The sequence below is a fragment of the Leopardus geoffroyi genome, chromosome A1 (assembly GCF_018350155.1).
Source record: "Leopardus geoffroyi isolate Oge1 chromosome A1, O.geoffroyi_Oge1_pat1.0, whole genome shotgun sequence".
NCBI lineage: Eukaryota > Metazoa > Chordata > Mammalia > Carnivora > Felidae > Leopardus > Leopardus geoffroyi.
The window spans coordinates 76,845,591-76,954,276 of NC_059326.1; the positions used below are offsets into that span (position 1 = coordinate 76,845,591).

The 108,686-nt window shown below is 46.3% G+C and overlaps 1 protein-coding gene and 1 long non-coding RNA gene across 3 annotated transcripts; one reads left to right on the forward strand and one right to left on the reverse strand.

Moving 5' to 3' along the window:
* Positions 1-59,178: 59,178 nt before the first annotated feature.
* On the reverse strand, positions 59,179-105,409 carry EFNB2 (ephrin B2). Of its 2 annotated transcripts, XM_045481721.1 has the most exons (5): positions 104,630-105,409; positions 82,162-82,445; positions 65,069-65,161; positions 64,201-64,314; positions 59,179-62,859 (listed from the first exon to the last, which is right to left on the reverse strand). In XM_045481721.1, exons 1-5 carry the CDS (start codon positions 104,749-104,751, stop codon positions 62,471-62,473), a joined length of 1,002 nt encoding a protein of 333 aa, XP_045337677.1. In that variant the 5' UTR covers positions 104,752-105,409; the 3' UTR covers positions 59,179-62,470. The 2 variants fall into 2 exon arrangements, with proteins under 2 accessions (XP_045337677.1, XP_045337685.1); XM_045481729.1 differs by lacking the exon at positions 65,069-65,161 and having other exon boundaries at positions 104,630-105,404.
* On the forward strand, positions 79,998-91,729 carry LOC123599641. The gene is made up of 3 exons (XR_006713239.1): positions 79,998-80,426; positions 90,889-90,968; positions 91,631-91,729. It is a non-coding gene; the product is annotated as an uncharacterized LOC123599641 (long non-coding RNA).
* Positions 105,410-108,686: the final 3,277 nt, after the last annotated feature.

The window sequence follows — 108,686 nt, forward strand, 5'->3', positions numbered from 1 at the left end:
CTTTTGGTGTTAACTCTTTACTGGGTCTGGATGCTTAGCAGCAGAATATGAAACTGATTTTTTTTTTTTTTTCCTGATCACATATTCCATCCAGGTATAATGGAATGTAAATGGCTTGTCTAAGAAAATGGTAAAAATTTTATTGAAGCGCAATTTTATTTAAAAATTCATTGTAAGCTGGGGGGGCCTGGGTGGCTCAGTCGGTTAAGCGTCCGACTTCAGCTCAGGCCATGATCTTGCGGTTCGTGGGTTCGAGCCCCACGTCCGGCTCTGTGCTGACAGCTCAGAGGCTGGAGCCTGCTTCAGATTCTGTCTCCCTCTCTCTTTGCCCCTTCCCCGCTCGTGCTCTGTCTCTCTCTGTCTCTTAAAAAGGAATAAATGTTAAAAAAAAAATTTTGTTTTTAATTTCATTTTAAGTTGAATATGTCATTCGTGCACGTAGCGGTTTGGAGCACAGACAGGTCCTGGAGTCAGACCTCACGCTCCTAACTAACAATGCCATATATTCACCAGCTTGGGGAAATTATTCTCCCTCTCCCTGCCTCAGTCTCCCCATTTGGAAATGGGGGATAATAATGGCACCCATGTCAAAGGACTGCTGCGAAGGCCAACTGAGCAGAAACATCAGAAAGACTGAGAACTGTTTGTGGCACGCAGGAAGCACTCAAAACCTTTTAGGTATTGCTTTTCCACATCCTGCCAACGGCAATAATACTAACAGGTTCACAACTTGGAAATCTCTCTCTTGAATGGTTTTCAACGAAATGACCCTAAGGTAGCAATGGAAGCGGTAGGTACAAACACCTTGATGAAGATTCCAGCGCACGGGGGTATAATCGCGTTCATTCAATATAACGATTAAAGAGCTTTGTAGCAATACGGCGAGCCCATCTAGACAGATTCTGATTAACCAACAAGAGGTGTGAGGAAGAGATTACAGAGCAGAAATTGGTAAGAAACGGTCAAATAGGTTGTGGAAAGCTGTAAATATTACTTTGTCGCCCTAACAAAATCTACGTAATCATCAAACACACATTAGTGGAACACAATATAGAACCTGACATGTAAATGAGGAATTGGAAGAGAAAAGAGAATCACAAGTCGAGAAGAAAAGTCAGCATTTTGTTTCGTCTTCGATTTGACCGTCAGGCATTTTTCATTATTATTTAAGGTAAAATTCTTTATAATCACCTGCTACATTTAATTGCAATATTCACATACAGATACATAACTCCAGAACATCTCAAACTTTCACAAAGCCTCTAAATAGGAAAAAAAAATATTTTGAACCAACACCCACCTGCCCTTTTATAGCAAGCAAAGAGTTTCAATCCACGCACGCACATCTGAGAACACTAGCCTTACACGATGGGTCTTGAGCTCTGTCCTGCAAAATAACAAAGTGACAAGTTCCAGAGGGCGTAGCACCCCGCAGTCCAGGGAAAACGCACACAACCCTGAACGGCTTTGAAGAGTGGCCAGATTCCCCCAGACATTGATTGCTACCACCTAGATTAGGCACTTGGTAGAATTTTTCCAGGAGAAAAAAAAAAGAGTATGCTTTTCGTAACTACTTTAACACAGCCTAACTGAGAAATAAATATCTTCTCTCCAGATCTCAATTTCTTCAGGGAGGGGGTTAGGATCTGATTATCTCTGAATTACCACCTCAATTCCTACATTCCCGGACTCTTTGGAAGCCCGTCATATATCTTCCTCTATAAGAAGCTCTCAATAAATGAGTTTTACGGGTGAATGAATATATGCTATGCTCGTCATTCTCCGTGTAATGTACAAAAGTCTTTCTGAAGTCCAGCACTTAAGCAGGAATCCAACCTTAACTCCTCTTGACAAATCGGATGGATTTCGCCTCAGAATAAACTTCTCATAAAACAAACTATAAATGTATGTATATATCTATACACACACACATTCATTTCTTTGCTTTGATCCCTTGAATAAATTGAAGCTTATTTGGTCTAAGCATGGCACAGTCCCTTCAAGCTAACTGTCCATGGGTCAGTCATACTTGGTACATGTCACCGAAACCGTATTTTATTTTCCTGGGTTCGCTTATTTTTTTTTTAAAGGTGTTTAAAACATTTCAAGGTATCTTAAGTTTGCCTCGCATACAGATGGGCAACTTGCAAAGTTCAGAAATTCACTCTTCTCTGCCTTTGAAGGCAAGAACAAGTTGGCAGGGAACACTTGGCAGCAAAGAAGGAGACGCTGGCCTGCACAGGATGAGAAGTAGATTGAGAGAAGGAGCTATATTGGGCGGTAGGTTTCCATTAAATGGATGTCTTGGGCTTGCCATCTTTCACTGTAATTTCTGGTCCGGGAAGTTGACGGTCTCTGGAGATGAATCTATTTTAAGTTTAATGGATCAGTGGAAGCTATTGAGAGACTGCTACGACTCTTTCTCCTTGACTTTTCCAGTCCAAATGAAGGCATTGCTATCTATAAAGCTGTGCATGGATGTGCCAACACGCCCCCTCATTGCACCCAAAAAGAAACCACCTTCCATGGACTTTACCTATTGAAAATCTTTAATGCTGAAAGCACTAGGTCATTTATATTTATTAGCAGTTATATATGTGTTTTCCTGTATGATATACATTTATGATAGATAGATAGATAGATAGATAGATAGATAGATAGATATAGATAGATGATAGATAGATAGATAGATAGATAGATAGATAGATACAGAGAGAGAGAGAAACCCTTCTGATCACTGCGAAATTTTTCCTATTAACAAAATGAATTTATATAATGCCCAGGAAAAGCAAAGAAAATTCACATGCATTCAGCCTATATATGTTTTGGCCTCATTGCAGGTAAGTGTGCAAGCTTCACGAACCTTTATTTGGAAGAGCCTTGGCATTCAAAGATGTAACCTTTGTGGATTAATAAAAAGCCCCCTTCAATGTTCATGGCACAGAATCATTTCTGTTATTTTCTGAAGGGCAGATATAAATCATGCACTGGTGTGTGCTACAAAGTGACTTAGCTCTTGAGGAACCCAAACGGTTCGCCAGCTTCCACATACTAAAGTCCTGAATGGGTGAGGAGGGGTGTGATGGGTTGAACTGTGTCTCTTTGAAATCCATAGACTGGGGTCCTACTCCCTGGTACCCGTGACATGACCTTACTTGGAAGCAGGGTGTTTGCAGATGTATTCAACTTAAAATGAGGTCATAAGGATGATCTCTAATCCAACATGACTGGTGTCTCTATAAACAGAAGGAATTTGGGGGATGGACACACATACAGGGAGAACATGTAGATGTCCATCTAGAAGCCAGCGAGAGGGGCCTGGAGCAGAGTCTCCCTCCATAGCCTCAGAAGGAACCAACGCTGTCCACACCTTGACCTCAGAATGCCAGCGTCCAGAACTATGAGATAACACGTTTCTATTGTACAAGTCACCTGGTCTGTGGTACTTGGTCACAGCAGCCCTACACAGATATAGGGGTATCGAGAAATATAACCAGAGAGGAATGATGTAGACCAAGTTGAGGATTTTAGGGCTTTCATTCCAGGTGCACTGGGTCCATCATGGTCCGATCCACATTTGTTGTAGGTCCACCCGGCTACTGTGTAGAGAATGGATTAGAAGCTAGAATGGACGGCTGGAGAGAAGAAGGCAATTCCAGGAATCCAGGTAAGAGGTGACAGAGCTGGCACCGGGGTGGTGGCAGAGAGATGGATGGAAATGGCCTGAATCAGGATGTATTTGGAAGGTAGAACCAACAGGACTCAGTAAAGGACTGGATGTGAACCGATGGGAGGTGGAGATGTTAGCTTTGACAATGGCTCATGGGCCTCTGGCTGGCACAGCTGTGTGGATGGTGTGAGTTCTTCTGAAAGGAAGCAGAAAGGAAGAGGAACACATTTAAGATGATGGGCCAAATATATTTTGGAAAGGAGTTTGGGATACCTGTGAGGGATGTAAATGTGACTTTCAGGTAGACGGGTAAACATCTAGATTTGGAACTCAGAAAAAATCTAGTCTGAAAATATAAGACGGGGATCTGTTGGCAGAGAAATGGCATTGACAACTGTGGAGACAGTTGAGATCATCTAAGGCCAGAGGTAGAATGAGAAGACAAGAAGGCCCAAAACCAACCCCTGCAGAACGCTGTTAGAATTTCACCCTAGGGTGACATTTCTCAACCTTCGGTCTGCAGACATTTGGGGCCACGTAATTCTTGGGGGGGGGGGGCACTGCCCTGTGCATTATAGGATGTTTACCAGCATCCCTGACCTCAACCCACTAGATATTACCATCACCCCCTCAGTTACGACAACCCAAGATGTCTCCAGGCATTACCAAATGTCCCCTGTGAGCCAACCTAACCCCTGGTTGAGAACCAATGGTGCTAGACCAAGTGTACATGGTGTAGACCAAACAAGCAAAGTAAAAGTATACGGAGTGACTAGAGATTGAGGAGGAAGAAAAGAAGCAGGGCACAATGCGTCGAAAGCCAAGAGGAGAAACTATCTCAGGAATTAACGTGCAAATCAATGCAAAATAGTCAAGGAATATATGTACTGGGAAGTGCCCAGCAGTTTTAACAACATGGAAATCATCGGGGCCTTTAGCAAGAGGGATTTTGTTAAGCAACAAGAGCACATGGCAAATTGGAGTAGACTGCTATTGTATTTTATTTGTACCGTTGACCACATATATCCATGTAACCGGTTTGTAATAATATTTGTGTAGGGGGTGGGGGATGTTTAATGCCATTAGTCGCCCTGCTCAACAATCCCTCTTTGTTAACAGAACTTTCATTTTTTCATATACTCTATAGTCTATTCATGGGAAACTACTTTACAATGCCAGTGGTGGTGACCTCATTCTCCTTGCCAGGTATTGGTTTAGGACCAGTCATGCAATAGAAATGTAGTCAATGACGACATCACAAGAACTCTGAAGGCTTTGGGTCAATGTTTCCTTGCTGATGCAGACAACCCAGAAGGGACATCGGTCTTCCTCTTCGGGGTATAGCCTCTCAAAATTCCTGGAGGATTTGGGCACTTTTACCACAATTTTCCTCTGCGCCGCATAAGTAGAATTAACCTGAGGGCAAGCTAACCAGTAAGTGTAGCAAGAGGAAAAATGGGAGGGACATGGGTCCTTGAACGAAGTGGTTAGAACTTTGAATCAACCAACCTGGAAGCCATCAGTCGCAGATGTCTTAATGGATTCAACCTAGCTTCCTTCCGCCTCCCATCTGTTTTCAGCAGTTTTAATTTGTTTGTTTATCGTCACCTCAGCATCTTTCCCTTGGGAATCTTCATTCTGTTGCCAACAACCTCTGGAACAATACGATCCTTTGCTTCTGATACTCTGTTCTCTTACTAACCTGAATGGAATTCTGAGTTCCCCATTTCATGGTTTTCCAAAATAAGGCAAATCAACCATTGTCACCTCTTGGCCCCTGAGCTATTGCCTTCCACAACTGGTTTCTTGAAGCCAACTCAGGTAGCTCTTCCCTCCCCGTGTGGCTGTCACCCACTGGTTTTCCCTGCTTCGGCCACATGCCTTGAGGGTTTGCACACTTGGTCCGTCACCACCTTCCCTACCCCACCGGGGCCGTTTATTTTGATGATCCTTGCAAACCCGTAGCTCCACACTTCAGTGACCTCCAGTGACCTTCAGCTACCCCCACCTTTAGCACCCACATTCACGGCCACACCTTGGACCTCATCATTACCTTGAAACTGTTCCACCTCCAAGATCTTAAACTCAGAAATTCTTTCCTCTATTACAACCTCCTACTGCCTCACTCCTGGGAAGCTTCCTGTGCCCTTTGATCCTCAGCCCCTCCCTAATCTCTTACGGGTCCCTTTCTGGATATAAAACCTAATTGGAGGCCCCTTAGGAACTGAAAAGGGCAATCAATTATAACGTATTAGGAGGTTCACTTCATCAGTACACTTTTCAAACAACTCAGCCTGGAACTACATGTGTTTAACTACTTCGATTAAATTTTCACCTGCACTCAAAATTCCTGCATTCTCTAAACCCATCTTATCCGAAGCCAAGTCAAGGATAACCTGCCACGAGTTTTCCCCACTCTTGACTCTCAGTTGTAGAAACTACAAAAGGTAATTAAATGACCACATGTAAGCCAGTATTTCTGCCCCAAATGTCTAAGAAAACACGCATGGGAAGGCCATTTTAAGAATGACAACAACAGAAGTCTTCCAGCTAGCCGAAGAGGGAAACATCCATAAAGAAGATGCTACAGAATGTGTCTTTTGTTTTCCGTAGGGTCACCTTTCTGTCCATTCAGAGTGAGCTTTAGTTGGGTTCCCAGGTGCTTCTTTTCCCCCTGATTGCCCTTCTTCCCTCTTCCTTCACCCTGGCTGTCCTTTGAGATGCATGGTTAAGGCCATGGAACAGCCACCATTTGGGAAGATGACGACAGGTACTGTGATCAGCGGGCTGTAATAATGCTGAATAGGAGTCGACTTAGGTCCTTCCGATTCTTCAGAATAGAACAGCTTCCCACTCTCCCCAAAAAGCTTTCTTGAGAATGCTGGGCTCCTAACAACGAAACTTTGATGCATTCCGCTGGAGATGCATTATTAAAGCATTTAATTGACACATATTTACTATAACAGCTCGAGGAAATAATAATACAATTTCATACAAAATGATACAACTTTATGCCCACCATTCCACTCACCGAGCCTGGCTGGGCGACGACCATGATGTCATCACTTGCTCAACCCTGGAAACACTGCTCCCCTTCCATCTCAGAGACTCTTGCGCTGATCGAGAGAAAGTACGGAAGCCACCAATATGGCGTCATCACAAAGGATTTTCAGGAATAAGTTTGACCATCAGCTCTTTTTGCCCCACCAGCTGATTTGACTCTAACCTTGACTTAATTTCTGTCTTCCCTCTACCAGTTTTTTGCTGCCCTAGAAGACTCCTTTTCCACTGGGAGTAAGGATGAGAAGCTTCGGAAACCATATCATCCTGGAGACAAGCTTTTTGACATCAACTGGACCATCCAGATAACTCAGCAGCCACTCGCTCACAGGGAGCTGGCTTGCTCTCTGACTTGCCTCGGTTCCCCCTTCCCATCTTCCCTGGCCCAGAGTCTACTGCCGTCCCTCCATGGTCACCCAGAAATCTCATCTCTTTTAACAGAGAAAACAGTGGTCATTAAGCTCCTCAAATTCCTTTCAGTGCAGCCCAAGGAACATTTAAAATTCTGTTCGTTTTTCATGGGCGCCTGGGTGGCGCAGTCGGTTAAGCGTCCGACTTCAGCCAGGTCACGATCTCACGGTCTGTGAGTTCGAGCCCCGCGTCGGGCTCTGGGCTGATGGCTCGGAGCCTGGAGCCTGTTTCCGATTCTGTGTCTCCCTCTCTCTCTGCCCCTCCCCCGTTCATGCTCTGTCTCTCTCTGTCCCAAAAAATAAATAAACGTTGAAAAAAAATAAAATAAAATAAAATAAAATTCTGTTCGTTTTTCACGTCAGGTCTGTTTCAGAGGGTATCTACCTTTCCAACACCAACCATCCCTCTCTATGCTTGTGAAAAAGTTGTCTTCATGTACTAAAATATACAACATAAGATTTGCCGTTTTCACCATTTTTAACTGTACGGTCAGTGGCATTAAATACACTCACGGTGTTGAATGTACATTCACGGTGTTGTGCAGCCGTCACCACCACCTGTCTCCAGAACGTATCACCCCAGACAGAAGCTGCGTCCCCATTAGACAATAACACCCCACTCGCTGTGCTTTCGAGTGCAGGAAATACTGTGATGCCTTGAATCCCCCCACGAATGTATTTTCCTCAATTTATAAACATTTTGACTCCTCATCATAGAGACACTTTGCTTGGATTTGCTCTCAAAAACCTACCCCCATTTTTCCTGACAATTCTTTAAGCAGAATTCCTCCATAGCCACTTCTGTCCATCATCTGCCCATCAGGCCACCTGCTCTGCTTACTCCGCGTCTTCATTAAACTGAAAATGCCTTGAGGGCCAAGACGATGCCTTTCACACCTGCATCCTCAGTGTCAGGCGGGGTGTATGACGCAAAGCAGACAATAAATATTTTTTGGACACGTGGCTGGAGGAAAACAATCGCTTCGGTTGTACGAGTACTTGCTGAGTGTGCTGCTGGGCTGTTTGGGTGGATTTTTTTCGTTGTTGCCAAGTTCGACTCCTGAGACTGTGACTCTAGAGACTGCACTCCACCCTTTTTCTGGTCTGCATCTGTCTAGTCGATGATATAAATGAACCTACCCCTGATGATAATCGCTACCTTCCAAAATCTTTGCAGGAAAGATACTTCGATTACTAACCAATCTTAGCACTTCACTAACATGGTCTATCAAGTGTTAAAGGTAAGCACCCTTTGGTGTATCTATGCAGATCGAGTTCAATTTCCTAAATTAGGAGCCAAAGTAGAGAAATAATGGTAGGTGAACTAATGCTGAAGGGAAAACATAGAGGAAAGCTATTATTTCTGTGCATATTTTAAAAATGCGTTTATACATTATGGTAGATTACGTTTATCAGTTTTTTGCTGCCCTTCTTAGGAGAATACATTCCTCCCTCACTGAGATCATGGCCTTGCCAGAGCCAATGAGCAGTATGTCCCAGAGGGTGGCCACTTCCTCAGTCTGGGCTCAACACGAAGGCATACAGAATCTGAGTCAACCTGCAACAAGAGTAAGAAGTAAGTCTTTGTTCCAAGATTTGGGGGCTGTTTGTTACCAAGCAGAACCTAACAATGGCTGACAAATAGACACCTAAATTCATCCCCAATTATATAAAGTCAATGAGAACATAGATAGAATTTAAATGTACCCGTTTAGTTGAGTTACTGATAGTCTAGCTGAATGTAAAATTCCTAGGACATCTAACTTGTGTTTAGTACATATGACTTTCAACTTGTTTGAGAAAGACGTGATAAAGGGAAGATTCAAAACCTCAGGCAGAAGCTATGATCTCCAGAAGCTATTGATTTTTAATCAAATGTATTGGTTAAAATAATGTCGATATTCTATGGCTTTTCTTTTTTGCAGGTAAATGGTAAATGTAGTATCTCAAATTCCATCTTTTCTTCTAACATTCACTCCAAATATTTAGGATTTATGCATTTTTTGTGTAATAAAATATAGCTTTCATATTGATATCTTTTCCCCTGAGGGTGAAAATTCATTCTCAGTAGGTCATGTGTTATATGTGAAAAACATACAGTCCTCATAAAATGCTTTAAAGCCCAGGTGAATGCCACTGTGAATTGGTCTAGCTTCTTCAGCCTCACTTTTAAAAGGTCTATAAATCTATCTGTGTTGTACCTTTGGCCCTCTCAAAGCTGGTGCTGTGCATGGGCTGACTCATAAATGAGAGACTACGTATGATTTGAAGGGCACCACGGATTTCTCACAAGTTGCTCTGCACCCAATGCAAGCGTGATCCTCAAGGACTGAAGTGCATCATCTTAAAGCGTTGCATATTTGAGCTAGTAAAGTCAGGAAGGCTGAAAGATCGATTCTTTTTTATTAGACAAAGCAGATTTCAGTGTATCAGATTAGCTGAGCTCTGCAGAGGAGATCGGTAAGTTGTTTCCCAGGTGGAAAGGTGGAAAAGGTATTAAAATTCTTCAGTGTCTCCCCAGAGCCTTGAGAAAAAAAAAAAATTCTTCGCAAGACAGACTGAAGTCCCCTGAGACCTGGCCTCTGATTTCCTCTCCAGACTCATCTGTCTGACTCTAGCTACACTGAATTATTTAAAGAGGACGTTTTTGAGTCCCTTTCTCCTGGATAACCCTAGATTTCCTGATTTACAATTTGGCCTATATTTTATTTAGGAAAACTAATGTGAGCTATGACAATGGAAATACCCCAAAGACTTTGATGGTTTACACAAAAGGCCCAATGGGGGCCTGCTCACCAGCCTCCATGTAAAGGAATAAAGGAAGGGAGAGGCATCCTGATCCCACAGCCCATAGCCCGCAGTCCCTAGGCTAGCACTGGTCACAGGACCCCAACCTCACTTCAAGGAAAGCTGGAGGGACAGACATGGGCCTCATACCCAACCACAGCCCGTGCTCTGTCTAGGCCGTAGGGCACACCACGCTGAGCCACCAACATCTGCTTGCCCATCTCCCCTCCTCATTCAATAAGAAGCACTTGAGAGTCGTGTCTGCACCTTATTTCTTTGCAATCAGAGCTCCCCGTACCTTCTCTGTCACACAGCAAGTGCTTAATAAATGTTTATTAAAATAAAGAATAAATGGGTGGGTGGATGGATGGATGAATGGACGGATGGATAGTTGGATGGATGGATGGATGGATCCTTAAGAATGAGGAATCACTGTTTGAATAGTTGTTAGGCCCGTACCTTTAGAAACTCTTGCTATGAATGGGAAAGTTTCAAAAGTGAGAATCCCGCCTCCCCAAAGTACAGCCCAGAAGACTGGATTTTCTCCAATCTCCTGCACCATGAGATTGAGAGGTCACAGGCATGTTGCCTCGGTTTCTCTGGCCAAATAGACCCACACAGACTCCAAAGCAGATGCAAGCCACACGGGGGAACATCGTTGCGGGGCTGTAGGTAACAGAACTGATCTCATGGCCTCAGCAGAAGCCATAGTGACTTCACCATCGTTGAATGGAGTTCCTGGTGCAGAGGATCAACGGGCGGCGACGGTGTGGGTAGCAGACCAGCAGAGGTGGTTTCTCATTAGCTGCCTCTGTGCTTGTGGTTTTGGGCATTTTTCCATGGGGTTTGGCCTTGGGTCTGGTTTGGTAGCCCTCCCAAGACGTCTGTGATCTACTCAACATTCCCTTAATTAAATATCTTTTTATGTAACTAGAAAGAGTCAGCTTCCATTACTTGCAATTAAGAGCCAGTTAAGATCCAAGAGAAGAGCTTGAGGCCACAGGACATTGGAACTGAGAGAGAGAGAGAGAGAGAGAGAGAGTGTGTGTGTGTGCGCGTGTGCGTGTGTGTGCTCCCATACGTGTGTGCATGTGTATGTATGTGTTTGGAATCAAAGGCGAAGGAAGCAGGTGCACAGTGAGGCAGCAATAGAAGCATAAAGGGGAAGCCAGAGCGGCAAACAGGCATCACAGGTAAATTTTGCTGACTTCATTCTACATTTCTTTCTTTTGTTCAGGCTGGTACCTTACACTGCAAGAATTCAGGTCGGTGGTCCCGTGACAGCCCTAATATTTGTCTGTTAAATTCATGTCTTGTTCCTTCAATCCGCCATTAAACCTAATATCAATTACGCTCATAAAATTGTGCTCTAAGTAAAAGCTGTTACGGACAGCTTCAAGTGGTAGGTAACTCCGTGGTCTTGCTAAAAAGTGTACCTTTGAAGGCAAGTTCAGATTAACAGGATTTCTGAGCTAGAAGAAAATGAGGCCCAGAAAGCTCGATTGCCTTTGCTCCAAGTAGCAGAGTTTTGCATAGTCAAAGGGTCTAAAAGGGTTTGGAACAGCAAGAGAGTCTTAATGATAGAACTGCAAGAACATTCTGAAGCAAAGAGCGCGTCTACCCCATAACACTGTGACATTATGCGTGTACTAATAAATATCGACTCAAAAGGAGGGACCTGTCATAATCTTGGAAGGAACGCTTGAACAAGAGAGAATGTGGAGTTTTGCCCAAGAAATTTTAACTGAATGCGTTTGTTTTCATAAAATATTTATTTCCACTAAAAGTTCATCAAAAGACTATCAAAAGACAGCTTCCTAGGGGACTGCTTTTTCTAGTGGCGATACCTACAACACATTCACGTGTCAGTTGTTTAATTTTGAAAACCGGTATTTCAAGCAACCCACCACGGCTTGCCCATCTGCATCCAAAGGGCCCTCTCTGAAACAAACCAAAAAAGCATTAATGTTCAAAATGCCTTGATTTAGAGTTTTCCAAGTTGGCTCCTTCGTGGATATGAAGGCAATTGACTTTCTCTTGCAATTATGCTCCCAGTTGAGAGAGGTGTAATTGAGGCTAAAACATAAGTGCTTCTGGATGTTTTCAAGGTACTGAAAAGACTGGCTGGAAATGAAGGGTTGACCCTTTCTGAAGCCTGAATAACCGAAGGTTTACAGTCATCCGGGACAGCAAAGCCAGCTCTTGTTTTCAAACAAGACCATTTTTCAAGCTGTTGCTGAGATTGCTATAGATCCTGGGGGCAGGACTGAAAACAAGATCATAATTGAGCAGTAGGAGATCTGCTTATCTCCCTCTGCAAAGAGCTGGCCGAGGACAGGGGACGCAGACTGTGTAAACGCAGGGAACAACGCACCTGCTTGGAGCCCTGCGTGATTTTAAAACTTGTTGGAAAAAGGTGAGAAGAAATGGGTCCAAATGCTCTTATGTTTGCTGACTTAAGATTTGGTGTGGGGGTGGAGGCCTGGCGGTGCTACAGGGTAGGCAGAAAAGACATAATTAAAACTATTCATTTCGTTTAAAAAAAAAAAAAAATCTGCTCTATCTTCCCAGCGGGCCTTGATCTCTTTGTCACACTGTATTTGGAAAGTTCTATTGAAATGTCATTCAGGAAGTGCCACTCGGTGGCCTAGTAGAAAAAAAAAAGAGAAAGGATAGTTAGGGACTAAGAGGCACTGAAAGATAAAAGCATGCATGTTTTAAAAGAGTAATATTTCATTAGAAGCCTCTTACTAAGTGCTTGCTCGAACCTAAGCACACACTCAAATCATTTCTTATAAACAAAGTGAGATCTTAAAGAATTACTAATTTTATGCAACTACACGTTTGATTTGTTTTCTTCTGAGCTAATTGATGTGAACCTTCAATTTGATTTTCTTATTCCTTTTTCTGCCTCTAAATAACCTCTTTCTGCTGCTAAGATCTCCCGTGGACATCAAAGGGAGGGCCTTGTATACAAGAGGAGACACCAGGGGACAACAGAGGAGAAGGAGGGTTAGGGTTGCGGGGACCACATTTGTTGGAGCTAATTTTGAAAGAATGCGCACACAGTATGAATATATGTTTCGTGTAAATATGTGATTATGCAGGACAAACACGACAACCTCTCCCCCTGCCCTCCGATCCCTAAAAGCTGTATCTATCAAAGCTAGGTATTCCAAGAGTGGGGGCAGTAATATCAACACAGGCATTTAAAATTGTCAGTTGTTTTCCTTCTCCGGAACCATGTGGATGCAAAGCCAAAGCAGTTCTGCCAATTCAGAATAATGAGTCAGCTCTTTAGGTTATTAACTAGAATACGGCACATCTTCATTACAACGCGGCAGAGGGGACAGGGGATAGCCGGGGGCGGGGTGCGTGGGGAGGGGATGATCGTCTTTTTGTCATGAATTTGAGCTTTATTTTCCAAAGTTTATCTGTGTTCTGCACTCGTGCTGAGACACGGATGCGAGCTCCCAGCCAGATAAATGGCAGCATAACTCACTTGCAACGCTTTCAATTATGATTATAATTAGACACGCGAGTAAATCAAATATCTTGCCTGGAGTCTCTCTGTATTCCACAGAAAGAATAGCATTTCTTTTTCTCAAAGAAACTAATTTTCTGTCATCTAATCAATGCATTTAAGCAGGGAGGAAATTAGAATCATTTCCTTTTCTAACATCGATAATGTTTGTCTGGCTCTAAAGAATGTGACATCGCCTAAAATCGTATTGATTACTAGACGCAAAAAAAAAGGCAGGGAAATCACTTTTACCCTTTTACCAGGTAAACATAGGAAGAATTTGAGCACAACTTCTTAGAGCTTTTGCAAAACGTGTTTCTCATTAGCAACAACTGGATGCTTCCTTCAAATAATCAGAAGTGTTATCATGAATTCACTTTTAAAGTGACCGTCGAAGTTCCAAATTTGTTCGGAGAAATAATCCTACTGGCATTTCCATATACAAATGAGACATACATGTGTATTTCACCTTTGGTTTTGCTTATAAAAAATAAGTATTTAACAATATTTGACCACTCTCTGAGATAGCCTGTTCAGAAAACCCGAAATCTTGGGAAACGTCAAATCCTTGTGTTAAAAGAGAATAGCGTTTTACATGTTTCTCGCATGGGCGCCAAAACACTGCCGGCACTAAAAAAACGTAAGCAACTATTTAAGAATGTTCTATACCACAGTGCATGCAGCTCTAGAGCAATTGGAAACAACTTAGTGAGGGAAACAGAGTAAGAAGATGAATAATGATGTCTTGTGTACCTCAAAGATGGCCTCCATTTATAACCTGAAAGGTTTTGTTACAGCAATCAAGTTGCGTAATCCCACTTCGAAATTAAAACCGCTCTCTTATAAGCCCATGCCATCAGAGACTATGATGTGGGGGGAGACGATTCTTTAGAAAGGAAATACCATCTAGTTGCCTAAGAAGACATTTTGCGGAAAGGCATCAAGACAGGGTTTCATTGTAAGTTGTGAATCCTTTCAAAGGGACGGTGCCCTGAATGTTAACATCATCTCATACATTCCCAGGATGTGTGCAATTACCTCAGAGAGAAGAGCTGGGTAGTGAGGTCTCAAGGGTTTAGATAATGACATAAAGTATGTCGCAACGATTATCCGTGTACTTTTCCGGGAGATGCATTATTTAAAACCTACCCGGGACTTCAAGAATGAAAGACAGAGGAACGTCCACTTTATGAAATTGCCATTAAAGTCTTATCTGGAGTTGAAGACAAGGCTAATTATTGGTTTTTAACCGAAGTATCATTCCAGTTTAATATCAGCGCCCGGGTCTTAAATATTGAAGCAAGTCACATTTTTCAGGGACAATTGCCTTTGAATGAAGAATGACAGGGCTCTGGTCTTTGCTGACCCTTACGACTCCTGCCGCGCAATCCATGGCAACTCAGTTACTACAGCAACCCAGGACCACGCACAAGAACAGGATAAGACCGTGAAATCTGATGTCATACTTTCACAGGATAGAAATTGCAAAAGATATTCTGAAGTAGATTTGGTAAGTATGTGATCTACATTATCAATTAGTTGGAAGTGAATATGGAGCTTTCACTGGGGCCGAGAAGGAAGGATCTTGTGTTCAAATGTGGGGCAACATCTCCCGACCGTCTACTATGTGTGACCTACAAAAAGGAACAAGAATGGAGTGTCGAAAAGCTCTTTTCCAGCCTTGTCCTCACCGGTCTCAGCTAGAAGCTCAAACTTAGTTCACTGCTTTTCTGAGAGGCTTTGGGGCCAAAAATTTAGTGATTTACTTTGAAATGCTTCCATTGGTCGGGTCAACATAAAATCCATAATCAGGTCTCATTAGAAATTATCCAGATATTTGCCACATTTCCAAGTCCCCTTCTGTAATAGAAGTCAGCTCTCCTTTTCCCTTCCCCACCTTGGAAAACTAACTTCAGCACTTAAGACTGGGTCTTGCGGGGCACCTGGGTGGGTCATTCAGTTAAGCGCCTGACTCTTGACTTCAGCTCAGGTCATGATCTCACGGTTCGTGAGTTCGAGCCACACGTCAGGCTCTGGGCTGACAGCGTGGGGCCTGTCTGGGATTCTCTGTGTCCCTCTCTCCCTGCCCCTCCCTGCTTGTGCTCTCTCTCTCTCTCTCTCTCTTAAAATAAATAAACTTGAAAAAAATTAAAAAAAAAAAAAAAAGAATTGGTCTCAGGCCCCATTCTAGAAAATAAATCTAATTAATTCTGTCAGAGTTTGGGTTCATGAAGTAGTCGTAGTGACTTTCATCCACGTATTCCTGGCACTTCATCATTAACACATATCTGGACAAAATCAGTGAGAACGAGAACAATTTTGGCCTCAGGTTATTGGCGTTCTACAATTAGAGTATAAAAAGTCCATTTTCCATGTTCTGCTTAGACACACCATGGAACCTAGAATTGGCTTTTGTGTTAGGACTCTGTTAAGGCTTTTTAAATAAACCCGAGATTTATGTGGCAATAATCGCAATGATGTGTGACCCTAACCCTGCCATTGGCTCTGATTCAACTTGTCTCAACTTCAAGACTCATAGCCAGCCTCAACTTTGTAACCCTGGAGACAAATGTCATAGCCAGTCCTTCAATTTGTAATCTCTACAAAAGGAAACACCAAGACTTTGGGGAAACAGGAGACAGCAAAATTAGCACCCATGAACGACTACACGTGATCATTTCTCCATGCTTGTTCACAGATTCAGTGTAGGTAGTTTTAACTGTTGCATTTTCCCCGCAACCCCTGAGCCCATTGTTGGCCTCACTAGCATGCACTCCCATCCAAGTACCATCAGACAGAATGCTACAGGCCGAATTGCTCTGCACCAGCCTGTTTCCAAGTCAGGTGACCCGAAACAGCTCCTTCCTCCCCTTTCAGATCTGTCCCATTGCAAGGGGAGCCCTCGGGTCACATATTAAAAGAATAGAAAGGAAAGCATATCTGCACTTCGTAAGAGGTCGGAGGCAGAAAATAATACTGCCATCCAAGATCTGGAGTCATTCCTTCGTTTATTGTAAAAATATTTCTGAAGTACCACGTGGCCAAGCGCTGTGTGCCTCGGAGAGACACGGCTCTCCAACAGACTCAGTTTGCGGAGAGAATCAAATCCCGGCCGTGCTGAGCAACAGTGACCAGAACTGTAATGAAGATGTGCACGGTCTGTCAAGAGAGTGAGAGGCCTCTGACTTCACGTCTCAGGGGAAGAACGGATAAGGCCTCTGACAGCGGGGGCCCGAGTGCTCCTTCGAGGAGGTGGGGGAGTGACCACACGGTGCGGAAGGTATGCAGCGTTGCAAGCGGATAGAAGACGTGCAGTGTGACCGGGGGTTCTGTGCACCTGCAGGAGGGGGAGGCGTGGGCCATACTCTGAAGGCTACACTGAGGAATTTGGTCTTCTTCCCCTCAAAGAACCAGGGAGCCTTTTATAATACTCGTCATCTGCCACCTCTGTGGCCAACGGTCCAGGCCCGCAACATGGCCCCGGCGCAGCCCCAGCTCTGGTATCGTGTTAGTTAGCCATTGCTGCGTAACAAATTACCCCCAAAACTTAGCATCTTGAAGCAACAATCATTTTTTTTTTAACTTTTTGTTTAACGTTTATTTATTTTTGAGACAGAGAGAGACAGAGCATGAACGGGGGAGGGTCAGAGAGAGGGAGACACAGAATCTGAAACAGGCTCCAGGCTCTGAGCTGTCAGCACAGAGCCCGACGTGGGGCTCGAACTCACGGACTGCAAGATCATGACCTGAGCTGAAATTGAGATTCGGACACTCAACTGACTGAGCCCCACAGGCGCCCTCAACAACCATGTATTACATCCCACTTCATGTGGCTCAGGAACACAGCGGTGGCTCATCTGGTCACCTGTGGCTCCAGGCTGCAGTCTGGTTGGGACCGAAGGGACAGTGCTAGGAAATGACGTAAGGATGTGCCCGCCAGCTCAGTCCACAAGTGGAGTCGCTTCCCCCGCGTGACTAACCCAAGGGAGAGCGAGACACACACCCAAGATGGAAGATGCCCAGGCCAGAGCTTCCTACACTTGCAGCCTATTCGCCAAAGTGATATCCCATCACTTTTGCCACCTTCCGTTTGCTGGAAGTGAGTCACAGCTCCAGCCCACGGTCTAGGGGACAGTAGTCCAAGGGTGTGAATACCCACAAGGCACGGGTCCCTGGAAGCTACCTAATGGGCTGCCTAGCACGGGGATGGTCCCAAGTTTGCCTATGTGGCTGGTGACACAGGGCCACACTGCTGGAACAGAGAGGACAGCAGCACGACGCTTGAAACACGTGCTGGATTCCAGTGACATCCGTCACGCATTGGCTAGAACCCAAGAGGTATGAAGCTCACTGCTTACTCCAATTCTCAGAATGACCATGCGAGACAGGAGGTATCGTGTCCATTTCACAGCTGAGGAACGTGTAATTAATTTACCAAAGGAAAGACCCCCCGCAAATGTTAAGAATGTTGCTGGAACTGGGGTTCAGACCTGACTTAAGTCTGTCTGTCTCCCAACCCACCTGTTTATTTATCTGCTGTGCCCACGGCGTCCGGTACCCTATCTCCTTCTGTGAGCTTGTGTTCAGCTGTGGTCCCCCCACAAGCACTGCAGAACACGCCGTATCATTCATGACGCTCTACAGAGGGAACCACCACATCACAAAGAAACATGTCAAACAGGACCTTATGACAGATGTTCCAGTGCCCTCAAGACCAGACATGCAGCTCCGATGGTTTTATCATCGCTGAAGAGTGCAGGAAGTTACACATCCACAAACTGAACCTCAGACCTAGAGTACTAACCCTGCAATTCGTGATCTCTTCCGGATTGAAAGCACCATCGTGTTGACTTTCTGTGTTCCAAGTAGCACTGTGAATCCTGCAGAACGTGCGGTGTAGAGAAACGAGTTGTGGACGGATGCCAATTTTCGGGAAAGAAGACCGACAATTAACACACAGACATTTCATTCAAGATTCTATACGAAAATAGAAGTGGCAACCACATTGAAGACACATGGAAATATGTCGCGTTTCCCCCAGAAGATCCTAGTTAATGAGCTTAAAGTAACTTAAAAAAATACAGGTTGAGTAGTTATGAAAGCACTTAGTAAAGAAGCAGAGACATTGGCTCCGTCTGATTGCACGGTTCAAAGATGAAACATGTTTAAATATGTTCTGTAATAATAGCTTTTATTTATATTTATTCCAAAGAACTCAAAGTACTTTGCGAAATGATTTCATGCCCAAGAGGTAGTAGGAGATAGGTATTATTATCCTTATTTTGCATGAGGAAGCTAACACTTCTGAGTGTCCTGGGCTGAGTATTCAGTCCCCGGGCAGACTGGCGAGGCACACCCACTCTGTCCCAGGTGCCTGTCTGGACAGCCGGGGCGAGTTAGCCGCTGTCTTTGAGCTTTGAGCGGCTCGCCACGTGAGAGGGGAGACGGGGCTGAATCGCAAAGTTCTGTGGGAACACAGACGTGAGGATGACTAATTCTTCCTGGGCTGTCAGTAAAGGTTGACAAAAGGAGACAAAAATCTAAACTAGACCCCGAAAGATGAGTAGGTGGGAAGGGAAGTCAGGGAAAGGGAACAGGAGGGGCCAAAGCACAGAGGAGGGGAGCAGGTGGGGAGCGCTGATGAAGGACAAGGTCAACAGCGGCTTCTTTCCACTCACCACCGCTTCTTTCTACTCCTCTTAGTGCAACGTACACGTTGCTGCACTTTGCCTTTTGTTTATTTACTACTGTTGTCTTTCCATTTCGTTTTTAGGTGTAAAAACCTCTTGCCTATTAGAACTGCACACTGAAGTCCCCCAGAATAGCAATCATATGCGGGCTCTTGGTCAGACAGCTCTCATTTCCCCCAGAAAAGATGTTTTCCAGAATGTTCTCTATTCGGCTTCCTGATACAAGAAGTCCTTCCTGGCCTTCCCACCACCACCTTCTGTAATCCTATCAGGAACGATTCCTCCCATGCTGGGTGAGTCCGGAGGGCTCCCTACCTGGATTGCCCACTCACACCCACCGCCCCCCCCCCAACCCCAGGCACCTCCATTACTCCTCATGCAGGACACAAGATGAGAGGTCTTCAAAGAATACCCCAGAGGAGCAACCTCTTTTTTTTTTTTTTTAAAGGAGGTTATCTAGGGAAAAAAAAAAAAAATCCATCAAATACAAAAACTGTTTCTCAGCAAAATGTCTCTTTTCCCTGAAAAAGAAACAGAAACTGGTCTATCGCGAGCCATCCTTCAATCTGGGGTCATTTTGCAATATAGAGCTTTAAATGATTTTCTCTTTCTTAAAACAGGTCTTATCATTAACTTAATGCAAAAAAGAAAAAAGTCTGAAGGACAAAATTAGATCTACTGGTGTGCATCAATGGTACCCCCCCCACCCAGTTATGGATTTGCTACATTACCAAAAAATCAAATGAAAGTCAAAGAATTTAGACAATATCAAAAACGTTTCCAAAAGAACTCAACCTGACTTATGTACTAACATGGAAAGTTGTCTACGTTATTTGCTCAAAAAGGCAAAAAACAAAACAAAACAAAACCCAGTTAGAGGATTCCATTGCGGTTTAAAAATATATCGCGTGTGTATGTAAATTTACTTGTTTTAAAATCTGAGAAAAATAGATCTAATTGTTAACAGTGGCCATCTCTGGGGAGGAGGTTATGAGAAAAATCACGCTTCTTTATATTACAAATTTCTCTATTGTTTTAAGTTTTTATCATAAGCATGTCGTTTTTAACAATCAGAAACCAAGAAAAAAGAAAACCAAGGTGGGGAAAAAATCTGTTTTAAGGTTTTGTCTCATAAATAGTTCTTAAAACTTTGGAACCTACTTGCCTTTCTTCGATGTTTCATAAAAATCTGCTTTGTTTGTTAAGCTTCATCTGTGAATATTTTATGTAGTTTTACAAAACACAGCGGGGGGCCTCCTGGGCAGCTCAGTTGGTGAAGAATCTGACTCTTGATTTCAGTTCAGGTCATGAGCTCGGTTCGTGAGTTCAAGCCCTGTGTTGGGCTCTGTGCTGACAGCGTGGAGCCTGCTTGGGATTCTCTCTCTTCCTCTCATTCTTCCCTCCCTGGCTCGAGAGAGCTCTCTCTTTCTCTCTGTCTCTCAATATAAACTTAAAAAAAAAAAAAAAAAAAAACCCAATCTGGTTCTTCAGCACCTGACTGTACTTGAGAATGTCCAACCCAATATCCCTAGCAAGGTGCCGGGGTCCCTCCCTCTCTGCCCTCGGTGCTCAACTTGGGGCAAGCTGAGGGCAAGATACAGGCTAACAGCATCCTCCCACCGCCACTCCCCCCCCCCCAGGTGAAATATATGTGATATTCCTCAGAGGCTCCCACCTACCCACGAACAAAGGAAAAGGGTTAAAGTGTTTGCCATGGTGATTTGGGAAACTAAAGCAAATGAAAAATTCAATTCCCTTACTGCCTGCAGCCCATGGCAAGTCCTTGAAACCCGCAGAGTGAACTCCCTCCAGGACCTCAGCTGCCTTCATGATGACACTTTGCTGGGGGCAAAAGAGAATCTTGGCTTCACATTATCCCAACCTCGAGGATCCTGTAAGTCTACTTCCTTTATCTCAACTGCCCCAAGATGTACGCAGGCAGTCCTACTCCAAGTTTATGGCCCCTGATATGCATCTGAAGGGTCTCATGACTGAGGCTTTATTAAATGGTAATAAGTGGCATTTCCCTGGCAACAGCTAGCCCAAGGTCCTGGAAACCTTGTTTCCAAAATACCTTAGAGACTTAACTCTATCCCTGACCCCCTCCCAACCTGAGGGTAGATAATGAGTTAACCCATCAGGACCCAGTGCAGCTCATCCTGCCCACCAGTCCTGTCCCCGAGCTTTAATAGAATCACCTTTTTGCACCAAAGATGTCCTCAAGAATTCTTTCTGGGCCATCGGCTCTGGACCACCCCACCGTCACCCTAAAACGCCATCGCTCTGGTCCCGAGGAACCCAGGAGTCCTGCTTCTGTGCATGTGGTTCCCTCTGCCTGGACTCCCCCTCCCCCCTTCCCTCCTCACTTCAGACCCAGGTCAACGTTGGCTTTCTTTGAGACACTTTCTCTGTTCTCCCTCCCCCAAATACTAGGCCCTCTTCCTAGTATGTGGCACGTGCCTCTCTTTTGGAGACTTTTCACACTGGAAACATCTGTACTTACTTTTTCTCTCTCCCTGATTAGATGGTGGCTCCCTCACAAACAGGCACAGCGTCCATTCACCTTTGTCCCCTAGCCCCGCAGCCACAAAAGGGACCATGTGCCTGTACAGTACTGATCACTAAAGTAATTTCATAACAGGGGAAATGTTGAACCCAACCCTGTCTCTAACCCTAGCTAATCCAAACCCCACCATACTAGTATCTCATTGGGAACTCAGGAAGAAGAGAGGAAGGGAGGGAGGAAGGAAAAAGGGGGGGGGATGTTTCCAAAGCATCTTTCTATGCCTTTTAAAACCTACCCATGTGAAATGACCACTAGAGTTTACTTAGAAGCTTGTGTGATAATGTCCCCTCCCCCCGACCTCCCCGCCGGGGTATTAAGGTCTATTTTGCAAACATTTATGGAACACCCATCCTGTGCCAATTACTATGCCGAGTACATGGTAAGCCCTGGTCTCATGGACCCACAGACATTGATCAATGGTCACACACGCTTATAAGCTATAATAATTGCCACAAATAAAAAAATATTTGAGCCTGGGTGGCTCAGTAGGTTGAACGTCCGACTTCTGCTCAGGTCATGATCTCACGTCTTGTGGGTTCAAACCCCGCATCCGGGTCTGTGCTGACAGCTCAGAGCCTGGAGCCTGCTTTGGATTCTGTGTCTCCCTCCCTCTCGGCCCCTCCCCTGCTTGTGCTCTCTCTCTCTCTCTCTCTGTCTCTCAAAAATAAATACACATTAAAAAAATTGTTTTAAATATGTATAAGAGGAGGCTGTGGCCTGGACTGGGAGCATGTTGATGGGCCTAACATGAAAGATGAAAGGAGTTTGCCATGCGGCAAGGCTGGGGTGGCGGCATTCAGAGCAGGGAGGACATTGTGTCACAAAGCTTCAGAGTCACCCCTGGGCCTGAATGTGGACCCGGAGGTCAGTGTGCCTGGAGGACAAAGATGAAGGGGCCTGAGAAGAAAGCAGGGGCAGATGACCGTGGGCCTGCCTGGCCACCTCAGGGGCAAAGGGAAACCACAGAGGGCTTTGCACGTGAGGGTGACGCCATGAGATGAGTATTTTGAACATGTCCAGCCGCTGGGTAAAGACGCAAAGAAGGCAAATGGGTGCAGCGAAACCATTTCAGGCATCCAGGCAACAGAGGGGGACTGCTTGTGGGGAGGAGAGAAGAAAATAGGTAATTCCTAGAAGCCAAAACCAATAGGACTTGGGGAAGAGTCGGAGGCAGGGAAGTTAGCGGGCAGACAGGCTGAGACTTCTGGTCCGAAAGATGGACAAGTCCTTAGTTCGTTTACTGAGACAAGGGATCCTTGGAGACCCTCCCCAAGTCGTTTGGGACGTGTTGAGTCTCAGGGGGTTTCTAGACACCCACGTGGGGTTTGGGTGTCTCTCATAATTACTTGCAGGAACGCAGAGGAACCAAATCCGCCGTTCAGGCCTCGGCAGGTTGAGTCTCAAACCAGGAAAGGTTTGGGAGGAGATTGGAGGAGGAGAAAGGTGTCTTTCTTCCGGCCTCGCACTTGAGCGAAAGCCCGCTTAGCCTTCTTTGTCTTCTTTGTAAATCATGTCTCTGTGGGAAGTACTACAAACAAGTAACTGCCAAGGCCAGTCGCTGTGAAGATGCAAAGGGTAGAAGCTTCGGAGGTGGGAAAAGCCAAAAATTCACTCGATCCGCCAGCCAGCCACCTATCACGCACCCCACCATCACACCTACGTGTGCGATGGCACCCTCGGATCTTGATACTCTATCACACGGTATTATTCAATTTCACTTCTTCCGGTTCTTAGGTATGTCCACTTTTCCTTACCTGAATATACGTTTTTGAGGGTCAAATCCTTCTTTTTAATCCTTACTCCTCACAAGACCTAGGAAAATGCTCTACTTAAGAGTCTCTCAATAAAGAGCTGTGGAGAGAGTTGAAATAGGGACAGCGACATCAGCTACACATCCGGCGAGAAGGGGCGTTGCGGCGGTCTTCCGTGAGTTGTCAGGGTACGGCCATCAGCGGGTCTGCGCGTGGCCTTTATGGCTCTGCAGGGGGAAGCGTTCACGCACTGAGACGCTCATCCCTCTGTCCGACAGGCACTGTACCACGGCCATAGACAGGACACAGAAGGGGAAAGATGCTTTCTCCCAGGAGTGACCCATGACAGGACCTGCCGGGGTGCCGGCTTGGCCAGAGTCTCTCCAAACGACACAGAAGCCACAGCTTCTGCTGACCCAAAAGCAAGAAGAAGGCATCGTTCATCTTTCAAACACCCTCGCTGTTGCTCTGCTTTGCGAAGACCCGGCTCCCTGCCTTGCTGAATGTCAGTATGAGAGATACTTAAACTATGCAGAATGATGGTTTGGGAGGAGAGGCAGCATAAAAGGTGAAATGGACAGGAAGGTTCTTGTCCAAAATTGTTGTGAAACCAAGAATAAGCATGTGCCCCTCCCTGACTCCTGAGAGCCCTGAGATCCTCTACACAGCCGTTTCGTCATCCTTCTGTGACTAACTCTCTGTCTGGCAACACAACGCCCTCACCGCCCTCACAGACCTGGTGCAAAGATTCAGACCCCCCCCACTTTGGGGCAGATGTGGGTTCAAGGGGGCTGGGGAGGGTTCCCACAGCAGCCGCAGGGGGAACATCTCTCCTGGATACTTGGGGGACTCCTCCGTGTAGACCACACATCGATCTGCAGTGTGCCCTCCCACCCAGACGGCAGAGCCGGTCCTCGCTTAGGACCCCCTGGCCGTAGACCTTGAGCACGGGAGTGATTTCCTCCCTGCTCGGTCTCCTCGGCTGTTCCACAGAGCTGGAAGTTTCGCCCAACGCCAGAGGGCTGCGAGGAGAAATAATACAAGGCTATAAAATCCTTCCGAGTATAAGAGCATTTTGTAGTGTATAATAATTTTCATGGTCATTAGCATTATTTCAAAGTTGCGTAGGAAGCAGTGGTCTACCAAAATTTCTGAACTGGGGATAATTAAAGAATAATGAGAGTCTTGCCCCGGGCACCTGGGCATCTGCGTTGGATGCACACTGAGCTAGGTGCCCCTGAAGGTGCTGGTTTACTTTGGAGAAAGACAGACTTGTTTTTCAAGTTGTGATGGTTTGTGGCGATAGACGGCGGAAGTGAGTTCCGCAGTGACGGGGCAACCATTCATCCTTCATCAGCTTGACACTTTGTCTTTCAGGCTGGATGGTTGTTAAAATGAGAGTCCATGCTGGTCCAGGAATGTGGAATTCTTCTCGTGTGTGTATTGTTATTTTTATACTTTTGATTATTTTCTTAATCTACTTTCCAGGCTTCCTTATTTTATCAGCTGAAAAGCTGGAAAATATCCTTGTGACTAAATACTTTGCTGTTTATTATTTTACTTATTTTTTTTAGCCAAACCCTACGATAACATTTTAATTTGATAATGTTCCATTAAACACATTACTAGGAGATGGAAAAATATAACAATTAAGGAATGTTTTAGCAATGTTTGGTAAAATGCATCCTCGCGCATAAAAAAAATCATATTTAAGTGCATATAAAAATGCATTCCCTAGCATAAAGACATCATCCCTTTTGAGCTTTAGGATCTGTGACAAATGATTTATAGTAACAAGTTATAGGCACAAGTACACACACATTTTGTAAAGCACAAACTAGAAGCAATAACATGTGGACAATGTTCTGGGATGTAGTGTGAAGATTAAAAGCTTAAATGTTTGGTTCTAACACTGTTATAATCAGCAAATCATTGACCTTCCTTCATTGACTCCATCAAATGCGTAGTGGAAATTATGTTACTATGTTACAGTGATGTCATCACGAGGAACTAAGAAGCACAAAGGTATCCCATAAATGCTGCAGAAAAATAAGCATTCAGGTAGATCTTGAGTTTAAACACATTTTGTCCAGGAGTCAAGCTAACGTACAGGCCATTTCAGATATAACTTTTAGGGTATAGCTAATAAGCAGACTGAATCTCGTTAAGTATTAAGATATAATAAATGTTCTCCCAAGAAAGGGAATAATCGTGTTAGAATTTAGGCTCATATCTTCTCGACGGCAAAGATTTCAATAAAGAAAAGAGGGAAATTCAAAAAGGTTATTTGCAAGTGATGTTCACCCATGTAAGGAAATCTTATTAGGAAGATAATCATGTGAAGCCATCTCGACCAAGAATCTGTATTTTTGGACTTTACTAAAGTCAGTGGTATTTCTGTTGTAAATCTGTATTTCCTTCTACACGTTTTTCTACTACTCAAGTTTTACATTCAATTTTTAGAAAGTAGTTATGGAAGCAATCAACATCTGTGGTGGTATCTGAAAATAAATATCGAGCAGAAAGCCAAAAAACAATAAGATTAAGTAATATTTACATAATGGGCCTAGATTAACCACATACACAAATGTCTTAAATTAAGGAGCAAAAACTTGAAACTAGATGTTGGGATGCTTTAGAAAAGCTTAACATTCCTTTACCCCAGACATTTTTTTTTTTCCTAAACAAGTTTGTTTAAAATAATTAGAAAAGGAAACAAATCCTTATGAGCCATATATATGAGTACAGACATGCACACACACACACACACACACACACACACACACATTTTAAAAATTTAGCCTCAATTTATTTCTCATGGGGTAGTGTGCAATCATTATCCTGCATTATAAAAATTTATTGTGAGCAGAGCTTAAATACATTTTGTTTAATATAATACCAACTGTTATAAAAAGTTTCACTTTGCGTTGGGTATGGCCTTGCTTCCTTGCCTTGTTCAGACTAGTAACATACACAATACCGGAAAAGGCACAACTGTGGAGACAGTAAACAGATCGGGTGATTTCGGGGGTTAGGGGAGAAGAAGGGATGAACAGACAGAGCATAGAAGATGTGTAGGAAAATGAAAGTGTTCTGTATGATTCCACAGTATCAGGTACCTGCCTTTGCACATCTGTCCAAACCCCTAGAATGCACATCACCAAGAGTGACCCTCAGGTAAAGTATGGACTCTGGATGATGAGGACACCTCGATGTGTTTTCTTCGGTTGTAACAAATGCACCCTTTGGTGGGCATGTTTGGAATGAGGGGCCTAGGCTAGGTGTGTGGGAGTGCAGGACGTTTATGGGGAATCTCTACCTTGGCTCAATTTTGCTGGGAACCCGAAACCACAAACTGAAGTCTGGTCAAATGTTGAGCTATTACAAGTGTATGTAAGTTAAAATCTCTACATATCCGACCTCTAAATCTATATTTCTTTTTTATTAAGGACACAAGTACAAATAACCGTCTAACCGAGAACAGCTGATAATGTTTTTCCTCACGTCTTTTTCCCTACTGACCATTTCAAAAAACTTTTCTTTCTGACGTCAAATATCTTGAAATACTGAATTTTCTGAGCCCTGTGTTCCTGTTGACCGAACTCCCCTTCTTGGTGGGCTTATGTTTGCCGTGGAAGGATTCACCCCCTTTGTACTTGATACGCAAGCTTCTTGGGAAGCTGCTTTCTTGTCTCACTTCCTCCCGGCTGATCCTACCCAGGGTCAGCTTGCATTTCCAAAGGGGAGTCAAGCAAAGAGAAAGAAGGACGCACCATGCACCTGTCACGGGCTGGGCACTCACTGAGAGCATATGTGTCGAATGAACGAACAAATACATGAACGAATGAACTGGTTTCTTATCTGTTCACATCCAGTCCTGCACTTCTCGGTTAATCTCTCATGCTGAACTAATCTTGGGCAAGAGTATGAAACAAGCAGCATGAGTAGCATGTTCCACAAACCTCTTCCTTCCCAATGTTCAAGGCCACAGGCGCTGCCTTTCTGCTGCTACTCCAGGTCACAACCATGCTGTGTCAGTGTCCTAGGGCTGCAGTGCCACAAACGGGGTGGCTTAAAACAATAGAGATATAGGGGCGCCTGGGTGGCTCAGTTGGTTGAGCGTCCGACTTCAGCCCAGGTCGTGATATCACAGTCCGTGGGTTCGAGCCCCGCATCGGGCTCTGTCCTGACAGCCCAGAGCCTGTTTCAGATTCTGTGTCTCCCTCTCTCTCTGACCCTCCCCTGTTCATGCTCTGTCTCTCTCTGTCTCAAAAATAAATAAACATTAGGGGCGCCTGGGTGGCGCAGTCGGTTAAGCGTCCGACTTCAGCCAGGTCACGATCTCGCGGCCCGTGAGTTCGAGCCCCGCGTCAGGCTCTGGGCTGATGGCTCAGAGCCTGGATCCTGTTTCCAATTCTGTGTCTCCCTCTCTCTCTGCCCCTCCCCCGTTCATGCTCTGTCTCTCTCTGTCCCAAAAATAAATAAACGTTGAAAAAAAAAATTTTTTTTTTAAAATAAATAAACATTAAAAAAAATTAAAAACAAAAACAAAAAACAAAAACAAAACAAAACAAAACCAGAGATTTAGTGCCTTGCTGTTCTGAAGGCCAAAGCCAAAACTCAAGGTGTCTGCACGGCCACGGTCCCTCTGGACTCTGGGTGGAACCCTTCCTTGCCCCTTCCAGCTTCCGAGGCTGCTGGCCATCCTCAGTGCTCCTTGGCTGCCAGCTGCACGACCTCGTCTCTGCCTCTATTGTCACGTGCCACCCTCCCTGTGTGTCCTCGTCTTCACCTGACATTTTGTCTTTTTATTAGGACAACAGTCATACTGGATGAAGGTCCACTCCGATGACCTCTTCTTGACACGTTTATACCTGCAAAGATCCTATTTCCAAATAAGGCCACCCATCCACACGTACCGGGGGTTAGGGCTTGGGCGTACCTTACTGGAAGTGCCCATGCCTCAAAATGCTTCCTAAAAAATCACGATGACCACTACGACAGTGGCAGCTGTGCGGACCAACAGAATGAGAACAAACAGCCACGCCCTGGTGATGATTTAGAACAGCTTAACGTCTCCTTATTCCAGAAGTGCTCATTCCGAACAAGTGTGTCGCAAACAATGGGAAAACCATACACATCTCTACCTCTTGATTTTACCAAAGGTAACAACCACGTCTTACGTAAGCCTCCAATTCCCTAGCGTTAGCCGCCGGCTGCAGAGGAAGTGATCTCATATTCAATCAGGCTGAAATTTGGGGAAATTGGTGTTTTTGTCCAGTGATGTGAAACCTAGTGGTAAAATGCTCCGTCTTGCACTAGGAGGCTGGAAAAGGGTCTAGGCTACGCGCTCGGCGATCTGCACGGTATGTGTCGGAGGCCATCGTCAGATCTGCCCGTAAGCGAGATCCGTTTTTGCAGATCTCACTGGCTGCTCGCCTCCGAGCAGAGCAAAACTCCAGTTTCTCTCTCACTGGGCTCACCAGCTCCAAGTTCCTCAGCAAGTTTAGGGGAGGAGGTAAGATGGTTTTGGGTAGGTTCATTCCAGAGGCTTGGGGTAAATGCCTTACGTAGCTCCCACGAAGACAGACGTTCATCGTTTACAGTGTTCGATGGCATAGTTTCTATAAACTGACAACACAGAGAGAAGTAAGACGATGTGTCCGAACCCACCCACGTCTCTGCTGCATCCGACAGTCACAGAGTCGTGGGTGGGTTGTGGATCCCCGTCCCGAGTGACCTCATCTTAGCTTTTCTGGAATGCACTGTACACGAAAACTTTCCACATTAGCTGGCTTTTCATCCCCGATGAACAGGGAAATCTAGGAAGAAAACATTTTCTGTTACTTTAGGAAAATCCTAAACAAACTTAGCATGGCTTTAAAAAGGTATGAGCGTCTACAAGATTGAGAGCCGCATAATGACCTGTAATGAAGTGCCCTTCACCCCCATCTCACCCCAGCCCCGTGAGAGTCAGGAAAAGGGGTCCGCTGGCAGTTGCCGAGTGAGGAATCCCCACCAGGTTTGCTCGAAGGTTCTGGAGTAGCGAGCTCTTGCTTAGGTGAAATCGGGGGCGGGGGGGAGGGGTGGGGAGTGGGGGAATCAGGGGAGTAGATCACACATGACTATTTCTAAGTTGAAATCACTTACCGTTTTTGAAGGCGCTGACCATAAACACCAGTGGGTTTTTAAATTTTCGTTTTATTTTGTTTCATTTTTACCTGTTTCCTCTGCGCAAGGGGAGAACAGGCCGATTAGGGTACGAGACAGTAATGTCCCTGCACCAATTTAATTCATTCACTCATGCATTCCCTTGATGCACATTTAAGGACTGACACACAACGGGCTCCAAAGCTCCAGGCAGGGAGGAGGTGACAGGAACGTGTGCTTCTCAGGGGACACCTCCAGACACTCCAGACATTCCCCCACATCTCACGACCACAGCCATGTCATGTGGCCATCCCCAGATGCAGGGATGGGCAGGAGAGACAGCTGTTGGCTGCAGCTCCTACGGTCGAGGCGGGAAGCAGATGTCGGGGGTCAGGGAACAGAGCCTGGGACAGAGCCCTTCGAAGGGGCAGGTGCCTGAAATAGACCCGGAAGACACGAAGGAAGCAACTGACTGAAGACGGAGAGGAAGAGAGTTCTAGGCAGAAGTCAAAGCAAGGATGCAGCCCTGGCCTGGGACTGAGCTTGGCCAGATCAAGGAACGTGGTGCAGCTGGAGCTCGGTGACTGAGGGGAGAGCCGAAGGCGCCGAGGTTCGGCAGGTGGTCAGAGGCAGATCAGGGAAGGGCTTGCGGGGAATTTTGGATTTTGTTTTTCTCAGTATAATGGGAGACAGGTGGCAGACTTTAAGGACGGGGTAAACTTATCCTCTCTGCATCTGCAGAGGTCATTCTGGGAAGCTGCTGAGTGGGTCGGATTGTCAGGGAGCAAGACAGAGGAGGAACAAGCGATTAGGGGTCTCTCTCAGGAGGCTGGCAGGAGATGGTAATTCCACGGGCTAGAATAGTAGGGGGAAGGTGCGGAGAGGTAGACGGATCGGGGACTTAATTTAGGGGCAAATCACAGAACTTAGTGGTGGGGTGGAGTGTGTAATTTACCATCCAAACAACGATAATTTTGAGAGGGAAAGATTAGCACACCTAAGTGAGTGTCCCAGGCAAACCGGGACATAGGGCAGAGGTGGGGAATAGAGGACCAGCCCCGGATGGGGGCGGGACAATGGCACAGGTGACACGGAGCGGGCAGTGGGCCAGGCTGTGAGCATCTGAGCTAGGCTGAGTTTGAGGCAGCCATTTGTCAGTCAGGATTCTCCAGAGAACCGAGCAGAAGGAGGGAAATGGATACCTGAACGGATGGATAGATACATAGAGAGGTACATTTATTTTAAGGAATTAAATCCATAGGGCAGGTTAGTGGACTGACAATCCAGGCAGGATTTCTGTGGTACTGTCTGGAACAGAATCCTTTCCTCTGCGGGAATCTTCAGTTTTTGCTCTCAAGCCCTTCAACTGATTGGATGAGGCCCACCCACAGTATTGAAGGGAATTGGTTTCATTTACAGTCACCTGATTTGTAGGTGTTCACCACAACCCCAAAATCATTTACAGACACATCTATGTAAGTGTTTGGTTAAATAACCAGGTACCTTGGGGCACCTGGATGGCTCAGTTGGTTAAGCGACCGACTTCAGCTCAGGTCATGATCCTGAGTTTGTGAGTTCGAGCCCCGTGTCGGGCTCTGTGCTGACCACTCAGAGCCTAGAGCCTGCTTCAGAGTCTGTGTCTCCCCCTCTCTCTACTCCCCCCCTGCTCATGCTCTGTGTCTCTCTGTCTCCCAATAATAAATAAACGTTAGAAAAAAATTTTAAATAACCAGGTCCTTTGACGTATAAGGCTGCCCCTCAAGTAGTGAGGTCAGTGGGAGAGGTGGATGTGCCAATGAGGAGCTAGGTCACAGACAGAGCCTCGGTGAAGATACCCAACCTCTTCTAAAGCCAGGGAAGAGCATGAGACCCTCGAGAGGCAGGGAGTATGAAAAGAGAAAAGCTTATATGATTACATCCCCCACATTCGATGTTCAAGGCAAGAATCATGAACCAGCAGATTAGACGAAACTAAGACTAAAGCAGAAGGAAAACCAGGAGAGTAGGATTTCATGAAACCAAGGGTAGAAATGGTTTAGAGAAGCAGGTGGTGGACCACCTTGTTAAATGGCACTGAGAGGTTAGTCCAAGTTGGGAAATGGCACCAACCATTGACTTAGCAACCCGGAGGACAGAGAGGGAGGAGTTTGTCTGGAGGGAAACAAAGAAGGACTCAGTTATGGGAAGGGAAAAAAACTGGCATCCGTGCCCAGACTCTGCATGAAGTGGGATCTAGAAACAATAGAAACCCAGAGGGATTTTCATGACACGTAACTGATCACCCACCTCAGCCCCTGGACAGTGGGGACCCCGGAAGGTACGCTCGCTGTGGACAGATTGGAGTTTTGATTGAATTGCTGTGGTGACCGGGTTAGTACGGACTATGGGGGCGGCAGGCTGGGTGAGGGCCAGTTGAGTTGGGCCTCGATGGCCCGAAGGCGCAGCGGGATACAAACCTGTTTTACAGAGCTAAAATGATTACGTGCCTGCTTGAGTTCAGGCGTAAGGGAAAGAAGAGTGATGGCAATGAGTGATGCCCCTCCAGGAGCTGGGAAGCACAAAACAGAGCCAGCTTTGTTCCTTCGCTTCGCCTCTCTGCCGGGTTGGGGCGGAAGGCTGAAGTGAGTCTGGGCCCTCTTGAATTTGCAGCACCGGTGGGGCGGTTAGATGAAGACGTTTCCAGCAGTTTGTATGGAAATCTGAAGGTCTGGACCAAGACGTCTCAGCTCAAGTCACGTGCCTGAACAGGACACGTGGTGCCCGCGTGGCCAATGGCTAGTCCAGAATGGTGAGGACACGGCCCTGGCTATTTCTAGGCGGTTCGAAGTCTCACGGGGAGGTTCAGTTTTGCTGCTTAATGGGAAAGGTACCCGTAGGGGAAAGTGATTTCGAATAAGCCAACAGCTCACATTTCTCACTCTTTTCGTCCCCCAAAGCTAGCCAATGTGTGAAGGAAGCATCTTTATTATGGTCCTTTTTTATTTCTGGCCGTGAGTCTTGAGTTAGTAGTGACCGGCAGCCGTTTTCTGGAGCAACGTCAAAGCCAAAAGTGTTAGCGGCTGACTGTAATGGGTAGAGTGTTGCTAAGACTCATCTATTAGGCAAAGGACAGTGGATCATCGAGTGACGCACTCATTTTGTATTGCCAAACTAAGAGCAGCTGGAGAGTTGAAAGACAAACTCAGAGATTTATCAGACAGGGTGTTGTTCACTAGCCTCCACACAGGGAGGAAAAATGATTTTTATTAAACTGGCCAGTAGCACTTAAGCCTTGGTTCTCACCAACGTGCATCCCCTCTGCTGCCTCTACAAGCCTGCCGAGGAAGCTACATGTGTCCAAGCACGGGGACGCTTTCTTGGCGTGGATCCCAGAACCTTCCTGCACCATGTGCCTGGTGGGAAGGTTGGGGAGTGGCTTCGTTTACACGTTGGGAGGAGTGATGTGTATGAAAGGGATGAAATCATTTCTTCACTTGAGCCGTGGGTGAATGCATTGGACAGCTCTTGATGTCTGTCACTTCTGTCTCTGGAAGGTAGCTGTGGATTTGGGGGTAAACACAACGCAGTTGGGTGATGAAGGGCGGGTGACCCTGAGGGTACCCCACTTGCCGGCCCCGACTGTGGGGTGAGGTCCTAAAGTGTCAGGCAATGGAAAAAAGGCAGGTGATACATTACAGATAGCGCGTAGGAGTGAGTCCCCTGATGACGCCAAGGTGAAAAGTCGAAATCCGGGGAGAAAACCATAGCCGCCTGCTTGGAAAACAACTTCAGGTGGAAATGGCCACACAGAGGAAAGACACTATTACAAAAACATGTGGAGTTTCTGCAACTATAATAAGCTGTCTTGTACGTTAAAAAAATAAAAACTTCAGGAAGTTACCAAAAAGAACGAAACACATACGGGTAGAGCCACTACTCAGAATCCACAAGAGCCAACACTCGCTGCGTTTGATATTGTTTAAGGAACTAATCGAACGTTTCGATAACGTGACCTCTCCCTTCCCTTTTGCATCCCCAGTCGGATTCACAGCCTCCGCAGAGATGATCGGTTCGGGAATTTGATGTGTGCACTTCCCGCCCGTGTTACACACGCGCACGCACACGTATGTGTACGACTTGGATGGTGTTGCTTTCCTCAGCGTACATATATAATATTGTACTGGGCTATGTGATCCCACACCTTGCTGATTTGGGTTCAATAGTATGGGTTTGATAACTCGTCGCAGTGACACACAACCGTCTTATTTCAATTGTTCTGCACCCGTTTCAACCGCGTTACACGAAAGTACCAACTCCAGTTCCGTCGTTTGAACTGTTGTCCATTCCTTTTCCTTCCCTTATGTGAATACATTAAAGGTTTTTTCATCCATCCCCAGGGCTGTGGTGAGTACCTTTGTTCGCGTCTCCTTCCGAACGTAAGCCCGAATGGGTATACTCCGCAGAGTAGAATGTTGTCTCTGAAACTTTAACAGCAATTACCGGTTTGCTCTCTAAAATGATTGGATCCATCCGTCTTCCCAACAAAATGCATCAGTATTTTGGGGGGCTCTGTACTCTCTGGAAATTCAAAGGGGTATCCGCTAAACAATAGGCATCGATTAAGCTCCTACTCCAGTAGTTTACTCAAAGAAAAGTAAACCACGGTGCCCCTCTTCCTGGACCTCAAAATATACATGGGTGGAGTGGATATAAACACACAGAAGAGCATCCTGATAAAAAGCAGAGGACAGGTACAGATGGGGAGGATTCCCTGGGTGGCCGTTGTCCTCGGGCAAGGCCGGACAGCAGGTGGCAGGGACCAGCGCCGGAGCTGAGTTCTCACAGGCTCTGAAACACAGCTCTGGAATTTCAAGACGCAAACAGGTGGCCTGGGGGCCATGGGCACCCCATAGACACGTTTTCATTGTTTTTGTTTGCTTTTTTGTCTTTGGCCCGCACAGTTTCATACATATGAGGCAACGTGGAATAATAACTGAGAGCACTCCTATGAAAATTCCTGTTTCTGGGAACTCCGAGCATCGCATTGCCGGCGGCGGGGTTGGGGGGGGGGCTAGCAGGCTGGGGGGAGCCAGTGACCACAGCAAATGGCGTGTGCGCGGTCCCGTCCACCAGCATCGGGACTCACAGACGGGACATTGCACAGGCGGTCACAGCCCTCCCCATTGATCCTTTAGTCAGTCCTGGGGGCCCTTTCTGACCCGCCAGCAGAAGGATACAGTACAGATGTTATCTGGTCCCAGGCTACATAAAAGAAATACCCCACTGGATGCCTTCCACTGGCAGATTTAGTTCCCAAACTGTCAAATGTCACTCAGCCCGCACCTGGCTCCTCGTTCCATCTCTGCGACCCCCTCTGCTACCGCTCTCTTGGCCTAAGCTCTGTTTATGCCTTCCCTTGTCATTCCAATTTGATGCATGATTCCCCTTCTCTCGTCTGTGACCTCAGCTCTCCTCCAGCCTCTGGCTTTCATTTCTTTCCTCCGACTCTTTGATAAAACAAACAACCTTCCCGTCAACACCCGTCCCGGGCCCCCCCCCCGCCCGCCGGGACCCAGGCTCCCATCAACGAGGCCTCAGGCAGGAGGCCGAACCCCCTTTGCCGCCCAAGTTTAATGTGTATGACTTTATTCCTCCTTAATTAACTTACTTATTTAGTATTCTTGTCTATTTGCAGTCATGTTCTGAAATAAATATTCAGAAGAAACGCGCAAATACGGTAAAACAATCAAAACCAGAAAAAATAGTGTGAAAGTGAACTAATGAAGAGGGTAGGGAATGATGGTGCCATGACACTAAGGCTGACCCGCGTGTATCCCGATGGCACTTTTAACAGTTGTGAGCTTCGTGGAAACAGTGGCAAAGACAAACAAACAACAACAAAATATAGCCACGAATTAATGCGGGTGATGTGCCTTAACTAGCAAACAAAAGAAGTGTATTTGTCCATTTGGAGAAATGAGTTTTCCTGCACAAGAAAACTGAAAGACTTCAGGAAGAAATAGTTTTTTACAACCATGAACCTCTTCTCTGAATATTAACGATAAATAAAGCAGACCCTTCGCTCTAAGGGCCATTTCAGCCCTGCAAGAACGGAGCGTTTGGAGGAAATAAAAAGATGCCTTCCCCTTTACAGCCTGAAACTGTCGTCCGGCGTGGTGACTATCAGCGAGGCTGGAATGTTCCATCCATGGGAATGAACGCTAATCCTGACCCCTTCTGTGGGCTTTGGCATGATCTAATTTCACTGAATGCTACTATAACTTGCTAACTTTAATTACCACTTAGCACCTGAAAATTGATACTTTGAAGGCCAGGAGAGCTTCCAAGCTTTCCTCTGAAGCCACACTCTTTTTCTTGACAGGTCCATTGTGTGAAATAGACTCATCATTTCATGACTCCTGGACATCAGATTGCTGGGAGCCCAAGCTCATCCCCTCTCAGCATGTTCCGGCCTGACAGTTCCCTCACAATGGTTTTGAAATTCCATTATCGCCGGTGACCCCTCTGACCCGCCCTTTGCTGGGCTGACATCTCCCCTCTGCGGGTGTGGGGGCTACCTTAAACCTTTCCCTTTTGGGGCCTTTCAATCTGTTCTTTTAGAAGCCAAACAAGCGTTGGGAGCCAACGAGTGAGGTACGGAGAACATCTTCTTTTAACTTTCTCTAAATTATCCGAGAAGACAGGCCAGCCACCTGGGTCAACGATTCAGCAGGAAGATACAGGTTACAGTCAAAGTGTTTTCCTCCACCCAGGAACCTGTCAGATCACGAGAGAAAATGCCAGAGTCTCAGTGGCCTCGGGCACAGGCCAACTTGCCAGCATGAACATGGGGCTTCGTTTGCCGGGCCCCAATTTTTCCATCTAGGCCCGCAGCCTTGGCTGGTAACATCGGCAGAAGCATCGGCTGTGTGGGGAGGCCCCTGGGAGTCCCGGGTGATGATGCAGCTTTTCATTGGTGCTCTGCTCTAGCCAGCCTGTCAGGGGGCATGGGGGGGTGCCACCCGTCAGCCACCTCAGAAAGGGTGACACAGCCAGATCTGTGAAAAGGGACAGCAGCTAAGTTAACATAAACGAATCAGATCAGGGACACGGCAGCAGGCAGAGTGGGGGCTCTGACAAGGGCCGCGGTCCCTCAAACTCCCGCCTCCGGGGACAGGCGGAATGTGCAAGAATATAGGATGGCAAGTTCACATCCAACTTGGCTCTAAAAGTTGCAAAGTCACCATTCTGTGCCCCGACCTTGATCTTAAAGGTGGCTCCCTACACTTGCCCTGTATGTCTGTTTCTGAAATAATCACGTTGCCTCCTTAATAGTTTGGGATCCAGGACAAAATATATTTGAGACTTAAAAACCATTGATGAATTATTTTTTAAAAATTACCCCAACAGCTGCTGACATGATTCTCCTCAGTCTTCTTTTTTACATGTTGCCTTGGAGACACAACAATATGCAGTTCAAGCTCCCCTTTCTCTGGGAAACCCGGAAAGGACTTTTGTCACTTCTTATCAAGCCACGATGGCGGATACAAGTAATCCTCTCATCCCATAGAGAAAACACCTATTCCCTGCAGGTGTGTGGGCAGAATTCACAGGTGCTTCTGGAAATCCAGTCTGGGCACAGGGCTTTATCTCTGCAGAGCACGGAGCCCTTCACTGAAATCCACCTGCCGGCCACGGTCCAGCCCTTGGCAGCTGCCACGGTTAGGGCATAGCCACAACACGAGATTTTACTGAGGAGGGATCACTTTGATAATAATTACTGATCCCATGTCAGGGCGGAAGCTGGTCCTAGAATAATATACGGAGAAACTCATGTTTCTGACTTGGGGCAAACGGGGCTTTTGAAGCCCAGCATTCAGCTCTCAAGGTGATACCTTCTACAGGCTGCCTGCAGAGACTGAGCCCTGGGGAAGGTAGAGGGATCTGTCCCGTGAAGCGTGAGCGTGAAGAAGACGCTGGGCACGGGGTGGGCCTTGCACGGATCAAAGCCATGCATGAGTATTCAGGTTTCATTTTGCCAACAGACTGAAGAATTTAAGGGGCACCTGGGTGGCTCAGTCGACTGAGTGTCCCACTTCAGCTCAGGTCATGATCTTGCAGTTTGTGAGTTCGAGCCCCGCATCAGGTTCCGTGCTTCAGTAAATAAACATTAAAGAAAATTTTAAAAGAACTGAAGAATTCAAAGGTGGAAAGCAGGAAGTTCAAGAGTCGTAGCGCTTAAGTTTAAGACCGGCGAGCGCTCCGCGTATTTGAGTGAAGGCCAGATTTTCCCTCCAGGTTCTACATACCAACACGGATTTCATGTTTTCCTTCAGAAACCCCCAACATGCAGAAAATAAGTCTCTGTTTGATTGATTGGCTTTGAGGTTTGTTTTTATTCTTTGGAAGAGGACAGTGGCACGAGCCTCGCTGGGGTTTACTGGGGGGTCAGGTGGGGGTGTGGGATAGGTGGGGGTGGGGGCAGAGGAGTCCAGACAGGCCGGGGAGACAGAACCGGGGCACCCAGCTGAACGGGGAAAGGCAGGAACAGCTTGCCAAGTTTTTAGGACGTCAGACTTGCTAGAACATAGGAAATATCTGAACAAAGGGAAAAATCAAGGAAGAATGTTCTCACTTATTATATGACATTTCGTACATATGCAAAGGTAGAATAGTGCAAGGAGCCCCCAGAGTCAACACAGAGTTTACTAATTATCAAGATTTTGTCATATTTGCTTTGTCTGTACTTTTTTTTTTTTTTTTCTGCGCTCATGTATTTTATACGAAATCCAGAAGAGCACATTGTCGTACTTTTGAGTCTGACAGGCACGCCGATGCCTTATGGGACAACAATGCCATTACGATACCCCACAAAATAAACAACAGCCTCTTGCGTCATTGACTGCCTCCCTTGTCCATAAACCAGTTTCCCCAACTGTCCCCAAAATGTCCTTTTACAGTGGGGTGGTTCAAATCAAGACCCAAACAAGGTCACTGCATTACATTTGGCTGTTAGGACTCGTCATCATGGGGTTTTTCATTTGTTTGCTTGCTTTCTTCAAATTCTTGACTCGTGTGGAAATCCCATCACTTTGCCTATAGAAGGTCCCACATTTCGGACGCATGTTTGCTTCCTGGTGCTGGTTTTTTTATTACAGTTTTGAGCCTGGATGATTATAAGAATTTTAAAACCACAGGCAGAAATAAGGAAATTTCAAGGAGAATGTTGCAGGACAAAACAGAAGTTCTATTTTGTTCTGTGCTTTAGAAACTTTATTATTTTTTTTTTTTAAGTAGTTTTGGGGCACCTGAGTGCCTCAGTCTGTTAAGCGTGTGACTCTTGATTTCGGCTCAGGTCATGATCTCGTGGTTCGTAGGTTCGAGCCCCGCGTCCGGCTCTGTGGCGACAGCGAGGAACCTGCTTGGGAAACTCTTCCTCTCTCTCCGCCCCTCCCCTGCTGACGGTGTCTCTGTCTCCCTCTCTGTCTCTCTCTCTCTCAAAATAAATAAATAAATAAATATTTTTTTAAAAAGTAGTTTTAGTTTCAGAGCAAATTTGAGGGTAAGGTGGAGGGACTTCTACAGCGCGGATAACAGTCCATTAGGAGATGTGTCTTTTGCAAAGGTTTGCTCCCAGTCTGTGCCCTGCCTGTTCACGCTCCTGACACTGTCCTTCACATAGCAGAACTTTTCAATCTTAGTGTCATTCCCCTTGTCAGTTCTTTCTGTTATGAATTGTACCCTTGGTTCTGTATCTAAAACATCCCGGACAAACCCAAGGTCGTCCAGGTTTCCTCCTGTTACCTCTTAGCAGTTCATACTTTTGCATTTTACATTGATGTCTGTGACCCATTCCGAGTCATTTTTTTTTTTAAAAAGGCGTAAGGTCTGTGTCTAGATTCGTTGTCGTGCATGTGAGTGTCCAGCTGTTCCCGTGTTCTTTGGGGAAAGCCTGTCATTTCTCCACCATATTGTCTTTGCTCTGTCAGCGTGCAGTCGGCTGTACTGTATGGGCTGTGTATTCTGTCCCACTGGCCGTTTTGTCTACTCTTTCCCTGACATCCGAGCCTCGATTACGGTGGCTCATAGGGAGCCCTAAAGCCGGGTAGGCTCAGCCCCCCAACTTTGTTCTTGATTACAGCAACAATGAACACAGACAAATAAACAGATAAGGACCCTGCCGCATCTCACCCTATCTTAACGCTGTTGCTGTTCTCAGATGGCTCAGCCCCATGAATATCAGAAAGCAAGAGCTGAGTGGGGCAGGCGCCCCCCCCCCCACCCCGCCCCTTCCAGTTTATTCCCCGCTGTTTGTGCCCAACTTCTTAACATTTTATGAATTGTTTTGAGGAAAGTCTAACGAAAACACTCTTGCTTTGAATATATTAATGTGAATTTGACAAGAAATGGTTAATGCATTATCTTCACAAGCCTCCTTTTTGCCCCCGTCCCCAGAGCAAACCTTTTCTTTGAAAAATAAAATTTCTCCGATTTCCAGGGATGCCCATAGCCACGCGGTTTCCGCTGTGCCCTGCGTTGTCGCGCTCCGCGCCCATGTGTTTCTGTGCCCTCCCAGGATCTGGGGCCACGCCGGCCCCCTCGGGTCTCTGACATTTACTGGGCGTCCTTCCTCAAACTCTCTGTGTCCTAAAGGCCCCTGACGCGCGCCGATGTCCTCGTTACGAATACTCTGACACGGATGTTCAGTGCATTTCCGTAGGGTGACCACGGAGGAGTTCAGAAGCGCGTGACAAGCCCCTTCCTTCCGGTCTTGCTCATGTCAGCTCAGTTACCTGCATACAGACAGAGCAGTAAGACCGGCTGGGCCTGTAGCATGTGCTCAGTCCTGTGCCCGGTGCCGCGAGGCGTGGCCTCGAGCTCTCCGCGGAAGTCTCACAGGGGTCTGCTACGACAGGAGCAGAAACTGAGGCTGGTGGGCGGGGAGGGGCTCACCTCTGGTCACAGGGAGCGGTGGTCGAGCCAGGATCCCCGCCGCCAGTCTGACCGCAAAGCCCCTACGCGTCACCAAACGACGCATCCAGGCCACGCTGTCATATTGCCACCCGGTGACTTTCCTCCTCGTAGTTTCTGACTCGGGGACTGGACTGTTGGCCTCTGCTACGTGCATTAGCGGCATCAGTGAAACCTCCCCCCAGAAGCATCATACTACCTTGGGAAAAGCAGGCAAACCCATCGTCTCTCTAGAAGAATGTGTGTCCAGTATTCAGATGACCGTATTTCACGATACTTGGTTTCCCTTGATAACTCAGTTTCAGTATAATTGGTTGTTGTTTTTTTTTTTTTTGGTGTCCTGCGTATTTTATTTTATTTTTAATCGTAAGATATTAACTTATTCTATAATTTTACATCATCCTGTTACTTTCAGGTGTACGTCGCGGTGATTCGATATTTTTGTCCTCTGTGTATTTTATGTCATGGGTTTTAAAATACTGTTGTGGGTCAGGCTCCTCAGGCTTCACCGATTGCTGACGGAGTTCTCGGCTCAAAAATTGCTTAGGAATCCCTCCTTCACTGCCTGTCCTGGACCCAGAACTCATGCCTCCTGGGCTATGAAGCAATCTTCTTGAACACGGGGAACCTAGCTTCCCCTCATGAAGGCGAGTGCCTGTCACAGAGATGAGGCATGGCTTTGCGGCTGGCAATCAGTCGGGTGTCACCTGGGAAGGCGCCCCGCCCGGCCTGAGTCACTGCACCCAAGGCCGTGGGAACTGACCAGGTAGGGGCACCCACATCCTTTTACAAAGCCCAGACTCCTGGTGCATTTCTCATTCTGACTTCCGGTTCCCAGACTCCACTGGACTCCCTGGCCCTTGTCCCCATTTCTTATTCTCAACTTTCCTTCCTGCTTTGACTCCTCTCCTGGAGCCTGACTCCTGGCCACCAGAACTCCTGTTACCTGCTCCTTGATGAAGCCATCTCTCTAGAATGCGCCTGTCTGACCAAGCCCACCCAATCTGACAGAGAGGGGTGCTAGAATAAAGGCATCCGGCAACCGAAATTTGCATGTGATAATGAGAATGCTTCTATTCACAATGGAAGGAAATGCTAAGTTTCTTTTTTTTTTTTTTTTTTACTTGACCCCTTTTACCCATTTCTCCCACCCCCACCCACGGCCTCTGGCAACCCACCAATCTACCCTTTGTATCTATGAACTTGTTTTGTTCTTGCTTTATTTCCCATGTAAGAAAGATCAGACGGTATTTGCCTTTCTCTGACTTATTTCAGGAAATGTAAGTTTCATTTAGACGTTAGTGAAAATAAAGATATAGTTTTTGTTTGGTTTTGTTTTCTTTTTAGGCTCAAGGATCCCCAGATAATATCCATAAAACCACCCATGGGCCCAGGTGTCGAACTCCAGCCGTGGATGATTAGAAAGGTAACTCATGTTTCTGGGATCGCTTTGCTCACGACTCCGTATTTCTCTAGCATGGCTACCTCCCTCTCAAGCTTCTTTAAATCCCCTGTAGAAGTTCTCCAGGATGGTGTGATGTGCATTTAACAAATTCCTCTGGACGACCAGGAGATAGTCACCATTCCCTTTCTTCGCTTCAGCCAATTGTAAAACAGTTTCCCGCTGCTGCTGAGTGACCCAGCATCCAGCGAGGTCCCTGCCTTGTGACTGTCTTCCCCAGGGTGGGGCCGCTGTGACTGCTGTCTGGGGTGGGCCCGCTGGTGCTATTGGCCCCCAGCACGTAAGGTTCTACCGCTGGTCCCGGTGGCCATCACAGAAGGTGCCAAAGCTGGGAGAGCCTCACGTGGGACCTGAATTGGAGTGAGGCCTTGTGCTCTCACCAGGCAACAGAGGTTTCAGTAAAATCGCTCTTCTAATTTGTACATTGCTTTGATTTTTGTTCCTTGTCCAGGCAGGACTCTGATGGGAGCATGTGAACGCTAGGCCAGCGGACTCCCTGGGGGCAGAGCGCTCTGGCCTGAATCACCCCTCCCTGGCACCTTGGCACATAGCCTGAATCAAATTGGGGAGCCCTGTGTCTTTCTGGTTTTCCGGAGATCCTTTCCCAGGGACTCCTCAGCTCCTCACAGACGCAAGCCTCGGGCAGGCCAGCGCCCAGGTCCAGCCCCGTTCTGCTCCCGACCTTTCTGTGCTGCCAAGTTCCATCAGCAGCCGTGACCGTGCTTGTGTGTTTAGTTCTGTGTCTAAACGGACTGTCGCTGAGGCCCCCGCGTCCCACCTGGTGCCCCCTCTCCTTCTCCCCTGTCCTGGCCACCCATGGAAGCACCGTCTGGAATGCATCCTGGGGGGGTGGAGTCTGGGCACAGGCCTGCATCCTACCCCAAAAAGAGCCACCCTGAAACTGAGCCCTAGCTGTCTTCGAGAGAACAGCATTGACTGAGTCTGTGGGGGAGGTCTTCGTAACAGAGGGGGATCTTGCGGTTTCTACAAAATAAACAAAGCCTTGTCGGTGTTCTCTTCATTGGCTTGTTGTGCTAATAATAGAGTAGTCGGAAATGGGGTCAGTTGTAAGTAACCGGTGAAGATTATGAAGACAAACCCTGTGGGGGCTGCTAATTTTCTCTTATGCGTTATAATTGCAATTTTTAATGGCTGCCCTAAAATGGCTGAGACTTTTAGTCTCGGGTACGGTTTTTAAGAAAGTAAATTCTCGTTGAAAAAACTGTTTGGTGTGGGGGCGCCTGGGTGGCTCAGTCGGTTAAGGAAGCGTCCGACTTGGGCTCAGGTCATGATCTTACGGTTCGTGGGTTCGAGCCCCGGGTCGGGCTCTGGGCTGACAGGTGGGGGCCTGGAGCCTGCTTCGGATTCTGTGTCTCCCTCTCTCTCTGCCCCTCCCCTACTCGTTCTCTCTCTCTCTCTCTCTCTCTGAAAAATAAATAAACTTGAAAAAAACTGTTTTGCAACATGTGCAAATGTGGAATCATGACGTTAGATACCCGAAACTGGTTAAATGTTACGTGTCAGTCATACCCCAATTAAAATAAATAAAAACTGTATCTTTAAGTACATACAAGCTAACAGTCTTGCCACAGACAGTATTGTTTTATGTGCTTTATTAGCCCTTCGAACCATCACAACGACTCTATGAGATTTTCACTATTAGTTTCCTCGCTTTTACAGATAGGGAAACTGAGGCCAAGACCGTTAGAAAGCTGTACTCATCGCGAGGCGAGATTTAAAGAAGTATCACCACATGGATCCAAGAACATTCTCGTACTGCTAACTGCTTCAAGACCTTAACTTGATGCCCATATGACCTTGAACTCCTTTGGGGAATCATAAAACTCCTCTTTTAGTGACTTTCAGATTGTGGGCTTTGACCCCTAGGAAGTTGGGGGGAAACTGTGAAATAAATGTAATGAGTTAGTTTGTTTCTTTTTTTTTTTTTTGAAGTATCCAAAATACCAGAAGACATTGCATACCATGGTGGTAAATGTTGTTTCAGGAAACTCTTGTATCAGTCGCATGGTGGGGGGGCGGCGGGGGAGGGTGCGGTAGGTCACAGTGTGGCACAAAACCGGGTTACATTCAAGAGAACTTGACCAACGGCGTCTCCAGGGTTTGAGCTCTTGCTGCCTTACCTGGACCCTGAAAACTCTCAACAACGTCCCCATCCAGGTCTGAGCTAAGGTGTCCTGTCCCCTTGCCTTTGAAGCACGGTGACAGCTACCTTTCGTGGTGAGAACAAAGGACATATTATCTTCATGGCATGAGTCAAACACAGACCCCAAGATGTGGAGCCGCACACACCGCGTGATCCACTTAGGAGGATAATCACAGGGCAGCCTTGGCAACATGGCCGCCTGGCCCTCCTCCCTCGATGGTTCTTCCCGAGCAGATCTGCACGGGCGTTCCGCCCAGAGTAACCTTGACTCTCCTGGCCGTGAGACAGTGGCTGTGTGCAAGCCTCGGTAGGAGTCCCTCACCGAGCAACAGCCCTAACAGGGTCCCCACTCTACACCCTGCCTTGGGCACCCAAGCAAGCCCACCAAGAAGTTTGAAAGGCTCTTGGTGATTGGCCAAACCACCTTCATCCTGTATCCCTCCTGCTCCTGGCTTAGTCGTCGGCACAGTTGCAGATCATTGCCTGCTTGCTGAATTTGCTTTTGGTGTGTGCAGACCTTTTTTGGAAACACAATTTGAACAGAATCGTTTAAAAAATAAAATTAAGAATTGCTTCCAAGAGATGCATGCAAAGTGTGTAGGTCTTACACAGCGTGCTTTGGGACTTGATGCGGAGATCCAAGCTGAGAAATACAGACCGACCCTCAAGAAGACAAAACTTCTGGCCTCATGAGCTCTATTGTTTCAGCCTGATGTGGCAATCTGACCCTCAGGCTCATTCTGGACTCAGCAGTTTCCCGGCTGTGCTGGGTGTGCAGAAGATGGCCTGTCCCCATACCCAACACTTGGCGACAATGGCTTCATGACGGGGCGTTTTTGTTTCCAAGTTAGCATAAAATTCGCAAGTATGAATCATTGGCAGAAAATCTGCAAGGAAATTCCCGGCTCTTATCACGTTGGGAGACGTGAGAGTGTTGGACCTCTGGCCATGGCATCACTCTTCTGCTCGACAGCCCTCTCTAGACACGAGATGCTGCTACCCAGACACATTCCGGGGGAGGGCAAAGCCTTTCCTCGCTTTGTCACATATGCCCACAAACTCTGTGTGTCTTCATTCTTGTCTCTGTAATAATGACTGCCTGCATTTACTTAGCTAACGTGTGGGTTAATCATGCTCTTAGAAAGCTGCAAATCTCAGGGTGCCAGGGTGGCTCAGTCGGTTGAGCAACCGACTTCGGCTCAGGTCATGATCTCATGCTCGTGAGTTCAAGCCCCGCGTCGGGCTCTGCGCTGACAGCTCAGAGCCTGGAGCCTGCTTCAGCTTCTGTGTCTCCCTCTCTCTCTCTCTCTCTTTCTCTCTGCCCCTCTCCCACTCACCCTGTCTCTCTCTCTCAAAAAACAAAACAAAACAAAACAAAACATGAAAAAAAAAGAAAGTAAGATGCAACTCTTTCGTTGGCATTTCGTTTGATTCCTCTCACACCTCCTGTGGGTACTACCATCATGCCCATTTTCTGGTGGGGAAACTCAGGACTGCAGAGCTCATGGGAGACACCTAAGGTTGACCAACAATGAAGGTTTCATATGTCGTGAGGGTCGAGGTCTGTTGAGTTCCAGCCGCTTGTGCTAAGCTCTGCGTCACTTTGGCTGCCCCGTTCCCGCCCGGCACCCATCAACCCAAGACAAAGGAAGGGCCAGCTCCAACGGCCGGCTGCATCAGAACTGTATTACTCCCTGCCTTATATGCTTGGGCTTCTCCGTGTTTCTGTAGGACAACATCATCAGTGTCTTAATCTGCCTGGATAATGTAATCCCCTCCCCCAAGCTTAAAGCACCATTTTCTGAAAATAGGTTGAATCATGACTCTGATGATATGAAATCGGATGAAAATGGACACGCATCAAAGATTGTACTCAAGGGACACCGGGGTGGCTCAGTCGGTTAAGCATCCAACTCTTGATTTCGGCTCAGGTCATGATCTCACGGTTCGTGAATTTGAGCCCCGAGTCGGGCTCTGCGCTGACAACACGGAGCCTGCTTGGGATTCTCAGTCTCTCTCAGTAAATAAATAAATACACTTAAAAAAAAAAAAAAAGAGTGTACTTAACTCACTAATAAGGGAACTGGTAGGATGCACAAGATCATACAAAGGACAGACACAGTTTTACATCAGGAACATAACGCACGTGCCGACTCAGGCAAAGCCAGCCTCTTCCGCAGCCTAGGAGGAAATTGCACTGAGCCCCTACCTCTACCAGACAGAATTTATTTCCACGTCCTCAGACGAGCTTGCAATGGCGTCAGTCGTCTACGCCTTACAGAGTTGCACACCAGTCAGAGGCATGGAGAGGCTGGAACGGGCTAAGCTGAATGATGTGCTCTCCTCCAGGAGTCTGCAGACCCCAGTCATGCTGCTTCTGTAAAGTTTACTGGGAGGGAGCCTCTCCCGTTCATTTACTTGCAGCCCACAGCCACCTTCATGGTACATCGTGAAGAGAGCAGAGAGCTCATGGCCAACAAAGCCGTCATGTTACCTGTCCGGCCCTTCACGGAACATGGCTGCCAGCCCCTGGCCAACACCGTGCCTGGTTTCCTGCTGAATCGTCTTTCTCCCTCATACTGGCTGAAGTTCACCGCTTGGGATGTTATAGGAAGCAGGTGACAAGCAGTCTAGGAATGTCTTTCAGACCAATAACTAACGGCAGGAGATATTTGGTGCGTTAGTTGGCGAGCGCTGACGTAACAAAATACCAGAGACGGGGCAGCTAAACAACAGATATGTATTTTCTCACCGTTCCGGAGGCTAGAAGACTGAGGTGAAGGTGTTGGTGAGAGTTGGCTCCTTTCTGAGGGCTGAGAGGGAAGGGTTTGTTCCCGGCCTCTGTCCCTGACCTGCAGACGACTCTCTTTTCTCCGCGTCGTCACGTTGTCTTCCCTGCGTGCACGTCTGTGTCCAGATTCCCTCTTCTTATAGGGACCAGTCGTGTTGGATGTGGGCCCATGCTAATGGCTCCACTTGAAACCGGTCACCTCTGTGAGGACCCTGACTCCAAGTATGGTCACATTCTGTGGTCCTGGGGGTTAGGACTCAACATCTGAATTTGGGCGGGAACACAATTCAGCTGATAGCGTTTAGTTAGAGGGGAATTTGTGCCCTCAGGAAGCATACCGTGGAGATGGTCAGGTCGTCTACCAATGTGTGAGAATCACACTCCTGGGGTTGTGTCCGGAAGCTGTCACCAGCCCACTCATTCTGGGACTCAGTGGCTGTTTGTGAACACCTCCCCTCACCCCTCACTCTGTTCTCTGGCCGCAGCTCCAAATGTAGAATACTAGTGTATGAGCGGGAACCTCAGCAATGATACATTCGATGCACACCTTTATATTATTATATTTTGACTTAGCGTACAAACCAAGAAAAACAAGATCTTCCTTTTGGGTCCGATTCAGTAGCACCTTAATATGAAGCAGATGATGGCTTAAATAACAGGCATAACCATGAGGGGCAAAGAAAGTTTGTTCTTTCTTTACTCTGGAAAAACTTTCTAATGGGTTTCCCCTGTGTTTAAGAGACATCTAACGATACTGTATGTATAACATAACGTTAATATTAACGCTTCACGTGTCCAGTAGGGGGTAAAGATTTAAAAAAAATCAGCAACCCAGAAGGGCGCCTGGGTGGCTCAGTCGGTTAAGCGTCTGACTTCGGCTCAGGTCATGATCTCACAGTTTGTGGGTTCGAGCCCTGCGTCGGGCTCTGTGCTGACAGCTCGGAGCCTGGAGCCTACTTTGGGTTCTGTGTCTCTCTCTCTCTCTGCACCCCTCTCTCTCTCTCAAAAATAAATAAACATTAAAATTTTTTTTTTTTAAAAATCAGCACCCGAGGATCAAGCGTGGCCATAGTGAAATGTATCACAAAGCCAAGACTTCAGATCAGCTACTTAAAGTACAGAAGCACCGTTCAAAGATCATTATTGAGCGCCTATTATCTTCCAGGACTATTTACGCAGGCTATTTCCACGAAGCTTCACAACAGCTCTTCAAGGTGGGTGTTAATAGACCTCTTTTCATTGATGAAGAAGCAGAGGTTCCAGGAGGTTAAGTGGCTTTCTCAAGAACCTGTAGTGAGTAAGCATCGGGAGTGGATTCCCACCACCACCCGTCGCCAACGCAAATGCACAGTGTCCGCTATCTCTCGTGAAAGCTGTGACGGGATAGCACTGCGTTTTTGAAGGACCCCCTTTACGCATCAAACCCTGCGCGCTTTGGATGGAACACGAGGGCCACCGCTTGTAGATTTTGCACAGGGAGCAGGACAGATGTGCTGAGCAACATGGCAGGGAGGTGTGTCCCATTAGATTCCCAACTCAGGGTGGGGATAGCTCGGGCCGGCCAAGCCTGCTCTTCCTTGCAATGGGATCTTTCCTAACGTGTTTTGATAATGCTCGGGGCAAACCTTTTGTGGCTCAGATCCACGGAACACAAGCCCCGTGAGCTATTTCCCTGCATGTGGCAATTGGCCAACAAGAAAGGGAAAGAGCCTCACAGGAAACAAGTGGACTCCATCTTCTCTCTTCATGGTCGTCGACCGTTAGCTGTCGATTGTGTCTTTTTGCGGAAATAATTAAAAGCCTCGTCCAGTTTCTCAGTGCCCGTGAGGCGAAAAAAATGAAAGTATTCGTGGCGTGGAAAAGAAGAAGGAAGAAAAGAGAAGCCAATCATGTTTGTCCTTACTGCTCCAGAAAACGACAGCCAAAGCCTGTTCTACATCTGGACAGGGAAGGCATAGGTTGCATGTTACAGAGAAGTTTTTATTGCCAAAAAAATAGTTGTGCATTGACTTGCTAGAAGCTGACATTTTATTGGGGAAAACAAGAAAAATGGGCAGTGTCTTCAGGAGGCACGAGTTAAATAAACCAGATGTTTCCTGAGCAAAGCCCTCTAACCTCTAGAACCTGTTCGTCAGATGAGACCGTGGAAATTTGGGGTCTACTAACCAGGAAGCCTGCAGCGGGTGCCGTTCATGCCAGTGGGATGGGATGTAGGGGACCAGCCAGGAGAATGTAAGCTCGGGGGGACCCGGGACACGTGGCCTGGAGGGCTGGGACGGAGGAAGAAGCAGAGGTGCCCAAAACCCACTCAAAAAACAGCTGCACCCTTTTCTTAAGGGCTCAGGCATTCGCCAGCCCCTCTGGGCAACGCCCCTGATCTCTTGGCTGAATCTCTGTTTCTTAACCCTCCATAATATGTGCGGACAAGTGAGGGTCAGATGGGCATCGTGGAGGCTGAGAGAGCGGGTGTCCATCCATAAATGGAGACTTTCTGAGCCCCATCCAAGACCAGGTGGGAAACCATACGTGCTGCCTGACGTAGGGAGTCCCAGCCCCAAGTTCTAGTCCCGGCTCTAAGCGTTCTAAATACTTGTCCCAGAAAAACAATGTACTAGAGGCATGTCTCCTCATACCCGTTGCTGCCTCTTATCTGATACATGGAATTATGTTTGAGCGTTTACCTCCTTTAAGAGACTGAGCCCGTAAGAGAGAAGACGTCAAGCTGTTATCAGCCATGTACTTGTCAGCAATCTTGCGTGCATGTTGGGAAAAAGGGATTCTTGGGTCACTGTCCAGTCCTCATGAGATCTGAACCTCTGGCTTTGGGTACAGGAAGTGTTATTTTAAAATGGAGAATCAGGTGCTTGGGTGGCTCAGTTGGTTAAGCATCCGACTCTTGAGTTCAGTCACATGGTGATCTCACAGTTCACGAGTTTGAGCCCCGTATCGAGCTCTGTGCTGACAGTGTGTAGTCTGCTTGGGATTCTCTCTCTCTCTCTCTCTCTCTCTCTCAATAAATAAATAAACATTAAAATGGAGAATCAACATTTATGGAACGGCTTTGGTAGGCAGTCATCATTCTTAGAACACTTCTTTACCTTCCCCCCAATTTTGTTTTTCTTAAGAAAACAACATTTATTTTCCTAAAAAGAATATGTTCCTTTGGAAAACTAAGATTAAAGTCCCAGGCTGTGATTGCTACACCAATAGAAGCTTTTTATCTTTGCTGCTTTTCTGTTTCTCCTTCCAAGCTTCCAGCACATTTTAGGCAAAATGAGGAGTCATTCGAGAGAGTCGGTCCCTCAGTACCCAAAGCCCATCCCTGGCAATTTTTCCATAGAACAATTAACGCCACCTCTGGCTGTTTCCACGTGCACATAGTAAAAACAAAGACAGGTCACAGAGCACACCAAATTCACTAGGGAATTACTGCCCAAATCTTACTAGTTGAAAGTTATATTAGATCCTGGATACTCAGTACAGTTTGCAAGATAACTGCTAGCAAGTAGCTTACACCACGGTCTCTTCTCTATTGGAAGCAAAATGTAAGTCTGCATCGTGATCTCAGCTCAAGACCATGAGTCTGAATGCACGCACACCCTGGGCCCCGAATTAGTTTCGAATACACTAATGAGCACAGATGTATATATATACACCAGCTCTCCTCCCCTCCCCCTCTCTCTATCTCTATCTCTCTTTCTGACATTTTTTAATTCCCAAAGCCTGGCACCAAAGCAATACAGTGGCTTAACAATTACTACTTAAAGAGATGGTATTTTCTTAAAAAAAATTTTTTTTAATATTTATTTATTCTTGAGAGAGAGCAGGGGAGGGGCAGAGAGGGAGGAAGACTAAGAATCTGAAGCAGTCTCCAGACTCTACACCATCAGCACAGAGCCCGACGCGGGGCTCGAACTCATGAACCTCGAGATCATGACCTGAGCCGAGGTCGGACGCTCAACTGGAAGAGACGGTACTAACCTTTTTCATCGCATTTGCCTCTTGTAGGTTTTAAAGGACATCACAGAGTAAAAAATGCAAATAAACTGGAGAAGAGAGGCCGTGGAGTGGAGCGGTTATATATTTAAACCAGAAAAAAATTAAAAAGGGGGGAGAGAGAAAATTGGAAGTTAGTCCAGGTGTACCTATCAAAACTCCAGATGTGCAATCTCTTTTATACAGCAACTCCACCACTAAAAATGTTCCTTTCTGGGGAAAATACCGTAAGATGTTAAGCACATATAAAGTAGGGTTGTAGGCACGTGCTGGGGCAACAGACGAGCCTGCAAATCTCCTGTCATAACGTGTGAATTTCAGTTCTCTCGCTAGAGCCCAGAAAGTAGCACAGATCAGTGGGGGCCTCTGTTCCCCTCAGTCATTCTGGACCCAGGCTGACCGAGCTCCCACCGTGTTTGAGCTCTGTCCTCTGGAATTTAACCACAAGTGAGGCTGGGGAAAACAGGAGAGTGCGTAAATTATCTGATGAGCTCCACTGTAAATACTCAAGATGTATTGCGTGTAGGAGCCTAAAAACCAAACTTGGCTAGCGGGTGATGATTTAAATGAACTGTGGTATATTATATATATTTTTTTAAAGTAAATTCGAATGTGCCAATGAGGAAAGATCTCCAAGATGTATTATTCATTTTTATTAAAAAATTTTTTTAATGCTTTTTATTTTTGAGAGAAAGAGAGAGAGAAAGAGAGTGAGCAGGGAGGGAAAGAGAGAGAAGGAGTCACAGAATCCAAAGCAGGCTCCAGGCTCTGAGCCGTCAGCACAGAGCCCGACTCGAACCCACGGACTGCAGGATCATGACCTGAGATGAAGTCGGACGCTTAACCGACTGCGCCACCCAGGCGCCCCAAAGATGTATTATTTATTTTAAAAGCATGATGGTGGGGCGCCTGGGTGGCGCAGTCGGTTAAGCGCCCGACTTCAGCCAGGTCACGATCCCGCGGTCCGTGAGTTCGAGCCCCACGTCGGGCTCTGGGCTGATGGCTCAGAGCCTGGAGCCTGTTTCTGATTCTGTGTCTCCCTCTCTCTCTGCCCCTCCCCCGTTCATGCTGTGTCTCTCTCTCTGTCCCAAAAATAAATAAACGTTGAAAAAAAAAATTTTTAAAGCATGATGGAGACTAATGTGTATAGTGTAATCTCTATAGAGATAATTTTTTAAAAACATGCATTTATATGCAAGTACGTGCAAACAATGGTTTTCTGAACAGATAGACAAGATTCTCTTTATGACGGTCACTTTGAGGAGTGGAGAAGGGGCTGGGAAAGGAAATAACCTTTTTCAATTTTTACTTTATTATTTTTTTCTAGGACACATACTTTTTACCAGATGCAAGTACAGTACCGTTTTCATCCAAAATAAAAAAAAAAAGCTAAAAAAGACACAGGTAACAGACTAGCTGATTATATGATGAAATTCTTGTTAATTGCCCCAAGATTGATAACGGCATTATGGTTCCTTGAGGCGGATTCCTTTATCTCAGATGCTAAGATGCGGGAAGGAGGTGTCATGGGGTCTGTGACTCCCTTCAAATGCCTCAGCTAAAGAACCGCGTGTGTCAGGGAGTGTGTGCGTGTGTCTATGTGTCCACAGAGCATGCCCGCATGTGCAAAACGTTGACCGTCGAATCTCCATGGTAGATAAATGGGAGTTGGCTGTTCCGGTCTGTCGACTTTTCCGTGTAGCTTTTCCCAAGTAAAAAGCGAAGGAAAATAAAATGAAGGAAAGCGATAAAAAACATCCCGCCTAAGAACAGAGAGCTTCACAGATCTCCCGTCTTCCTACCTTGGGGCTGATGTAGATGAAATCCAGAGGTACTCACATTAAAATGTCAGAAATCAGACATCAAAAATCTGAAGTCAAGACACATGACAGAGAACAGCGGTGACAATGGTCTGTCAGAGAACAAGTTCTTGAAAAGGATTTCTGTTCGGGCCTATAAAAAGCCGGGCGACCTTATTAAGCATAACCAGACTCTTTAAACTGCTTAATGACTGTCGTAATCACGGTACCTGCCTGGCTGGCTTAAAAAATTCCGCTGCCACATTTGAAACACTTTTCCAAACTCTGTTCTCCAAGTTAGCGTAAGTGAGGCTCTTAAAAACAATGCACAGGGGGACGCAAAGCCATCTGACTTTAATCCATTCTCTTGCGAGCCTGTGAGGTGGTGGTGACTCAGGGAGAAAGTATGTCCCTACAGGTCATTCTTCAGGAGGTGAGGTACGCTGCCATTTCGGTGGACGGCCGCCTCTCCCTGTGTCGTTAATGGTCACCGCACACAGAGGTTTATGAGTCCTGCTCCCTGCATTATACACAGCCTCCGATCCGTTTCCCACGCTCTGGCAACCATCTGCAACCAGCCCCCAGCCCCACGGTGGTGGGGGGGGGGGGTCACGGCGCTGGAGAGAAAGGGCCCATCGAGGTGTATTTTCCATTGTGGGACAAGGTAGGTCATAGCTTCTTTGGAAACGGGGAAGGGTGCCTCGGCCACGTCCAGGAGATGCCTTTAACAGACCCGTGTCTGTCTGCAACATACACGGCGAACCTCGGACACACATGCTCTCGGCGAATGGCGTGTTCTAGTCTTTTCCTGACCCTTAGGCCACAGTGTGGAGGAATGCCTTGAGTGCGGTGAAGGCGAGACTAGCACTGTCCTTATTTTTCTCGGAAATATTGAAGGGAGCCGGCGGGAGCTTATCTGTCCTCTTCCCTTCGCAAGCGGGACCCTTGAAAGGCAGAGACCCGGGTTCCTGCAGGAGCAGCCCCGCGTCTGCGTGTCTGAACCGCGTATGTTCCATGTACCTTCTAGGTCACACTGGCAAACATCCCAGACGCTCAGACTTCATTTTTTCCCCCTGCTGCTTCCGCGCTCCGTGCTAACTACCGTTAGCAGACATAAAGCTCCCTGCGATTCTTTCCTCAGAACGAGCTAGAGGAAAACTACCAATTATAGCCAAGAAGCAGTCCTTCAAACACACGTACACATTGCAGTGTGGGCTGGAAACCAATTGGAAATGTTTTGATTTGCCCTTTAAGGCCAGAGGCAGGCACTTAAGGCAAACTCCTGAGATGTTTGGAGGAACAGTTATACTAAATTTAGCATCCTAACCAGCCAGTTGGCATAGATGTAATGAAAGATTTAAAAGGAAAGAAATTTAACCCGCAGGTAATGAAAAGAAGTCTACTAACAGACTAATACATTTTTTTTTTTTTTTACGGAGATGCTGCAGGAATACAACCTCCAGGGGTTGTAACTGTCACTCCTTCCCTTCGGATGGCCTGTGAGATTCCTAATTGTTATTCACGGAAGATTTGGGTTGGCGACTGGGCTCTGAGCTCCCCATTGGGAGGGATTTTCTCTTTCATGTTGCCCCTCCTTACGTGAAGTGCTACATAGATGCGTGTGGGATAAGCAAACAAATTGTGTGTGCGTGTCTGTTCACTGGACAGAAGCTTCTAGAGTAGATGAGCATGAGTCTGCTTGCCCACGTGGGCTCCCGGGTAGTGTCTCGGGCCAGTCTGATGAAAGGTTGGTCCCACTGAGGCTGGTGGCCCCCGGTGCTCTTTCTGTCCCTCCGTCGTCATTCTGTCCCAACCTGTGGGTGTTCGTTGCTGATGCACTCCAGGGATACTGTTTCTTGACCTGTTGTGTTTTATAAGCTGCACTCCCAAACCAGGCACGTATAATTGAGCTGAAGCATGGGCAGTCCCCCAACGGCGTCCAGAGGAACCCACATCCCAAGGGTCGGCCTCAGTGGAGGGGAGAGGCTGTGCCTGGGTTCCCGCAGGGAGCCAGGAGTTCCAGACAGAGGCGTCCCAGCGGACACGGCTTCGGGGTCCCATGGCACTTCAGCCAAAGGATATAACGCAATCCAAACTGCATTAAAACTACACACGGAAGACACAGAAATCGGGAGTTACGTTTACGGAAACCTGTCGCATCTTCCTTAGCGGCTTGAGTAACACACAGACTCACCAGATGGGAAAGAACCGGGAGACCAGATACTTACCCAAGCGGAGGGCGTGGGAAGCCACGACCAGCTCCTTCTGTAGCGTTTTGTTGGCTTTTGTTTCATTTTAGTGTTCTCCCCTTGGTGGATCTTGGAGCCAGACGTTAATTTCCACCACTCTCTCGGGTCTCCCTTTCAGGTTGCATTATTGACGCCCTTGTATACAAATAAATGATATACCTGAAGGGCAGTCTTGTTGGGTTTTGCTTAAGATTTCAGTTGATTTTAAGCGATTGTCTTTGATGACATTTATCCCCCCTACTGTCCTTGGACTTTTTAAGATAGAGTCCCCATGGCTCTGAAAACAAAACACACTCATAGAAAACTCTTGTCATGTATTAAATACCAATGGTGCTTGGGAAAGAATGGCTCTATTATCAACTAAAAGATGTTTCTTCAGTCATACAATTCTTTGCCCTAGATAACAGAAGCAGAGGTATAAACAATAAAGGAGGTATACCTAACAGGGATGTGCTCCAGATGCCAGCATGGAAAGAATCAAATAGTAAGCGAGTGAGTCTGAAGTCTACGAGGAAATGGAGCAAAGCTGGTGGAAGAGACTGCCACCAACACTGCTGCTTGGCCCGAGGTGGGTCCCCACGAAGTATGCACGTATGTACTTGAAAGTTTATTTATTTTGAGAGAGTGTGCGCACATGCGTGTGAGCGGGTCAGGGGCAGAGAGAGAGAGGATCCAAAGCAGGCTCCACACTCAGCGCAGAGCCCGATGTGGGTCTCCATCCCGTGAAGCGTGAGATCACGACCGGAGCGGAAATCAAGAGTGGACGCTCAACCGACTGAGCCGCCCAGGCGCCCCTCCCACGAAGTATTTATTTATTTTTTTTATTAGTTTTTAAAAAAAATTTTTTTTTTCAACGTTTATTTATTTTTGGGACAGAGAGAGATAGAGCATGAACGGGGGAGGGGCAGAGAGAGAGGGAGACACAGAATCGGAAACAGGCTCCAGGCTCTGAGCCATCAGCCCAGAGCCTGACGCGGGGCTCGAACTCACGGACCGCGAGATCGTGACCTGGCTGAAGTCGGACGCTTAACCGACTGCGCCACCCAGGCGCCCCTACCACGAAGTATTTAAATAGAAGCTGGGGGGCCTGCTTGCAGTGACCTGAAAACGTGTGTAAATGAAGAAAAAAAGATCTAGTTAACAATTATGAATAAAAGGCTGCAAACCCAGGAGCATAGCGCCCAGTGTTTACCAGCGTGCATCCACTGTCAGTTAGTGTCTCTATTTGAATTTTCCTTCCTCGCCAGGAAGGGGCAGGGGACAGCAGGGCCCTGAGCCTGTGTGGGATCTTGTTGGAGGGGGCGGGAGGATGGTCAAGGGCAGCCCAAAGTGGGCGGGGTGCGACTGTGAACCCCCGTAGTTCTTCAGAGCTTTGCCCCAGGGATGCCGGGAGAAGGAGCAGTTTACATCAAGGCACTTTTGTTCAGCTGAAAGGCAGGCGGCTTGACTGCAAATCGTGCAGAAGTTACAAGTGACCTTCAGTGCATGGGAGTCCCACCCTCTCCCTTTGCAGGTGAGGCGGCTGCGCACAGAACGTGTTGGGACGCTCTGGAAGACCGAGTAAGCATCAGTGGCAGAAACACAGCTGCAAGCGAGGTCTCCCCTTTCCCGCATTTAACGCATGTATCGACCATCTATGATGATTGCTCATAAACTGTGTTGGTATTATTATTTCCCTCATACTGTGTACGTCTATAGATGGGCATTCTTCTCATGAGGGTGTTGGTTGTTTTTTAAAATGTAATTAATGTCAAGAATTGTTTTGAAGAGATTTTATTAATGTATCACAGCATAAAAATCTTAGAGTGGCACGCATCCTTCCCTTCTGGGGTGCGGTTTAATCACTCAAAACTTGATTCCTCCTCCTGGTATGCTATGTTTTATTACAAATAAATACAGTATTTCAATATCCTCCCCATCACTGATGAATACGTCTCTACCTAGAAAAATAACCAGTAGGATAGGCAAGACTCTGCCATTACAATGCTGAAAATTTGCCTTCAAGGGGCACCTAGGTGGCTCAGTCGGTTAAGCATCCAAATTCGGTTCAGGTCATGACCTCGCGGTCTGTGGGTTCGAGCCCTGCGTCGGGCTCTGTGCTGACAGCTCGGAGCCTGGAGGCTGCTTCAGATTCTGTGTCTCCCTCTTTCTCTGCCCCTCCCCCACTCGCGCTCCGTCTCTCTCTCAAACGTAAAAAAAATCGCCTTCAAGTACATCTATAGCATAAATACCACAAACATTATCCGAAACCAACTGGAAACCAAAACCAGCAGAATACACAGGTTAATGTCCTTTGCACAACAGCAGCAATTATGTTTCCTTTTGAGACATCTGAAGACGTATTTGCTACCCAAGGAAAGAGTAGGGTGATCATCCTTTTATTACACACTTTAGAGAAATGACTTTTACTTCTCTGGGTTGCTTTTTTAACTTACACTGATTCTTCTCTGGGTTAGGATCAGAGACTGACAGCAAGGTGCACAGCAGTTACCTGGCGACTGATAGTTTGATTTTTTTCTGATTTCCACCGGGCACCTTTATCAGTGTTCGAAGGGGCAACTGTTGTGCCAAAAAGGAACCTGACAATTGAAGAGTGGGATGGAAAAGTGGCGGGTGTGGAGAGCACAGGGACTTTACAGCAGCCTGCTTACCTTTCAGACAGAACTAAGAGCACCTGATTGTGACAACCTCCGGGAGAAGTTTCTGTAAGTGTCCTTCTCGCCAGTTAGAAAGAATACAAGTGGGTGCATTTCACTTCTTAGTGGAGTCCGGCTTGCCCAATTTGGGAAACACAGTTTCGAAAAGAGGGTGGAAACAATGAGGCGAGGTGTTTGGTAATTTAAGCTGTAATCTCGCAAAGGCCACGATGTAAATTGCAAACGCAGTACTTACTTGGCTGTTGTTCTTTCATTTTACCCAGACCGCTCATTAGTGATACTGGCATGTAGGGTGGAACTTTCTGCTTAGTCACTTGGCTGTAAGTTGTGCCCTGGAACTTGGATTTGCAGTGAAGGGGCAGGTAGGCGCCGCGGAGGAAAATGACGGAGTGGATGGAACTATTATTCCAGCGCCACCTGAAATCGTGGGCTCCTGGAGAAGCCCGGGGCGGGGAGGAGGGGGAAGGAAAGCATTGATGCCACAAACGTTTCTTTAGTACAGGTACGCTAGGAAGATGCTGCTGAGATTGCTGCCTCTAAAACCAGCCTTTCGTGAGGCGTTCTTGGGGGGAGGGTGGGGCTTTTCAAACACTGGAATTCTTCACTTGGCTGGGGCTGTGATCTGTGGCTAGACAGTCTGGAGCATCGGGCTCCTCTGTGCTGGGGCCTTCCCCATCCGGACGCACCCACCTCCTAAGGTAAGGAGGGGCCCGAGGTAACACAGCCAGAGATCTGAGCACTTTCTGGTCACTGGTAGCTGCTTCTGCCCTGTCTGCCGCTCTGCCCTCCACACCTGCCGGTAAGGTCTCCCCGGAGGGTGGGGAGTCTGCAGATCAGTCTTAAGACCCCAAGCCCACCAGCGCAGGGGAAGACATCCCCAACCCCCGGCCATCTTCCCCAGGAAGGCCAGCATTGAAAACGCGGTTAAAGTCACCACTGGCCTCTGGCTTGCTTCAATCTGGTGTCACAAAGCATGATTTCATCAGCGCTAACGTCGTACAAAGAACATTGGACTCCTTCCTTCCTTCCGGGACCCTGCTGTGAGGAAAAATGAAGGCTTCGACAGCAAACTGCTTTGCTCAAGTGGAAACTAGATTTGGAATTAGGCGCTGAGATAACTAAAGTCCATTTGCCTGCCTCCCTTTCCTCTGGTCACTTACTTAGGTCACTACTCGAGACTGGGGGATCCAGGGAGACTAGGGAGGTTTTCTGTTCAGGGTGGTTAGGACTTTACAAAACTTTATGATCAGATGATTTGTGAAATGTGAGCTCGAGTTTTATGGGGAAACCAATGGGCTCCCTCGTGGCCCTCTGCAAGGTTCACATTCACGTTATGCGAGTGTCCTGATTGGGAAAAAATGGGCACACAGGTGCCCACGGGCAGAAGGCTCTGGATAACTGTTAATTATAGAGAAACAGAGCAGAAAGCAAATTAAAATAAGTGAAAAAAAGAAAGAAAAAAAGAAAAGAAAAAGGAAGGAAAGGAAAATACTTTGAAGGCGCTTTTTCCATAGGAAAAAAATATTTTATTTTTTTAAGAACAAATTCAGTTTGAAACAGACGTGGAATGGGACCTCACGGATTCCGTTTCTGGGGGCTGACTGCAATGTGGAAGGAGGCTGGAAACCTAGGACAGGCCATTAAAATAAAATGAAGAAAGAACAAAAATATTTATAACTCAAGCATAATACTGTGTTACTTACAAATTGGACAACGAAATCTTAAATAAATATCCATGGTACATAATTACGGCACAAATATGCAGCAATTTGGCAACCTTTTATACCGTTTTTCTTTTCCTCATTACAGTGCAAAGGGGGGAAAGACACTGCCGTTTAACAAGCTGTAGCTAAATACATTGCAAAATTCAGATTTTATACAAAACATCTTGCTTAGACTTTATAAAAAACCAACATTGCTCTATGTACACAATCTGGGTAAGAAAAGCCATTTCTGTCTTGTTTTCATGTGTATTTTTATTAAAAAGGTGAATAAGGCTACTGTAACACCCCGAATCCATATACAGTAAAATCTGAACCCTATTTACAGCATCTTCAGTTAAACGTTATGGTGCAAATTCCAAAGTCAGGTGACTAGGGATGAGAATACAAGCAAGGCATTTACAGTAACTTTCCAAAGCGGCACCAACTTCAAATAAAGGGAGAGTTGGTAGATTGTCATATTCTGCACCAGACACAAAACAGACGCACAGAACACTTTTCCATTGGTTGCAGGTAACTCTTCATCAAATTCATCTGATTTTTCACAGTTTAGCATATAACCAAAAGGTAGCCAACCGATGAGACACATTTGATTTCATTAAAATCAGACTATTTCCCATGTTTCCCCTTCTTGCCCCTCTCTCCCATCCGAAAGGTAATTTTTGATGGCTTACAAGAAAATCTTGTACGAGTGCACGTAAAGGAGAGGGTGGGGTGATGGAAAGAATTACATATGTACTGTGGCTGGTCACCATGGCAACCCTCCACAGAACTATGATATAGATATATATAATATATATTGTAGATATATATTATACATATATGTACACATGTATACCACTCACCCACTCACACACACACACACGCACTTTGGACCAACATCATTTTCAGGTTCAGGAAATAGAGAAGGAATAATTTCTGTGACAACTCATTTTTGCAGGCATTCACTGGAGGTCTGAGAACCTTAAAATGCTGTTGCTACATTTTTTTTTTTTCTCCCAATTCAGAAAGCAAAGTGTTACCATAGTAACGGGACTATGTTAAAGATGTCTATTTTGCATAGCACATAAAAAGTAGGTTTCCTGTTTACTCGTTTTGTTTCCCAAAAGGGAGGGGGCGGGGAGGGGGTGGGGGAAGGGGGCCGGAGCTAAACTTTCAGCCCTAAGCCCCCTCTGAGGGGACCCGGTGGATTTTAGCGAACACTTCAGCCATAAGGCAAGGGAATACACAACACAGAAATGAAATGCCGGAACATCTTGCCACTGTTAAATATACGATGCGGTAACATCCATTTCCTGGTATGCAGGGCTTGTATTTCCTAGTCTACGGTTACGTGAGATGCCTTCAGAGGACTGGGTTATTTTTGTATTTACTCCCGTTATTGTTATTTTTGGAGTGATGTTGTTTTTCCCAGATGGAGCTGTCCAATTTTTCTTTTTTTAAGCACTGAGCGTTGGGACCACGTAATTGCCACAAGTGAATTTCACGTCTTTCTGGTGTGATTTGTGTGCAATCTTAAAATATATATTAGTACAAATCTGTCAGTTTCTATCCCTTGTGTTCTATATACCTGTTATAAATACGTGCCATCTTCCTCCCCCCTCGACATCATGATTTATTTCCGTCTTAAGGACTCAAAGAAGTTCGCAGTATGTGTCACCTGGACACAGCGTGCGGGCTGTGGCCTCGCTCAGTACCTCCGCGTCCGCCCTTGCAGCCGGACAGGACAGCACCGCCATAAACCAAAGTGTCGTGAGGCTCAAGTGGGGGTGCGGGGGGAGGGCACTGGGGGGGGTGGGGAATCTGACCTACCTTTCACATAGGAGAATGCCTCAATAACATGGATGATGATGGAATCACAGCCTGTTTGACCTTTGGCTTGTAAACTTCTAGGTCAGATCCGGCTCTCTGCTGTTCTCCTAAATGCTTTCCCTGTGTTTCATAAAATGTGATCAGTATAGCAGCTGAGTCTGCTTCAGACATCATCCAAAGCCGACCGACTCTCCTATAGCGCCGAGGCCGTGCGCCTTATTGCCAGTACGACAACAGTCCTGCCCAGATCTGTCATCGGCGGCCCTCCCGGCCCGCCCCTCTACGACAATGCCCCTTTGTCCTACCCAGCGGAGAGAGACTGTGCTCCTCCTGCGCGTTGCCATTTGATCGGCGGATCCCTTCCAAGGCGCCCCACCCCACTGCGTGCGTGGTGTCTCCTGCTTGCCTCTTAAAACCTCAGCCAACCAAAGTGCTGTGCTACCTAATTGGGGTTCCCCCTCGACTTTCTGCTCCCGACGCACCAGCAGCAGCGTTGAACTGCATTTGCAGACAGCCCTCCCCACCCCCACCCCCCATCCCGGCCCGCCCCCTTCCATGAGCTCCTGGTCTTTCTGGTCTTCCGCAGCTGAAGGCTCCTTAGTAGCAGATGCAATTTCTAGAAGTGTAGGACCCATCGGCTCCAGCTGCCATGGTGCGGGGGCAGGAGACTCCCAAGGTGAGTGTGCCAGCAGTGATGCGGGGTGTGGAGTGAGGGGCTCACGCTGCGGGGCCCCGGAGGTCGGCAGGGGTGTGTGCAACGGTGAGGACTGGGCGCGGGACCTCTGAAAGCCTCCCCCAGCCAGAGGTCTGTGTGACAAGTCCGGACGCTCCTCGGGAGGGACGCCCAAGGCAGAAGGCGGCGTTTCCAGGCCCCGCGGCCCCCAGGGGACACCGGCCCGGGATGCTCACGGCTCGCCCAGTCCCCCCCACGCCCACTGCCGCTCTGTCGCCCTCGGCTTCCTGCAGGCCCAGGTGACCGCGGCGCATGGCTTGGAGGTGGAGGGGGGAGGCAGGCGCTGCGGTCCCATCGGGCACCTTCCACGCCAGTCTCCCGGCCGGCGGTGGGCGTCTGTCTTCACCGCGGTCCGGGCGCTACAGACTAGGTAAGCTGTCCAACTCAACAGGGCTCTTCCGAGAAGGAGTGCTCCCTCTCCCCCCGCCGTGCTCCGGTCCATTCGAGACACGGGGGGGTCATCAAACCCTCCTCGGGGCGGTGGCGGGACAGTGGGCTTCCTCCGGGAAAGCGAAGGCACCGCCACGTCTCAGACCTTGTAGTAAATGTTCGCCGGGCTCTGGGGAGGCATCTCCTGGACTATGTACACGGGGTGCCCGTAGTCCCCGCTGACCTTCTCGTAGTGGGGGCAGAACACACTGTCCGCAGTCCTCAGCGGGATGATAATGTCACTGGGCTCCGAGCCGCTGTTGTTGCCGCTGCGCTTGGGGGTGGCCAGCGTGCTGAGCGACAGCGTGGCCGTGTGCTGTGGCGAGTGCTTCCTGTGTCTCCTCCGGTACTTGAGCAGGAGCACCACCAGCGTGATGATGATGACAATGAAGATGATGCATCCTGAAGCAATCCCTGCGAATAAGGCCACTTCGGAACCGAGGATGTTGTTCCCCGAATGCCCGGCACTGCTGCCGTCTGTGCTGGAACCTGCAGCCGGGGACGGAAAGGAGCAGCCCAGTTACTGTTGTCCCTGCTCGGATGGCAGCCCCCCAGCCTCGGTTCCCAGCCGCGCACACCCGGCAGGACGTGGCGATCGCCCCAAAAGGGGACGCAGACGGGACCCAGGCTCGCCGGCCGCTCTCAACCACAGGTGTCCCCATCCGTCCACCCTTGGGGACAGGAGGGGACAGGCTCCCACGCTTCCGCCCCAGGTCCTAAACCGCCTCCAGCCACAGCAGGTGGACACAAAGGAAGCGGCCACCTCTGGGGCCAGGGCTGACTGCCGTGCGCTGCCCCCCTTGCCCCTCTGGGCGCCGGCCTTCCCGAGCATCTCCCGCCGCCTGCTTTCTATAGACAAGTCCTGCCTACTGCGCGCTGAGGGGACCCTGGGGCCCTGGGAACACATGCCGCTCGTAACTCGCTTGTATTATTTGGTTTACACCTAAAATATATTGGGAAGGCAGCAGAAACACTCACGCTGAACACGCTGCCAACCCAAATGGGAAGCACTAAAAACTTGCCTGGCATCATTAGATTATCCATTTATCGGAGTGTCACAAGAATTTGACACATCTTGCCATTGAAAATTAGAAACAACAGCCTCCCTCCATGATGCTTGTAAAGCGGGGGAAGTGGCCTGCAGATGCTGACTGCACATGCCACCAACAGGCATGCTGGTCCCTCACACGAGACTGCTGACGTTGGGGAGCAGCTACCATACAGAAATGTCGTTAGCGTGGAAATAAATACGTAGCTATCTGCTCAAGGACCGGTATGAAAATGAAATTCAATGGCGGTCAGCTTTATCCTGTATTCTAAACTTCAGCCAGTGATCCGACTGGTATTTTATTTTACGTTGAAAATGTGAAACAAAAATGTCAACGGTAACCACTCGAAGAACACGGCATTATGCGATATTTTAAGATGCCACCACCTAAAATGTAGAGGAGGATCAATCAGGCTCTTTGTGGATCAGACATAATTAGGCTAGGGATTAGAACATTAATTACATACATGTGAATATCGGCTCTACGCTACTGTTGCAACAGGCACGATTAAGTGTCTTCAATAAAAATAACTTTGGTCTGAGTGAGTAGTGCTCATAATTGGCACTTGCATCTGATAAATTCTACTCTTCTGAATGGGAAACTTCCGTGGGAAGGCGCAATTCTGTTCTTATCGAGCCATTAATAACAAGTACCTGCGAGCAAAGGTTACTGACTTAGGGAACTACAAGTTAATCCCACTAGTATCCAAGGGCTTGGACTCTGTTCTGCCTCTTGCTCACGGGACCCACGGATGCATCCACACACACTCACGCTGCCATACCTGGATTTGGTTTGACAAAGGGACTTGTCGTTGAACTTCTTCCATTTGTACCGGCTTCTAGTTCTGGGCGTCGTGTCGGATCATTATGCCTGGTTGACCCAGCGGAACTCGCATCTATACGAGGAACAAATGATTACTTACAGCCCAGACACCTAATGAGATCTAGCTCTAAGAACTGCCGTGTGTCAATCTCAAGAGGCACAGACAGCAATGAACGTGAGATTCTTTATGCAAAGTGCTGTGACATACAAGAATAGAGTTCTCCTTTTAAAACGGAACGGTGGTACTACTTATGTCAGAGGTTCAGATCGTGAGGCCATCTGTGGAAACTATAGGGATTCTTGCATTTGGCACGCAGAGCATTGCAGATGACATTTCAATTTAAATGAGCAAGTTGACTGACTACTATACCGATTTCTAATTAGAAGAATAAATCTTTCTGCACAATAGGTTATCTGTGTGGGAAAAGGCTCAGTGAACTAGTCTTCTGTACTCGAGATGCAGAAATGGGCCAAATGGCAGAAACCTAAGTTTTCACTCCGGGTAGCGTAATTTTTTTGAACCAAAGAGGTGTTTTGCTTTTAATAAGAAAAAAAAAAAAAAAAAAAAGTGTGTATAGAGATACACGTACACACACATATGGCAATGGACGTTGTACCTGGCTGACCTTAACTGTGAGAAGAAACTCCAATAAAAGAAGTTTGTTACACCGACTTGAGGAAATCTGTCTGTGGCTCAAGGTGCAGAGAAAGATGTGCTTTCAAAACTAGGCTACGAGTGCGTGAAGGTGGGCGTTCATGGCATTGGTGCCACACTCGTTGGGGACTCAACCAGATTATGGTGGCTTCATGGAGCAGACGGTCTTTACCTTGTCCAACTTTCATGAGGATCTTCATGGCTCTTGTCTGGCACACCCCTCCCTCCTGGTTATCCAGGCCCTCCAAAGACCCATTTGATGTAGCTGATTAAAAATAAAATGGACAAAACAAAAAAATAAAGAAAAATCAGGAAATCAATAAGCCAAGTTTACATGAACATGAAATGTCTGAAAACAATTTGAAAAATAAGAATTCACTCTTAGTCACAAGTTTTCGGAAAGTATGGAATGCTGAAAGCCAAAAAATAAAAAATAAAGAAAATAAAGAAAAATGGATCCTGTCAACACCGCTGCACGTATGCTATCTGGTTTCAAGTTTACTTAAGCGCTTTCTCCTTCCTTCAGAATCAACTGATTTAGGGTCAGTCCATACATAAAAGGGACAGGACCTTCCAAAAAGCTTACTATTTCAGGGTCGGCCTCAAAAGAGCAAAGTAGTTAATACAGTAACTTTAAAATGTGGTAATCATCGCACAACACCTGCTTCCTCTACTACAGATTTCCTGCTTCGAGAACAATTAGCTCGATGCTCCCTGTTTGCCAAGCATCCAAGTTCGGTAAACACTAAAAGAGGAGACTCCCACACCCCCTCCTTTTCTTTCCCCGCCTCATGTGAGATGAAGAAGTATGTTAGGATTCAGGTCTTCCACTTCTGAAGTTTTCTCTCCATCATTTTGCACTGGACTGGAAATAATAAGTGTGTTATCATTACCAAGATCGACCTTAGACAGACTCTTCAACCAAGCTACCTGCTGGAGCACAGCCTGACCGACAGAGGGGACCACGCGCGCCCTCTGCTCTGTCAGGGCCCTGGGGCAACCCTGGGGTATGAGGGGAGATTGTGCAGTACCCACTTGCCTCCTGTTTAGCTCGATTCCCTTGCCATTTCAAGAGGGAGGAGGAAGGACAGGACATTTGACCACTGTCAGTACTTTTAAACAAACAGCCTATGCTCCACTGTGTGTAAACACGTTGCTGTTGCGTCTCCTTAGGACGGTGAGTTCTCTGAATAGCGTTGTGACTAAAGCTGTAAAAAGACTGCCAGGTACTTTGCTAAGGAAGAGGACTTAAATTGCAGGTCAAGTTCCAGAAGAAAAAGAAGGTGGAGGGTGCTAGACGTTTCCATTCTTCCAAAGTTCAAGGGGCAAGGAACAGAAGTGTTTCATATACATTTCTGTGCGGTAAATCATTCTCTACTTTGATTATCAAAGGCTGGTCTACTAACACTGTACTTTTCAAGGCACGGAAACAGGGACAGAATTTCTGGTAAAAATACATCCATAGGCACTCTTTCAATGGGTTGTTTGTTTTCCAAATGGTGGACCGGCCAGCAAGGTCTACACGCACACATAGCAATACGTGGGCTACAGAGAACGCTCTTGAGTTACAACTTTTACTTTCACTGCTTTGAAAAACAATGGCTGCTTCTTGTGTGTATAAATATCTCTGTGCTTATCTGAGTGCTTCCTTAAAGTTTACAGTCTTACAATCAGACCTCACTCCTCCGCTGACACTGGTGCCGAGTTTCTCCTGGGAAAATGGGCAAAATGGCCATAATCATTCTGGGGGTAAAAAGTAGACAGTCTCCTCTTGTAGATTGTTGAGAAAATGTTTGGCAGAGAAGTTAAAACAAATACCTAAAAACTTTGTATGTCTCTGTGAATCTAATAAAAAAAAAATCATTTTTTCCTTCCCCATTTCTCCACCCGCTTTCTCTTTTCCCTCCTCCAGACAGTTTCCTAAATATCGAAGTGTCCTTTCCTCCCAAAGCCATGAAAACAGTGTGGCTGTCTATGTGCAGGCACTGTTTGAGGTCAGGTGCAGAACAATGCTATCATCTCTATTTAATCTTTCTCAAAAATTAGGATATGTTTTCATGTAGAAAACCCTGGAAAGCTGAGGTCTAGCCAATGGCTTCAGAAGTTTACTTAATTCAAATGGAATCTCAATGTTTTCTATGCTGTAGGCACATAAATGCACTTTCATGCAAAAGTGCACCCAAATGCAGAGCGAAATGACCTCTTTCTGACTAACGGCTTAATAAATATGTTAAAAATACGATCTGAAGGGTGGTGCACAGAAAAGGCGGGGGTGGGGTGGGGTGGGTAGAGCTTTGTTTGTTTGAACCTGGAGGTCATAAGGTCAAAGATTCAGATCTGAAGGAGAAAATACAATGAATACCAGAATGGGCAAGACAAAACGTGGTAGAGAAGAGTCACCGTGGAACAGAATTCAAACCTGCGTCCTCAAAGATAAAAGCTTCTGACTGCTTCTATCAAGTCCATTTGGAAGCAGGAGGGCTGCACCTCATTTGGGTGATTTTTTCTTTTGATTTTAATTTGTAGGTCACCGCCCTTTCTGAATACCAATGCTTCCGTGCAGAGTGCTTGTGGGTGTGCCCTGAATGCTGTCCAAGTGACCCCCAAATGTAGAGAGCTCCAAGAATTCAAATTAAACTGCAATCTGTAATTTAGCATCCACAGACTATAAGATGGTAGGAGGAAAACTGTGCAGCCGGAGAATGAATCTGCTCTCCATTTTTAACAGTTGAAACTTTTTTTTAATTCCTTGAGGGAGGAAGAACCTTCAAGCCCTGAGCTGCACAGAGGGAAATGGGAGCTTGTGCCTTTGCCTGGTTCTTGGAGATCAGAGGCCGATGCTGGTTTGGGGGGCGGGGGGGAGCGGTGGGGGTGAAGGGGGAGGATGGGCCAAGAGGGAGAACACTGTGATGTGCATTCCAGACGCTCGCTTTGTTCCCCTTTAAGTCAACTTGCAAGTTGCAAAGGTGACTGGAAGATATTGGAAAATTCATTACTAACGTTAACACAGCATCCCAGATACCTGGTTGTTTAAAAAGGGAATGAACTATAAAATACAGCTGGATGTTTGCTGTGAAGGAGTTTTGCCCTGCTGTATGGTAGCCATGACCCGAGCGGTCCCAGAAAGCCTGGCTGGAAGATGTCAGCAACCAACTGAAGCTTCAGAAGGTTAGCTTTCTAGCAAGCATAGAATAATTTAGAGTGACCTGAACTTACTTTATATTTGATTCTGTAATGAAAATTACCCTCACTCTTCCCTATGACCTCCTCAGCAGGAAGTGTAGGGAGCATCGTTCTCATTCTAGAGGTCCTCCTGTCCCTTGCCTTGAGCAAGGACACTGACAAGTGTCTTGTCCTGATAGCACCTCCTTATGGCAGTCAGCTCTGAAATAAAGCCACAAGATTAATCCTCTGAAGGCATAGTAGTGGCTCACTCTGAAAGACAAGAAAGTGCTAATGCTTGGGGAGAAAATCTAATTCCATTTCAGGAGACAATTTGGCAACATTTTTTTATTGTTGATCTGAATGTATTAGGAATTTTTGACTTAGAGAGAGGGTAAAAATAAATTGCTACCTCATTATCCTTTGCTTTTCTTTGTATCTACCAACATTATCTAATGCTGCCACAATTATAGTATTCCTAAATAGATGAAATTGCATTTAATCATTTGGAGACAGAAAAAATAACCCTGTTATACCTAAGCTTTTAGTGCCCATTTTTTTTTTCTTGGTCTAGAGAAAATATAGACTTTATAAAATTAAAAATTACTAAGCAAAGTTTCTCCATCCAGTTAGAAAATGGGCTTAATAAAGATACATGGGCATTTTATAGCCTGCTTTTAAAGGCTTCTGCTTCAGGGATCTAATTGCATGTAGTAAGTATACTGAAATTACCAGATTGTTCCCCTGGGGCCTGATTTCCAGTGGGTGGAGATCATTACTCAGCAAAAAGGTACCCCAAGTTCTCACTGCCTGAAAGTTCTTCACATCTGAAAATTGCACTGCCCCACATCTGTGGCTTCCCATGAATTTGCACACGGACCTATATCTGCAGCTCCTACTCCCTGGGAATGGTACACTGGTTATCCAGGGAGAAAAAAGAGAACTGGTGAATAAAACAGACTAAAGGGGCAAGAATCTTCCTGGCCGTGTTTTCTAGACTGTGCCCACAGAGAGGAAGTAAGAGTGCATTTTAACATGTCTTCATCTGATGGCCACTGCCCCACGCCCCAGGAGGCTCCACTCTGTGGCACTGGCTTTGGGCGGTTTTCAGTCTATCACTTCGGTAACCCTGTGCTAATCAGATGGAGGAGTCACTGCTGGGTTGGTACCGTTATATGGGTCTCATTCACAAGGAGGTCAGGAAGGAGGGCAGCACAAAAAAAGTCTGCAGGATAATATAACATCACTAGGAAGGAATTCTTGGCTATTCTGGAAAGGATGAAAAAACACACTCATACTATGCAGGTGATTTCAAACTATTCTCAAATGTAGCTTCCTGGGATGGAGCAGGGAATGGACGGACACTCAAAAGCAAACCTTTTTATCCACTTTATCAAAGCAGTCTACCAAAGGAGAGACAGATAATAAGCACAGAGGATCAGGAAAGCCACAGAGATCAGTTTCCTAATAAGAATAGAAACTATAATGTATATAAAGCTGCACATATTTGCTCTTACTTGATGATGAAACAAATAGCACTTTGTGACAATTCTCTATCAATATCATCCTATTTGCACGACTCTCTTCCATGCATGTCATGATACGCTGGCCCTGGTAATTCTGATTTCTTAGGGCCGGTCTTCCTGCACGTGGGTGTTTCTCCTTAAGCTCAACACAGACTCAGAAGAACCAGAAGCCTATCACCTGACAATCCGAGGAACCCAAAGCAGCAGAATCAAGTAGGAAACAGAGAAAGCCATGACCTTCAAATAAACATGATACACAAACAAGCTTACTGTCTTCTACCAGGACTCGCAATTCTTGGAACGTCTAAAGGCTAAAAAAGCTGGAGTGAGATATGTAGGTTGAAAACTAAGGAACCCGATAAAAATGTAATCGATGACTGTGAACATATAAACCCGGGAAACTTAGAGCATTGTCCTTAACACCCTGACAAGCAATTCAAAGTCAGAATGTCTAGTATCAAAACAGCGATTTAATTTCTAGATCTCAAGGTAGTTCGATGCCTTGGATATCACAAGGGTCCTTTCAGATACTGAGGAGAAAGATTCTAAACATGGACATTAATAGAGTTCAGTGAGTGCCAAAAATAAATGCCTTTTTCTGCAATTAATAAAAACTTCTGAAACAGAAACAACTGTATAATGTGCCAAAAGGAAGGAGAAAACGTCCCTTTTTCTAGCTTCTTTTCACGTGTTTTTCTTTGTGGATTTATAGTGTAAGAAATGAGGAATGTGTCATCATCAGTTTCCAAGGGCTTCGTTATTTCTCCTTGCCAGAACGTTCAAGAAAATTCAGCATGATTTCAAGGCAAATGGCATTTCATCCCATAATACCAAATTTGCCTTATCTTTGCTATATAAATAAATGCTTCTTAAAATGGCCTCAATTTGAAGAAAAAAAAATACAAAGGAAGATATTTTCAAAGTGAAATATACATCCACAAAAAAGGTTGCTTTTTTTTTTTTTTTTTTTAAATCTCTACTTGATGTGACAGCTCTCACGGGCATTTGATTAGCTGATTTTTAGTGTGTGGGGAACAGTTCACAGTTCAAACACTGTATAAGCTACTAGTGAGGTAGGATGTGTGTGTTTCTCCCCCAAGGAAACATTGTTCCAGTATGATAAGAAGAATCACTTGAATTAAAACCACATCACTGTGGTTGTGTTTTGAAATTTTAAGGCAGTAAATCATGCATTAAGAATTAATAACTGGCTTAGCCCCAGTGACTTCTACCCAACACAATTAATTAGTTTCTCTGCTAGACAGAACGATTTGGAAAAATGAATTTAAAAAGGGAGTCACAACTTAGACCCTCCCTCTTGTATTCTAGCATTAAAATAGGAGTGAAGATACCAGGTATCAAATTTAAATGGATGCTCTTGAATAAAACAGTATAATTTTATTTCCTTAGTTTCAAATGTTCATCATGAACAATGATAGGATATTCTATTGACAGCTCAGGAAAAAGAGGTGGTTTTAAAAATGTGTTAACAACCTTGAAACAGCTTAGTAAACTTTGTGCGTTCACTAGAAGATTTAATGACTGATATTGCCACTTTATATTAATTTGGGGGGAAGAGGGGAGGTAAGAGGTTACTACATAAACTGAGTATGAAGGTGCCAGTGTATTTATTATATCTCGTATCTCATATACCGCACGAGACTTGGACACTGAGGGAGGTCAACCTATTGAGAGAATCGTAACAGCACAGAGTCATCATATCTAGAACATAAGAAATCCCATCACAGCTTACTCAGAAAATCTTTTAACCATCAAGAACTGTATACAAAGATCAAGTTAGTGGCAATCATGAAAGATGCTAAGAGCCAGTTAGTTACCTCTGAGAACACAGTCCCGAAGAGTCACTGATTACATATGACCAGACTGAAAAGGAGAAGCAGCGACCGTGTGTGGGAGTGCGTGTGTGTGCATGCATGCGTGTGCGAGTGCATACACAAGGGGTATATGTTAGTGAAAGGAATACCCTCCGGGTTCCAGCAGTGTACTGACGTTTTTCTGACAAAGATCAAACAGTCCTAGCAATAAATTAAGTGTCCGTATTTTTACTAAAGGCCCACTAACCACATGAGACTGATTATGGGGTTGTTTACTCTGTTTCCCCTTAAAAATACTGCCTCCAACACCTTAGTGCCTTGATTTTTAATGGAGAATTCTGTGGAGAGAAAACACCCCTTTCTAAGTCTAGGATTTTATGGCTAAAAGCTAGGATGATTTATGTACGGAATCTTTCATTAGGTAAAAAAAAAAAGTTTCAATAAGATCTCAGAAAACAAGTTTTCATCTAGGTATGCTTTAAGGGGATTTATCTTATTGTCACAACAATTCAGACAAAGTTAACATTCTAAGGATGTGTCAGTCAACAGTAAAATTACCTTTATACATGAGAGTCAACCTGAATATGGGCCAAAACCCACTAAAAGGAATTATGTCTTATTTATTTATTTATTTAAAAAAAAAATTTTTTTTTTCAACGTTTATTTATTTTTGGGACACAGAGAGACAGAGCATGAACGGGGGAGGGGCAGAGAGAGAGGGAGACACAGAATCGGAAACAGGCTCCAGGCTCTGAGCCATCAGCCCAGAGCCCGACGCGGGGCTCGAACTCCCGGACCGCGAGATCGTGACCTGGCTGAAGTCGGACGCTTAACCGACTGCGCCACCCAGGCGCCCCGTCTTATTTATTTTTTAAAAGTTTATTGATTTATTTGAGGGGGGAAGGGCACCGAGAGAGAGAGAGAGAGAGAGAGAGAGAGAGAGAATCCCAAGAAGGCTCTGCACTGTCAGCACAGAGCCTGACACATGGCTTGGAACTCACAAACTGTGAGATCATGACCTACGCGAAATCAAGAGTCGGATGCTCAAATGACTGAGCCACCCAAGCACCCTAGGAATTGTTTTAAAAATAGGTGGCCAGGGGGCACCTGGGTGGCTCAGTTGGTTGAGTGTCTGACTCTTGATTTCGGCTCAGGTCATGACCTCACGGTTTGATAGTGTGAGCCCCACATCAGACTCTATGCTGAAAGTGTGGAGCTGCTTGGGATTCTCTTCTTCCTCTCTTTGCCCCTCCCCTACTCACTCTCTCTCTTTCTTTCAAAATACATAAAATAAACTTTAAAAAAAAAAGTGGCCAGACACCCATTTCAATAGATTGACCAAAACTCAAGTTAAAAAAAAAAAAATGGCAAGAATGATATGAGTTCAAAAGATAAAACATTATTCCCGGTTGCCTACATTAGCCTTACTTAAGCACTCAGATTTGTAAAACTGAGAACTCCCGGTCAAGACACTGTGACGTCATCTCATCCAAACATTCTGAACCGTGGAGACGCATGTGTTTGAGTGAATTATTTCTAGCCCACAATCCGCTGCCCACTCCTGGGTTTTTGACAGTCTTAATCATTAAGGTATCTGTGTGGAGATATGGAAGTGTCTAGATCGCAAAGGGTCGGAGTACAGAGTTCATGGTGGGGAGGGCGCACCTCCCCCCAACTTCTTGCTCATTCTACTGTCACTAATCGGATGCAATGATATTAATGGCCCAGTAATTGGGAGTCTGCAGCACTGAAGTGGAAAACATCCATCTGAGGCAGAGTTCATCTCTGGGTGGTAAGACTTCACTAGTGACTGAATTAATGTTTGCTGACAGTTTAGACTATAGCCCTGCGGATGAGAGAATGTGCCCCTCTCCGTGGCACACGCGTTTAGATGGACGTGACGTTATTTGCTTTGACCATCTAGAGACCGCTGGTAACCCCAATAAAGTGCCCTGTCTGAATCTGCCCTACACCTGAACCTTAGTCCATTCAGGGAACACGTTCTATACTCTGGGAATCCAGAGCAATTTTCCACATGTTTGCTTCAATAAAAGAATACCTTCGTCTCTTGGTTCAACATCAGGAACAATGAGACTAGGCTACTTCACTGATGCAAAAAGCTGTTTTCAAAGCAGAGCTGTTGTTAGTAACACACAGCCTGGCTCCCTCTGTAATGTAATCAATTATGTTTCTTCCAGAGGTGCTGCACACCCACCCATCCACCCACCCTCCGTCCATCTGTCTGTCCGTCCGTCCGTCCATCCATCCATCCACCCACACTGCAGCACTTGTACTTGACTAAGGAAATTTAAAGTCTCATTGCCTCTATTTGTATATTTGAGAAATTAAAAAATTTTGTAATTTTACTATTTAGCAACTTTCCATTGAGGGGCACAGCGGCACAGTCTGATTTGATTAAAAAATGGAACTGATGGGGCGCCTGGGTGGCTCAGTCGGTTAAGCGTCCCACTCTTGATTTTGGCTCAGGTCATGGTCTCACGGTCTGTGGGATCGAGCCCTGTGTCGGGCTCTGTGCTGACAGCGCAGAACCTGCTCGGGGCGCTCTCTCTCCCTCTCTCTGACCCTACCGTACTCAACGCGCATGCACTTGTGTTCTCAAAAGAAATAAACTTCTTAAAGAAAAGGAATGGAGTTGATTAAAAGATCTACAAAGAGGCCACATGGAAGAATTGACACACTGTTATTACAGCCGCCTTTTCTCACTGGCCCTTTTTCCTTTCCTATTGCTCATGGGATGGTCTTTGTTCGACTCTGGGGCCTTTGATGGAAGTTAGTTCTAGTCACACGACAGACCACAGGGCACAGGCCCTACACGTTTGAACAAGCACAGAGATCGTTCAGTATCTGGATCGTGCGAGCTTCTTGGTACCGCTATGTGCCGTGTGCACACATGCCCTCTCTCTACTGTCCCTGTGCATGTGGCGTGCACACAGGCATAGTCTCTTTACAGTGCCTGTGATGGCACCTTTCCTCTCACAAGGCGAGAGACCCAGGAGCACCGTCACGGACCAATGACGCTGGTCTAAGGCCCTCCAGCCCTGGTCTGAGTTTGGACTCTGGCATTTCATGGCCTTGGGAACTGCCCATACCGTTGAGGAAGTACTCATACTTTCCAACCTCTGGTTTTCTCATGGCGATAAACATTTCTCTGCCGCGTTGTTTCTGAGACTGCAAAGTGACAGAGTATGTGAAGCCACAACGCTTTCCTTTACGCGACCAAACACCTGGCCGGGGATCTCAGAATTCGGGGAACAATTGTACGACTCATAAGAACTGCACAGGTTTTCTCAAAAGTGATTTTTTTTTTTTTTAATGCCTGTCTATGCCTCTTGGCGATTTTTAAAAGTGCTTTAGTTTGCTTTAAATTTTGATCTTCAAGGTGAATATTTAAAGGCTATTAAGAAACTCGTTCTCTCTCATGCTTGTATTAGGTCTCCAGTATTACTCAGTTATTTATAAGGCTAAGTGAACTTTCAAAAAGCTATAAATACAGGTGTTAGATATTAACATGCATTTTATGAAACTGTAAAGGCAGTTTTATTCTGAGTGATTCCTAAAGAATTCCACTTTTCACATGGAATCTTCTCATCTGTTCTTGTTCTGCTTATTTTGCACATGAGGTTTTTCAGCGTCTACCACCCCCCCACCCCCACCCCCACCCCCTTCAACGCCTTCCCATTGCTTTAAGACTCGGTTGTCCTTTTCTTTCCTTAGTGGTTTTTGGGGGTAAGGAATAGTGTTCACAGGACTCTCTCTGTCTAGCTTAAATGAGATAACCTGTCACGCCTGCCCAGGTGACACCATTGGATGTGAACGGAGTCCCATTCCATGCTAGCCCTGTCCTTCTGCACCCTGGGGGATCCATCGGGATAATTATCCCAACGGCCATGACTCCATCAGGCCCATGAGCCCAGTTTCTCAGCACAATGTCCAGTTTAGCAGAAGCTGAGGCTTTATTCCTCAAGTGCAAAGAACGTGAGCTTTGTTCGTCTGAAATCCAACAAGGAGTCTTACTGATACATTCTGGAAGAGCCTTCAGTACAGTCAGAAGACGATTTCACATTATGTTAAAAAAAAATAAAAACAACATTTCTAATTATCAGGCTAATGGAATACCTTTCCCAGCCTGTCTCAGTGACAAGGCAGCCCTGACACCCTTCTCTCTAGGAGGATATTTATACCACGTTAGAATGTTGCCGAAATTATCAATAAAAACACAGCGTTTCCTTTGTGTGGCAGGGAACTGAGACAAAGCCCTGGCAAGGTTAGGGAAATGCAAGTAGAAAAACGATTCCATGGACAGAACAGTCCTCCTGCTCTGTCTCTTCTGGGTCTTACAGAGGATCTGCTAACAAGCTCGGGCAATTCCACCAACAGAAAGATACAGAAATGCATGTTTCTTCGGAAAGGAAGCCCAGAGACAAAAGAACTTTTATGACACTCCAACAAGACGAAGAGAAGAGATCTTATAATTAAGTTACGCAGCATTCCTGAAACTTGTAAACTCTCTGGAGTTTCATTTTATGGATGGTTTGCAAATAACTTATACTTTGCTAGCACATTTCCCCGCCCGCTAGCTTGCAGGAAAGCCTGGCTTCGCCCTTGGGCTCCTGCCTCACACACTCTGCTCCAAGGGGACCCCATGGGTTGTACTTACTGGGAGCCAACCTTGGAAATGAGCACTTTATATAGATCATGCATTTCAATTCCTGTGACCCTGCGCAGGCAGATACAGTCAGCATCCCCAGTGCACAGATGAAGAGATTGGGGCAGAGGGTGGTTAAGTTACCCGCTGAAGGGCATTCAAGAACCCACATCTGTCTGACTCCAGACGCACACCCACCAAGCTGATCTGTTGCTCTACATGGCATGTGTAGATAATCCTCCAGACACCCAAGGGTCTGATGGACAGTCTATTACAAAGATGACAGTTGTAGGGGCGCCTGGGTGGCTCAGTCGGTTGGGCGTCCAACTTCGGCTCAGGTCATGATCTCACAGTTCGTGGGTTCGAGCCCCGCGTCGGGCTCTGTGCTGATGGCTCAGAGCGTGGAGCCTACTTTGGATTCTGTGTCTCCCCCTCTCTCTGCCCTTCCCCTGCTCACGCTCTGTGTCTCTCTGTCTCTCAATAATAAATAAACATTTAAAAAAAATTAAAAAAAACCAAAAAACAAAAAACAAAGATGACAGTTGTAGGTTAGAAATAAACGTGTTTAAATGCTGGAATTTGGCAATTATATACAAGGTATAAAGATAAATCCTCACCCCAAAGTCAGGGGCTTGAGTGACAGGCTGGTACGATCATGTCACTAAACTTGATGGAAGCATAGTTTTTGCTACGTTTATCATATAAAATAATTCATGAAAGAAAACCCATAATCATTTTACACAGACCACACATTCTCACAGAGCTGAAAAGAAATCTACATGTACAAGGATATTCGAAAGTTCCCACAACTTTTGTGCTGGCGAAAGGTTACGGTACACCCAGTATATTTTAGTGTCAGCTGCCAGACCTACTATTCCCCGAAATAAAGAAGTATGTCGAAAACCCAAAGGGAAAACAAACCCAAAAGGAAGACAAATATAATAAATATAAATACATAATGTAATAAATGCAGGAAATGGAATCTGCTGTTCCCCTGCTTTGATTTCTTTAAGGATAGTATTCTGTTATATTTGTATGTAAGCATTTTGATTTATTTTGCAATTTTGCTCAGAAGTGAAGTCTATCCCTAAAAAATAGCAAGCAAAGCTGACTGTGGAGCCTTCCAATTTTATATACTCTGATTTAAAAAAAAAAAAAAATTGCTTTAGAGAACTAAACCAATGGCCTAGGAGATGGTGACTCCTTCAGACTTGTCTACTGCTCCCTAAGGAAGACCTTCCCAAGGCAAGGAAAGGGAGAGGCAGCTTTGGGAAGGACCGCTGTGAGTACGGCAGAGTGGACGTTAAAGAACGACCTTTGATCAAACCATCGTTGGAAATGACGACTTTCAGACTATTCCACAAGTCCAAATCTTGGCTACGGATGTGGAGTAAAACATCGTGAAAGTTACATAAGGCTAAACTGGGGCAGGGGTGGGGGGGGGAGGGCTCGCACACGTGGTCTTTGTCACACGGCTCTGCTGCGGCCACTGTTCACTTAAAAAGTATTAACACAGTGGCACTCACTCGTCATTCATGTCTGACTCACATAATTTGGAGGTGGGGTGAGAACCTCTTTGTAGGTATTTTGCAAGGTCCTGTGCTGGGCCTGGATAACCAACCTGCGGAACCTTCGTGAAGTCGGATGTGGCCTAGGGCCAGAAAACTGCTGACTCATTCGGCTCTGGGTTGTCGTCTCTAAAAAGAAATTGGAAGCCAAGCACAGAGAGTATCTACAAGAAAAGTCTAGAACACAAATATGGATGAAGGCTGAGAATACAGTTAGGGAGGTTTTCCTTCTGCATTAATTGGACTGTTTACCAACAAGATAGAGCTTCCCTTAAAAATGCACACTTGAGAACAGACGGTTATTTCACAAACTTTAAAAAATGTTAAAGGCAAAATAAAAGTAACTATAGGTTACACAAAATAATGCGTACTATGCTTTTAAGGCAATTGAGACTCAGAATGTAACTGGGGTGCCTGGGGGGTTTGGTCGGTGACGGGGGTCCAACTTCAGCTCAGGCCATGATCTCTCAGTTTTTGAGTTTGAGCCCTATGTCAGGATCTGTGCTGACTGTTTTGAGCCTGGAGCCTGCTTCGGATTCTGTGTCTCCCTTTCTCCCCTCCCCCATTTGTGGTCTCTCTCTCTCTCTCTCTCTCTCTCTCTCAAATTGAATAAAACATTAAAAAAAAAAAAAGAATATGAATGTGATAAAGAATAGGGGGCTTTTTCAGACCAAGTGGCAATAACACCCCCCTTTTGAGTCATTTAAGATTAGGAGATTTTTTGATGCAAATTAGGCCCAAGGCTAATTACTGAAATAGGTCACTTGAAAAAGTCAATTCTAAACATTTAGAAAGCCCACATATATCATTTTGCCACATGTCAAAGCAAATAATCATCTATGAGAAGAACTAATGAGGAAGCGTATCATTTTGTCACTTCCTAAGGGAATTTAGTGGATACTTGGTAGGTTTAAAAATACACATCCAATTAAGAATTAATATTTACTTCTAAAACTCCAAAGGGTGGTGACTACATTCTATATCCGGTAGCACTGTAAATCAAATTAAGTGTCTTTAAAGAATTCATAGCAGATCCTGTCCATTTCCGTTGGAGGAAAGACACGTGGACGAGAGACCCTACCCTGGATGTGTGTTTCCAGCCCTAAGATGGTTTGGAACTGCAGCCCTCCATCATGGGCCATAACAACAACAATAAAGCAACATTCTAGAAAACAAATCAAAATTCAAAGAAATAAAGGGACTTTCTCCTCAAGCACAGGCGGCAAGACTGGAACCCAGGTCTCTGGGCTGCTGGTCCAGTGCTCCTGGAATCAGTTTACCTAGGGAATTAGCCAACACCTCAGGACCCCACGGGCAATCTGGACCCGTCCCCTCTGCGGTAACTCGACTCCCAACTATCCCTTTCCTTTTTCCTTCCCCTGAAAAGGAACCACACACAACGGTGATGGTGTTAACACTACTACTCTTAGTTATGAAGGTTCTGAGACGCTAAGATTTGGAGCTGAACACACTGTCCACATGACAGCATCCTCCACACCAACATTATTCACTGTCTCAAAGTGAACCGATGACCTGAAGTGTCAAAAATACATTTGTAAAGCTGAGTACTTTCCAGCCCGCTATCTTGACTGGTGCTATTTTAAGTCGAGTGGGACTCCTCAGTGTGTGTGAGTGATCGTTGGAGGTGGAAATCAGTGACTTCTAAAAATCCTGAAATTCTTGAAGAAGCCATGGAAAGTCAGCACGAACTTTTTAAACTATTTTAAAATGTGTGCCTCTTGTCTCTCACCTTCTTTCCTGGGAAAGCTGTCTATCCATGACCTCTGCTGTGGGGGTGGGATAAGAAATGAGCTTCTGGCTTTTCCCAAGTCTCTGCAGTGCCTTTCTGTGTGTGCGACTCGACAGGAGTCCCTCAGCTGCTTAGTGAGGGACAGTCCCCCAGGTTGGCCTCTCAGCCCTGGGCCCTTTCCCCAGGACCCCCCACAACCACCCAGTGCCAGCGCTCAAACAGCCTCTCACTGGTTCCCACTGGAAACCCTTCACTCTATTTTAAGAAAGATTCTTTTATCCCAGGCTACCACGTGGTTTTATACAGCGAAACTTAACTCTGAGGCGAGTCCTGGAGGCCAGCGTAGCTCGGCTACCTGCTACTGAAGTTAATGATGAGTTTTTATCAAAAGAAAAACAGTAAGAGATACCATGGTTGCATAGATTAATAGTATAATTTTAAATTAAACTGTGCTTCTAATGTTTGTTTTTGAGAGAGAGAGAGAGAGAGAGAGAGAGAGAGAGAGAGAGAGAGAAAGCAAACATGAGCAGGGAAGGGTCAGAGAGAGAGGGAGACACAGAATCCGAAGCAAGCTCCAGGCTCTGAGCTGTCAGCACAGAGCCCAATGCAGGGCTTGAACTCACAAACTGTGAGATCATGACCTGAGCCCCTAGACTGCTTCTAAATACACACCTGTCATGTGTTGATGCCAATACCAAGCACGCAGTGTTTGTGTTCCCGCCTCGGACCTCAGACTGAAGGCTAAATCCCACCATGTGTGCTGAAATCCCACCTGTGCTCAGGGGGGGGACGCAGAATGTACAGAGCCATCTTTATGAAGTCATCATTGAAAATAAAGGGGCGAAATCTGGGTCTGTTGGCTTATCTCCATGGAAGAGCCAGCTCATGGACTTGGGCTGCACACACAGTTCTAGTGACAACACAGGAGCAGTGGGCACTCGACGGTGCCCCCTCTCAGGCACTGCACCTGCCCTCTCCCACCTCCTCTGGGCACCACCAGCCTTCTGTGTGAATTCATCTGAGGTCAGTTTCGGTTCCCTGCACTAAAACATTAGGGTCCTTGGTAAACAGTCTTTAAAAGTTTTGTTTTTTTTTTTTAATTTTTGAAAGCTTATTTATGTATTACTTTGAGAGAGAGAGAGAGAGTGCAAATGGGGAGGGGCAGAGAGAGAGAGAGAGAGAGAGAGAGAGAGAATCTCAAGCAGGCTCCATGCTGTCAGCACAGAGCCCGATGCAGGACTTGAACTCATGAACTGTGAGATCATGACCTGAGCTGAAGTTGGACGCCTAACGAAGCCACCCAGGTGCCCGTGAAAAAGTCTTTAAAATAAATAAATAAATAAATAAATAAACAAACAAACAAACAAATACGTAAACTGCTAGACTTCCAATAGCTCCATTTATGTTACCTAATAACTTCTATATTTTCAAAGATTTCTCTATTGTTTTGTATCATTTACCACCCCACCTGCTTGTTTCTTCCATCGGAATGCTTTTATTTTATGATAATCATTCTTTGAAATCTATAATTTACCCCCTTTCCTTTCTTCATGGTACTTACTCTTGCTAAGCTACTCTCTGGGTGTCACATTGGCTTAAAGATAGGCTTTTAGTCTCTAGTGTTTCAGGTTTGCACAAAGGACAGGATAATTAGACGGCTATGACCATCTTCATTTTAATAACTAACGTGGTAAAAACTAGGGTACTCGAGTACCAAGGAAGTCAGGGAGTTACTGACTTTGCACACTAAACAGTGAGTGGCCGGCAGGTTGAGAAAGCCAGTTTCAATGGGATCGAGAGAAGACGGTGGGCGTGCCCAGCGGAGAGCAGTTCTGCATTCCCTGACGGACTGAAGCCGTAGTGACAAGCGAGCAGACATGCGACCCAGCTCTGAGCAGAGCTTTAAACCAAAGAAATTAAGAAAAACATATTTCATTGCTTGAGTGATGTAACCAGCTAACTAACCTCAGTCACCCAGATTGCACTCTGACAAAATCCCGGGCCGGGAACAATCCTGCCTTTGTGCCAACATGCAATCTGCCCCTAGGGGGCATGTGTTTGGATGTGTGCCTCCTCGGCCTTCACAGCTTCATGAAGGGAATGCTAGCTCAGATGCGACCCAAAGGATACACAGTATGTTTCCTGAAACAATGTGTCATTTTACTATGTAGATAGAAAAAACCAAACCAAAACAAAACTAATTCATTGAAGAAACCCAAGTTTTTGTCTTATTCTTCTAATTGTGGTTTGCCTAAAACACCCTTCCTTTGAATCTGGGAGTCCCATGCGGCAAGGGTACCATCATCCCACCTTGATTATTGTTGAATCCCTAGTGCTATGCAGTTTCTGGTGCAGAGTAAATACTAAATGCATGAATGAACAGATGAATGGATGGTTGGATGGATGGATGGATGGATGGGTGGATGAAGAGAAAAGTCATTGCACAAGATTTACCTATCAGATCTCACCAATGGTCCTTAAAAATGTTTTTGTCAGTAGAGATGCTGAGAATATTCATACATATCCATTTATTTCAATACTATAAAAAGTCTAGGAGGTTTTTTCCTCTTTGGGTATTTATATTATCGAGTACTATGAGTATAGGATCCCTCATTCAATTAAGGTTTCTTTAAAAATGGACAATTTTCAGCAAAGATTCTCACCAAATTATTTGCCATAATAACACTTAAAAAAATTGATACAAACCTATTTAGCTTATCCTCTATTCTGTAAAATAAATGAATACAATTATACTTACATATAATGTAATAATCTCTGTTCTTCTGAAATTCTAGACCCCAGAGGTTAGGGCTGAACTCTTGAAACTTGATGGTGAATTTTACATCTTGGTCTGGTCTGGCACAGTTGAGAAGAGGGGTATTTTCCTTCTTAATAGTGCATCGATCTGCTTGCTCTTTATCAACCATATAAACTTTATAATATTCATACTGGCCAACAGTTTTAGAGTCCACTTTGGGGCAAATAATATCCAATTTGTCTCCTATCTGTGGGTATAGTACCAGTCCTTGTCCAGGTAGAAATCTAAAAGCATTAAAAAGAAAAAAAAAAAGCCACTGAGTTGATAAACATGAACAGTATTCACAATAATTACAATACAGCCACGCAAGGCCAGTAATTCCAAAGCATACTTTTATAAATCCACATTTGTATTCATCCAAAGTATCTTAGTTCAGATCATCACGGGGCGAATGTATTTAGGAACCAAGCTTTAAAGAAAAACAGTCAAAAAGAAACCACTCTCCTTACTCCCGAGTAGGATCAGTCAACCTCCTGACACTTCTTTTTACCACCTCCTCGCTTGTAATATTTCAGGACTCCTTTGTATAACTTCACAATAACTTTTCCTCGGTGGTGAGTCACACCTTCACACCTGTTTGTTATTTTTTAAACCATCGGCAGCTTTGGTTTATTGGGCATGCCACAGAAAGATGGCAGGGATTCCAGGGAACAGTGGGTGCACTCACACTCTGTTGTCCTGTTAGTTTCCATTTGCTGTTGATGTTAATTAACAGACAAGTTTCATCAAGAATGTTTCAAATTACTTATCGTAATTAGTGAGCCACTGATCAAACAATGGGGTTTTTATTACACTGAACAAAAGAACTGTCTTACAAACCCATAAAAGATAACCAGAAGTAATTCCCTCGAGTATTGATTCAGCTGCAAGATGAAGAGTCCCCAAATTACAAGGACAGCCACTACGGTCCCTGCTTCACAGACCTTTTTTTCTGCCTTGAGATGTATTTGCTCCAATTAATTCTTAGAAGCAAATCTTCAGAACTAAGATGACTGAGACAATATCCCCCTGGTGCTTACAGCTGAAAGCTTACAGCTTCTCTCCTCTTTTCTCCCTCTTGCTTGCCATGCTGCTGAAAGATCTTTCTTAATGGGGAGTTTCTCTGAGAAGCGGACACAAGAGCTTTCTAACGAACATCCACCTACAAGTGCTAACACTAACAACACACTTAGAAACCCCATCTCGTTCCTCCCTCCAAGCAGCCAAGCCTGTAGGCTCATTAAAATACTCAAGCCCAAGAACAAAGCATCACGTCTGAATCCTTCCAATCCAACCCTTTATTTAACCAGGGAAGCCCACCAGCCATGACAATGAACGGGTCATAATTCACAGAAAGAGAGAGAGAGAGAGCGAGCGCATGCATACCTGGATGATGAGGCACCCCAATTTCAAATACACAGTGAGGATACAGGTTATGATTTATGCTAATGAATGGTATTAATTTTTCTGAAAAGCACATGAGGTTGTTATGAAGCATCAAAGAACATAAGAAATTGTGGTATAGATTTATATTAAAAACCAATACTCTTTATGGCAGGAAAAACGCACGCTGCACACGGTTTATCACCTTCCTCGGGAATGTGTTATTTACAATCCCTAAGAGAGTGTGTGTGGTTCCTCCTCCCTTTCTTTCCCCCAGACTCCTTTAGCAAGGACATGGCATTCATAGAAAGAGAGAAAGAAAGAGAATCTAACAAAAGCTTTCTCAAAATGAGTATTTTTTAGAACAATGACAAACTTCAAACAACCATGTGTGCACCTTGAAGAATTTCTACAACTTCTGACAAATGAGGGTCACCACTAGTCAAGAGCCTCTCTGTGACTTTTTTGGCCATTTGTACGGTTTTCTGGGGAGATGCTTTGAAAATTCAAGTCCCAGGCTATTGCCCCCGCCTCCTAAGTGCCAGTGTGCTCTCTTCTCGGCAATTCTTTCTTGTGGGTAAAACACAACTCTGGGTTCTGGGGGGCGGACTGAACCAGAATTTACTCCTGCCTCTCACAGCGATTCTCGTGTATTCTTGTGGTCACGCAGTGGGGGCAGGATGCCTGGCAGTCGGTACGAACGAAATGTGCTCGCCTTCCTGACACATCCTTTTCCTCCTCTTTTATTCCTTGACCTTCTTAGGAAATCTTCTCTGCGTCCAAGAACCAGGGGCCAATTCCTGCCTGGGGGTGCCCACTGCACTCCAAACTTTTTCTGTCCTAGGTCTGCTCCTCGGGGAGCTGGCAGAGAGAGAGAGCAGCACATGTTAGCTGTGTTAGAAGTATTCCTAAACCACAGCTAAGGCCTGCAGCCTGCAGGCCTGGGTCTGCCTCCTCTCAAAGCACTGGTCTTCACCATCAGCTGTGACCTGGGACCATCTCCCCAGGGACTCGCCCGGGCTTTAGAGACCAGGATCCTTCGCGGCCAGATGGACCCACCTTCTCGTGCATCCAGTCAATTACCTCAAGGAAATGGTTGGCTCTGCCCCCTCCCCCCCCAGCCTCGGATCATGGCCACTTATCAGAACTTGCCCGTTATCACACCCCGTATGTCACTAAGCTCTCTCTTCATTCAAAATGCTCCCTAGATTGTGTATCCTTCATGAGAGGGCTTTTTTTTTTTTTTTTTCCTGGCTTCACTAAAAAATCACTGCAGATTTCCTCCCCGCCATGTAAGTAACTGCTTATGATGGTCTCTTCACACTCCCCAAATGCGAGTTCCAGCTTGGGCTGCGGCTGACGGGCCGAGGCCACGAACCTACGACACACGGGCCGGTCTGGCTGTGAGGACCAGCATGTTTTAGACTGTGTTCTCAGAAGGCACAAATCACCTAGAAACTGGAAACTGTCAGTGATGAGGGAGTGACGTATGGGGAGGGTTAAGCCATGGGATGGCCTGGCAAAATGAAAGAGAAGGGCAGAAATCTCGAATTTCAATAAGCCTATCTGATATGCTCATAAAAACTAAATCCCGATGAAGCACCCTATTGCAAACACTTTGCAAAGTGTCTGTTTGCTTTTCAGAACACATTGTGGCAAAAAGTAAGGTGACGATTTGATCCTTTTCCCTTTCAAGAATCCCTTAAACAAAAACAAAAACAAAAACAAAAAAAAAGAATCCCTTAAAGCAAAAAAAAACCCAGAATCCTTTAAAGAAAGGCCCAGCACTTCAGTGTTTTAAAGGTATACTTATTATATATATACACACACACACATAATATATATTTGCACATAAACTGGTTTATATAACATGATTTATATATAATATAGTGTATGTAACATAAAAAATATATAATGTATATAAATACACGCATACATATAAACTGGTTAGCACACCAGTCATCCAACTGATGAGACTATGGTTTCTCAGCAGAAACTGAGAGCCTGAATCATACATCTCTTGCCTACATTACCCACTGTGCACCGTCAAACCTCAGAAGCTCCTTTGCTTCCCAGGAACCCTCAGTTTCTAAGGCAACACGAGAGCAAAAAGAGAGTCAAGTGAGTATAACAACTAAAGCAACCTATTTTGTGCCAGATGCGCCGAGCGACAAAAGTGTAAGGCTCTCCTCACCAGCAGGGCACAGTCTAGCTAGCTCCCTGAGGGCAGGCAGGTCCCGTGTGTCTGAATACTGAATGCCCGAGGGCCACATATGGTAAATGCTCAATAAATTACGTATTCATCGACAAAATACGTAAGAACTAGTGGAAGCTAAGAAAATGCACAAAGAAGTTCAAGTCCAATTACGTGCCATTGTCTATTTGTGGATCACAGGCATGGAAGAATTCTGTAGACAGGACCCCTGGGTGTTGGGACAGGGATGGACTGAGATGAGAGCAGGGATGGGATTTCCAAGACCTCATTCCAGGCCTGGCGGTCTTTCTGGAGAGCACGGAGCGGTGCAGACTGAGCTTGCGATCCATTCTTTCTGGAAGGATCTGTCAGCATGGCAGTCTTGTACAATCCCTTCCCATCTAAAATGCAGGGCACTTAGCCCCTCCAGAGTCACTAACAACAAAAACACCACTGCTTTGGAGAACTTATTCTCGGCTACGCACCGATCAAAGCCCTTTACATCACATTATCTTCATTTAGTCACTGCACACGTACATGACATGCCAAACAGATGAAGACTCGCTGTGCCAAACACGCGACACGACAGGAAAAGCCCCCTTCCTTTGCACACTTTTCAGTTCTCGCTGCATCACATTACAGCATAAATCTGGTTTTGCGAGCCGCAAGTTTTTCTAAATTGAGGTTTGCATAGATAAGCCACGAGGCTAAGCAAAATGAAGAGAGAGTCAACGGGACACACAGGCTTGCAAGTGCCACGTGGGGCCTAACTCCATGCCAGGCATGTGCCTGAAGCCTGTTCCAGATGTGGTCAGCTGAGACCACGGCTCACAAAGGCGGCCATCTGGTAACCCTACCTGGCCCAGGAGGCTGTGAGCAAACAGGTGGGGAAGAAACCGACCAACTCTATGAAATTTGTGTTTTGATTAGAATGCCACGGACGGTCTCCTGACAATTCATGAGAATCCAAAATGTAAATGAAAACAAAATGGGGTGAATTTCTTAATACCACTTTTGAGTGGAAAACAATGCGTCCCATGTGTTAACATCAAGTCGGTAACCGTAGAGTTCTGCTTTTGAAGCTGGGTCATTTATATTTGGATTTTACTACCTCGAGATTGAGAGACCTTAACAATAAGTCAGACTACACAGCATAAACAATGCCCTGAATATTTCGTAATATTTAGTAATACATTTCTCCTATTTTGACTTAGGAAGTGTTCAAAAAAACCCACAGAATGATGGGGGGTGGCAATGGGCTAATTTCAAATCACTAACCTGGCTCTCCACGGTGGGGATCAGATACAGATTTCTTTTTGTGTGATGAAATAACCTTTACCTTCTAACCAAAAGGAGCACAGAGGAAAAGCCCCAGAGGTACAAGCCATACCACGCAGGGGAGGCGGTTTTTATTAAACTATACGCAAACAAAAGTAGGTATAGGTGTCACTTAATAAAGTCTGCCGATTTCTAATCCCAAACAGAAAACAAAGACCTACAGGGCTTCGTGTCCTAGCTAGGACAGAGACGGCTCCCTCTCTGAGCCAGGCTACTCTTCTTGTTGGGAAGGAGAAGTCACATCTCCTGTCCATCAGGAGACCTGGGGCTCAGGGCTGCTTCCTGGAGTGGCGCGGGCTGGGCGTGTCAGTGGAGGGTTCCCCAGAAGGCTCTAAGAGGGGAAGGCTGGGCATAAACAGGCAGCTTCCATGGTTTTCCCCAGTGAGTCATTTCCAAGCAAGACAATAGACGTGATGGCTTTGAATCAAATATAGAGACAATAACGGAATAAAACAGAAACCCTACATAGGGTTTCCAAAGTTAAGCTGCATGAAATGAAAAGGCCTGACAGCAGAATGTTTTTTATCTTCTGATTATCTATCAAATGTAATCCAAGTTTTTTTTTTTTTTTAAAGTTATTCAGCAAACCAGACTCTAGTATTTCCCATAGGGAATACTTTGAATCAATCTAATAACTGAAATTAGACATTAATATTTAGTAATCTAAATTAGATCTCTAATAATCTAAATTAGACATTTCAAGTTCATATTCATTATTGTAGAAACTATTTATAATACAGCTCTCATGTGACATGATATTCCTTAATGTATTAATAATCCACACTGGGGGCACCTGGGTGGCTCAGTCAGTTAAGCGTCTGACTTCAGTTCAGGTCATGATCTCACGGTTTGTGAGTTCAAGCCCCATGTCAGGCTCTGTGCTAACAGCTCAGAGCCTGGAGCCTGCTTCAAATTCTGTGCCTCCCTCTCTCTCTCTCTCTCAAAAATAAATACAATGTAAGAAAAAAAATGTATTAATCCACACTAGGTATCCATGCTTAAAAAACCAAAACAACAAACAAAAACCCCAAGCATAATACATTTGAAGTATAAACCAGCTATTTCAGAGTTCAAGGGTCACAACATGCAATTTTCTCTGACAGACCAGAACATCACACGTGTGACCTCAAGTCTGGATTCCTCTGTTGACTCCTGTTATGTTACCAGGACTCAGAGGTGCCTGGGAAATAATTGGATGGAGGCAGGGGCGCCCCATCAACTTCAAACCCTGGCCAGATGGAATGCGAGGACCCATGGGAAGCCAGGAGCGGAGATACTTAGGGATAGCTGTGTCGGGGAACCACAACTGCACCCCTAACCCCACGACAAATGCCCCATTTCCTCCCCTATCTGGTCCCGTATTTGTCCCTGACCATGACACCCACACCTCAGGACAAACATTCAATGACTTCCTACACTTTTCTTTGGAGTTGCCCACCCAAAATTAACCTAGAAGAACGGCCATATTGTGGGATGGCCCCCTGATGCTGCTACAGTCTGTGAGAATCTACATGAAAATCAGAAGGCCTGGTTCTCCTGGGGGAAGCAATCCTGGGAAGGTCGACTGAAGACTATGCCAAACTGCCGTATAAACAAGGGCAACTCAGTACATGGGAGCCGAATGCAAAAGTACCACGCTGACACGGAATAACAGAGATCAGAATAAGATGTAGACAGGACCGACCAGTTTCTGTGTCCAAATAACTGGGTCGGGCAAACCCCCTCCAGCCAGACACGATGACAGTGCTTCTAATGTAAAAAAGTCTCTGTCCCGGTCCAGAGCCGTTTGTATTTGCTACTATGTACCTAAGAATCTATTTAAACATCTGATCTTTCTGCATAAGTAGGGCAGGTATCATCCACCTGAGAACAGGAACCCTGTCAAATCCTGCCAATGGGCAAACTGGGGAGACTGGGGACCCACCCATGATGTGCTTGCTACCTCAGGAGCACGCGACTGAGCGAAATAAGATTCATAAATGAACAGAGGTCACTTTTTTTCACGGAGGACTGATCTTTCCTTTCGTTTCAAAGTTACATCAGAGTATATGGTCGCGGCCAATTTCAGCTGCAAACATGCACGCTTACACAACGTGCCTTACACCATTCTGCTTACTCTGCTGACGACACAGAAAACATACACCGATGATCCAACTGAGGGCCTTTACCTGAGACTGCTTTGAGCTACCGGGTGGTAGATTTAGGGTGATTTTCAGCTTTCTGCATTTTTCACAATTTTCTGCAGTAAACATTAAGTGCTTTTGTGATCAGACCTGGGACATCACATTCAGCGTACAGAGAACAAACTGTAGCCTGTTCCTGATCAGTCTTTCCAAATGCTGGTTTTAAAAATAAGCACTTAAAATATTTAAAGCCTGCAGACGTTTTAACCTTTTTGGTGCACTTCCTTAGAAAGTAACTAAATAAAGTTATTATGGGGGGAAGTGTGGTCTATTTAAGAAGTCAGTTCCTGAGTCCACAAAAGCTTAGTAATTAGTGCACAACCAGTGTATTCACATGAATGAAAAATACGGGATGGGTATGGTTTATGCTGAATCATTGCACTGCAGAACTCTGTCAGTTGGCTAACATTTGAGGGAATCTGAGTTCCAGCTTCAGAAGCAGGTTTGGCCCAGGAGCTGGCACCAAAAATCACATCCGATCGCAGAATGGGTTTATTTGCAGGCAGGAGTTCTTGATTAAGTACGCTTTGCATTTACTACATTTTGGAAAACGTGCCCTTTTCCCAGAAGATGCTCCTATTTTTAATTAAACGTCAAAGACTGCAGAGAAAAGGAGCGGGTCTGTTTGTAAATTAGTCCCTTTTGAAATCTGAATGAGAAGGAGCCCTCTGTAGCTTGGCTGGCCCCTGGTGGGGCTTTCTGGTCACCCCTGACAAACGGCTCTGGGTTAGCCCAGACCCACGCGTGACCCGGAACGTCACTGTGCCCTGGGGGCCTCCCACGTCCACATGGACTATTAGAGCATGGACACAGCAGCCCAAGAAGATCCCGTTCAGAAACACTCTGTGCACCAGAGAATAGAAATCCTGCAGAAGCAGGACTTCAGTTCCTTATGTGGATTTCATCACCGAGCAGAATATACTCCTCTTGTATCACTTTGTTTAATGCTAGATTGCTGCCACAGTTTAATAAGACCAGCTCTCTGAGTGCCCCGCACACAAGTGTTTCTTACAAAGGGAATAAATAAAAGCAGGGCCCATGGCAGACAGAGGCAACATGGACCCGGAGAGATACTTGGAAAAAGTTTCCTTTTTGTGGATAGCCCTTTACTGCCCCCTTTAGCACTTTCACATCAGAACAAGATTCTGCACAAACTTTCTCTGAAACCAGAGAGAGTGGGGTGTAGCTGTGGGGTGTCAGCTTTATCCAGAATTAGGTCACCAGATACCACGGCTTGGAGTAGCAGGTTAAAGGGCGAGTGCACCACGATCGTGTCACTGGCTCTAAACCTCCAAGAAATAAGGCAGTCATTGGAGGTCTTAATTGACATTTTCTGCTTTAATCCGAAAGTGTATGGGTGCTGGGACAATGGCTTGTTTTCACAGGTGCCCCTTCTTTCACACTTTTCTCACACAAATATCATCTGCAACATGAACCTGATTTATTCAAGGAAAAGAAAAGGGGAATAAAAGCAGGCTGTACAATCTGGGACCATTAAAGTGTTATAAATCTAAGAGCTGAGTTGGGGGTGGGGTGAGGGGAGGGGTGCCTTTCAAGCTTCACACCAGTGACAAGCAAAATCTTTTCCAGAAAAAGAAAGATGAGAAGCAGAGAAATCGCAATGCGCTGTGAGCCGGTGGATGAGCAAACCAGTTTACCAACTTTTCAAGGTGAGGAGTGTGCCTCTTTGTCTCTGTACACGCTGGAGAAAAAGCATTCAACTAGAGTCTAAAGGAGAAGTTTTCTTTCTAAAATCCTAATATGCAAAGCCAGAGGCCTCACTCTGGCCAATGACCTCAACTGGTGCTGCTGAGTGCTTTTATTTCCACTTAATCCACTTCCCTGTCGTCCTACAATTACTGTACGAGTCAAAATAATATTAAGTTTCACAGCCTGCAATGCTGCACAATTGAATGAAAACGGACTCCTTTTGATGTTAATCTTGTTTTTTACTTGTGACATAGTGCTCAAACATTGGTGGTTAAAGTGGATTTTATTTTAGAATGTTCAAATATTCTCATGGTTTAGGTTTCCATTCAGGAAAATAGCGCAAGTTATTTATTTAAGTTTTATCTGTCCCACTGTAATAAAAACTTCCAAGTCAGAGGCCAGTCTACGGCAAGCTGGGGTTGAAAAAGATACCTTCGCACACTTATGATGAGCAGCGAGTACTACAGACAACTGTTGAATCACTCTGTTACACACCTGACACTAACGTAACACCATGTTAACTATACTGGAATTAAAATAAAAAACTCAATAAAAAAAGAAAAAAAGATAGCTTTGTCTCTGTAAGTCAGACGTTGAGCGTGTCACTGTTTTCTTTTCCCAGGTTCACAGAGAGGAGCTGATCTCTGCAATGGAATTAAAAACAAAGATCGGCCACTTGCAACAACAGCAACAAAACAATAGAGGTTTTTATTTATGGAACTGATCTAAGCTCCCCCCTTCTCTCAAAACTTTCAGAAAAGCCACCCCATGAAGTCTGTAGCTCGAGAAGGCAAAACTGGGGTGGCTGGGAGGCGCAGTGGGAAAGCAAGAGGGAAGTGAGTCACCCAGGCCAACTCTGTCCTGCTGGCTCATCCACTGGTCCCATTGGCGAAACAGGTATTTCAGAACCCTCAGAAGCAAGAGACGCTGCGAGCGTCTTTCCCAACTGGGATCTGTTTGCACCTGTAAGGTCTTGTTCCAAACGTGCTATTAGCAAGAGTCTATAAAGGAAGGTGGGACTCCTGCTATTTATAGGTGAGGCACCAGAAAGAAAAGTGGCTTTCACATCCATACAGAAAGAAATTCAAGGGGCATTTCCAGATGGTTCTCTGTTGTTTTAGAGAGAAGTGTGTGCATCCCCTTGCTCATCTACTTGAGTGGGAACATCGCAGACATGAAAGGCACATGTAAATCACAGAAGGGAGTGGTTTGGCATTTTAAAAACTGGAAGGAATGGGATTAAGATCTCCGCGCACAGCAACATCACAGTCTAGAGTGTGGGCGTCTCTTCCTTCCATCTCTTTCTTCCCCATCATCACAGTTTTTTTTTTTTTTTTAAATTCCAAAGAATCTTGCCTATTTAGAAAAGCAATTCACCCATGTTTCATGGGTGAATGAAAAACCTCTCCCGTTTGGTGGGGAAAGGGCACTAAAAGAAAGAGGCACACCAAGAGGGTCCCATTCCTGCTCTTCAGGCTGGGGTGTGACCCCGAGAGTGAGCCTGTTGTGTTTACTGAGGGATGCCCGGCCCTCCACCCCACGGCCTTGCACAGAGTGGGCTGCTCAGAATGAACACTTGGATAAGTAAGGTTTAAGAAGAGACAAAACTCGCTTCTCTCCTGATAGAAGCCTGCCAACACAGCTTACAAGGCTGTGTGCCATCGCTTTACAACCAACCACCTAAACGCCTGCCTCCTGTGCCCTTCCTTCTTTCCCGGGCTCCGGAGGAGGGTTAGGGACAGGTGTGCTGGGGGCACTGGGCAGGACACAGCCCAGAGTGGGGGAGGGGGGAGGAAAGGAGGAAAGCAGGTCCCACGGTGGGCAGGTGAGTCCTGCTGACATCACACAGGAGTCAAACCTGACCGGCTGGAGACTTGCATGCAGATCCCCCCGAACGGTATTTTATGAAAATGTCCACGGCGCCCTGCTCTAACTGTGCGCAATACATTTCCTGCTCTGTCGCCACAAGCAGCTCGGATGCGGCTTCACCAAAACACAAAAGTGCACAGGAATTCAATACTCTTAAGCTATTCAAGCAGGCCGCGTGACTGAGTTAAACCGAAGGACATGGGACACGGACAAACGAGGAGGACGCCCTGGGCCCTGAACTCTGGCCTGGCTGAGACCTGAAGCCGGCTGCGGGGTCCACAGGTGAGCAGACGCCGAGGTCAGGTCCTGGGGAAGTTGAGGAACCTCCTTCTGGAGGCAGGAGAGGCCCAGGCTGCCTGGCTTCCTAAAACAAACTGCTCCGAACTCGCAGAACATCAAAAGCCAGATGGGATATACTGAATGGATCCACAGGCAAGAAGCCAGAATCCCAGTTTGCTGTAGAAATAGGCCTGGACTTGATTTGAGTCTTCTCAGCTCTGACAAGCTGGAAGCTGGCCCGGGTCCCAAAATCCAAAATAAAATGGCATTTAATTGTGACTAGACTCTAAAAAAGATGTCATCCTATCTCCTTAGCCTGACACACACCCGCGGCACCTTACCAAATGCAGCCCTCCTCAGGAAGCCGACCTCTTCTCCCAGCAAAGAAATGATCAAATATTTAAAATTTTTAAAAGGAAATGTTAATAGTCAAAGGAATAGTACTCGATAAATGCATTAATATTACATACTTTCATAACGGTCTAGTTTCCATTGGGTAGGACTTTGTTATCAAAGATTCAAAGGATCCATTTAGAATTGTAATAGCCATCATGGGAAAGGTTATAAATCAAGATCGACATGGAAAGGATTATACCTCAAACTTTTTTTTTTTTTTTAAACCCACCATGCATGCACTGTTTTTGGTAAACGTAGGCTTAATTTAGTTACACGATTTCTAATTACTCCGTGCCATCACATGAGAGAGAGAGAGAGAGAGAGAGAGAGAGACAGAGAATTAAGAGAAAGGGTCCCAGAAGCAGAGGAACCAGAGGAACCAGGTTCAAACGCAGACGGTACCACTCATTAGCCATATGACTTTGGGCGAGTTAATTAATGTGCCTTGGTTTCCCCACCGATATCACAGGAGTCATCAAAGCACCTCCCTCAGACAGTTACCGTGAAGGTTTAATGAGTCAGTATTTGTCAGCTGTTGGAGTAGCATCTGGCACATGGAAGGAGCTCTGTACCACTGTGGTTAACACCAACTGTGTCCACCAGGTGAGTAGGTTTCTAAAGAAGTAACATGTAACATTAATGCAAAAAATGCTACTCTTCTGCCCATCCCTACAGGTTGCATTCACGTATGTGTTCAACAACACGATCTCTTACTCCATCCTGTACTAGGATCCACAAAGCGGATTCAGCCCAGGCTCTGCTCAGTCCATGGTGGAGAAACTGATTTCTTCAGTGTTATAAATGTTACAACAAAGCATCAGGGGTCGGGTCGGGGAAGAGAGGAGAGAGCGCCTACTTTACGGTAGAGAGGAAATAACATGCTTCATATAACAAAAAAGTCTTAAAGAATGAGTAGAAGTCTGGCAGGTGAACCCAATACAACACAACAAACCTTGAAAGGTGAACATGGCATTTTGTAATCTTTATTCACATGTCATTTTTACGTATTCTGCATTTGTATACGGTAGGCAAAGTAAACCATAGCCAGGCACACAGATATTCAATTAGTTTTTATTAACAATAGTTGACATTTATGGCTTCATTGTGCCAAGCACAGAGCTAAGCTCTTTTAATCCTGACCACAATTTTATTACTCTTTTATTCAGCACTATTAGATTACCGCCTCCATTTCAGAGACGGGACACGGAGGTTACTCCCCTAGTTACACAGTAAAAAAACAGCTGCACTGGGACCGGCCCCAAACAGCCAGATTCCGAAGCATGTACTCTTAGCTCTTAACTCGGTGAAAACAGCACTTGCCTGGTTGTCTTTGCTAAATCAAATCGCCCGACCTTTCCGTTACCATCACATGCGTCTTGAACCAGGAGGCACTGCTAATTGTCCTATTAGGAAAGGTAGCTGAAATCACTGTTGGCATCCCCCCATTTGCCTCATTTGTAGGGTCCGTCTTTGAGCTACGCTCACATGTATGAAGTGCTGTGGGTGCTCACGGATGTACCCTTGACGGACACACACACTCTGAGCTGTGGTGTTACTGCTCTGACTTGCTTCCTGCGTATTTCAGAGACCTCCTGGGACGACACCTCCACCACGGCTTCCCTCTCCTTGCCTCAGAATTTAAGTCTCTTGAGGGTAGAGACAGTCCTTTCTCTCATCAGTAACGGGGCCTCAGAGTTAACAAATGCCTGTTGACTACATCAATGCTTTATCCACTGGGGATGACCGAGATGATCCCTATGGCCTCCAGCAAGGCAAGGACCACGGATTTCTTCAAAGATTCCAAAACAACCTTAGAAAACGATGAGCTAATGTTGAGCTGTTTCCAAAAAAAAAAAAAAAAAAAAAAAAAAAAAGAAAGAAAAAAAAAAAAAGGTGATTGAGGGCAGTGGTTCTCAAGGTGTGGTCTCAGAGTGGCATCAGCATCAGCTGAGAGCTGGTAAGAAATGTAAATTTCAAGCCCTGCCCAGACCTTGGGAAGGTAGAACTCCCGGGGTGGGGTCCAGCAAAACCCTGTTTTAACAAGCCCCCCAGGTGACTGTGTAGCACTAGGGCCACTGCTCTGGAGGGTAGATCTCTAGTAATAGGTGCCATTTCAACACAACACGAGCAGCCATAAACACACATCTGGGTTGTGTCTGGCCATCGGACTAATTCTTATTGGATGTCACCGCTAGCTAGTAGTAGGTGGGGGGACTGCCAAAATGAAACAGCTCTTGCCCCCACCTCTTAGGGATAGAGAGGGCCCTAACGGGGATTAAGGCTTGCAGTATGAATCATGACAGCACAGTATATAAGGTTTTCTATACCCTAGTTATTTAACTAAAGTGCTGTGGGATTATGGAGAGAAGATTTAAAGAAATTATGTCTGATCTGTCATAAAGAGGGCACTCATCTAGGGGAATCTGTAAGCTTTATTAGACAGTCCATTATAACGAAGATCCATCGGGGCGCCTGGGTGGCGCAGTCGGTTAAGCGTCCGACTTCAGCCAGGTCACGATCTCGCGGTCCGTGAGTTCGAGCCCCGTGTCTGGCTCTGGGCTGATGGCTCAGAGCCTGGAGCCTGTTTCCGATTCTGTGTCTCCCTCTCTCTCTGCCCCTCCCCCGTTCATGCTCTGTCTCTCTCTGTCCCAAAAATAAATAAACGTTGAAAAAAAAAAATTAAAAAAAAAAAAAAAAAACACGAAGATCCATCTATAGGAAGGAAGATCCTTCCTATAGACAAGGGGAATTCGGGGCTAACAAGAGCTTGTTTTTATCTAAGATGTACCCCCAATTTAGTTCTGGTAGTTAGATAAAAACTGGCATTTTCTAGCTTCTTTGGCAGGGAAGTTACATTCTGAGCTGGCCCTGAACACGACCGGCCTGGGCCCACTCATTCGTAAGACAGCTGTGACTCAAGGCAAATGTTTCAGGCCACTGTGAGCCAGCTCAACTAGTGGAAAGAGCAAAGGACCATGATTCAGAGGCATTTCATCAGGTGGTGGAACCACGCTGTGCCTCAGGTCACCCGTGGGAACCATACAGACTGCAGAGAAGCTGGAAACTCTGATACGCCAGAGGTGAGGCGTCCTGAAGGGAGTGTGGCTGGGGAGTAATAGAGTGGGCAGAGAGCAGGGTGTTGCACCTGACACACACACACACACACACACACACACACACACACACACACGGGCGTTGCATTACAAGCACATACCCCGTAAGTACCACCCAAGCCAAAGGCCCGTCCACCATCACTTTCCTCCAATACAAACACGTTGCCTCTACTGGTGTCAACAATGAAGAGTGGCACTCATTATTCTGGGGTGACATGGGAGGAATCCGTACACTCTCAGCAAGTACTGGAAGACCTCTACAAGGACTGGAATTAAAACTGGACGTAAATGAGCTTACATTGGGAAAATAAACTGGACCATTCCATGGTTTCACACAGAAAGCACGAAGCCTCAATAGCACTGGAGAAACCAGAGCTTTCAAAGCAAAGCACGTCACCCGTGGTTCATTCCGAGCGTCTTGAACGTCTGCCCGCCACTGAGCTCTTGGAACCTTTACCTATCCGTGCTTTTAGAGAAAGAACATAGTAAACTATTAATACTTCACTGCAGCCATTTCCCCCTTCATATTCTGGGTAGAGAATTACTAAGGGCTTGTTTTTCCTTAATGGAGTGTTCTCCTACCAGTTTTTTTTTTTCCTTTTTTTAATTCAGCAGGCACGCACTCACCAGCCACAAAATGCTTTGAACTAGAATTACACGTTTGAGTTTATACAGGAAAAAGGAAAATAAAGAGGCCCTGCCAATTCTCTGCAGGAGCAGCAGGAAGAGGTTCACCTGGCACTCAGCATGCGTGGAAAACGTGTCATAACTGATCACCTCCTTTTTTTCACCAGCACACCAGATCCAACCATCCTTATCTCTAGGATTGCTGAAATACGCTCATGCAGGTAGAAGGAGCGGCCGGAACGCACCACATGTCGGTCAGCGGACAGAGGCAGGGCTCCCCGGTTCCATGTAATCACTTTAACCCCCAGTTCCTAGCAGAAAGCCCGAGGCCAGGGCAATTCAGCTTCTCCTTTTGTCATTTGCCTGCCATAAATATGCACCAGTCTGCATATGAAAAGCTGAAGGAGGCCGCAAGCTTGCTGGACATTTATCATGCTCTGTTCCCTGTTAACAAGCAAATACTTTAGCTGAATGGGCCATTAGCAATCATTGTCAAACGTAGAATGCAAGGTGCTTGGATGTGACCAGCTTGTAAATTAGGGGGTGTCCCTTCTCTTTGGCGAATCTAGACAAGTGCAAAGGATCTTTTGATATGGATTACTGAATTAGACTGGAAAGGAAGGTAAAGTCTGCAGGCACTGGACCTGGGCGAGTGCAGGTGCAATAATTTTTAAATTGTTTGTGACCTATGAAAGCTACATAGTAATGACCAGAACAAACAGGCGACAAATCCCAGCGCCAAGCAGAGGGTCGGGTGGGCTGAGCATTAGGAACCAAATCAACCCAATGGGTCTGGAATAGAGTATTTAAGATTTGATGCAGATCTCAGATGCTCACAGGAGGAGTTAGTTAGTCTAGAAGGGCCCCATGTTGCTGTTAAAGGGAACAGCATGGAACCCTCTTCATCCACTCCATCAAGAAAGGCACTGGGGGTGTTTGTAGCTTTTGGGATTGTCAACGTCTTAAGGGTTCAGACTCTCCTAAAGAAATGCTGAGACTCTTCTAAAACGCCAAACAGAAGGCAATAAAGCAAATATTTCCTCTCTGGCCCGACCCGACTGGCGGATGTCACTCCGCTTGTAACCCAATCATGGTTTTGTGTTTTGTTTAAGGACTAAAATGGAAAGTGTGGAAGGCAAAAACAAAAGTCCAGTTTACTCCCAAGATTGTTCAAGACAGAAGGCAGTAAGACCCTACAGCACAGAGATTCTTTTTGTGTTTGTTTTTAACTTTCAAGCGGAGCAGCGCTAATACTTTACCATCCTATCCTTAGGTGAAGGGCAACCATCCCATTCAACTCTAAGGTGAAAACTCACATCCATGAGTAAAACATCCTCTAGATAGAGCCCATTGGTTTGGTCCTATTGGATTACTGCTGATTTGAATGAAAACGCCCCCCACCCTGGTACTTATTGTATTACATATTCTTTTCCAGGGTGGGAAGGACCAACCTTGGAGGAGAGCTCTCTGGCTGAGGGAGAGGGACAACATGGAAAGTTTACCTTTGCTTCTCCCATGCAGGGGGATGTGGCACCGGGTCTGAAACATGGCTACAATCCAAAGGTCTCCCTTTCTTTGCGGGTAGCGCCAGCCTTACCTTCCCCTCTGGTTTCTGAGCCTTCCCAGCATGGCCCTGCCTCAAGCCCAAACAGATGTAGGCAAGGACCGCCGAGGGCAGTTAATCCTACAGAATGGCCGCCGCTGTCAGGCCAGGAGTTAAAAGGGAAAATCTTGCAGGCTTTCACCGCGGCGCTGATCCGAAGTTTTAATCAGCCCCTTATCTCAACCGCTAGGAAAAAGGGCGGCCAATGAAATCTACCTTGGCCATATTATCCACCATCAATGAGCAAGAACTGAGCAGCTTTTCTTTGCTGCTTGAACCATCCCGGGCCACAAGTAGGGCTTTCATACTTTCTAATCCGAGTTTCCAAGTCTGTGTGGTTCTCACATAATAGCCAACAGCCTGGAGCAAGGGCCTGCGCTTCGACACCCTTTTCAGGGACGTGTCATTTCCAACATCAAGCTAATCTATATGTTGCCATGGCTTCACCCTTTATCTGCCTTTACATCTTATGAACTGCATGGATTTACCACATTATTTTTATCTGAAAGACAGAAAATGGTGGTTTTATTGCCATACAATCAGATTACTGCCGCTGGTTTCTCTATGCCTTTTTACCATACTTCAATCAAAAGGGATCAGTTTCTTTATACTCTGCCCTTGATTTACATTACATCTGTAAAGACCTAGTCTGGGTTGTAATCCCCTTATTAACTATGACCAGGGTTGATTTGCCTAAAAATAAAAGCAAATTGTGTCAGACCCTTTCACTTTGTTTTTGATTCGGAACTACAAAATGGATTACTGAAGAAATCTTCAGAGTTCACACGGCTAGCATAGCACTGAATTTAAAACAAGAATTAAACAAGTTAAACAGGGGGCCGTGTCAACGGTTTACATTTTCCATCATGGGAGAAGGACTGAGTTCCTTATGTCTTTGTATTCTCTGGCTTTACAGAGACAATGAAGCCACAGGAGTTTTCCCAAGCTGTTCGGAACACTGTCCCCTTCGCCATCCTTCTCTTCGCTTTTCTTCTATCCCTCTCCCAGCCCCATTCTAATCCCATCCCTTAAAAAAAAAAAAAAAAAAAAAAAAAGGTTGGGGAGGGGGGAGCTCTTCCCTGAAAGAGCTAATTCCTGCCTAGAAGCTTATAGCTCTATGGGTTCTGCATATTTTAATCAAAATATTTTAAACAGTTGAACACTCCTATTTAAGGCTCTCCTCCACTGCACAAAGGCTGAGCTCATAAGCAAATCTATGTAGATGTATGATAAGTGACCTGAAAAACAGGCCCTTTATGTCAGCAGCCAACGAAAGCAGAGATTAGACAGACAGAAGTGCCATTTTCATCACTATTTTTCTTACAAGAGCCCTGCTTTTTGTCTACTTTGTGAAGGAACGGTTTAAGAATAAAGTTTTCATAAGACGGTAAGGAAATATCCTTCCTACAACAACAACAACAACAACAAAAATATCCTTTTTTGCCGAGGGTCCACAGTCTGTATTTCCTTTCCCTGCCACTCCCATTCCTATGACGCATGGCTGCAGTCACGCTGGGATCTCAGATCGTCCCCATTAGGCAGACGCTCTGGGAAACATCACACTAAGGTAGATGTCACCCTCAGCCTCCTGCGAGCCACCCAAAGCGTTTCAGGGGAAGGCAAGGTGGCAGGGATTGACTTGCACCCGCTGCTGCAGTGTCCCTCTGAGGATAATTACTGCACTGATCCACCAAGCAAAGGATTTCTCTCAGGAAATTTACAGACAAGAGGTTTTACAATAAGTAATCGAAATGCACCGATGACTCTTCAGCCAACTCCACATGGAGAAACCATGCCCATCTATAGTTTTCAGCTGGTCCGGGGGATGGTGGCTAATCCACCTGTCCTTCTTCTGCCCAGGACTCAGAAACGTTCGGGAAATTTGCAGTCATTTGCATTTCTTTACATCCATAGGACAAGTGTCAACAGCTACGCTTTGTGAAAGATTTAGAACCGAGTGCTTAACAAATCATCTTAACCTCCAGCTCCCGTTTCTGAGGCTTGAAGCTGTAATTGGCGAGGTTAAAAAGTGCAGTCCCTAGACACACGATTCCCAAATAAATTCTCTTCTCGCCTGAAAAGGAGGCGACCAGGCATGTGGTGAGATATCGCTTGAGCTCCGTCTTTGTGCTCGCCCTGGCTCAGTTGTCCTGAGGAACAACGACAGTCCATTACCTATAGTTTATCATCCTGACAAAACGTGAGGAATGTGGATGGTAAAGCACTAACAATTTCACCCCTGGTGTTTTGTGCTTTTTTCTCTCTATATTAAAACCGACAAGATTAACCCAAACGCAAACTGTGGAGCATAGTTCAAGGGGCTATTCAATCCGTGTTGAATGTGCATTTGTTTATCTACAAAAATAAGAATTTCAGACACAATGGAAGGCAGGCTGGCTTATATATGGTATTGAATGGACTGTTTAAACAGCACTATCCTTTGTAGTTTACTTTATCAATCTCTGACAGGTCCGTATTTATTCAGAGCCCGACTGTGGTGGGGCCCACGTATCATAGGTTATCTGGATATTATCCAGCCATTCTTTTGTATCAAGTCAATCAATACCAGGAATTCAGCATTCTGCAGGGAAAAATGACATGGGAAAAGAAAAATGCTTTGCTAACTAACCAGTATATGGTGCACAGGGAACAGTCCCCCTAGCCAAAAGAAATTAATGCTCGGCTGAAATCTTCAACAAAGTCAGTGCAATTCATTGTAGAATGCCACACCAATACAGCCTTGCCTCTGACGTGGGCATCCTTTTAGAAGAGGCAACTATTTGATTCTGGCAAAAACATCACGCTCCTTAAAGCTGTTCTGCTGAAATGTTAATTGGAAGTGAAAGCTAGGCTTTGCTATTCTCTGCCGAGTTGGGGGGTGGGGGGTGGAGGTGGCGGAGAGGCTGAAACAACCTGATGGGCAAAAACTGAGGCAAGCCTACCAGCGCCTGTGCATGAGATGTGGGTGACCCACCTCGCAGGGCCGCCGCTCATGTTTCAGCATACAGAACTTCTTTTGATTGCTGTATAAACTCTCGGGGATGGGAGCAGCAGACAGTGTGATTCAAGTAGTTATGGAGACAGTGAACTTACAAAGGATTTTCTGGACCCTGCATCCAAACAGCTGCTCACGCTCCCTATGTCGACCACCTGCTAAAAAAGCTGACCTCCGAATGAAACAAATCTAATTACTGATGGCTGCTTCATTACAAATGAATTGTTCCACAGTTCATACGAACTGATGTGAAACTTCCATGCATTTGATTACCTTCCTGCCACATCGCATCTACTGACTGAAACTTTTCCCTGGAAATAAATACGCAACTTCCCCAAATAAAGCAACCCCTTGGCACGAGGGGTTTTTATTCATTCTCCAACTGAGAAAAGGCTCTTTCATATCATTCCTCCAGGAAGAAATCTTTCTGACCTCTCAAGCTAGCATTCACAGTTGCATACTTTCTTAAGTAGACCTTTTCCAGGGACAAATTATCCAGTCCTCCAGGCAAGGCATTATCATGACAATTTTAAAAGAAATTCTACTCTTAAGGACCGGAGCCGTCACAGCCAACAGAAACCTCATCAGGGCAGGCAGGCAGGCTTCTCCAAAATGCAGGCCTCCAGCAGGTCTCCACATCTGTGGCCAAAGCACAGAAAAACAGTAATCCTCATCATCCGGACGGTGGGTAAAATGCCAGTCGCCTGCCCCCACCCCAAATACAGCAGGAAAAGAAGATACTGATGTCCATGGTGGGGAATAATCATGGTTCTACATTTTTTTCCAAGAAGGTTATTTCTAATCTTCCTCCGGGATACACACCAAGGAGTAAACACGGAGACACATAGATACTGAGCTGAGCAATGGACGGCTTAATGGGAGTTTCTTCCGACGAGATTTAAATGTAAATATTAAATCCTGGTGGAGGGGAGCGGGGGAGGGGAAGCAGCCTCCCCAAACAATCCGTCAGTGAAAGTGCAAAGTGGAGCGGAGCAGACAGCCCGGGGGAAGAGGTGAGGGCTGGCGCCGGCAGCATTGCGCGTAGAAGAGTGACCTCTGTAGGCGCAAAGCGAACACTGGCTGGCCTCTTCCCTGCTCGCCCAGCCCCGGCTCCCGGACCGCCTGGCCCGGACGCCGGCTGCTGCACGCGGGGCTGAGCCCGGCGCCTCCCCGCACCACCCGCTGCCTCACCACTCCGGATCTGCGCGAAGATGTCACCGCGACTACTTTCTCAACAAATACAAATCTTATGTTAAGGGAAAACAGCAGTCCCTACAAGACCAGGCGGATGGAAGGGGACCGCACGGAGTAACTTTTAACGGGGAGCAGTGTTGCAAAGTGCCATCTAGCATCAGGCAAGAATGTGTTTAATCCGATTTATCGCTGTGACGTTTCTTGCCTTTGTAATGGGGAACTCTTGGTAAACATGTTGGCAGATTTGAAATTTATCACTTTTAAAAGAGTGGATGCAATTCTTTAATTAAAATGTGGTTTGTAAATCAATCCCTCTTCTCTTTACTCCTACACCCATGGCCAACTTGCCTGTCTTCAATTAGGCCATTGGTTTTCCTTCTGATCTCAAAGGCTTACTCCAGGAACCGGCCAATGTTTCCACACTTTCCCCAAGTTTCCCAAGGCTAAAATCCCATGATTCTGTAAGACATTTCTGGATCTGATTCGAAATGTATCCCGAGGAGGAGCTAATACGCAGAACTGAATGTACAGGTAACTAATTAGGAGTCACCGCCGGGTATATTTAGGGAAGAATCGCCTTTTCTAAATTCTAAATGTGTCGTATGCTGGTAGCTCCCACTGAAAGTTAATCTTCACGAGGCCTAGCTTTCTCCTAGCTACACTGCTTGATAAAACCAAGTCGGATCCAAGGACCCCATTTCTACACAGGCTTCCCCAGCGCCAAGGCTTCAGGGGCCGTGTCGACTGGGCAGGGCCTTAAGCTTTTGCAGAAAGCGCCCTTAAAATCAAGTCAACTAACAGGACCGCGCAGAGTTCGGGGCCACTGGTTTAGCAACGGAGGGGAGAAGCCGACGTGCAGAGAGCTCTCCGGGAGAAGCCTAAGGCCCGTCTCCCCGGCGGGGAGGAGAGGGCTCGCCGCCCGAGTTCTCCGGTGGAGCTGGCGAGCTCCCCGCGCACCCTCGGGCAGGCGGCGGGGGGCCAAGGCGCGCGGGCTCCGGGGCGCAGAGGGCGGCGGGGGACCGCAGGCTCCGTCCCCGGGGGCGCGCTCCTCTGGCCCGGGCTCATCGCCGCCGCCCGCCTGCGGGGATCTGACCGCGCTCCGGCGCTCCCGGAGAGCGCAGCATCCCCTCCTCTCCCCGCAGCCCGCCAGCGCCTGCGCGCCGGCCAGCCCGGTTTGTGGCCATGTTCTCCGTCCTCGAAAAGAAGTGAGGGTCAGGTACCGCCATCGGATACTTTCCTGGACGTGACAGCCTAGCCTCCGAGGGCTTTTTAGCACACCCGCCCCCCCCACCCCGGGAGCTCATGGGGGAAGGAAGGCGGGGAGGGCGCCCCTTAGAACCAGAGCTCCGGTTGGAAAGCCGAACGAAGAGTTCCACCAAGTAAAATGTGGCGAGGGTGGGGGCCAGGGAACTTGGGCTGCGGGGAACCGGGGTTCCAGACACAGGCTCCAAGGCTCCGCGGCTCAGCCCTTCCTCCCGCCCGGAACGGCGCAACGCGGCGAACCCCCAGGCGGGGACCGAGGGGGGAATCGCGGACGCCACTTACTTGGAGTTCGAGGAATTCCAATAGATGGGCTCTAAAACTATCGACCTGGAAATGGCAGTTCTGCATAAAACCATCAAAACTCCCCAGCAGTACTTCCACACGGAGTCCCTCCTCGCGGCCATGGCCAAGCCGCTCCCAGCTCCGCGCACTCCGGACGACGGAGGGAATGGGCGCAGCCCGGAGCCCCAATCCTCGGGGCACACAAGGGGGAGACGGCAGGCAGCTCCGGGGCGCGCCGAGCAGCTCCAGGCGTCGCCGAGGTCGGGGGGCGCTCCGCTCGGGGCCCTCAGGGCGCGGGGCGGGAGCGCACGCGCGGGGCGCGGCGGCGCGGCGGGCTCGGGGCTCCGGGGCGCCGCGCCGGACGCAGCTCGGACGGCAGGCTCCCGTGTGGCTCCAGGGTGCCGGGCGCGGGGCGGCAGGGAGGGCGCGCGGCCGGGACACAAAGGCGGAGAGACGACTCGCGCTGGCGGCGGACGCTGCGCTCCGAGCGGGCCGCCTCGCACTATAGATCCAGGGGGGTGGGCAGCGGCCCGAGCGCGCGGGCGCCGCTTCGGCGCGGTTCCATGTCCCGGAGCGCGGAGCGGCGAGAGGCGCCTGCGGGCGCGCGGGAGCCTCCTCGGTCTTCGCGGCTCCCGGCCCGCGGAGCAAGCAGGAGGGCCTCGGTCCCCGCCGCGGGCGCCGAACGCGCGCGGGCCTTTGTGTGCGGGGAGGGCGCCGGGACCGCTGTGCGCGCGGCTCCTAGCTCCCGCCGGCGCCGCCGTCCCCGCCGAGGAGAGTCAGCGCGGCCGGCGCGCTGTCAGAGCACTATAAACGCGGGGCCCCGCCCCGCGCCGCGCAGCCCATTGGCCTGCGGCCCGGCAGCCGCGCGCCGGTTGGGCGGCCGACACGTCCGTCATCCACCCCCGCCCGACATTGGGCGCCGCGAGGCGGGGCGCCGGCTGACAGGTGAGCCCCGCCTCCGGCTCCGGGCGGTGGCGCAAGAGGAGCGCAGCCGGGCCCGCCAAAGACCCGGCCCTGACGCTTGCACCGGCGCCCCTCAAGCGGCGGGGTGGGGACGCTGTTCGGGACCGCAGAGAGGGGAGAGGGGACCGCACGGGCCACCTGTCCCCGCGCCCAGCACGCGCCTTCATTTGCCGGGCAAGCATTCTAACTTCAACAGAGAGACAACGTCGAGGGCGAAACTTTCCCTGCGGAATGGAAGGCTTTTCCCGCGGGTCTCCGTGTTTTACACGGAGTGTGCCCTCTGCGGGACCGGCTCACACCCTGTACGCGCATCCCTTCGCTGCCCCCAGCAGCCGTCCGAGCGTTGTGTTTCACACCTGACTTCGGTACCTAACGTCAGCTCAGGCCCGACCAAAGTCAACGGGGGCCAGGGATGCAAACGACTCCTGGGGACGTGGAGCCAGCGGGGCGGCCGACGATGGGTCCTGGCCCCGCACCCTCCGCACCTCGCTGCGGGCGTTCCCTGCAAGTGTCGCTGGCCCGGCCGCGGGACCTTCTCCTTAACTAGTCTCTGGGACACACTCACGCCTCCCCAAGGTGACCGAGAATTTAGGGTGACGGTGACAAATAACGCCCAAATGGAGAGGTGGCAGGAATTCTTCACTTTGGTTCTCGGCAAGTGCTTTCCCAAAGAACGCCTTGGACGCGCGCCACCGCGCCGACGGCTTCCACGGACCCACAGCGCCCACTAGCGACCGGCCTGACTTCTCTGCGGGCGAGAGCGCGACGGCCCGCCCACCCGGAACCAGACCGCCGGGACTCAACCGCGCACCGAGTCCGCGCCGGCAGCTCCTGAGATGACGGACAGCAGGGAGGACTCGGCAGAAAGAAGGCATAGTACCCACGTACAATTGTTTGAATAAGAGGAAGGTACGCCGTATGCCCCCAACATGCTTTAAAAAATTTTCTGTGTACTCCAGGATTTCTTTAATGTTTCAGACGCAACGAACCAGACGGTATTCCTGCAAGATCTGTTTCTTTAGCTAAATTATCTACACTGCATTTAAAAATATACATGGTAAAACATCTTGTTTGGATATTTACCAGTGTTTCCTTCACTCTTCTTTATAACCACGTTTGAGAATGTTTACGCCTTAGTAAGTATTCCTTTTTGGCAATACTAAACACAAGTTGATGTACGTTTCCACTGGGAATGTAAAAGTTTTGTTAAGACTAGTTTGTTAAGATCGAAAACACTATGGCACGCGAGGTACCGAATACATTCATTCATATTATTTCGGGTAAATCTTTGAGACGAAAACTATTTTATTTTCTCTAATTGCTAGTTTTAAAATAAGCCTCCAATTTGAGGTTTTTTTTTTTTTTTTTTTAAATGCTCAAATACTGCACACCGATTTGAAGTCACGGACTGATTCCCTTGAAGACTAAAAAACCAGGAAGGGGCAGATAGTATTATTCATAACTTTATCACAAGGGTTAAAAAAGGAGTGGTTTTAACAAATGTCCTAAAACATTTAAGGAATTCGTTTGAAATTTAATGTAAAGCTCGTGATTTTCTAAAAGAACTAAAACCGAAACAGTACCATCCGTTTCATATTTAGCAAAGTTATTTTGTGAAACTTAAATGGTGACCTCTTCGCTCCCACATCCTCTCTCCAAGTAAACTAGAGGAAATAAAGGAAATTTGCATGGTCTGAAAATAACCCTGGCTTCCATTTTTAGTAAATCAGATATTCACACGTCCAAAGCATTTTACCTTGGGTAAAATGTAATGTAAAACTTGTTTTTAAACAAAGTGTGTATTTGATCAAAAAAATAAAATCCTACACAAAGATTACCACTGTGTAACTAGGGTGTGAATATTTATCAATTTATTTTCAGTAAACACGGATTATCTGTAGAGACTAGGTGAAAAACATCAACAGTAACAATTTCAAGGTGAAAATGTTCCCCTGTTTACCATAATTTCAGTTCCATTAACCTGTGAAGGAGGAGAGGGTCGGGAGCCCCTGCCCCCCCCCCCCCCATCAAAAATCCTTGTGTAACTTTGGACTTCCCCAAAACTTAACTACCAATAGTCTTGTTACAGAACCCTTACCAATAACATAAAATCAGTCACCACATATTTTGTTGTTATATGTACATTCTGTATTCTTATAGCAAGCTAATGTTAAGAAAAATCTAAGAAAAACACATTGAGACCACTGTATTTATTGAAAAAAATCCCTGTAAATGGAACCACGATTTCAAACCCAAGTTGTCCAAGGGGCAACTGTAATTAAAAGCATCATCTCAAGCCATTTGTGTCTGTATCTGTACATATATGCCAGGCAGAAACTGTTACATCAGCATGTTACAAGACAAAGTTCAAACTTTAATGGATGCCAAACCAAAAAGAACCTAATCACATCAATTTGATACATGTTTGTATTTGGATTTCACTTTATGATTAAAATCGTAGGAAGTAACACAGTTATTCCTGAAAACCCATAATTTTACCAGCACATATTTAACCCCACCAAAAAAAAAAAAGAAAAAAAAAAAAAAAAAAGGAAGTTTTATTTCAGCTGAGGAAGTAACTTCAACTACTTCCAAAGTTAAAGAAGAAATTTCTAAAAGTCAGGTTAAAACTTGGGGCATTTCAGGGGCGCCTGGGTGGCGCAGTCGGTTAAGCGTCCGACTTCAGCCAGGTCACGATCTCGCGGTCTGTGAGTTCGAGCCCCGCGTCAGGCTCTGGGCTGATGGCTCGGAGCCTGGAGCCTGTTTCCGATTCTGTGTCTCCCTCTCTCTCTGCCCCTCCCCCGTTCATGCTGTGTCTCTCTCTGTCCCAAAAATAAATAAAACGTTGGAAAAAAAAAAAAAATTTTAAAACTTGGGGCATTTCAGATAGTCAATTATAAAAGTCAACAGAAATACAAATTTGAATATGTAACAAGGTAGCAAGTGTAAATTTCAGTTTAGAAGATTAAGTTGGCAATCAAGTTTGCCCAAGTAAATGCACCTTGGTCAAGTCATGTTCCTGCCCCCTTGAATTCCTAAACATGCTTTGGTCTTTAGACCTTATGGATGTTTCTTATATATTCCTTGTATAGTA

Coding starts and splice junctions, on each gene's coding strand:
- EFNB2 (XM_045481721.1), bottom strand. CDS start 104,751: ATGGCCGCGAGGAGGGACTCCGTGTGGAAGTACTGCTGGGGAGTTTTG. Junction 65,162..82,161: donor CAGAGATTATTACATTATAT/GTAAGTATAATT, acceptor ATTTTTAATCAG/CTACATCAAATGGGTCTTTG. Junction 62,860..64,200: donor CTTTGTCAAACCAAATCCAG/GTATGGCAGCGT, acceptor CCCCGGCTGCAG/GTTCCAGCACAGACGGCAGC.